General features: G+C 33.6%; 7 protein-coding genes, 1 long non-coding RNA gene and 1 pseudogene across 15 annotated transcripts in view; 4 read left to right on the top strand and 5 right to left on the bottom strand.

Annotated features, from left to right (window-relative positions):
• Positions 1-26901: 26901 nt before the first annotated feature.
• Positions 26902-38911, bottom strand: LOC136061243 (aminopeptidase M1-like; annotated as a pseudogene).
• Positions 38912-41041: 2130 nt separating this feature from the next.
• Positions 41042-50921, bottom strand: LOC111995622 (aminopeptidase M1). 2 transcript variants are annotated; one of them, XM_065781023.1, is made up of 19 exons: positions 50678-50921; positions 49596-49741; positions 48662-48764; positions 48329-48515; positions 48153-48246; positions 47827-47980; positions 47618-47722; positions 46202-46318; positions 46015-46128; positions 45042-45224; positions 44603-44885; positions 44385-44506; positions 44215-44306; positions 43007-43184; positions 42809-42923; positions 42658-42725; positions 42479-42553; positions 41720-41797; positions 41044-41540 (listed from the first exon to the last, which is right to left on the bottom strand). In XM_065781023.1, the coding sequence occupies exons 1-19, from the start codon at positions 50915-50917 to the stop codon at positions 41340-41342; spliced, it is 2655 nt and encodes an 884-aa protein (XP_065637095.1). In that variant the 5' UTR covers positions 50918-50921; the 3' UTR covers positions 41044-41339. The 2 variants fall into 2 exon arrangements, with proteins under 2 accessions (XP_065637096.1, XP_065637095.1); XM_065781024.1 differs by lacking the exon at positions 41720-41797 and having other exon boundaries at positions 41042-41540.
• A 13398-nt stretch (positions 50922-64319) lies between these two features.
• On the top strand, positions 64320-73008 carry LOC111995629 (uncharacterized). Its single transcript, XM_065781022.1, has 8 exons — positions 64320-64547; positions 64663-64730; positions 65895-65968; positions 66271-66368; positions 66588-66639; positions 68406-68498; positions 69002-69112; positions 72512-73008. Exons 2-8 carry the CDS (start codon positions 64673-64675, stop codon positions 72527-72529), a joined length of 504 nt encoding a protein of 167 aa, XP_065637094.1. The 5' UTR covers positions 64320-64547; positions 64663-64672; the 3' UTR covers positions 72530-73008.
• Positions 73009-74237: 1229 nt separating this feature from the next.
• Positions 74238-75188, top strand: LOC136070707 (F-box protein CPR1-like). Its single transcript, XM_065781009.1, has 2 exons — positions 74238-74420; positions 74532-75188. The coding sequence occupies exons 1-2, from the start codon at positions 74238-74240 to the stop codon at positions 75186-75188; spliced, it is 840 nt and encodes a 279-aa protein (XP_065637081.1).
• Positions 75189-75485: 297 nt separating this feature from the next.
• On the top strand, positions 75486-79449 carry LOC111995628 (uncharacterized). Its single transcript, XR_010631954.1, has 2 exons — positions 75486-75614; positions 79030-79449. It is a non-coding gene; the product is annotated as an uncharacterized LOC111995628 (long non-coding RNA).
• A 6244-nt stretch (positions 79450-85693) lies between these two features.
• Positions 85694-91254, top strand: LOC111995624 (UDP-URONIC ACID TRANSPORTER 1). Of its 2 annotated transcripts, none has more exons than XM_024027539.2 (5): positions 85694-86547; positions 87529-87632; positions 89617-89845; positions 90475-90638; positions 90920-91254. In XM_024027539.2, the coding sequence occupies exons 1-4, from the start codon at positions 86104-86106 to the stop codon at positions 90619-90621; spliced, it is 924 nt and encodes a 307-aa protein (XP_023883307.1). In that variant the 5' UTR covers positions 85694-86103; the 3' UTR covers positions 90622-90638; positions 90920-91254. The 2 variants fall into 2 exon arrangements, with proteins under 2 accessions (XP_023883307.1, XP_023883306.1); XM_024027538.2 differs by having other exon boundaries at positions 85695-86547; positions 90910-91254.
• Positions 91255-92420: 1166 nt separating this feature from the next.
• On the bottom strand, positions 92421-103706 carry LOC111995623 (calcium-transporting ATPase 4, plasma membrane-type). The gene is given in 10 exon segments (XM_024027533.2): positions 92421-92984; positions 93581-93879; positions 93999-94170; positions 95478-95636; positions 95727-95793; positions 95795-96142; positions 96144-97515; positions 97610-97664; positions 103251-103324; positions 103327-103706. Coding segments are annotated over 10 exon segments (2952 nt in total). The 5' UTR covers positions 103424-103706; the 3' UTR covers positions 92421-92675.
• A 22859-nt stretch (positions 103707-126565) lies between these two features.
• Positions 126566-127291, bottom strand: LOC136070706 (uncharacterized). Its single transcript, XM_065781008.1, has one exon. The coding sequence runs from the start codon at positions 127289-127291 to the stop codon at positions 126566-126568; it is 726 nt and encodes a 241-aa protein (XP_065637080.1).
• Positions 127292-132901: 5610 nt separating this feature from the next.
• LOC112025578 (calcium-transporting ATPase 4, plasma membrane-type) overlaps positions 132902-144179 on the bottom strand; it is a 14241-nt gene continuing 2963 nt past the window's right edge. Inside the window, exons 3-8 of one of the 6 annotated variants that reach the window (XM_065781018.1) lie at positions 143823-144179; positions 143567-143728; positions 141849-142020; positions 141471-141766; positions 139145-139488; positions 137981-138837 (exon numbers count right to left, since the gene is read on the bottom strand). The exon at positions 143823-144179 is cut by the window's right edge and continues 1580 nt beyond it. In XM_065781018.1, the coding sequence (XP_065637090.1) occupies positions 139237-139488; positions 141471-141766; positions 141849-142020; positions 143567-143728; positions 143823-144179 (1239 nt within the window). In that variant the 3' untranslated portion in view covers positions 137981-138837; positions 139145-139236. Of the gene's footprint in view, positions 133416-137980; positions 138838-139144; positions 139489-140140; positions 140389-141470; positions 141767-141848; positions 142021-142511; positions 142627-143566; positions 143729-143822 lie in introns of those variants that run through there. The other 5 variants (XM_024058245.2, XM_065781019.1, XM_024058248.2 and 2 more) reach the window with 5 other exon arrangements.

Below are 144179 nucleotides of genomic sequence, written 5' to 3'. Positions count from 1 at the left end.
TCATCCAAGTCTTTACTCTCCTCTATGGCTGTGACTTTTACTCTAAAACTTTCAGGCAAGGACCTTAAAATTTTTCTCACCACCTTGGTATCTTTAATCTTCTCACCAATATTGAGTTTAACAATGACAATTTCGTTGAGCTTTCCATAGAATGAATCAAATGATTCATCTTTACCCATCTTGAGCTCTTCAAATTTGGTGGTAAGCATTTGAAGCTTTGTGTCTTTCACCTTCTTAGTCCCCTCATAAGTTGTCTCCAAAATTTTCCAAGCTTCCTTGGCCACAGTCATGTGAGATATCCTGTGGAATTCATCAGGAGACATAGCACAGAAAATAGCATTTAAAGCTTTACTATTAGCATTGACTGCTGCAAGAGTTGCCTTATCCCAATTGGCCTTAGGAGCCTCTGGTTTAGTCCAACCTATCTCAACTGCATCCCAAACGGTATCTTCTATAGAGCATAAAAATGCTCTCATTCGGACTTTCCAAAAAGCGTAATTATTACCATCAAAAAATGGTGGAACAATGAGAGATTGAGACCTATCCATCTCAACAAGGGGTCAAGGATCACACTCAGGTATTAAAACCACAACAAGTGTACCCGCTCTGATACCAATTGAAAGTTCAAAATGGGTATGAAACATCCTTGAACGTTTGGACCCCCAAATTACAAAAATACCAATTCAAGCTTTATATCAAACAATTAATGTGCGGAATATGATAACAAGCTTATAACAGAATTGATAAAACAATCTAAGCCAAATATAAACACATCTACAGCAGTAAATATAAGGCAAAGATAAAGGAAAGAGAGATGCAAACACACGGACAATACACGATGTGTTATCGAAGAGGAAACCGAAGTCCTCGGCATAAAACCTCTCCGCCGCCCTCCAAGCGGTGATAAAATCCACTAAAGAATATAGTTGGGATATATGAACAGCAGAAGACCCTCCAAGCCTAATCTACCCAAGTACCTATGCCCTCCAAGCTTCTTGCTCCAACGAGGTTACGCCGAACCTATTTCTTCTTTAGCTACCCTGATTCTGCTACTTGACCATAGCATCAACCAATGTATATTGGTTCCTTCCCAAACTGCTTCCCTAAGCACCAAATGGACCTTCTCACGGACGTGGGTGTGGTGAGATAAGGGTTTGGTAAATAACCTCTCAAGGGTATGACAATGAAGAGGAAGAGAGTAGAAGAATGTGTAGAGTCTCTTTAGATGAAGATTGGGGATGAGGCAATCTTGTTTTTCTCTAGGGTTTTCTCTCACAAAATTCTCTCTGGAAGCTCTCTCAATATGATAGGTATAAGGGTGTATATATAGTAGGGTGAGAAGGGAATGCAAAACGTCAGTTTTTGCCAAACAGGGCAAGTTGGCAACTTGGTCTCGCGGCTTTTCCAAGTCGCGAGTTCAAGTCGTGACGTAACGGCCTGGCCAGCCTGGGACTTTTGTCCTGTAGCGTGACAACTGGCGCAACCCTTCAGCTTCCCAGTGTGCCTCTCACGTGCCAGCTTTTGGCGACTTGCCAGTCGTGATCCACCCGCGAGCCTTAGCCACGAACCTCTGTTTTTCTTACACACTCTTGAGTTTTTCTTCACATCTTCTCACACACTACCTTTACAATTTTCCCACCTTAATACAGGGTTACTAAGTGCTAAATTACAAGCAAATTGGTCACAGAATAAAGCCAATTAGATGGTTGATAAAATTCAACCTTACACTAAGCTACTATCCGTTTACTCTGTTTTTCAATTCTGCAGATTCCTAAGATACTCCTCCTCAAAGGAAACTACAGAATGGATATTAACCATTTCCATCTTACAAACCAGATTAGAGAATTGATTAAATCCTAATGCTTTAGTGAGCAAATTAGCAAGTTGACAATGTGTCCTTACATGAATTAACTTGATTACTTTTTCAAGCATCTTGTCCCTCACTACATGACAATCTATCTCAATGTGCTTGGTCCTCTCATGAAAAACTCGATTTGACCCAATATGAAGGGTAGCCTAACTGTCACAGAATAGTAAAGCTCCCTTTTTATGTTCAATCCCAATGTCTCTAAGGAAATACAATATCCAAACAATTTCACAAGTAGCTACAGCCATAGCTCTATATTCTGCTTCTACAGATGATCTAGACACTATACATTGCTTCTTTGACTTCCATGACACTAGAGAATCTCCAATGAACACACTAAAACCTATCACAGGCCTCCTTGTGTCAGGGCATGAAGCCCAATCTGAATCAGTAAAACCTTTGACATGAAGTTTTGATTTTGATGAAAACAATATCCCTTTCCCTAGTTCATTCTTCAAGTATTGCAAAACTCTATACATAGCATCTAGGTGAGACTTTCTTGGCTTGGCCATGTATTGACTTAACTTATGGACTGCATAGGTAATGTCTGGCTTGGTAATAGTCAAGTAAAGCAACCTTCCAATCATTCTTCTATACATTCCTAGATCCTTGAGTTCTTCACCCTCATACTTGCTTAGCTTGACATTTTTTTCCATTGGTGCCTTGGCTGGTTTGCATCCTAGGAATCCTACATCACTCAACACCTCAAGAGCATATTTTCTTTGACACAAGACAATTCCTTGATCTGATCTAGCAACCTCAAGTCTAAGGAAATACCTCAAATCCCCCAAATCTTTGAGTTTGAATTTTTGATTCAACAACACCTTAAACTCATCTACTTCTGCTTTATTGTTGCTAGCCAATAACACATCATCCACATAGACCAAAAGAATTAAGAAGGATTGACCTGTCTGCCTAGTGAAGAGAGAATAATCAGCTTTAGACTGCACAAAACCCAAATCTTGAACCAAGGTACTTAAGAACTTAGCAAACCATTGTCTTGAGGCTTGCTTGAGACCATAAAGTGACTTATTCAACTTACACACCTGCTCCCCCTGGCTATGAAACTCGGGTGGAAGAGCCATATAGATCTCTTCAAACAAATCCCCATGCAAGAACGCATTATTAACATCCAACTGTCCAAGATACCAGCCCTGAACTGCTGTCACAGCCAAAAGACACTTAACGGAGACCATTTTTGCAACTGGAGAGAAAGTCTCAGTGTAATCAATCCCCTCCTTCTGAGTGAAGCCTTTGGCAACCAGCCTAGTTTTGTATCTCTCAATTGACCCATCAAACTTGTACTTGACTTTATAGACCCATTTGCAGCCTATAGGCTTCTTGTTAGGAGGTAAGGAAGTTAAAGTCCAAGTGTGATTAGCCTTTAAAGCAGCTATTTCAGTAGCCATAGCTTCCTGTCACTTAGGATCAGAAACTGCCTCATAATAGTGGGAAGGTTCAACAATTGAATAAATAGAACAACAAAAGGTCCTAAAGGAAGGAGAAAGAGAAGCATAGGAAAGATGGGAGGTTAAGGGATGAGATGTACCTGAGTGGAGAACAGTAGCAGTGGGAGTGGAAGTAACCATGTTACAATGATAAGCTTAAAGATAAGAAGGCTTCTTATGAACTTTAGAAGACTTTTTTTAAAGGAATAGGATCAAGAAGAGGCTCAGGAAGTTCATTAGGAACATCATGCAGAAAATCATCATCAAGCTCATGATGCAATTGAAGAATAGTATCATCCATAGAAGAAGCAGATGGAGAAACCAAATGAGATGAAGGAGAAGAAAGGTTATCAAAAGGAAGAGGGGTAGTGCAAGGTAAAGGAATAGGTAGATCAGTATTGGAGGGTGAAGCAGTTGATTGGAAGGGAAAAACAGATTCATGAAAAACAACATCCCTACTAATGAAAACAATATGAGTGTGTAAATCAAAAACCTTATAACCCTTGACATTAAAAGGGTAGCCAATGAACACACATCTCCTAGATCGAGGGTCAAACTTGGACCTAGTATTGGCAATTGTGGAAGCAAAACACTCATACCCAAAAACCCTCATATGATCATAAGATGGGGTTTGATGAAAAAGAAGTTCAAAGGGAGTCTTATTGTTTAACAATGGAGAAGGAAGTCTGTTGATCAAGTATGCAGCAGTAAGCACACAATCACCCCAAAAAGAAATAGGCAAATTGGACTGAAACTGTAAAGCTCTAACAACTGAAAGAAGGTGTTGATGTTTTCTCTCCACAACAGAATTTTGTTGTGGAGTATAAACACAACTGTGTTGATGGACAATTCCATTCGAAGCAAAGAAATCTGGCATGTGAAATTCTAAAGCATTATCAATCCTTCTTTGTTTAATTTTGACATTGAATTGGGTAAGAACCATGGTATGGAAAGAAACAATACGAGTCCTCACATCAGATTTAGATTTCATTAAGTAAATCCAGGTAGCTCTAGTTGCATCATCAATAATAGTCAAGAAGTACTTGTAACCATCTAACGTAGGAGTGGAATATGGACCCCAAACATCCATATGCAACAAAACAAAAGCAAAAGTACGAAGATTGTTATTAAAAGGAAATGGCAAATGTTTTTGTTTAGCCAAAGGACATATGGTACAAGTGTTATTACAAGAATTTTTCAAAAAAGGAAAAAAATGAACTAAAGCTTGTAACCTAGAATCTGATGGATTTCCTAATCTGCTATGCCAAAAAGAAGAAAGTGTATTGGCTGAAGTTGCAGCTGAGAAAGAATTGGAGATTGTACTCAGATTATGACATGCCAGAAAGTCATCAAGAGAGCTTAAAGATTGAGTGCTACCAGATTGTAACAGATATAAACCTTCACTTGCTTGTCCCACTCCAATCGTTCTCCAACAGGTAAGGTCCTGAATAAAACAAAAGGAAGATAGAAAAACAAGACAGCAAGGGTGAGATTTTGTGATGGTGTGAACAGATAGAAGATTAAAAGTTAAGGAAGGCACACATAAAACATTATGAAGTTTTGCATTGAAGTTTTGCATCTTTGCAACCAGAGCAGTTGAATCAACCTTTACACTAGAGTGACTAGGAACTGATCTCTACATCTCTTCTTGAATCAACAAAGCATAAACTTTACTAACAGAGGGCAAAGGATCCATGAGCAAGACTTGAGACCTTACTTGTGAAAAAGAGTCATTTAAGCCCATTAAAAATTTCATCACTGACTCTCTAACTTGCAGATCACTAAGCCTCTTATTCACATTGTGCACACATTTTCCACATGTACATGAAGGAAATGGACTTAAACTTTGCAATTGGTCCCAAACCACTTTCAATTGAGTAAAGAAATTAGTTATGGGAACTTCACCTTGGTGTAAATCTGCAATTTCTTTCTGAAGATTGTAAATTCTTGGTCCATTACTCTGAGCAAATCGATTCTTCAAATCAGTCCAAATATCCAAAGCCGTGTCCTCATATATGATACTTGCTTGAAGTTTTGGTGACACTGAGTTGGTTAACCGAGTTCCAACCATGTTGTCACATCTAATCCAAGCTTGAACAGCTGAAGGAGTAGACACCATTGGAGATGATAAAGTGAGTGAACCATCAATAAATCCCAGTTTGGTCTTGGTGAGTAACGCTTTCCTCATAGCTCAAGCCCACGCTGAGTAGTTCTCTCCACCAATCAAAGGCCTCGACAAGAACTGTACTCAGGCTCTCTACATGATGCAAGATTAGGGGATCATCCATTGGTGAATCTTGTAAAGACAACGACGTAGCATTCTTTGATGCAGTAGCACCTTGAGTTGCAGCGGAAGCCATTGTTGTCAACAAAGAATTTTCTTAGAGAAAGAAAGTGATTTTCTCAGAGAAAATTGAGAGAAAGTAAAAGCCCTAAGAACCCTAGAATTTGAGAATTTGCTTTGATACCATACCAAAAGGAATTTGGGAAAATACTTCTCAATTATTATTAGAAGAATCAGCTATACAACTTATATACGAAACAAAGTAAAAAATCTATCTCTAACTAACTACACTTGACACGTGTGACTAGTAAAATAACCAAGCTTCTACGTGTAGTAACTAACTCATTAATAATTAAATCCAAAGCTACATGTAGTTTTAGTTCCTAAGCTACTAGTCGTTTACTCTGTTTTTCAATTTTGCAGATTCACTTGGTCTTGCTTCTGTCAAGGCATGATTCATTCATTGTTCCTCATGCTCTTCATCCTTCTTCTCATGCTCTTCATCCTTCTTCTCCATATTCTAATACATTCGCCATTCTCACATCTCTTTATACTCTCTCTCTCTTTTTATATTTTTCTATATATTCTAACAAACAATAAAGCAATGGATAATCAAGGGTTTGTTGTTGGCAAACTAGGCAAAATTTGTATCTTGATTTGTTATATGCCATATTATCAAAGAAAAGCTGTTACATCATACGTTAGTCTTTTCCATCACAAAAGGTGATATTGTTGCGTTAGAAAAATAAGTTGACTCATTCATTTTATATATATATATATATGTATGTATGTATGTATCTATATATATATATATATATCTATATCTATATATAGACACACACACAAAATTAGTGGTTTGACATATGGTTGATCTCATAATGCTGTGTTAAATAAACTTTTGAGATTTCACAATTCTTCACATCATTATTTTGTTAAAAGTATTTTTTTAATTGAATTTAAATTACATTCTATATTTTAATTCTCCATTGGTACATCATATTTTCTTTAGCTAGTAAAATATATACTGTTACATACAAAAAAAAATTATAATAAATGTCTAAATCTAAAATATATAGTTCCTTATGCAAACTTAATCATAATAAATATTTATGAATAACCACCATAATTAACATATTTCATATTTTAGAAAAAAAAAAAAAAAAAAGGAAAAAAACTAGTACTATATCTTATGTGTCTGAGTCTTTCTTCTGAAAACTTGAAACTCGACTCTCAGCTACAAGAACTTACATGAATTACTAACTAGTTAATATATATATATATATATACACACACATTAATTTGACATGAAATACGTTTGGGAGTGAAATTGAAATTTGTGGGATTCTCTAAATAAAGACAAAAATATAAAATCTAATCCTTTTTTAGAACAACATATATATATTCACTTTAATCTTACATACTACTTCCGTATATATGATGTGTATAATTAATCGATGATTTTTTTGTTTTTTTTGAGAAGAGTAATTAATCGAATTTAATATCGAAAGATTTTAGAATATGTCCAAAATATATAATAGTATTATAATATGTCTCCTCAAACTCAGGGCGATAGCACACTAGAGGTCAGTTTGAGTTCCAAAGTACAAATATCGTTTGGAGGATGAGGCTTCATAAATACATTAGCCGGCTCATTATTATAAAGACCAAGTGTTTCTTGCTGCAAGTGATAACACACAAAATGACATTCATTCTCGATATATACTCATGAAATATATAATTTATTGTTTAGCAAAAAAAATGAAATACATAATTTATTGTGAATAATTTGAAAGGGACTCAGGTTGTGATAATTGATATAAGATGTATTTATCTTTTAAAAAATTGTGATATTTATTATGTGTTTATAGTTATTGAATAAATAATTACATTTCTTATATTGCCAAGTCAAATTCGAAAAAATGCACACCCTCTTACAAAACAACAAAAGCAAAAACAAAAGCACCAGAAGCAATCCTCGGGGTAAAATTCATCTGACTTCCATGTATGAACAGAATACGGGGATAAATTTTTTGACAATTAACCTTTAAAATCTTATTATGACAATTACTAGTCGTTAATAATAGAAAATGTTTTCTTTGCCTCATTTTTATACGAAACACTCTCAATCAATCTGTGATGTGACTTGAAAAAAATTTAAGTTTGCTCAAGTGATATGCCTCTTCGCTTGAGCAAAACTGAATTTCGCTTAATTAAGTGAAGAGAGATGCTACGTCTACAACAATTTTACAACAAATCATAGGTGGTTAGTTGTTATTGGTTCAAATTTGAAACTAACACTGAGATTACTTTTTTGTCCTAACAATAATAACCAGTAACAACCTGCCACTTAGGATTTGTTGTAAAAATGTTGTAAACGTATCATTTTTCTTAAGTGAAATTCTCAAAACATTTCTTCTTTGATCCAAATTCTTTCTCTAGTTTTCCACTTCCAAAATAGGATATTCTCATATATCCTACTTTCCCGAATCAAACTAAAAACTTTTCCTCAAACTCCTTTCAATTTAGTTCGAAATTAAGTCATTGGCCCTCAATATTAAATCTATCACTTATTCATTTATACATTTGGTTTGGAATATCAAGAAACGGGTTAGGATCAACCTTCTTAACCATTGAATCATAAAGCATCTCAAAGATTTAATCATGGAATTTCTAATATATATTTTTTTTGTTGTAAAGAATTAAGTTCATTTTCATACGTATCGATAAATATAAGGCGAGAATACAATTTTAGTCCCTACATTTTGGGCTGATTCTCATTTTGGTCTAAATTTTGATTTTGCTACTATTCTAGTCTCTAAAAGCAAAAAATCAAATCTATTTTGGTTCCCGCCATTAACCCACTAACTTAAAAAAATTCATACGTGGTAGACGGAGTGCCTAGTTGACACATTAAATGTTGATGTGACTATTAAAATAATAATAATAAAAATTTATTTGTCATTTAAAATTGCCACGTTAGCATATAAATTATTTAAAAATTTTAATTTCAACTAGAAATAAAAATTTGATTTGAATTAAAATTAAAATTTCTCAATTCTCACATTTTCTCACATTTTATTTTTTCTAAACCAAACACAAAAATACAAAAGGTTTGGTTTTCTCTATCTCTACCTCATGATCTCACTCTCTCTAATTTTTCGATACTCACAAATTGGCAAGGCCTCTATGGTTAAGTGGAGAAAGTAGAGGAGGTGGAGGTGGTGGAGGTTATGATTAAAATTTTATTCACCGGTCGGAGAGTTTTTGTGGTGGTTTGTTGACTTCGTTATCTTTGTCTTTGTCGAGGAGGGAGTTTCTAAAGGGGTTCAGATCGATTGCAGCGGTATCTTCAAGTTTAGATTGGTTGAGCGTGTTGTCATGGTGGCAATTTGGTAACAATGGGAATAAGGATTCAGCCTAGATCGGTGGGTGTGCTGTGGAGGCCTTGATATTTGAGGTTTTGATCATGGAAGCCATGGGGTCTTGATGCAAAGAAACAATGAGCAAAATTTGGGTTTTTGTTTTTATTTTGTTTTTATTTTTATTTTTATCAATTTCAAACGCAGATCTACCTCTGGGGTTTGTTGAGGATTTGTGGTTTGTGGTTTGATAATTTTGGCTGGAATTTATGGTAGCATAGAGGTTGGGTTTTGTTGGTTTGATCGGTGATATGTTGTTTTGTTGTTTTCATTTCAATAGAAGGAAATGGCAAAACTTCATGTATTTGTGTGTGTGCATGTGTTTTTTTTTAGTGGGATGATATATATATATATATATATATATAAGTTCTCTTTTTTGTGTGTGGTATAATTTTATGTATTTGTGTGTGCGCACGCGCATGTGTGTGTGTTTGTTTGTTTGATTCATTTTTTTAATCTCTCTTGATAAGCTTGCGAAAATCAGTGGGCTGAAGATTCCCGGATCTTGATCTTGGAGAGAATCCTGTAAAACAAAATCAGATCAGAGGAGACCGGTGGGTGCCGGCCCTGGGTCCTCCGATGGCAAAGTTAATACTGTCACTCGTCGCCTAAAGAAAGTACAACTCAGAAAAATGTTTCTTCTTTTTTTTTTGTGTCAATTTTGGAATTTTGCAACTTCAATAGTTTAATTTTTATTGATTTTTATTCCTTTTTATCATCATTATTTAATGTTCTTGTGCATAAGCATGGGTTACATGCTAGTTTATATAATGCGTATGAACAAACCAAAAAAAAAAAGAAAACAGGAAAATTTTCAATTCAAACTTGTGCTTCATATGTGTCTGCTTGGTTTGGAAATTGTATATTTGGATCTATAATCGGTTGACTAATTTGAAAATATCTAAGAAACTTTCAACATTTTTGAATGTATCAGTTGACTAATTGTATATTTGAACACATCGGTTGACTAATTTGGAACTTGTGCTTGGTATGTATCTACTTGGTTTGGAATTTTTCAATTTTATGGAAAACAATTACCATGTTACACTTAGTTTAAATTATTATATAGGTTTGTTTCTATAAAATAAAAAAAAATATATATATATATATATTATTATTATTATTATATAGTTTTAGAGTTGAGTTTTTTTTTTCTTCCCAAATATATAAGTATAATACCTATATTATTGAAACTTGAATTTTAAAGTAATTTTTTGAATATTTATCATTTTTATTGCTCTTTTGGGGCTCATATCTATAATTTTTAAGTCTATTTTGTTTTTGTTTTTTTTAGTTTAAAAATAAAGATTTCGACTCAAATAGAATAAAATCTTATACTTTCAACTCAAAAATTAAAAAGAAAATAAAAATGAAACTATTAGCCAAAAATTAAAAATGCAATCTACAAAATGAATCAATTTAAGGCCTAATTAGTCCAAAATGGACAAAAGTAAACTGAAATAGACTGAAGTAGATTAAATGGATCAAATGGTACTGAAGTAAATCGCAGTGAACCAAAATAGATCAAAATAGACCAAAGTGGACCAAAATTGACCAAATTGAATGGAATAATATACGGATCGATGTGACATTTATTATTGCTATACTAATGTGACTCAAAATTAGAGTAATAACAATATATATTACACTTCAACTTTATATATATATATATATATGTGTGTGTGTGTGTGTATATATATTATTAAGAATGAAAAAAAGTACCTCCAATCCATCTTACCCCTAACTTGCGTCGCTCTTGCTTTGTACGCTTTTTTTTTTTTTTTTTTTTGGACGGGAAAAGGAAAATTCAGCCTAATCCAATCCTGCGCCTTGCCCCGTTTCCACCCCTTGCTAAGATTTTGTTCTACCATCGATTAAGGTTATCAACTTTGACTAAGTATAAATACAGGGATTAGACTTCCAAATCTAGTCTAATAGGTGAGAATAGATGCTACTAGACTATTTAAGATTAGGCAGGTGTATAATACACAATAAAAAGGGTGTGTATGATAATATACCCGTATACTTAAGTACATGTTTTATTTTATTCTTCAAGTTTGTTTTTATTATTTTTGCTTTTGGCATCCAATCGAGTTAAGAATTGCTAATATGGATTGTCATTATCGTGAATTATATATATATATATATATATATAGTGGATTGTCATTGAGTGAGTTTAAAATGGAAGGAATTTTTTATTCATGAAACAAATCAATGTGTACAGTGGATTTGAAGCAATTCAATCCACCTCGTGATTCAAATGGAATCCGACATTTTTAATGGATGTTGGATATAATTTTTCGCATTCTAGGTAATTTCGTTTAGTGGTTAGTGCTTTATCTCGTTGGTGCACCTTTCCCTAACATGTGCCTTAAAATTCAATGTGCCTTAGAATTCAATTCACTTCGTGACCAACATTTTATGAAAGCTTAACCACTAAAAATGATTAGTCTATGGTCATCTAAGAATAATTTTTTGTTGACAAAAGCCGAGCACAAATTAAAAGACTTAGGGTATGTTTAGAGTTTGGTTGGAGGTGAAATATAGAGGATGGAAAAAAAAAAATAAAATAAAGAGAAAAGTGATGAGAATATTTTTAGTGGACATTTTGAAAGAGGAGAAGAAATAATTTTATGGGGCCCAGATATTTTCTACCTGGGCCCAGCAAAACAAAATCAATCCAAATAGAAAATAAAATAGGGAAGAAAACTGAGAATAAACGGAAAATTACCATTTTGTCCTTACTTACCAACACCTACTTTGTATGCTTATTTTTTTCTCTCATCAGAACAGAATCTTCTTCTTCATTCATTCTTTGCCTGAGTTTTTTTCTTATTGCCTTTGCTTTTTACTTTTTATTTTTTATTTTTTATTTTTTGCCTTTCGTTCTCTGCCAGTTTCTTAATTGAAGATGTGTTTTGGTTTTATTATATTTGGTTGTGGTTCAATTTGAGCCAATCACTACTCCACTTTTTTAAAAATATTTTTTTTGTTGGGAAACGTCAGCCACTATTCTTATCTTCCATTTAATCTTCTTTGCAATGTATTTTACTCTTTGTCATCCAGTTTATTGACATTTTTTTACCATCATAAAGTGAAGTGTCCATACCAAATTTTTTTTTAATAAAAATAATATTTTATGTTTTGTTCTATTAGTTGGGATATAATTGTAAATCTATACAAACTTTATTTTTGATTTCCTCATTTTTCTTCTTAACAAAATAAATAAGTTTTCTATCTTTTCAGTTTTTTATTCTCTCAACCAAACACAAATTAGAAAAAAAAAAAAAAAATCCTAAATCTCTTCTATCTTCTCACTTTCTATCATTTCCCTATTTTCTATCATCTCATTTTTTCACCTCTCAAACCAAACGAATCCTTAGAGAGGTTCTGCTTTGAGAATTGATGCATTTTCAATTCAGTATATTTGGATGAGTTTATTTTGTTTATTAAATAATATTTTAAAAAGTTGTGCATTATGTTTTTAAGATTAAAAAAGAAAAGAAAAAAGATAATCAACAATCAAATCACCAATAAAGTTTGAGGGAATGACATAGAAAATTAAGAGAAAACTTTGTATATGGGACATTGTTACATCTGAACATAATTTTTCGATTGAGATGAACTAGGGGATAGGGCAAGCCAAAAGAATTAGAGGCGCAGCATACAAGAAATTTAATTGGTGAGTTTTTAATATCGTTTATTCACCTTGATTTTCTACTCGGATTCACATGGAACTGCTGCATTTTCTATAATTTTGCGGGAATCACATGAAGAATACGAGAAAGACTTTTTTCTTTTTCTTTTTTTATGGGATATATCTAAGCATAATTTTCAGTTGACGGGAGTCAAAAGATATATTTTTTATTTTATTTTATGAAAAAGAGTCAAAGTTTTGACTTAGAGGCGCTGCATACCTTTATTTTTTAGTTGGACATTTTTTATTTATACCTTTTTTTTTTCTTTTTTTTTTAAGGGACCTCGTATCAATTAGTGGAGGGTTGATTTTGTTAATTTATTTTTTTTGGGATCTATGCACAGAAAAAAAAAAAAAAAAAAAAAAGGGGTCTATGCCTAGGATTTGACACCAACTTTAAGAAAACTAATAGCTACTGAGAAAGTTATCAGTTACTCTGGAAGCAATACTCTCCTCCTACCCACCCTTCACATAAGAGGCCAAGAGGTCCAATAAATTTCCAAGCAACTACTAGGGGTGGTAAAATCTGACACGACCCGTGAACCTGATATGATTAACCCGTTTATAAACAGGTCATAGGTTGAGACTAAATGGGTTTGGGTCATATTCGGATTGACACGGCTAACCCGTTTAATAAATGGGTCGGGTTCATGTTCAGCATACGAACTCGCCTGACCCGTTTGACCCGTTTAGCTTATAAAATTATTAATTATTTTGATATTATTACTTAATTTATGGTTGTTTTAATATGTTTATTATTATATTTATAGTTGTAATTGTATTTTAATTTTATATACATGAGAATTGATAAAGATTATATTGGTTAAGTATGACTTATTAATTAAATAGATTATAAAACAGGTCATTTGTATTGACTTTTTACATAACTTGTTAATTAAACGAGTTAAACGTGTCGGGTTGGATTGACCTGTTTAATAAACAGGTCATGTTTAGGTTGAGGATTTTTGACAGGTTTTGTAAACAGGTTGGGTTCGGGTCAACCCATATATCCGAATACTCATGACTTGACATGACACGAACCTGACCCATAAACACGAATTGCCACCCCTAGCTACTACTACACTTTTAAGTTAGAAAAGAAACAAACCCAAAATTTAATAAAGAGAGTGTTTCAATTTTCCTTTTTAGTAAAGAGATTATGAATAATAAAGAAATTTTAAATTATATCAAGCATTTCTAACCATTTGTACAATTATGTGTACATTACTAATTAATTAGTAAAGTAACATGTGTTCAACGGTGATGCAATCATGAAATAATGCATCTAGTAGTAATATAACAATAAAGTAACATATACCCAGTGGTTAGCAACTTCAAAGAGTTGGCTAAGTAGTTCCTACGATATTATGATATTCAGAGCTAATTGTGTTTAGCAATCAAATCAATTTAAAAAAAAAAAGGTAATTGTGTTTAGCAAGAAATCAAATCAATTAAAAATTCAGAGGTACCGAGATAGTAATTTATTATTAATCAAACAATAAAATTAGTTTATATGGATGAGTTGAAGCTTGAAAACACAATGCAAGTGAAAATAGATAGAGACCCAGCGTATGCATGTTGTTCTCCTCAAAGTTTTTGGCAGTCTAGCTAGTTAAATTGCATCAGGTCCTTTATGTGAGAGGCCAACCACGGTCCATTTGATTTATTATTTTTATGTGAAAGGGTTATATACCGTATTTAATTGTCTCTCAAATGGTGGTTCGACTTTGTATATTATGCCTTTTAAACCGAGGGTGTTTATATATTTAGAGTCGCAACTTATTTTAAGTGATCATTTGCAAAGTAACTAAACCGTACAATAAAAAGAATTCCTTATGTTATTGATAAAAAAATGTAATTTATATCAATTTGAATATAATTAGAACATTATATAACCTTGGTCCTAGATAAAATTTACAAAATTACACGTCTTAAAGTCCTAATTATAGAAAGATGAAAATTAGGTTAGAAATGACTTAGTTTATGAACCATCAATCTAAGATCGAAGACTAAATTACAAGGTTTGAAAGTGTTAGGCACCTACCTTACTCAATGAGTCGGTTTCTAGATTGTGATAGCCACCATCATGTCATGTCATCCATTTATCCAACATGCAAATAAAAAACACAAAACAACATATCATTCACACACACACACAAAAGAAAAAAGAAAAAAAAGGAAGATGATCTAATTTTTAGGGTTTTTGCAAAAAAGAAGAAGAAGAAGAAGAAGAAGAAGAAGAAGCTTTTGAGTAAATGAATAGCATAGGATAACCTATGAGCAATCGAACTGAAAATAAAAGGTAAATCTAAGATACTTTGATCCTAAATCACCCTATATTACCATAGACAAACATGTTCTTGAACTAATTGGAATAATCAAACAAGATAAAAGAACAAGAAATACTAGAAACTTGCATAGATGAAGCTTTATGATCGGTTTGGTTTGGTTGATGATCCTAGTATGACGTCCAAAGAGTTTTGTGGTTCAATTAACATAAGAAGAAGAAGAAGAAGAAGAAGAAGAAGAAGCTTTTGAGTAAATGAATAGCATAGGATAACCTATGAGCAATCGAACTGAAAATAAAAGGTAAATCTAAGATACTTTGATCCTAAATCACCCTATATTACCATAGACAAACATGTTCTTGAACTAATTGGAATAATCAAACAAGATAAAAGAACAAGAAATACTAGAAACTTGCATAGATGAAGCTTTATGATCGGTTTGGTTTGGTTGATGATCCTAGTATGACGTCCAAAGAGTTTTGTGGTTCAATTAACACTTCTTGATGTTTTTAATGTAGATATAAAGATCCAATTCTCCCTCCCATTGTAACTCAAATTTATTCAAGAAAAAAAAAGTGCAAAATATCAAAATAATTAGAAATCAATAACTATCTCATAGTAAAATTTTTAAACTAAATTTATTTAATGAATTTAGGGATCAAATACTAAGTAACATCCAATTAACACAAAATTTGGTGTGGAGAAATGAAATTATGAAATCTTTTTATTGGACTTCCAAAATATAAATATTATTATTACAAAAAGTCATAGACTTGTGAGAAATCGCATAGAAGTACATGAGATCCGCAACTTGATCTTAAATCGAATTACATATACACAAGTACTTATTATTGCCAACAAAAAAAGAAAAAAAGTATTTATTGCCAGTTGCCACCAACAGTTCCCCTACAAACGCTATTATATATTAATGTCCTTCACCTTCACCATTGCCTGATGAACCTTCATGTTCGGAAGGACCGGAAAGTGAACGGCCCCTCATAGCTTTCATCTGGAAGATAGTTGCTCTCCAGCTACTGTTTTTCTCTGCAAAATAACAAGAAAGTGCATATATAACCTCTACGTATGTGTTAATAATTAAGGAGAAACACACATATAGAAAACGACTTACTGATTCCATCAACTACGGTTGCGGATGAGAGAAACAAAAACAGATGCAAGGATATTATGATAACCCTTATAATGGACGCCTTAACCATTTTGGAGTTAAGATATTAATTAAGAATTCCATCGATCCTATGTCTCTCTCTATATATATTATTATGTGTTCTAAGAAGGACGGCGCCGTAGTTTCCACGATTATTCCAATTAATTTTGTGGAAGAACTACGCGTTCAAATCAAATGAAGTTATCAATGATATTTTACCTGATTTATGAGACAAAAAATTTAAAAAGATTAAAAAAAGAAAGAATAAAAGTCAATACGAGCTTATAGAAGTTTTAGCACTTTCCTAACTTAAATAAGCTGCTTATGGTGGGTTTCAGTTAATTCAACTGGTAAAATCTTTGTCTATATCAAAAACCGATTAGTGTTTTGATCTTGTTGGGAAATATAGACCCTGGTTGATAGAATTAACAAGTTTTAAACCCAAGTTGTTAATTAGATTTATTATGAACAAACCTTGTTAAAACAAACAAACATCAATATCATGTCAATAATGAATGCAGTGGAAAAGTAAATAAGACAAGATATGATGACCCAGGAAAACCAATGAAACCAACCAGTTTCACAGTAAAAAACCTGGGGGGAAACCTTCCCGAAAAGCAATCCACTATAGTAAAGAGAAGTTTCAGATTTAGTACAAAACCTTTGTCCCTAGACTCTACAATTCCCGTAGATGAACTCATAGCAGAAACCCTCTACCGCTTCAGAACCTCTGAACTCTTTAATATATGAACGCCACCCTTTTTGTTGTTGCACAGATCCCAGTACGTGACTAACTCCTTTGCACGAATCCCAATACGTGACTCACTCACCAACTTAAGGAAGAAGAATGTTGGCTGTAAAGTTCTTCACTTCATCAACAATGAAGATCAAGAAGCACTTGGTTACAAAACCCTAAGGCGCAAAAACGCAGTAACTTCTTTTAGAGAGAATAAGGCATCTATCATCTTTTGCATATGTTCTCCTTGTATTCTCTCCTGTAACAGCCTTTAAAATAAGCCTTATATAAGTCTAGGGTTGTGAGAAAAGAAACCCTACTCAAATACATAAGCCTGGCCCAAAAATCAAAAAGCTGAAATTTTGATTTCCCGTAACCTTGATCGATCGAGAGTTGTCGAGAGTTGTCGAGGTTTAATGAATCTCAATAGATAACAGCTATCGAGGAGGTGTCGAGAAGGTGTCAAGGGGACAGAAACTTTCTCGATCGATCGACCAGCTATCGAGAAGCTATCGAGATTGCGATAAGAATCAGCTGAAGATCTCGACAGATAGCCAGGTGTCGAGGTAGCTATCGAGAGGTGTCGAGCTTTAAAAATTCTGTACTTCAACTTGCTTTCTCTTGGACAGACTTGATGACTTCAATACTTGAGCTTGAAACATTGTTTCTTGAAGTATTAAAAACACCTAGAACTACCCAATTACAAGCAGAGTGCGTTTTGTCAAAGGATTAGCCAATTTACATAACTAAGTGACATATGTTCTTAAACAAGTTAAAACATATATGTCCTAACAATCTCCCCCTTTGGCAATCCGTGACAAAACCACAACAAACAAATGAGCATATGAGAGAAGTCATAAATCACTCAACTAATGAAATAAGCAAAGGTCTAGTGTCAGCCTTTGATTTCATAAGGTAAATCCAAGTACATCTAGTGGCATCATCCACAATGGTAAGAAAGAATTTGAAACCATCATGAGTGAGTTTAGCAAATGGCCCCCAAACATCACAATGGATCAAATCAAAAGCATTGTTTGAAATATGATTGAGGGATGGAAATGGGAGTCTTTTCTGTTTGGCAATTGGACAAAGGACACAATTTTTATTGCTGTGGAAGTTTGTACATCAGGAATAGAATTCTGTAAAGCATGAAACTTGCTATCTGAGACATGTCTAATCTCATATGCCAAAGATAAGGCTTGGTAACACTAGGAATAGACATAGAATCAGATACAGAATGAACAAATGATTTAAACACAGAATCAAGAATTGAAACTTCTGAAATAGGTTTGCAAGATGATTCAGTGTGCAACAGATACAGATTGTCATGTAATTCACCCACTCCAATCGTTCTCCAATAGGTAAGGTCCTGTATGAAGCACAAATGTGATAGAAAAACAAGGCAACATGAAAGGGTTTTGGTTAATTTGCTGACAGAAATTAGATTGAAGTTGAAGGAAGGAACACAAAGTACATTTTCAAGTTTCAAAGTTGGAGTGACCTGAACTGTACCTATATGTGTAACAATAACTTTTCACCATTAGGTAATTGAACAAATGTGGAAATGGAACTAGTAATGTGTGTGAATAAGGATAGGGAATGAACTATGTGGTCTGTGGCTCCGGTATCAAGAATCCATATATCAGTACCATAGGCAGTTTTATTGACAGGATTAATGGCAAAAATTGAATGATGTAAATCTAAGGAAGCATAATCTGACCAAGGTTTATACACATTACCTGAAAGGACAGAATTTGCTGAGTGTAGTGCATCATTAGCAGCACCAGATGTGGAAGCATGATGGGAACTGAGCATTGAGATCAGTTGTTGACACTGCTCTGAAGTGAAGGGGAAAGAATTAACTTGATGAACACCAGAATTGCCAGGGTTGCCTTGATCATCTTCAGTCAAGACTTGATTGACCATAGGCATTCTACCTTTTTGTTTGTAACCTGGAGGAAAACCTACCAATCTGTAGCATTTTCCATGACATGACAAGCTTCCCACAATGACTACATACGGGCCTTCCTTTTACACTCACTCCTCTGGTATTCTTATTATTTCCTTAATTGAATCCTTGACTCTTAACTGCAAGAGCAGTTGATTCAACTGAAGGAACAATATTGAATCCTGAAAGTCTATGCCTTTCTTCTTGAATTACTAAAGAAAAGGCCTTATCAATGGAAGGACTAGGCTCCATCATTAGAATTTGTGTCCTGACCTGAGAATAGGAGTCATTCAAGCCGTTCAAGAATTGCATGAGAGAATCTTGATTCTGAGAGGTTGTGATTTTATCATTCACACCACAGGTGCATTTTCCACACGAGCAGCAAGGTGAAGGTCTGAAATTCAGTAATTGATCCCAGGCAGCTTGAAGATCAGTGAAGAAACCTGTTACTGTAGCAGCACCTTGCATCATGGTTGAAATTTGCTTCTGAAGCTGAGAGATCCTTGGTCCATTTGCCTGAGAAAATCTTTTCTTGAGAGTATTCCATACTTCAAACGCAGTATCTCTGTAAATCACACTAGCAGTGAGGTGAGGAGACACTGAATTCAAGATCCAAGAGGAGATCATTGAATTGCATTTTGACCACGCTTTCTTCTCCAGTGGTGTGACTGCCATTGAAGCATTGACAGAGCCATCGACAAAACCAAGCTTGCTTTTGGCATCCAAAGCCATTATCATTGCTCTGGACCACATCGGGTAGTTGTCTTCAGTTAATGGTTGAGTAACCAAAATCGCACCTGGTGTTTCACCATGATGCAAGAAAAATGGACTACGGGGATCTTCCATTGGAGTTAATTCTCGCTGAGAAGAGGAAGATGAACCACCATTTTCATTTTGATTATTCGACGCCATTGAAGGAGGCTCGAGCTCTGATACCATGTAACAAAATAAAAATGAAGAAGAAAATATCAACACAGAGAGAGGATTTGAGAGAAAGGATTATGGACTTTATTTCATTAACTGTGTTGTGATGAATCTGTACACAAATCAAGTATATATACATCTCTGTAACTAACCCCCAAAACAAGGATTAACTAACTAACTAACTGACCTAAACACTAGGAAATTAGTTATAGCACGTGTGGGAATCAGTTATACCACACGTGAGATACAATCAGTGTTAACTTAATATATCTAAGCTACATGCCGTTTAACAACTTAACTAAAACAACTGTTATGTCGTTTAACTCTTCTTCTCTTGCTTCTTTGTTTTCCTTCTTATCTTCTGGTCTTTTCTCTTTTCTTCTTAACTGTTTGATAAAGATTAAAAAAAAAAGAATAAAAGTCAATACGAGCTTATAGAAGTTTTAGCACTTTCCTAACTTAAATAAGCTACTTATAGTGGGTTTCAGTTAATTCAACTGGTAAAATCTTTGCCTACATCAAAAACCGATTGGTGTTTTGATCTGATGATAAATATTTATTATCAAGAACGGACGCCATAAGTTGAAACTCCCTAAAAAAAGTTATAAAGAGTACAAAAAATTCATGTAGTTAATAAAATTTAAAACCATAGGAAATTTTGTTCATAATCACATGAAAAATTAGAGTTTTCTTGCATCCAACACAAGCAGTTTTAATGACTTGGTAATTTTTTATTTACATATGTTATTTTTGAATTTTGACTGAGTGCAAATTTGGTCCAAATTTTCAATTTGAATAATTTATTCTTAGGATATTAAATTTGTAACAAATCAAATATTTTATTTTATTGATCCAATCTTGAATTAGGGTTTCAGTCACATGGTTTATTTAACTGCTTGCATGGTTTCAGTCACATCATGCATGAATAATTTTTAAATGACATTATTTTCATATGTGCCTCACATTAAATCTCTTGAACTCTAATTATTTTTTCTAATAAAAAATTCTTTGACCCATTATTAAAATTGGGTAAAAATACAAATTACACCCATTAAGTTATATCAATTGTTATTTTAGTCTTTTAAATTTTACTTTGGTCATCTTAGTCATGTAAGTTTACATTTACATTTGCAATCACCGTCCTTCCATCCAATTTGCTGTTAAATCACCTTTAAAAAAACGTTAGATTTTCCTCTATTCCTAAATTTTTATATTAAAAATTGTATTATTATTTTTTAAAATTTTTAAAAACAATAATTATTTTAATTCTAGAAATCCTCTCTTTTATCTTTCCATAGTCTCTCTCTCTCTGGAGTTGTAATTTTCCAAAAACAATTGCCCAAGAATATAGAATTGTAACTTTCCACACAAAATAAATAAATAAATAAATAAAAACCTTCCCCATTTTGCATCAGCAATTAATGTACTATTTGGCATTCACGTTCATGAATTTTTTTCCCCTTTTTTCTTGATTAATGTTAAGGTTTTTTTTTTTTTTTTTTTTTGGATTTAATTTCATGTCAAATTTGTTTGCAATTTAATTTAAATTCAAATGCATTGTAATTTTGTATTTATTTGTAATTGGGTAGAGGTTCAAGAGCTGAAAGTGGCGTTCTTGTGAAGACATTTTGGCTCTAGCAAAATTGGGATTTGGCTTACTTTTAGTACTTTTTTAATTGAACATATCCTTCTATTTTAAATATACAATAGCAAGTAGTAGTAGATTTTAATCTCCATATTTTATTTAATTAGTGAATAATATGAAAGTTTCTAATTAAAACAAAAAGATATTCCAATTAAAAAAGCACTGGAGGTAAGTCAAATCCGTGAAATTGGATCTCACTCTTCTGAGATAGGTGCGTGGCATCATTTTAAATTTCAGTAGAGACAAACTCGCGGGATTGTCGCAGAAGTCCTCGAGTGAAATGGATGTGCCTGAAAAAAATTGGTTACATTCCTCTCTGCTGTACCAGCTTATACCCATCCTATATGTTCATCATTTCCCATGATTTTCAATCCTCATTCTCATGTGAGTTGTAGAAACCTATCCATTTGAGAGAGCGAAACTTACCTATTCTCTCTACTCTTTCACTCTCACCATAGTCAAATCATTGAGAGGAGATTAATTCTATCAAAATTCTCGCTACCATTGAGTGTTGAGACACTACAAAAAAAAGCTACCTATAGCAATGTATTGTTTTAGTGGCATTCTCAAAAAATGCCACTATAAGTACCTATAGTGGCGTTTTCTAAAATTGCGAAAATACTATTTTCGTCCTTACATTTTCATCTCATTCCCACTTTGATCCCTACTTTTTATTTTTACTACTTTTAGTTCCCAAAATAAAAAACTATTCCATTTTGGTCCCTATCATCATCTCATTAATGGAAAATAGCCTACATGACAAACGGAATATACAGCTCAGCATTTTAAATATTAAAAAAAGTCACATCATTATTTTTCCTTTTCTTTAATTATTTTAAAATAAAATAACATTTTAGTTATCATTTAATTATTTAAATAATAATTGTTCTTCATGTTCTTCCCCCAAGAACATGGTTGCCTAGAAAATAAAAAAACCAAGATTTTGTTCTCTTTTCTTGCATTATCTTAGCATCCAAACAGGCAAAAACACATACAAAACCATGATCAAACTCAGATACTCTAACACAATCAATTAACAAAACCCAAAACACTTAATCAAAAAATAAAATAAAATAAAATAGAAAAACCCAAAACACGGTCAGATCAAAAACACAATACCAAAAATACCAAAACTCAAAGCCAATCCTCATCAATAAAATACACTAAAACACAATTATGAGTTGGTCAGATCAAACCACGGTGACCATTATTGGCATTAGGCTCCACTACCAATCTAGGTTTAGGGAGAGAGAGAGAAGATGAGATTTCAGTCAAGGTGGGTTTCGGCCATGGGTCTTCAACCATGAGGTTTCAACCATGGGTCTTCAGCCATGGATTTAGAGAAGATGAACACAAAATTTAAAACCCAGAAAATTTGAACCTTAGAGCCGAAACCCAGAATTAGAATTCATGCCAACATTCTTGACAAACCCATATAAAATTAATAAATTAAACATGAACACATTAAACATTTGAACAAGAACACAAACCTAAAAAATTTAAAACCTAAAAATTAAATTCAAACCCAAATTAGCCGAAACACAAAACTCAAAACCATATTTCAAACCCAGATTGGCTAAAACACAAAACTCAAAACCATATTTCAAACCCCACACCACTAATGCATCAAACACAAAAATCAAACCCACCCCCAAACACTAAATTCAACCCCAGATTTTCAACCCCTAAACACAAAAGTCAAAACCCAAATTTTCTTATTTTCTGAGAAACCAAACATAAACCTCAAATCCAAACCTTAAAACCAAAACCAAACCACCTACAACCTCAAATTCGAAACTATCAAACCCAAACGAAATTGACCTCAGACCTAACAATAAAACCACCTCCTCTCTTAGTCGCCGTTGCTTTCTTCTTGCTTGTGTTTGCTTGGGGTGTGGGTTTGAAAGGACAAGGTAGAGAAGGTGAATGACTTTCGGCCATGGCTGGGATCGGCTCAATAAGAGTGAGAGAGGAAAGAGGATGGTTGGGATTGGGCTATGTGAGAGAGGAAAAGAGAGATTGAGAGAGGATGGGATTGTGTGGGTTTAATGAAAAGGAGAGGATGGGACTGTGTGGGTTTTAATGAAAATGAGAGGATGAAAAGGAGACTGAAAAGGAAAATGTTATTCTTGTATTTAAATTTGTGTTGGTTTTTTTTTTTTTTTTTTTTTTTTTTGAGAAACATCTGGGTTGGTATTTTTGTTGTTCTTGTCCAAGATATACTTAGATCTCAATTCATGTGATTTTTGGTTTTTAATTTTAATTTTTAATTTAGTTAAAATTGATAAATTAGTTTATTAAATTTAGATGTTGATGTGGCATTTTTTAATGCCAAATAACATTTATTATTATTATTATTATTATTTTAATGGCCCCGTCAGCTTTTAATGTGCTAACAATGTACTCTGTTTGCCATGTAAGCTATTTTTCATTACTAAGATGATGGTTGGGACCAAAATGGAATGGTTTTTTATTTTTGGGACTAAAAGCGGTAAAAATAAAAAGTTGGGATCAAAGTGGAAATGGGGTAAAAATGTAGGGACGAAAATAGTATTTCCGCCTTCTAAAAACATTGCTATAAGCATATCTATAGCTGCATATAGGGGGCTCTATAGTGGCGTTTTAAAACACTGAGCTTATAGTAGCATTTCTAAGGGCCTGTAGTAGTGTTTTAAAAACATCACTATAGGTCCATTTAAAACCATGCTATAGCATTTTTTTTTTTTTTAATCAAGTCACGGTATAATAGTGATGTTCATAAATGCAACTATAGAAAATGCCAATATAGCCCAAAGGACCTGTAGTGGTGTTTTTAGGACCTATAGTGGCGTTTGACGAATGCTACTATAGGTCCAGTTTTTTGTAGTGAAAGTTAATTGGACCTCTAGGAATCATTAGAGCATATTTGTAATATTCGTCCAAGGTGACTTGGAATTGAAATTGGAGTTCAATTATGGATTTGACAACTAGATTAAAGAAAAGAATTGGCGAAGTCAGTTGCAAGCAGGAGTTTGGGGAACTTGAGTATGTAAAATATAGCACTAGGCTTGGAGGGTTTTGTATATATTTTGTATTGCAACTATTCGTTCTAGTGGATATCGTTTTGGCAGTGGTGCAGTGGAGAGGTATTTTCTACTCAGTTCTCAGGTTTTTCTCTTCGATAACACATCTAGTATTATTGTGTTGTTGACTCTCAAAAAAAAAAGGTATTATTGTGTTGTTTGTTTTATGTGAGCTACTCTATTAACAAGCTTTATATTCTTTTGATTTTAGTTTTGTTTTGTTGAGAGAGTACATGCTTTATATTCTTTAATGGTTTATCTATGCTAATTTAATGTACTCTTGAATTAGTTAATCACTTAAATTCGGTGTTAATTGTTAGTTTAGTTTAAATGTCATTAGTTTTACTTTTGAAATTTGGTGTCTAAATCATTAGAATAATTAAAACTTGGTAAAATTTCAGTTGAGAAAATCGAAAATTCTTTCCAAGAATGGAAAATTATTATGCCGGGCTGCTTCTTCTAACAGGGGTGGGCCCCTGTGTAGGACCCATGAGTAGGGCCCAAACCACTTGTGAGGGTGGGGAGGACTCCACCAGGTGGAAAGAAGGGCCCAAACCACTTGTGAGGGTGGGGAGGACTCCACTAAAAAAAAGTTGAGTGGAAACAAACTCACAAAAGTAGAGGTGTTTTGAATGAAAATTTTCCGTCGAAGTTGATGGTTGAATGCAACGATAGAAAATTGATACCACTGACATGAAGGGCTTGAGTGGGTTGGTTTGGATATGTACACCAACTAATAGACATGAAGGATCATCGTATGTGTGAGATGCAGTATTTTTGGTGTGGTCATCCATCACACGCCTACACAAAGTACCTATTGGAAAGTCAAGTGATTATTCTCATGAATACATAGATCGTTTTTTTACACTCATTTTTTTTTAAAATTTTATTTTATGTACTTCTCACAGTTTCAAAATCGTGTATTATAACTTTAGTACTATCAAGGAATTGTGAGCCCTCCATCTAATAGATGATCCTTTTTCTTAATACTAGCCTCTAGCCTCCTCACGCTCTCTCTCTCTTGCTCTCAAGAATAAAATGGCACCAAGAAGAAAAAAAAAAAAAGTAAATTATAGTAAACCTATTTGTGGTTAAACCTATTTTTACATTGCATATCTGTAGTTCAAAACTTAACACTTTTTCCCACCTGAGATTAACTCAGTTTGTTCTGTGTAACTCATTTAGGTTACAGAGAACAAACGGAGTTAATCTCAAGTGGACAAAAGTGTTAAGTTTTGAACCATGAGTAAACAAAATAAAAATTGGCTTGATTACACGTGGGTTCATTGTAATTTCTCAAAAAAATAAAAGCTGAAGCTTGCAATACAGTGGTAATTGAAGAAGATGATAACCATACATATAGTGTGCCAATTTTAAGGATGGTTTTTTCTCTGTCCTCATTTCTTAATTTTTGGAGAGTACATGAAAGTCGACATCAAAGAGTCCTATTTCAATTATGTACATACTGCATATACTGATGGATTCATTAAAATCTTATTGTTTATTTCAAGTGTTTGCCTGTTTTACTATACTATTGTTACATATCATGGTAGAGAGCTCGTCTAATGTAATTTCTCCCTCTGCATTCTGTTAGGACGTTCTGGTACGGGGCACACAATTACAACTGAAGTAGAAATGAGAAAATGAAAAATAATGAACGCCAAAATTTTACGTGGAAAACTCCCAAACAAATTAGGAGAAAAACCACGGGCAAATTGTAGAAGGATTTCACTATTGCAAAAGGATTACAACAATTTCTCTCTAAAAAAGGAGAGCACAAATGACAATACTCTCTCTTATAATAGGAGAAAATACACTCTCTCTAATAAAGGAAAAACAATATTTAGGAGAAACCTCACTTTTGTTCTCTCTAAAGTCTCTCTCTCTTTTTCACCCAAAATAGGATTTTACCTTCAAAAATTGGGATTGATCTTATGAAGACAAAAGACATGTATATATAGAGGAGAGAGGCGGTGCAAAATGGCGGTGAGGCAATGTGAATACAAGCTGTTTTTACAGCTTGATATAGTTGCCTTTACAGCTTGTTTTACAACACAAATTGTCCACCATCTTTGACTATTCAAAGACTTAATATAGAAGCAAAATTGCTTCTTATCTTTTTGGTCAACAAAAGTGGCTTTACCGCCACAATAGTAAGATAGAGTTCTGAATCAGCTTGCAAGTTGCCAAGTTGTAAAACATAACCATGCAAATGTCTAGCTTGAAAAAAGTAGTTTACCTCATTTCTCTGGTCGTGTTGGCCATGTTACATTCCTCATTTAATGCTGCTTCTCTTTTTGTGACTGAAGAGACAGAGGCAGATGCTCTTCTCAATTGGAAAGCCAGTCTTCAAAATGAAACCCAATCACACCTGACTTCGTGGACTCTACTTCACAATGCAACCAATTCTTCCAGCAATCAAAATACAAGCTCAATCCCATGCAGTTGGTCCGGCATTACATGCAACCAAGCAGGAAGTGTTATTTCATTAGACCTGACTAACTCAGGCTTGAAAGGTACGCTCCATGAATTTTCATTCCCGTCTCTCCCCAACCTTGCATATGTTGATCTCAGCATGAATGAACTCTTTGGTACAATTCCTATTGAAATTAGCGGCCTTTCCAAACTCATATATCTTGACCTGTCAACATAGAAGAAAAAATAAATGGAAGAATGAAATAAAAAAGAAGCTAATATTGCTCAAGTGTTTTTTTTTTTTTTGATATTTCGATGGCCACAACAATGGGGGAAGGGGATTTGAACCCTCAATCTCATCATATAGGAGAGCAAGCAATGCCACTAAGCTGTAAGGCTGTTGGCTTTGCTCAAAGTTTTTGAGTGCTCATTATTTGGGTTAGTGATGCACACTTGGTTCCCATTAGCATCTAAGGTCTGATATAACTCGTTGGTGGTATGCAACCATCAAGTCAAAGACCCCTTCCCCTACAACTTTTTCTGGCATCCTACTTGCTTCCTTAGATATTTATACATATTACGCAACTTCAGACATGATCTATATAAGGTTTATTCAATATAATTATTAGTACGTATGACAATCTTTATCTTGAGTAAGCATATATTGAATATCTCTAAATAAAAGAAATAATATGCATTTACTATTTGCCAGTCTCATTATGTATGAAATATCCACATCCTAAATCTAGAGGTAAAAATTTGTGTACTCTATCACTATAAGGCTCGAAAGAGGAATCACAACGATCCTTAAGTGACTTTTTCTTCTTCCTTAAAGCTCTCTTTTTACATTCTGAGACATTTAAACTTTATTTCCTAGATTTAATGAAAAAAATACCTATGTCTGCTATTTACTAGCTATTAGCATCTCTATTTAAGAAAGAAAAAGATTGACTAAATTCAGAAAATGTCATATATATGGGTGATTAATCACCTCTTAATATTATAATTATTCAGTATATAAAGAAATGATACTCTTATGCTCTAAATCTGTGGAAATGTGTTGTCATACATTCTAGTACCCTAATAGTTAACATCTTATAGGGTTTTTTCAAGCAAAATGAATATAATCAACTACAAAGATATCACTATATCAAAAAAACAGTAGACAAAACAACCCGAATGACTTATAAACAAGGACCACCATAGGAATTTGAATTATTTGTATATAGGACAACTTACATTGCTGAATGCGGGAAAAGGCTAATAAAAAATTTTTTAATGTCGACCGGTGACTCAGGGGCTGCATCAGCTGTAATTCTTTCAACTTTATAACTCATCTGTGAATAGAGGGACCAGAATTAGTACTAAGAGCACAACTGATATATAGTTAAGTCTTAAGCAAGAGTTGAACATTACTTTGATTAAATTAGACAGCACGGTATATTCAAGTTCCTCCTTATAAGCATTCAGCAAAGTAAAAAATGAATTGAAAGACTTCTGGCGAGCCATACAAAGGGCAAATGAATCATCCAAGATGCCTGTTAAACAAATGAGTTTGTGTTAAGTGCTCTTTTCAACCATCAACACATCCCATCATGAGATAAAAGCTGGTATGAGTAAAAATATCAAAACTACCAAATCTGTCTGTTGTAGATAAGTATTTGTTCTCTATTGCATTTTGGAGTCTAGCTTCAAGGTCCTCATCATATTCAACCCGATAGAAACCAGTCTGATCGACATTAAGTTTTACCCAAGCAGATGCTAAATTGCTTTTGTCACTCGTGAGCTCTTTCATATCAAGAGTTTCAGAATTTTTTTGCAGTAGAAAATTCTTGCGCACATCATATGAGCCACAGCATAATGTTATTGGAACAGTCCATTGGCCATCCCCATGGGTACCACTTGCCAAAAATCGTGACTGCCATTGTTACATTGATTTGTATGAACCCAGTTAGTCCTCAAAATATTTTTAAGTGAAACTCATTACAAAATAAAACAAATTGGGATGCATCAGGGTTAAGATATGTTATTTCCAGAAAAAAAAAAAAAAAAGGTGAAAGAGACCAGACACAAGAAACCTGATCAAACACCAATTTCTGATCTTTGACTTTGACAGAGAGGACTGGGTACCCCTTTTGCTTTGTCCATGAATTCATTAGCTTGTTCACAGGCTCACCGGATCCCTCCTCAAGTGCAGTCCAAAATCTTTTGTCTTCGCATTCAAGCAAGCAAAATTTTTACATATGAAGCAAGTGACCTCTGATTGCATACACAAATTAGAGGGGGAGGAGAAGAGGAGCAAAAAACAGTTACTTAAAACAAGGGGGAAAAGAATTTACAGATGCAAGAACTAAAATAATTAACTGCCATACAATGAGCAAGCTAATTGAGCTTCTTAATCCAAAGAAAGATTATAGCAAAATCTCATATATTGCAGAAGATGATCGGTTGACAAAGATGGACCTTAAAAGGACGAACCTGAATTGCATTCATTGGCCTGTTTGGATTAAGGGGGAAGGAGGGGGAGTAGAGTAGAGTTTGGGGGAAATTAGGCTAATTTCAACCAACTCTACTTTACTCCCCTCCCTTCCCCTCAATCCAAACAAACCAGTAATACATGGCAGCCAAGAAAGAATCTAGAAGATAATCAAGCTGAGGCTATGTCACCAGATATCAAGTAAATATGCTTTCTAATACCATTTCTTATCTAGATGAGAATCACCATTGTTTCTATATAAATATAGAAATGAGCACTTCTCAAAATATTAGTTACATAGTATTCAACACGTTAGTGGTTACTTCCTAACCTCTTTCATTCTATCCAACTATTTTTGAACAAAACCTCTCTAACCTCTTCCGAACTCGCAAGAAGAAAACTCCTGTTGCTCTATCTTTTCTAGGACTTACTTTATGAAGGGTTTCCATGACTTAAATCTCATGTGAATTTGGGAGTGGAGGGAAAAGAGTTTCTTCAATAATTAGAAATATTTTTACTTGGGACAAGAAATATATACCAGTATAGAATCTAACAACCAACCTGAAGCAATTAGCACCAAGATAGCTTTGCAGCATCCGGATAACAAATGCACCTTTTATGTAACTTATATAGTCAATTATTTCATCAATCTCACTAGCATGATTTATCTTCACCAAAAACAGTACGCTTAAATTGAGATATACTCAAAAAAGTAAAAATACTAATTCCTTAAAGCAATTATAGTACCTCAATGGGATGGGACTCTCTAAGCCCATCCATCTCAAGACCCTCTGTATATTCATCAAGAAACTGAGTCCACACTTTCCATTCTGGAACAAGCGATCAGCTGCTAAATAACTGATCGACCTGCACATATTGAAATAAACGATATATAATTTACAACACGCAGTGTAATAAGGAATAATATATTGACACGTGATCCATGCTGGCTGTGTGAAAAAAAAAAAAAAAAAAAAAAAAAAAAAAAAAAAACCCAAACCAAACCGAACCATTTACAAAGAGCTTGGGCTACGTTCCAAAAAAAAAAAAATTATGTAGTTTAATTTAATAAGGAAAAATATTTCTTCACACTAGCTCACATCTACTATTTCACACACATGTCTACAACTGATAGAAGAATGTCCACTTTTAAAAATGTCACCATTTTAACACACACACACACCAAAAAAAAAAAAAAAAAAAGATGTGAAATAGTGGATTAATAATGATAATGAAGTTAGGCTCAAGCCAACCTTTAGAGGCTTTATTGATAAACAAATCAAGTTAAAACATAGTATTAAGTAGTTAGTGGAACTTGAGGCTTGACTTTTATATATACTAGTCGTGCCCCCGCGCGCCGCGCATGATAATTTTTTTTAGGGTGATCTTTTTATTATTAATATTTGTCACTTTATTACGTCTCAAGTTGTGTTATATATGTATCACCAATATATAGTAGGATTCATGCTAACAGAAGCTTTTGCTCATGGAACTATATTTTTTTTATTAGAGATTACTCTTTGGAACAAAATGAGGATAACTTCTGGTAGAATTGAATTTCTTTTTTTTAAATATTAATTCTACCATATTCAGTTGACTAATTTATACATTATCAAGTCAATTGAACACATTTTGCATGTTACATATAGTTCCTTGTTTCCATAAGGGTAAGGACATTCACAATCCCAATGATCCACTCCAATATTTTTCCATGCTTGGGATTTTGGGATACGAAATGTTTTTGTTCCGAAAGTTGTATGTTGAAGGATTTGTCGATAGTTTTGGAGAATTTTTTTTTTCCATTTGGTTGATTTAGAATCGGAAAAAGTAGTTGTATTCCCTCGTCATTTGATTCACATAACAGTGCAATTGCTAGTCCATATTTTTCATTTTTGTCCCCTTCTATGTTGGCTTGAAGAAGGATTTATTTTCCCCTTGTAATTTGATCTTGTACAAAATATTTGTGATCATGTTGTATGCTCATTTTGTGATAGTGTAGTTGTATGATGTTTTTTAGTTTGTAATTTATAGTGTTGTATATGTTTTATGGATTAGTGATTGCTCTAGTTATTAGCAATAATTTTTCATTGTCAATTAAGTAAATAAAAGCTTTTCATATACCCTCCACTATAAAGCCCAAGCCTTATGGTATTTAATATATTTTTTCAATTATAGCTGATGTTTAATGTTCTCCTCAATAAAGTCCAAGCCAAATAGTATTTCACGCTACAATACCTGTTCAATTGCCACTTTTTTTAAGAAAATCAAAAGACAGTAATATTAAATTATTGTCTTTTATAATATCAAAAGTCTCTTATAATTAAATTATTAATAATATTGAAACAGCTGAAACAATCATCAATATCCAGTTCTTTGGCTCTTCCTCTCCTTATTTAACTGAATTACTTCTTCATACCTATTTAATTGCCACTTTCCTTAAAAAAAATCAAAAGATAGTATATCTGAACTATCAAAACTCCTATACTAATTAATTATTAATAATTTTGAAGTAGCTGAAAAGTTATTAATATCCACATCATTTATTTTACCTTCAAATAGTAAAAGGTGAAATGAAATGTTGGAAATTGGGATATTTAAATTGGGTAACTTTATTTTTTATGTAATTTATATTATTACCAGAGGAAATATCCTTGGTAGCTATGTTGTTTTTTTTTTTTTTTCTAATGCATTGTAATGTTTCATGAGAACACTTTACGTGGATTTTATTTATTTATTTGAATTTAAGTGCTTCCAACAATTGTGTAAATTTCAAGCAGTAATTCAAAAAATAATTGATGTTGTATATTCATGCTTTGATTGTGTAGTTCTATTATGGATTTGGGTTTTAACTTATAAGTTATTTAGGAACTCTATATATTCTACTTCCTTAGGTGATTAAAAACATATACTATTATCATAAATCTCTCTCTCTCTCTCTCTCTCTCTCTCTCTCTCTCTCTCTCTCTCTCTTAGAGAGAAAATATATATAATTTAATAGATTTGGAGGATTTAGTTGAATTTAAATGTTGAATAAAATGAGCCAAGATTATATTTTGATTGTTAAATAATGAAGTTTTTATTTCAACTTAAATGAGTAAATTTCATGGAATAGTAGAAGCTACAATTGTCGACTGGTCGATTCATTATTTTTCTATATTTTATAGTTTCTTGGAATAGTAGTAGCCACAATTGTTGACCGGTCGATTCATTATTTTTCTATATTTTATAGTTTCTTTTTATCAGTGCTAGTGTTTAATCGGATACCCTTGATTCATGTACCTCACGGGGTCAAAAATTTGGCTGCTTTATTTATTTTTTTGTTATTCTAATGATATTCAAAGTAGGTAAAAGTTAAGAATGTAGGTAGTATAACTTGTGTAAGTTTTGATTTTCGAAAAATATTTTATTATTAATGGATCAAAGACTTTTACTTGATTGTTTTGACACAATATGAATTCCTATATCTGAATTCGCATCATTCCTTCCAGTTATAATTGTTAAGTTTTAGTTGAAACATAAATGTTTTTCCAATAAGCTTTTCTATTTTCATTCATTAGGTTGAAATTTGCGTTCTTTGATAAAATATTGAATATAATTTAGCATATTCTTGTCAAAGTAGATGAAATATCATATGCTAATTGTATGGTCAGAAAAAATTGGCCTTTGCCCTTTTTTTAAAAAAAAATCCAGCATTTTGCTCTTTCCCAAACTAATTAGGAAAATGCACCTCTTTTGAAACTCGATTTTCTCAAATTAAGTTAAGCCCTATAGTGGCCTTTTTAAGAAGTCTATAGTGATGTTTTAAGGACCTATAGTGGCGTTTTGTAACTCGATCTCCATGAAGTTGAGTTATAGGTAAAAAAAGAAAGAAAAAAAATTGCATGTAACTTGACTTCATGGAAATTGAGTTACAAAACGTCACTATAGGCTCCTAAAACGCCACTATAAGGCTCCAGAATTTTTTATTTTTATTTTTTATAACTCGATTTTAAGATAATCGAGTTTCAAAAGAGGGGCATTTCCCTAATTAGTTTGGAAAATGAGGCAAAATGCTGGAATTTTTTTTTTGGAAGGGGCATTTGCCCATTTTCTCCTTGTATGGTCTTACAGTTGCACATTTGTTTGATAGTTCCCTTGGTGTTGTTTGAAGTAATTTTTCAGCTTCCTTATCAAACAAAATAAATACAGCACACAACTTATTATTATTATTATTAACGTTACTTCGAAGTCTTGTTATTTAAAAAACATAAAGTAGAAACAATAGCTTGTAAATAATAAACAAAAACAAAGGAACGCAAATCTACTTTCAACCATTACAAAATTAATATATAGAAATTAATAGAGAAACATTGTGCACAAGTTTAATGAAAATATCCTTATTTAATAATATTATAAATATGATACTTGGGGCAATATTTTTTGTTCTATTAAAATTCAGATGATTTTAAACTATGGTCTATAAAATATTTAGAAGTACAACCCAAAAATATGGGTATTACATTTGATAAATGATCACAACCCAAAAAAATAAAAGGAAAATTTTGATTACCTAAAATTCTAATTTTAAAATTTCTATTTGATTATTTGAATTAGATGTACCAAAGACCAAACATAGAAATTTTTAATTAGAGAGACAAATACTTTTTGAAAATAGAGTCACATCCATATTTTGGAAAAAGCATACAATCTAATGACCCAAAAATTATGTCCATCAATTGATGGTTTCAATCTTGCACAAAAGTATTATAAAGCTTGAGTTATGGTATTTGTCTATAAACAAAACATCAAACACGTGATGAGCAAATCACCATATGACCTTAATGTTTAAACTATAAAGATTGAAAATTCAAACGATAAATTAAGAAAGATTGAAAATTCAAACTATAAAGCGACTCTAACTTTTTGCATTAGACTTTATATTTGTTGGGCATTTGCATCTTCCCATAGCGTAGGGCCATTTCTTGGAGGCCTATAAAAAACACCCATATCAATATCACAATATGCATTACATGTCACTAAAACTATCAATGTTCATATGTAGAAAGTAGTGGGGAGATGAAAAGTTAAGGGAAAGAGAAAGTGTATATATTTAAAAAACGAGTAAATGTTAAAAAAATTATAAGAAATTTAAAAAGAAATAGGATAATGACATAGACGCTGATGTGGCTTAACAGGAGCTTAACAACAATAAATGCTACGCTTTAGCTTTTATATATAATATAGATATAGATATAGATGGTTTAAATGAACTTTCCTTAAGAAAGTTATAAACATGTTGATTCCAGCGCATGATAGGAGAAGGTTCAATAATTCCTCATTGGTTTTGGAATCCCACATTGGTTAGAAGAATAATAAGGAGGTGCACAAATTATATTAAAATATTTAGTCTCATATTGAAAAGAGAAGTAGTAAGGAGGAGTGTTGTGCCTTATAAAAGGAGTGGTAAAGTAGTTTTATTGTGTGTGAGAGTTAGAGCAAAGCTTTGTCTTGTAAGAGGGATAAAGACTAGCTTTGCCTAGTGAGTTAGTGTGAGGCACCTTTGGGTGTATTGGAATTTTGGGTTAGTTTATTGTTGAGAGTTTTTGTGATTGTAATTCCTATTATTAATAGTGAATTTTGTTGGGATTGCCCACAGAAGTAGGCTTGGAGTTAGCCTAATCATGTTAAATCTTGTGTATTACGGAGCTTGCTATTTTATTATTTTGCATGTATTTTCACAACAAAACGATGACATATAAATAGTCTAATCAATATATATATAAAAGCAGAGACCTCATGCGGGGAAGCATGAGGTTCTGCCATGTGGCGCCTTCTTTGATAGCCATTCAAAAAAAAAAAAAAAAATTGGTTCAAATTACACCTCATCTATTACTTATTGCTCCTCATCACTCCTCTCTCTCAAGTCTCAATTGACTAAAATAACTTTTAAACTTTCAAGTATACCATTAATTGTTTAATAAAGAAAGAAAAAAAAATACCACAAATTCAGCTCTTCTATGTCTAACCCTTCAATTGCCCGCCTCTTGCAATTATCTAAGTTATATAGCTCTTCTACATCTAACCATTCAGTTGCCCACCTTTTTCAATTATCTAAGTTATATATTAATTAGTACACTTCCTTCTAGCCATGAGTCTCCTTTTACAATCACTTCTCTTATTTTCTTTTAATGTTTCTTCTTTTTTTTTTTTCTTTTTTTTTTTTCTTTTTTCTAAAATCTTTAGCTACACGTTTTTTAGCAATCACACTTCCTTCTAGCCATGAGTCTCCTTTTACAATCACTTCTCTTCTTTTCTTTTAATGTTCCTCTTTTTTTTTCTTTTTTTTCTTTTTTCTAAAATCTTTAGCTACACATTTTTTAGCAATCACAGTTTTATAACTCAAATTCTTGATGTATTGTTGGACAGTTTGTGCTTGAAATGAGTAAATCCTATGGCAAAATTGCGGTTTTGCATTCTAGAATCTGTAAAGTTCAAACATGGTGAGTAAGGGTTTGAAATTTTATTCTTTTTCTCCTTTTGAAATTTTATTCTAGAAAAGTGATTGTGTTCTTGGCTAAGAGGAAACACAAATACTGTGCTTTAACTAATATAAACTAAATTAATTTTTGTTGTTGTTATCAATCTAATATTAGAGTTTGCAATAGAGGGTTGGGTTTTAATTGTGTTGTTATCAATTCAATATTAGAGTTTGCAATTTTGACAAGTTGGGTGTTTTGTTGGAATTATTATAGACAAATAAAAAGAAGTGGTTTATGAAATCCTATGACAAGGGCAATGGCAAGGAATCCAATCATATCCAATTGCTCTCTCTCCACACCTTTGCAAATACCACAAACATATCATCATAATTGGAATGTCCCTTTGAGGTCAATTTTATTTTTCCCGTTATTTTCTTTGGGATGTTATTTTTAATTTCAGTAATCAACTGGGTTTATTTTTATTTTTCGGGGACAATAATCATCATATGCAAAGGTTAAAATCTAGAACATCTTATCATAACTATTACTATACGTCCTTTTCTTACTTTCCAACTTCCATTCACGTAACTGAAACTATATGGGGCTGAATAATGACTATCCTTGATTAAAATCTCATTTCAACTATTGCTAGGCATTAGCCACCTATTGGTGCTACAGTGCTCAAAGGCCCTATAGGGAATTTTTGGTTTAACTATATATTATTGCTAGATATCAACACAACACAAATTTCATCTTTTGTGTGCATTTTAATTTAGTCTTCTTTCTCTTTTGAATTTAACTTGCTCTTTGTCAATGTTCATTCTTTGTTGTTAATTAATGATATGCTTTTGATTCCATAAAACATTTGGATATTAATGTTTTCATTCTTAATCAATTTTGAGTGTTATTTGGATGTAGTTAAGCATCAATGTAGTAGACCTCATGTTAGTTTATGCGTTTCTTAATGTACTTTGTGCAAGAAGGTGAATAAAAAGGTCTGAGTTTACATGTGCAGGAGATGAACTTTATGCAATCCTCTGTAGAAAGTGGACCATTCAGAAAATGACAAATAACACATTAAAGAATGTAAATTCGGTTCATATTTTCCAGCTATAAGAAACTGAGGAATTTCATATTTGAAAGCTTTAAAGGGCCAACCGAATATAAATGTTCTTGGAATTACTTTTTAATCATTGTTGTTTGTGACTTTCAAATGACTACATATTGCAAATTGTTATGTTGATATTAGTTTGGAATACTTACAAAAAATAACAAAGAATGTTGCCAAAGCTAAATTTCATAGATTTGGCACTAACTACACTCAATAGAATTTTTAATTTTAATATTGAACTTTAATAGGATTTGATTATGGTTAGGAACTAGGGTTTGGTTTGAATTTAGTTCTATTATTAAAACTTTGTAAATTAAACATGACTAACAATAATTGTATTAATGAACACAAGGAGTTAAAACATATTTTTTTTACAAAATATTTCAAAATGCACCGCGCATCGCGCGGGATATCGGCTAGTTCATAGCAAAAGCAAAACAATGTCATATAAATAGTCTAATTCATAGCAAAAAGTTATGTGTGAAGACAAGGTTGGTGAACTTTATTTTATAGGGCCATAAATGAAGAAAAGTAGTCTATCAAAGTAACTTGATTGATATCACTTAAAACATAAGTAAATATATGTGAGCAAGTATTTTAAAATATATAAACAGTTAACCATGACTTTATACAAGAAGGAAATAATCTTATCAAAGGATGTGTGAACAAGCTTTAGCTTAATGAACAAAATAAATGATACATGTATAAACCTGTTATCTAGCTTGGTGATAAATTTGAGCCTGGCTCATTTTCAAAACATAATTACATAAGCCAATCTTGAAATTTTAATAAACAGCTCAGTTTGGATCATGCATTTACAACCCAATGCAATAAATACCCATGTTGCGAACCCCTCATTCAGCCACAATTGAGTCCACCATTCCGTCATTACAAGATTGCCAAACCACTGATGTGCTAGTTCATGGGCTACAACAATCATAACCTGAGACAAATAATAATTAAACATTTTGTGCAGTGTTATTTAAACAATAGCTTCATACTATATTAGCCAAACAAAATTCTAACAAAAATAGCAACATGCATATTACCCTCTACTTATCAGCAGCTGTGGAATGCTGAACATCATAGAGCAAAGCTATTTCACAGTATGTAACCAGACCACAATTCTCCATGGATCCAAAAGCGAAATCAAGAATTGCAACCATATCCAAATTGGGAAGAGAGTAAGGCACTGCCAAGTATCTGCAGAAATTATCATGGTTAATTTGAATTTCAAATAATACAACATAAGAACAAAAATGTAACGACTTAAGGGATCACTAATAACCGTGATCCAATGTCCACTATTTAGCTAAAGACTTGTATGTTGTGTCTTGTGATCAGTAGTTTGGTGGCGATTCACAGTAAAACTTACTCTTTGTATAATTCAAGTGTCCTAACAGCAACATCCAATGTGAATTTCCCTTGATTTACTTTACCAACCTGACAGTATACTCGAACTTTAACTCCTGTAAAGTCATGTAAGATTACACTATCAAGAACAAGGATCATATTATACCACAAGAAACAGTGAACATAGTGTAATGTTTTACCATCAGATGTAAGATGTTCCACATAATCAAACAAACCAACAACAATAGCCACCAAATGTGCAAACATGATTGGTGATTCTTGATATGAAACTGTCTTCAAATCCTCATCCACTTTTCTTCAATAATTGGCACATTTGAAAGAGCTACTAGTTGTGATGGCACATCGATCCAATGTGATTTTGAACGTAGCCTGCAAAACTCAATGCCCAAAATGAAGGGCCAAATAAGCTTTTTTGCATTCACTTGAAATACAATCAAGAAAATCTACTCCCAAACCAAAAATAATTTAGTCACAAGATCTTAAATTGACTGCGAGAAAGAGAGATTGTGACACCTTGTGATGCGAACCTCAATCGACACGCTTTGAGACCCAACAAAAATATTGGAATACTTGCCCAAGAAAGCTAAAATTCATATTTTTGATAGAAACCCTGACCTAACGTTTATAATCAAAACGAGAACCAAAGGTATAAGTGTAGCACCTTGACCCAATAATTATAATTGAATCACGAACCAAAGGTATAAAGTTTGAACGCCACAAGAAAGATTCCCTGATAAGTTCACAGTTCTTGAAGAACCAAAAGAAGAGCAAAGCCTCACCTTTTCTAATTTTTATTCAATAATTATCTTATTACAATGAGTGCATGCTATTTATAAGGCATGACTGAAAATAGAAAAAATTGCTTCGTACCTGTAATCCAGATGACTTTTTCTAAACCAACAAGATGCATGCAAGGCTAATCTAGATCAGTTGTGATACACAAAACAAGAGAAAGAGAAGATCAACATACCTGTAATCAACGCCAACGGTGAGGATTCGACGGAAGCACCAGGGAGAGTGAGAGGATCAGGGAAAGTGTAAAGGGAGAGTGAGACTAACAGAGAGTGAGACGTTGAGGCAGAGTATAGGAAAGAGTGATGGCAGAGCGAGGGAGAGTATACAGGAGAGACTGAACAATTTCTAAGACGTTGGGGTTTGAAATGGTTAAGGAAAACAGGTTCAGAAAACTCGATTTACAAGTTACCGAGTTATGTTTGCATACACGACAATTTTTTTAATTGGAAAAAGCCACGTGTGTTCTGCCAGATGGTAGAAAGCTCATACCAAACTCGACTATATAAAGATCGAGTTTTTCAATAAATATCGACTTTACTATTGTCGAGTTACAAAACAGGGGCACTTTCCTAATTAGTTTGGGAAAAGGGGCAAACACCTGCTATTTTTGCCCAAAAAGGGCATTTGGCAATTTTGTCCAAAATATGCATATTACATAAATTGGGAGAATTTATATCACAATCAAAGATTATTGGCCATGAGAAGGAATTTTATGAGACGGTCTATGAGATATCTTTCTCACAATACGTGGGACTCATAAATGTTGTGAGAGTCTTATAAAATTGTCTCATAAAATAATTTTTCCTTAACCATGCATAATCATATTATTAGACTTTTTTGTAATATTGCAGTAAAATTGCAATCACTTTTATCAGTTCAAGCTAAAATATTTCATAAAACTCATATAAAATTTTCAATCACATTCAATTTTACAAAATGATCCAAACTTAGATTAAAATACCGACATAAACTAGATGCCAAATGTCACATATAATTAAGATGTGAGGGTATTTAATCCATAAGAATTGCCAATGTGCTACAACGGATTTTATGTTCTACCGTATCATTTTTTATTTTATTGAATGGATTTTAAAAAGCTGAAATACAAACAGAAAATATTTTTCACTTTATACCCTATATTTAAAGTTGTTAACAATTTGAACCCTTAACTTTTTTTAATAAGGATATAGGAATATACAAATAGTTGTAATCTCGAAACGGTATACTGGTATGAACCAGTACTAAAGTTATTTTGTTCCCCTAACCAAATCAAAATGGCATTTGGATCAAAATTGACTCCCTTGGTTTAGGGACATTTTGACGTGTGAGTTTTCTTTGGTTCTAAGGCAAAGAGTTTTAGCAAAGAGTTTTGGTTGAAGTTGTGGCCACCATTAACTTCTTAGGACTTTGAGATTACTACACTAAGGGAGAAGTTTAGGTCGAAAGACAATTTCCTTTATCTATGATAAAGTGTCATCCATATTGGGTATGGATATTGCAACCTTGTGGGGGTTTGTTATATATAGACAAAATAGGTTGCAATATATAAAAGGTTAAAAATTGAGATAAAACAGTTGAAGAGACAAATTAAGGGCTCGATACCTATCTCAATCAATCGAAACGCTATATTGATGAATCAAGCCAGCTTGATCTATGACTCAATTTCTGGATCAAAACCTGTGTAGGTTGATTTCTTGATCTTTCTATTTTATAATACCTGCCTTGATAGTAGGTTGATCGATCGAGTCATTAAGCTACTAGATGGATTGAAGTGTAAATTTCAATCAATTGAGGTTTGGGAATATAGTTTTGTGTGTGCACAAAATCTATCATATAACAGTTTTGAAGTGCTTTAAATGGCTAGTATGTATTGTGAACGTTAAAATCATTCAAAGTGTTTCTTTAAAGATGCCTTTTGAAGAGCTATAATCCCTTTAGCTATAAATATTGATTCATATTCATTTATGAACGCTAAAACCATCCAAAGTGTGTCTTCAAAGTGCATTTTGAAGGGCTATAACCCTCTTGGCTATAAATAGTGATCCACGTTCATTTACAAATACTTTTTAACAACCTCTATAGTCTATACGATTCTTGGTTTAGTTGTATCATAAGACAAATATGCAGTAGCCTTCTAGCATCTTTTTTGTGGGGGCCAAATATTGTCTAATGACGACAAAGTTTTGTGCCTCTAAGCATTTTGTTAACCAATCAATTTATTGTTTCTTCATAGTATTACACAATAAGTCTCTTCAATTCGCTCAATGGGCCAGGCAAGATGATTCTTTAATTCAATCCTAAAACTCCGAGCCCAATATGCATTGATGTGAACCCTTTCAATGCTCTGCTTCAAGGTTCTAGCAATCTTGGAGTTAGTACGGCTTGCAAAAAACTCCTGTATTTCTTCAGCCTTCTCAAACGAAGCAAACTAGGGGATAGATAGAACAGAACAAGAAAAAGAAAAAAAAAAGATAAGTAGTGACAAAAACTAACTAAATGCATTTGAATTTAAATTTTATTTATTTTTAATTGAGATACAAAGGACTATACTGATATGTGTGGAACTAACAAGTAACAACAAAAGAGAGGAGGAAGGGGGAGACAAACCGGTGAGACAATTGAATTGATGAAGTGAGTTATTAGATATCCGGAACCCCAGGTTTTTGAAATATGCTCCCAGTAATTCTTTATTTCAGTCACATTTAAAAGCAGAAAAAAATGCATTAAATAACAAAGAGGTATGCATCAATGATGAATGTATTTGTGATGAACACAAGAATAGAATAATAGGGGATCAGTGCCAAAGTAAATCAAAACTAGAAAAATAAGCTAGAAAAAGAATTGTTCATTCATGTTATGCATAAAGATTTCAGCAACATTAAGCTAAAAAAAGAATTGTTCTAAGTCTAGACTAGCATCATGTAATTTCTGAGCAAAATAAATTAAAACTGTACTTGTGTTAAAACTAGAAATTCTGATATAGATGTTTTATTAAATGTGAGAGATATTAAAAAATCTAAAGCTCCTACAAGCTATTTAGGCATAGGGATCTTTGAGGTTCAATTTCAGCTCTTCCAAGAACTTTGTCTTCCTTGGAGTTGGGAAAAGGTCTAAGGTCTAAGGTCTATCAAGTGCACCAAAATGCATGTTTTTTCTACATGAAAGAAGGCAAGTGCCCTGTACTCTGTACACGCTTAAATTCCTTTTTCTTCCTCAAATCCACATGCAAAATCTTAGACCAGTCTCTTAATTTTTTTAGGACAATTTTGATCAATGTAAAACATGGATATAGTGCATGCACATGAACGGTTGAAATTCTTCAATGCAATGTGATTTTTGCATTTTACGTTGCAACTGGGGTATTACCTTCAGCCATGACCAAGCTGTTTCCCTTCCTTCCCTACTAACAGCAAGTCCAAGAACAGCATCTTGGGTACGAACCTAGATTGAATGGGAAATAAAGCCAGCATCAGCATCCCAAGCTTCATCAGACCATTATATATCAACATGTATGAAAAAATCTTGACCTCCACAATTATATATACCTCAGAAGACAACAAAAAGTTGAGAGCTTCAAGAGTTATGTTGGGATCTGGAGAAGATGTTAATGAACCTACAAGCACAAAAAGAGACATGTCTCCAACATACTAGAGAGATCAAATTTTTTGCAAAACTTAAATAATGATGTGTTATTACTTAGAATGTGTGCTTTCTCCTGGCTCAAATTAGTCTCTCTGTACACTCTCAAAAGAGATTCATAACCAAATCTATTTGAGGTGCTGACTCTTCGCATTACAGCCACATATACTGCCTGCAACCAAAGCCCATTAGAAAAGTTGATAGGTACTGTGGATAGAGAAACACTACAGATTGACTGAAGCTCTTTTTACCAACCTTTCGTATGTTAGGGTGGAGGAGTGGTGTATTTCTGTCATCCAAGAATGCAAAAAAACGTCTACTTGCTTCTTTAAGTGTCAGATCATGTCCAAACATAGCAAGGGCAGTCAAAACCTCTCCTCTCAACATTGCATCTAGATGGCTCTCACCTGTCTTAGGCTCCCAACCAAGCTTCCTGCAAAGAAATTCAAACATTGAAGAAAAAATAAATGGAAGAATGAAATAAAAAAGAAGCTAATCTTGCTCACAAAGTGTTTTTTTGGTGTTTTTTTCTTTTATTATTTATTATTTTTTTGTATTTCAATAGCCACAATCCTCATATAGGAGAGCAAGCAATGCCAGTAAGCTATAAGGCTCTTCACTTTGCTCAAAGTTTTTGAGTGCTCATTAGTTGGGTTAGTGATATAATTCGTTGGTTTCCATTAGCATCTAAGGTCTGATATAACTCGTTGTTGGTCTACTGCCATCAAGTTGAAGACCTCTTCCCCAAAACTTTTTCTGACATCCTGCTCGCTTCCTTAGATATTTATACATATTACGCAAGATGTGATCTATAAGGTTTATTCAATATAATTATTAGTATGTATGACAATTTTTGTCTTGAGTAAGCATATATTGAATATCTCTAAATAAAGGAAATAAATACTATTTGCCAGTCACATTATGTATGAAATATCCACATCCTAGATCCTAAGGTAAGACTTTGTGTCTATCCACAACGATCCTTAAGTAACTTTTTCTTCTTCCTTAAAGCTCTCTTTTTACATTCTGAGACATTTAAACTTTATCTACAAGATTTACTGAAAAAATACCTATGTCTGCTATTTACTAGCTATTAGCAGCTCTATATAAGAAAGAAAAAGATTGACTAAATTCAGAAAATGTCATATACATGGGAGATTAATATGCTATAAACGATAATATATATATATATATATATTATTGATTGTAGCATATTAATCACCTCTTAATATTATAATTATTTAGTATATAAAGAAAAGATACTCTCATGCTATAAATCTGTGAAAATGTATAGTCATACATTCTAGGACCTTAATAGTTAACGTCTTTTAGGGTTTTCTCAGCCAAAATGAATATAACCAGCTTCAAAGATATCACTATATCAAAAAAAACAAAAGACAGAGCAACCCGAATGACTTAGACCACCATAGGAATTTCAATTATTTGTATATACGACAACTTACATTGCTGAATGCAGGAAAAGTTCAATAAAAAAACTGGCAACCGATGACCCAGGGGCTGCATCAGCTGTAATTCTATCAACTTTATAACTTATCTGTGAATAGAGGGACTAGAATTAGGACTAAGAGCACAACTGAAATATATTTTGTCCTAAGCAAGTGTTGAGCATTACTTTGATTAAATTAGACAGCACGGTATATTCAAGTTCCTGCTTATAAGCATTCAGCAACTGTAAAAATGAAGTGAAAGACTTCTGGCAAGCCATACAAAGGGCAAATGAATCATCCAGGATGCCTGTTAAACGAATGAGTTGTGTTAAGTGCTCTTTTCAACCATCAACACATATCATCATGAGATAAAAGCTGGTATGAGTAAAAATTTCAAAACTACCAGATCTGTCTGTTGCAGATAAGTATTTTTTCTTTATTGCATTTCGGAGTCTATCTTCAAGGTCCTCATCATATTCAACCCTATAGAAACCAGTCTGATCGACATTAAGTTTTACCCAAGCAGATGCTAAATTGCTTTCGTCACTTATGAGCTCTTTCATATCAAGAGTTTCAGAATTTGTTTGAAGTAGAAAATTCTTGCGCGCATCATATGAGCCGCAGCATAATGTTATTGGAACAATCCATTGCCCATCCCCATGGGAACCACTTGCCAAAAATTGTGACTGCCATTATTACATTGATTTGTATGAACCCAGTAAGTCCTCAAAATATTATTAAGTGAAACTCATAACAAAATAAAACAAATTGGTATGCATTAGGGTTAAGAAATATTATTTCCAAAAAAAAAAAAGGGGTGAAAGAGACCAGACACAAGAAACCTGCTCAAACACCAATTTCTGATCTTTCACTTTGACAGAGACGACTGGGTACCCCTTTTGCTTTGTCCATGAATTCATTAGCTTGTTCACAGGCTCACCGGATTCCTTCTCAAGTGCAGCCCATAAATCTTCTGTCTTCGCATCCGAGCAAGCAAACTTTTTTACATATGAAGCGAGTGACCTCTAATTGCATACACAAATTAGAGAGGGGGGAGGGGAAGAAGAGGAGCAAAAAACAATTACTTAAAACAAGGGGGGAAAAAGAATTTACAGATGCAAGAAAAAAGATAATTAACTGCAATACAATGAGCAAGCTTATTGAGCTTCTTAATCCAAAGAATAGATTTGAGCAATTATCTCATATATTGCAGAAGATATGATCGGTTGACAAAAATGGACCTTAAAAGGACAAACCTTAATTGCAATCATTGGTCTGTTCAGATTGAGGGGGGAGGGAGGGGGAGTAGAGTAGAGTTTGGCGGAAATTAGGCTAATTTTCGACCAACTCTACTCTACTCCTCCTCCCTTCCCCTCAATCCAAACGAACCAGTAATACATGGCAGCCAAGAAAGAATCTAGAAGATAATCAAGCTGAGGCTATGTCACCAGATATCAAGTAAATATGCTTTCTAATACCATTTCTTATCTAGATGAGTATCACCATTGTTTCTATATATAAATAGAAATGAGCACTTTTCAAAATATTAGTTACATAGTATTCATCACGTTAGTGGTTACTTCCTAAACCTCTTTCATTCTATCCAACTATTTTTTGAAAAAGACCTCTCTAACCTCTTCCGAACTCGCAAAAAGAAAACTCCTATTGCTCTATCTTTTTCTAGGACTTATGAAGGGTTTCCATGACTTAAATTTCATGTGAATTTGGGAGTGGAGGGAAAAGAGTTTCTCAATAATTAGAAATATTTTTACTTGGGACAAGAAATATACACCAGTATAGAATCTAACAACCAACCTGAAAGCAATCATCACCAAGATAGCTTTGCAGCATCCGGATAACAGATGCACCTTTTATGTAACTTATCGAGTCAATTATTTCATCAATCTCACTAGCATGATTTATCATCACCTGAAAAAGTACGCTTAAATTGAGATATACTCAAAAAAGTAATAATACTAATTCCTTAAAGCGATTATAGTACCTCAATGGGATGGGACTCTCTAAGCCCATCCATCCCAAGACCCTTTGTATAGTCATCAAGAAATTGAGTGCACACTTTCCATTCTGGGAACAAGAGATCAGCTGCTAAATAACTGACCTGCACATATTGAAATAAGCAACATATAATTTACAACACGCAGTGTAATAAGGAATAATATATAAACCCATGATCCATGCTGGCTGTGTGAGAAAAAAAAAAAACAATCCATTTTCGAAGAGCTTGGGCTATGTTCCAACAAAAAAAAATTATGTAGTTTAATTTAATAAGGAAAAATATTTTTTCACACTAGCTCAAATCTACTATTTCACACACATATCTACAACTGATGCAAGAATGTCCACTTTTAAAAATGTCAACATTTTAACACAAAAAAAAAAAAGGATGTGAAATAGTGGATTAATAATGATAATGAAGTTAGGCTCAAGCAAACCTTTTAAGGCTTGATTGATTAAAAAATCAAGTTAAAACATAGTATTAAGTAGTTAGTGGAACTTGAGGCTTGACTTTTATATATATAGTTTAAATGAACTTTCTTTAAGAAATTTATAAACATGTTGAGTCCAGCGCATGATAGGAGAAGGTTCAAGAATTCCTCATTGGTTTTGGAATCCCACATTGGTTAGAAGAATAATGAGGTGCACCAATTATATTAAAAGAGTTAGTCTCATATTGAAAAGAGAAGTAGTAAGGAGGAGTGTTGTCCCTTATAAAAGAAGTGATAAAGTAGGTATTGTGTGTGAGAGTTAGAGCAAAACTTTGTCTTGTAAGAAGGATGAAGACTAACTTTGCCTAGTGAGTTAGCGTGAGGCACCTTTGGGTGTATTGCGATTTTGGGTTAGTTTATTGTTGAGAGTTTTTGTGATTGTAATTCCTATTATTAATAGTGAATTTTGTTGGGATTGCCCGCGGAGGTAGGCTTGGAGTTAGCCTAACCATGTTAAGTCTTGTGTATTGCGGAGCTTGCGATTTTATTATTTTGCGTTTATTTACACAACAAAACAATGACATATAAATAGTCTAATTCATAGCAAAAAGTTATGTGTGAAGACAAGGTTAATGAACTTTATTTTATAGGGCCATAAATGAATAAAAGTAGTCTATCAAAGTAACTTGATCGATATCACCTAAAGCAGAAGTAAATATATGTAAGCATGTATTTTAAAATATATAAGCAGTTAACCAAGACTTTATATGAGAAGGAAATAATCTTATCAAATGATGTGTGAACAAACTTTAGCTTAATGAACAAAATAAATGATGCAAGGATGAACATGTTATCCAGCTTGGTGATAAAATTGAGCCTGGTTCATTTTCAAAACATAATTATAAAAGCCAATCTTGAAATTTTAATCAACAGCTCAGTTTGGATCATTTACAACCCAATGCAATAAATACCCATGTTGCAAACCCCTCATTCAGCCACAAATGAGTCCACCATTCCATCGTTACAAAATTGCCAAACCACTGATGTGCTAGTTCATGGGCTACAACAATCACAACCTGAGACAAATAACAATTAAACATTTTGTGCAGTGTTATTTAAACAATAGCTTCATACTATATTAGCTAAACAAAAATAGCAACATTCACAACATGCATATTACCCTCTGCTTATCATCAGCTGTGGAATGCCGAACATCATAGAGCAAATTTGTTTCACAGTATGTAACCAAACCATAATTCTCCATGGACCCAAAAGAAAAATCAGGAATTGCAACCATATCTAATTTGGGAAGTGAGTAAGGCACTGCAAAGTATCTGCAGAAATTATCATGGTTAATTGGAATTTCAAATAATACAACACAAGCACAAAAATGTAACGACTCAAGGGATCACCAATAACCATGATCCAGTGTCCACTATTTAGCTAAAGACTTCTATGTTGTGTCTTGTAATCAGTAGTTTGGTGGCGATTCACAATAAAACTTACTCATTGTATAATTCAAGTGTCCTAACAGCAACATCCAATGCGAATTTCCCTTGATTTACTTTACCAATCTGACAGTATACTCGAACTTTAACTCCTGTAAAGTCATGTAAGATTACACTATCAAGAACAAGGATCATAATACCACAGGAAACAGTGAATATAGTGTAATGTTTTACCATCAGATGTAAGATGTTCCACATAATCAAACAAACCAACAACAATTGCCACCAAATATGTAGACATGGTTGGTGATTCTTGATATGAAACTGTCTTCAAATCCCCAACCACTTTTTCTTCAATAATTGGCATGTTGGAAAGAGCTACTAGTTGTGATGGCACATCCAATGTGATTTTGAACGTAGCCTGCAAAACTCAATGCCCAAAAAGAAGGGCCAAATAAGCTTTTGTTTGCATTCATTTGAAACAGAATTAAGCAAATCTACTTCCAAACCAAAAATAATTTAGTCACAAGATCTTAAATTAACCACAAGAAAGAGAGATTGTGACACCTTGCAAGCAGGTTCATCCCAACAAGGAAAGCATCGCCTAGCATCATCTGGTTTAAACTGTGTAACTGCCATATTCTTCTTCTCACCATTGTGCTCATATGTACTGGAAAGCAAAATCATTTTTTAAATTATATACACATTACTAAGGCATTTATAATTATCTCCATTCATAAGAAAATCGTGAAGGGTGAAATCATAGGTTCAATCCCATTAAAGAGAGTATATACATTCACTTAAACCTTTAATTATTATGGTCAAAGGCCTGCCTGATAATCTGAAACAGAATTTGGAAATAAAAATTTAATCATTTTAAGTATATTTGAATTTGAAAGAACTTTTTTTTTTTTTTTTAACTGTTTTTATCAAATGGATTAATAAAAACTAAATTCAACACTTACCTAAATGGGAAAAAAATCACTTAAAAATTTAAGTAATTTACATCCTAGTTGGTCTTATACAAGTGGAATGCAAAACATACTTTTATAAAAATGATTCTCATTCCCAAGAACTGAACCCATTTTTGGTCATCACATACACATGCACATCTTCACCGCCACAAACACATTTTGACTGAACCCCACTGACAATTTGCTGAGATAACAAGTTGTGATTGGAATAACATGATTTTTGCATAGAAACATGTATACTAAGAAAATAAGTTGTAATTGAAGTAACATTACTTTTTGTATGGATCTAACACTTACATCACTTTTATTATTCACGAACCATATTAGATTAAAGTCAACAAAAGTGAAAAAAAAAAATTATTATGAAAAATTTTGTGTCTCTAAACTTTTTGCAATAAAAATATGCGACAATTGGTTCTGTAAATTTGACTGGCTAAAGGCGAGTCTAGGGTTTTTCTTTAAAAAAATTCCCTTGTTTTATCCAAAAAAAAAAAAAAAAAAACCCTTTTTTCAACAAAAATATGTACCTTATATAAAAGCCCTTCATTTTGTCGTTTAAAGATCCTTGAAAGTGGATGGTGAGAAGTCCGAGACCAATGGGAAGAGTGTCAACAAAGTTCAAAACCAAAATCTCGTCCTCTTCAACCACATAAACTTTTAAAGGCTTTAACACCTGCACAAATCCAAAGGAAAAAATGGCTATTAAGTCTTAATTTTTGAACTATGTAGCAAAACAACCCCTTTTTAAATTATGTAGCAAAATATCCTTATTTTGGAACTTGATATTGCTGATGTCGAGTTTTACCTAAAACTTGACATTACCAATCTTGAGTACTGTGCATAATCTTGAGTACTATGCATAATTTTAAGTGGAACTTCTACGCAAAATTTTCAAAAAAAATTTTAAGTGGCAAAATACGCATATAACTCGACATCAGCAATATCGAGTTCTAAAACAAGGGTATTTTGTTATATTGTTTGAAAAGTAGGTTGTTTGGCTACATAGTTCAAAAAATTAAGGCTAAATAGTTTTTTTTTCCCAAATCCAAAAACTTATTCATTCAACGTTTTATTTTTAAAAGACATGGCATTTGGTTTGTCATGATAAATGCAAATTCAGTCAATGAGTCTCACATTCAGATAATCACAAGGTTGACTATTTATTTGAATAAGCTAGAGCTCATACAACCGCAAAAACAACTAAATCAATCAAGCTAAAGTTTAACAATGTTACAAATATATTAGCCCAATATAATAGGCTTAAACCTAATCCTACTTTGTGAGTAAGTCTACTACTTATACTAGAAGTCTATTAACCATAGTTAATATATGGTTAGTCTCAAAGTTTAGCCTATTATATATACTCATGTTGAGTTCATTATAACAAAGGATGTGTACTACATTCTCATATGATAAAGATGTAACCCTTAAGCAAATTGAATTACATAATCCATGTATTCTTGTGTTCTCTATTTGCATCTATTCTAACATATTCAACAAACAAGGTATTTTAGGATGTTAAGTTAAAGCACTTACAACAAAACCTTTTACCATGAGTTTAAACTAACTTTAAAAGTAAAGTTAGGCTGATAGATAAGATAGGTATTACCTGCTGCTTAGAATTAGAAGAGTGTGCATCTGGGTGGGTGAAAGATACGGAGGTGGTATCAATGGAGAGTTCAGTGGCATTGAGGACGATGAAACTGGTATCTGCCACGATTTTGAGCTCAATAGCCACGGAGCCAGCGAACTTGCACGTGGTGAGGTTCAGTTTCAGCCTTATGTCGTAGCGTTTTGGGACAGCGAATTTTGGGAGCCGAGGTTGCCCTTTGAATTCCTCCATGGTCATATTCTTTCGCTTAAAAGAAAAAAAAAATTAGAGTAATTAAGAGTTGAAGTTGAAACAAGTGAAAGAGTAGACAGTGGGCTATTTAGAGTTGAGAATTTATATAGATTGACAAATGATAAACTATTTTTATTTATTTTTTCATGTGGAGAATTTAAAAACAGAGTTATTGTTTCTTCAATGATAAGAGTATATAACTATATATATAAATTTTCCCACGCATTGCTCGAGTTAGCAACTAGTTATATATTAAGTGCACATCTTTATCAACGCTATTGTCCTAGATGATCAAATGATGATGACAATGAATATAGAATGAGGAACTATGTCAAATGTTTCATTAATATGGTATTTTTTTGGATTGGTTACAAGATAATCTATGAACAATAAACTCATACATTAGAAACCTAAGTCTTAAAGAAGTTATGTGGTACGTAGTAGTAGGTTTGTTCATACTGCTGAATTGATAACAAGAAATACTAATTTCAAAATTACATACCGAATTGGGACGACGCCTACTTCTTATGTAAAAATAACTCGCTAGAGCGAGGAGCAATCCACAGCCGATGCCCTTAATGTACGACATATTTGGCAAATTTTAGAGAAACCCAGTTGGAGAAAAAAAATAAACTCAGATATTATTGTATCAATATCAATTTCAGAGTCAGAGATTTATCACTTTTTTTTTATAATGATTTTAAGGTTACCATTGTAAGGACTGTCCGGGCTTCTTAAATAGAAGAGCAGTTGAGTGAAAGAAGAGGAGATTCAAGCTTAAGCCTGATATGGAAAGAAGAAAGCAATCTATTCTTTTCTCTTCCTTTCCTCTCATTCTTATCCAATTTTCATCTTGAAGAATTTATTTTGTCTTTTGCTTCCTTTCTCTCCCTTTCCTTAAGATTTATACTTGTCTCTGTATCAATTTCTTCTCCTCCTCTGTTATCATTCTTACGCAATGTCATCTTGAAAAAGAAGATTGTGCAAGATATTATTTGTTTAACATTGCTAAATAGCTTGTTTTTGTATTTTACTTTTGGTCACTGCCTTTTAGTTTTGGTACTATGGTTGTACCATCACTAGGCAACGAAACTGGTTTGAAACATTTTGATTATCACTCCAGAACTATGACAAGCAGTAAAGGGGAAGATGCAAAGCCTCGTCCATGAATTCCAAAGAAAATCTCGTCCCTTATTGACTATTATTTATTTTTCATTTGCTCTAACATAGTAAATTATAGCATTTTGCCTACAAGTTTTGATTCTCTTAATGTACGAAAATTCCGAATTTGATTTTGGTTTAAATGGTTTTAATTCTCTCGCATCCATTTTTTAAAATATGCATTTTCTTGATTCACGTACATTTTCATGTTTAACATATTTTTAAAACGGGTTTGATTTATCTTTAGTATTTTTTTAATTGAAATCTCTTTTTGTTTTAATGAGAAAACTACCATATCACCCACTAACTAAATAAAATGTAGAGATTAAAGCCCACCACCACTTACTATTATGTATTTAAAATAAAAGGAGACCTCTAGTTAAAAAAATACTAGAGGTAAGCTAAACCTTTTTTTTTTTTTTTTTGAGAAAGAAGCTGATTTATTTTATTAACTTGAAACAATTACATCCAAATCTAAAATTAAAACAATATGCGATAGGACATTTTCCATCCATACTTGAAAATCTGGTATGCATAATGCATTTTTCGCCAGACTATGAGCAACCCTATTGCCGTTTCTCTTAACATGAGAATACAACAATTGATCAAAACTATTAGCAACCCTTTTCACATCGTCTACCAGCAGACCTGTTGGAGATAGGCTACACTCTGCTGACTTCAAAGCTTTCATAAGCCAAACCCTTTTTAAACATGAATTTTTTGCATTTCAAAATGTGTACATCAGTGTATTAATTGTGAATAGTAGATGAGAAGTACTTTTTTCCCTTTTTTGGATAAATCAAGACTCTGTTAACACGTACCCTTAGAATATTAGGACATTTGTTAATGAGAAATGCTAGTGTCGCAAAAAATCACAATTTTTACTACAACTCACCACGTGGCGAGTTATGAATGGTGGGAAAAAAAAAAGTGGGTCCATAGGGTTACACATTTCCACCACTCACAATTTATTACCACATGACGAGTTGTGGTAAAAGTTGTAATATTTTTTGTGGCATTACCATTTCTCTTTGTTAATGGATAATTTGAAGAAATATTTGATACTTTTTTCTTTTTTTATAAAAAAGTTTCTAAAAATATTTTTTAAATCAACGTCTTTTGGGCACCCATTAACTTTTCCCTTTTAATAATTAATAATTATACAACTGAAGAGGGAGGGAGAATTTGAATTATGGGAATACCATAAATAGATAGCCATTCGAGTAACAATTGCATGCAACAGTGGACAATATGTACGGCTCATTAATTGTTGCTATTGGTTCATGTTCTCTAAAATATACATTTTGAGTTTGATATCCAAAAATATTAGTGCTTTTAAAAAATTTAAATTAAAATTTGGGGAAAGAGATTTGAATCTCGGATGTATTCCTAAAAAAAATTAGAAGATATCAAGTATCAACCAATTGAATTATAAAGTTCTTGACAAATTAAATATTAAACAAGCATCAATGGTTTCATGTTTGTGAAAAAAAAAAAAAAAAAAAGAAGGAAGAATGGTACTACTTGAATCTGTGGGTTGTTACTCACATGTGATTGGTTGAAACCTGCCTTTTGGGCTTGTGATTGGTTTAAATACCAAATATTAAAAACCTCACATCACAAATCTACTTTAATTTTTTGTAAAGTCTTTTGCCCATGCAATCGATTAGAACATTCATTAAAAAGAAAATCTAGTAAATTCTGAGAAATAACTTGTGTCAATTTACTGTCATCTTACAAGGCAAATACAACAATTGTAATCCTTAGTTTATTTATTTATTTGAGAATCGATGGTAATCTTTATTATTATTATTATTATTATTATTATTATTATTATTATTTTAAATAGGAATTGTAATCCTTATTCCTTAGTTGATACTTGAAAGTATTGATAGTATTCATGGCATAACGAAAGAAAAATGATCTTTTAAAAAATTTTAAAAAAAAATGACTGAAATCTTTTATAAATCTGAAAGCACTGCAAGTGACCATTTTTGGTGTGTGTGATTTGATTAGCAGTTTATTTATTTTTGCAACATAAATATGTTTTTCCTAATTGGGCCACCCACAAGATCAGGAAAAAAAAAATGTGTGATTTGATTAGCAGCTTATTTATTTTTACAACAATTTTTTTTTTTCCTAATTGGGCCATCCACAAGATTGAAAATAAATAAATAAATAAATAAAATTTTCCTAATTGGGCCACCCACAAGATCAAAAAATAAATTAATAGAAAAATAGAAAATTTTCCGCAGCCCGGAGTTGAATCTGGATTCTTTAACCATAAGAATTGCCAATCTGCTACAGCGGATTTTATGTTCTATAGCGCATCGGTTTTCATTTTATCTAATGAATTCAAACAAGTTTAAATACAAAAAAATAAATTTCACTTTATACCTTATATATATATATATATTTTTTTTTTTGAGGAAGTTATACCTTATATTTTTAGTTGTTAACAAATTAAACACTTAACTTTTTTTAATAAGGATATATTTATAAAATAAATTGGTCCAAAATATGCATATTACATAACTTGGAAGAATTTATATCACAGTCAATAATCATTGGCCACAAGAAGGTATTTTATGAGATATCTCTCTCACAATATGTGGGACTCACAAATATTGTGTGAGATATGTCTTATAAAACTATCTTATAAAATAATTTTTTCCTTAACTATGCATAATCATATTATTAGACTTTTTGTAATATTGCAGTAAAATTGCAATCACTTTCATTAGTTCAAGCCAAAAAATTTTAAAAAACTCATATTGAGTTTTCAATCACATTCAAATTTACAAAATGATCTAAACTTAGATTAAAATTCCCACATAAACTAGATGCCAAATGTCACATATAATTAAGATGTGAGGGAATTTTTCAAATATGAATTCAAAAATCAAACTAATGAAATTTCCAAATCTGAACTTTACAACTAATTGATGAGTTGTACACATCATATTTAAAAATGTTAAAAATACATTTTTAGTCTCTAAACTTTACTTCATGAATTAGTTTAGTTTGTAACGAACTTAAAATGATATATATATATATATATATTTTTTTTTTTTTTTTTCAGTCTCCCAAAGCTTAAAATGATTATTTAATTTTTAACAAATTTAAAGTGGTTTATTTTAGTCAAATAGAATGATAATGTATCAGTTTTAGTTGACCTAAAATTTGTTCATGGGCTAAGCTCTAGCAACTAATAGCATATTAAAGCAAAAAAAAAAATAGAAAAATTGAAGAAAAAAAACCCAAAACTAAGATAAAAAAGAAAAAAGAAAAAAAGGATATACAAACATGCCCTTTATGTTTTTAATCTATTTAGTATTTACTATAATACCCTCGTTCCTGCCCACTTAAATTTTAAAGTACACATTTTCAAATATTAAAATAAAAAATAAAAAAATAAAAAATAAAAAATAAAAAGCACCAAGAAAGGCAGTCTTCTTCGTCTTCCTCTCCATTCCAATTCCAATTTCACAACCTAACAAAATCCCTAACCCTAGAAATCGAATCCTCTTATTAAAGTTATTATACCCCCAATTGCTAATTAGTTGTTGCTATTGGTTCATGATCTCTACAATATGCATTTTGAGTTTGATATCAGAAAATATTAGAGCTTTTAAAAAAAATTAAATTAAAATTTTGGGGGAAGAGATTTGAATCTTGGATGTATTCCTTAAATATAGAAGGTATCAAGTATCAACTAATTGAATTACAAAGTTCTTGACAAATTAAATATCAAACAAGCATCAATGATTTCATGTTTGTGAATAGAAAGATGAAGAGAGAAAAAAAAATGGAGAATGGTACTACTTGAATCTGTGGGTTGTTACTCACTTGTGATTGGTTGAAACTCTCCTTTTGGGCTTGTGATTGGTTTAAATACCAAAATATTAAAAACCTCACATCACAAATCTACTTAAATTTTTTGTAAAATCTTTTGCCCGATGCAATCAGAACATTCATTAAAATGAAAATTCAGTAAATTCTGAGAAATAATTTGTTTCAATTTACTTTCAACTTATAAGGCAAATACAACAATTTTAATCCTTAGTTTATTTATTTATTTGAGAATCGATTGTAATCCTTTTTTTTTTGGGTAGGAATTGTAATCCTTAGTTGATAATTGATAATATTGATAGAACTCAAGGCATAACGAAAGAAAAATGATCTTTTATAATTTTTTTTTACTAAAATCTTTTATAAATCTAAAAGCACTTAAAGTGACTATTTTCAGTGTGTGTGATTTGATTAGTAGTTTATTTATTTTCGCAACATAAATTTTTTTTCCTAATTGGGCCACCCACAAGATTGAAAAAATATAATAAAATGTGTGATTTGATTAGCAGTTTATTTATTTTTGCAACATAAATTTTTTTTCCTAATTGGGCCACCCACAAGATCGGGAAAAAAAAATTTGTGTGTGATTTAATTAGCAGTTTATTTATTTTTGCAACATAAATTGTTTTTCCTAATTGGCCCACACACAAGATCCAAAAAAAATAAATAAAAATAAAAATTTTCCTAATTGGGCCACCCACAAGATCGGAAAAAAAATATATATATAAAAAAAATCCTAATTGGGCCACCCACAAGATCGGGAAAAAATAAATATAAAAATATAAAAGGCTTCCGCTGCCAGGAGTTGAACCTGGATTCTTAAACCGTAAGAATTGCCAATGTGCTACAGCGGATTTGATATTGTATCCTGCCTCAGTTTTTAGTTTATCTAATGGATTGAAACAAGCTTAAATACAATAGATAAATTCCAGTTTATACCTTATATTTTAAGTTGTTAACAAATTAAACCCTTAACGTTTTTAAATAAGGATATATTTATAAAATAAATCTGTTCAAAATATGCATATTTATATCACAGTCAAGGATCATTGGCCACGAGAAGGTATTTTATGAGACGGTTTGTGAGATATCTCTCTCACAATATGTGAGACTTACAAATGTTGTGAGAGACATGTTTTATAAAACTGTCTCATAAAATAATTTTTCCTTAACATTGCATAATCATATTATTAGACTTTTTGTAATATTGCAGTAAAATTGCAATCACTTTCATTAGTTCAAGCGTAATAATTTCACAAAACTCATATAGAATTTTCAATCACATTCAAATTTACAAAATGATCCAAATTTAGATTGAAATTCTCACATAAACTAGATGCCAAATGTCACATATAATTAAGATGTTAGGGTGTTTTTCAAATATGAATTCAAAAATCAAACTAATGGAATTTCCAAATCTAAACAACTAATTGATGAGCTGTACATATCATATTTAAAAATGTTAAAAATACATTTTTAGTTTCTAAACTTCAGTTCATGAATTAGTTAAGTTCGTAACGAACTTAAAATGATTTTTTTTAATCTCTAAAAGCTTAAAATGATTATTTTAATTTTTAACAAATTTAAAGTGATTTATTTTAGGCAAATGGAATGATAATGTATCAGTTTTAGTTGACGTAAAATTTGTTCATGGACTAAGCTCTAGCAACTAATAGTATATTGAAGCAAAAAAATAAATAAATAAATAAATAATAATAATAATAATATAAATTGAAGACAAAAAAGCCCAAAACTAAGGGTATGTTTAGGATCCGCTTATTTTGCTGAAATTAAAAACTTTTTACTGAAAATACTGTAGATAAAGATAAAAATTAGCTGAATTAGTACAATAAGACCTATGAATAGTACCAAAAAGTGCAGTGGGATCCATAAATAGTAGCAAAAATAAGCTAAATAGTAAAATATGCTGATTTTTTAAGCTAGAGCCAAACGAACACTATGTGTGGATGAAATTTGCCAACTTATTTTATTATTTAACTTATTTTTATTACTCTATTAATGGTCCCATTGCACTTTTTGATACTATTAATGGGTCTCACTGTATTATTTCAGCTAACTTTTACCTTTTATCTACAGTACTTTCAGCAAAATGTTTTCAGTTTCAGAAAAATAAACAGATCCTAAATAGACCATATGAATAAAAATAAAATTGATGAAAATATTAATTGATGAATATCTTGAGGAATCACTATTGAGGAATCACTATTGATGTTCTCCTTCTCCATTATGAAGGGTGGGCACCGTTTTCTCTCTAGAGAAGAGGAAGTCGAACTCTCGCGTAGCAAAAAGAAGGTGAAGGATGTTCACCATGCTGAGTTTAACGACGAGTCTAGCGACGGTGGCCATTCACAGAGTCACCAGAATACATGGGGGCCAGCTGGAGCGTCCTTCAAGGATAAACTAGTGGGCGAAATTCCAGGTGCTTTTGCGGAGGCCTTTGATTTTACTGATCTGATGGATGCTGAGACAGAGTCCGACGACGAGGTTTCTGAGCTCCGGGAAGGACTAGCAGCTGTGAAGCTTTCTCGGGAAACCAAGAGGAGGATTAGAGGCCCTTGGGCTCAAACTTTGATAGTTAAGCTCTTTGGGAGATCGGTTGGCTTTAGCTTCCTCCAAAGTAAGCTTAATCTTTTATGGAAACCGACTGGGAGACTTGACTGCGTCGATCTGGGAGATGGTTTTTATTCGGTCCGCTTCGCCTTGAAAGAAGACATGAACTCAGTTCTGGAAAAAGGCCCGTGGTTCATTGGTGGACACTTTCTATCCATCAGACCATGGGAGCCTTTTTTCAAACCAGCCATGGCCAATGTCTCTTCCATTGCTGTTTAGGTTCGGCTCCATCAACTTCCTTTGGAACTCTATGAAACTGCGGTGCTGAAGCAGATTGGAGATGCTATTGGTAAAGTCCTTCGAATAGATGCTCACACAGCACTAGAGGCGAGAGGGAAGTACGCGAGGTTATGTATCCAAGTGGATATCAACAAGCCGCTCATCAATACTGTGCTTATTGGCAGATTTGAGCAACAGGTGTTTTATGAGGGTATTAATAAACTCTATTTCGCCTGTGGAAGGATCGGACATATGAAGGATGATTGCCCTCACATTATTCGGAAGCCGGTTTCGCCGATAAGGGAGGAAAACGGTGAGCCTGATGAGTCAGCAAGGTCACGCAAGGTGTATGATACGGATAGTACTACAGATGGATGTGGCACGTCAGGTGGTAGTGGAGTAGCTACGGATAGTACATCGTACGGGCCTTGGATGATTGTGACACATAAGAAGTCAAGACAACGAAGCCCAGTGAATGCTGCGACTAAGGAGGGACACATGGGTCTGGGGAAAGCAGGGACAAACCAAGGCTACGTTCAAGGCCCCTTTAGTAAGGCCAAGAAGATGGGCTGGGCCAAGGAACCCACGAATTTTAATGTTGCTGACGCTGAACCCAATAAGACATTCATGCAGGTTGGGCCGAACCTTGTGGGAATTTCACTAAGTAATTCTGTCCATTCATTTCAGACAAGCCCATCCGTGAGGGGCAAAAAAGGTATAGCACGGACTAGGGCTCCCAACTCCTTTATGAAGCCAGCTGCTGACCTCAGTAACAAATCTGCTACGAAAAAAAGTCAGACTTGGTCTTGGAGAAGTGTTGAAGGCAATAAGAGGAAATCGGACTTCCCCTTCCAATTCGCAGCTTCAGTGCACTCCATAAGTGGCGTTCAACTAGAGGGGCAGAGCAGTGGTGAGGCCGAAGTGAGTGGTTGTCAATTCCAGAGCAAAGCCGTCGAAACTGAGGAGGTGGTCCGTCAGGAAGCCGAGGAAGACAATTTGGTGATAGATGCCGGCGATACTCTTATGCAAGATGATTCTAAGGCTGTTGGATTCTGTAATGGGGACCTGTCTTGTATTCAAGCTTCCTCATGTGCTCAAGCCGTTTCTGGGCTTCAGCTTACGCTCAGTAGCAAGAGTGAGGATCATGTTGGCGAAGATGGGGTGGACCCTGAAGTTGGCGGAGGAGCTGATGCGCCTTACCAATAAGTTTCTTACCCTGAGTTATCTTTACACCATGAATATTATTTGTTTGGAATAGCAGGGGCGTTTTGAAGCCCAATTTTCAAAAACATGTTGGGGAGTTATCTCGGATTCATGATCCAGCTGTGTTTGTGGTGATGGAGACTCGTCTTGGTGGTGAGAGAGCAAAGGGAATCACTGACAGGCTTCCTTTTGATGGAGCTATTTGCACAGAGACTATTGGATATTCGGGTGGATTATGGGTTCTGTGGAATTCAGATAAGGTGGAAGTTACTCAAATGGCCAACACCGAGCAGGAAATTCACGTAACTATTAAGGTGCGTGGTTTTGACCTTTCTTGGATTTTGTCTGCTGTGTATGCTAGTCCTAGGCTTGAAGAAAGAACTATTTTATGGAATAATTTGGCTAATGTAGCCGAGGCTCATAATTTACCTTGGGTTATTGCTGGGGACTTTAATGAGCCCCTTAATTCTGATGATAAATTTGGTGGTAGAGAGATTAGTATTAATAGGTCTTTACTGTTCAAAGAATGCTTAGATAAGTGCAATATGATTGATCTTGGGTTTTCGGGGCCAAGGTACACGTGGACTAACCGTAGAGAAGTGAATGCTCTAATCCAAGAGAGAATTGATCGAGTCTTTGTTAATCCGGAATGGTTTAGCCTTTTTCCTAAAGCAAAAATCACTCATTTGACCCGTTGTCACTCTGACCATTGCCCTGTGCTGCTGGAAACTCAACCCAGGCCCTCCACTTTCCTTAAGAGGCCTTTCAAATTCCAAAGTTTCTGGGTGTCTGATCCATCCTTTCCCAATGTGGTAGCCAATGCTTGGAGAAATTCAACTGTGTTACAAATGGCCATTGAGAGTTTTGCTAAAGGGGCAACAACTTGGAATCGGTCTCATTTTGGAAATATTTTTGTGAAGAAGAAGAAGCTAATGTCAAGACTTAATGGTATTCAACAAGTGTTAGCTCTCAGGCCTTCGGCTTTCTTAGTTGAGTTAGAAAAGAAATTACTTCTCGACTTGGATCTTGCCCTTGCCCAGGAAGAGGAGCTTTGGGCCTTGAAATCAAGAGTTAATTGGATGGTTTTTGGGGATAGGAACACTTCCTTTTATCATCTTTCAGCCATAGTTAGAAGGAAAAGGAACCGTATCTCAGCCATAAAGAATAGTGTAGGGGATTGGTTTTTTGAAGAGGGTGCTATTATGGAGCATATTAATAAGAGTTTCATGGATCTCTACTCCACCTCCCAGGTTTGGTCTGATTGGCATTCTTCTCCCATTACCCCTTGGCAACTTTCTCTCACTGATAGCGACAGAGACAATCTTGATGCTGAAGTTTCAGATGAGGAGATCAAGGCAGCCCTGTGGTCTTTTAAAGCTTTTAAAGCCCCGGGGCCGGATGGGTTGCACGCGGGATTCTTTCAGCGATTTTGGCTGGTTGTTGGGGACTCGGTGAACGCTGAGGTTAAAAAGGTTTTTGTAGAAAAAAAGGTCCCAAGCTACTTAAACAAGACTCATATAGCACTCATTCCTAAAGTTCAAGGGCCTGAAACTATAGGGAACTATAGGCCTATTAGCTTGTGTAACACGGTCTATAAGATTATTACTAAGATTATTGTGGCTAGGTTAAGACCAATTTTGGGGGAGCTCATTTCTCCGTTTCAAACAGCCTTTGTGCCTAGAAGGAGGGGAACGGATAATGCCATCATTGTGCAAGAGTTGATCCACACGATTAGCAAAAAGAGCGGGAGAGTGGGTTACATGGCGATCAAAATTGACCTTAAGAAAGCTTATGACAAGCTTGAATGGAGTTTTATAAAGGATATTCTTGGGAAAGCAAATCTTCCGAAAAATTTGATCCAAGTTATTATGAGTTGTGTATCGTCAGTTTCTTCTTCGGTTCTCTTTAATGGGGGCTGTTTAGAAGAGTTTTTCCCTTCAAGGGGTATTAGACAAGGAGATCCTCTTTCCCCTTATCTTTTTATCCTCTGTATGGATTACTTAGGGCAGCTGATCCAAGAGAAGTGTGAGGAGAATATTTGGATTCCGATCAAAGTATCTAGAGGTGGACCGGCCTTTTCTCATCTTTTCTTTGCTGACGACCTTGTTTTGTTTGCTAGAGCGGACTCCACAAATTGCTTAGCCATTCGAGATGTTTTGGATGTGTTTTGTGCGATTTCTGGACAAACTATCAGTGAATCCAAGTCTAGAGTATATTTTTCTCCCAACATGGATCGTGATACAAAAGAATCCCTCGGTGATATCCTTGGGTTTCAGTCCACCTTAACAATTGGGAAATATCTTGGTATCCCCATTAAAGTGCCGGGCTCCTCAACTCGGGATTTCAATTTTATTGTGGATAGGATGAAGCAAAAGTTGGCGGGGTGGAAGGCTAGTTTGCTGTCTCAAGCAGGAAGGGCAGTGCTTGTTCAGTCATCTTTGTCAACAATTCCTAATTATGTGATGCAATGCACCCACTTACCAGCCAAGATTTTGGACAGTATAGACCGGGTGAACAGGAATTTCTTATGGGGGTCTACTGAATCTTCTAGGAAGATGCACTGGATAGGTTGGGAAAAGGTCACTAAGCCGAAGAAGGAAGGTGGTTTGGGTATTCAAACAGCTAAGGGTAGAAATACAAGTTTGCTTGCTAAGCTGAATTGGAGGTTTCAGACAGAGGGGGATTCCTTATGGGCCAAAGTAATTAAAAGCAAGTATTGTTCCCAGCAAAGACTGAGGTCAAGGAACAGTGATAAGCTTCCTTGCTCTCAAGTTTGGGCTGGAATGAGGAAGGCTAAAACTGTTTTTCAAAATGGAACAAGGTGGTTTCCTGGAAGGGAGAGCAATCTGAATTTTTGGTTTGATTCTTGGACAAGTCTAGGTCCACTAAGGCAGGTGGTTCAAGGGCCTTTGCCTTTGGATAGTGAGAAGTTGAAGATTAGAGATGTTGTTGATGATTCAGGGTGGAATTGGGATCTAATCCCTTTTGATCTCCCTTTGAATTACAAGAAAGAAATTCAAGCAATCCCATTCGCTCTAACTACTAGAAGTCAAGACAGATTGGTTTGGGTAGGGGCCAAACATGGAGATTTTGATCTTCACAGTGCTTACAGAATTGCAGAAAATTTGGGTGATGGTGAGCCTTTCCACGGGAAGTGGGTTTGGGATTTAAAAACCCTTCCTAGAATTCAGTTTTTTCTTTGGAAGTGCTGCCACAATAGTATCGGGGTTAGAGAGCGCTTAGTAGCAAGAGGTTTAGGCACTGATGCCACCTGCGCTCTATGTCAAACTGGTGTTGAAACAATCTCCCATGCTCTTCGAGATTGTCCCACTCTCAAGGATTTGTGGTTTCAGCTGGGTATTTCGGTTAGTAATGGGTCTTTCTTTGTGCAAAACTTCCATTCTTGGCTTTCATCTAACTGTGCGAATGACAGGACATATTTCTGCCCTCCTATTCCTTGGAAAATTGTGTTTCCTTTTGCTGTTTGGGGTATCTGGAGTCATAGAAATCAGGTCTTGTTCAACAATAAAACTCCCAATCCTTCTTTAGCTAAGGATATTGTTCAAAGAGTCACGGAGTTCTTTTACTGTGCATACTTCCCAAAATTAGCATCTCATCTTACAGCCAAACAGATTCGTTGGGAGAAACCTGGGCTTGGTTGGGTTAAGTTGAACACGGATGGGTCTTCCCTTGGAAATTCGGGGCTAGCAGGTGGTGGGGGCCTTATTCGCGACAAAGAAGGTGCCTGGGTTGCGGGTTTTGCAAGGAATATAGGAATTTCTTCTAGTTTCATTGCAGAACTATGGGCCTTAAGGGATGGGTTGCTGATCTGTGTTCATAGGAAGTTCAATGCTGTTGAAGTTGAAGTGGATGCTAGAGCTGTAATTGATGTTCTCTCGGCTTCAAAGTGCACTAATAGTCTAGTTGCTCCCTTGGTTGAGGACTGCAAGCATTTGGCTACTCAGATCCACCAAATCCGATTTAAGCACTGCTTTCGGGAAGCCAATCGAAGTGCAGACAAGCTGGCTAGGATGGGAGCTGTTCAGGATAGTCAGTTTAAGCTTTTCTTGTGTCCGCCTGTGGACTTAGTCTCTGTTTTCAATTCTGACTTGAATGGGTTGTTCTCAACCAGGATTTGTACTGATTCTGTCTTTGTTCCTTAGTCCTTAATGCAATCGTATTTTACCAAAAAAATAAAAATAAAAATAAAAAATAAAAAGTATACAAACATGCCCTTTATGTTTTTAATCTATTTTGTATTTACTATAATACCCTCATTCCCGCCCATTTAAATTTTAAAGTATACATTTCCAAATATTTAAAATAAATAAATAAATAAAACCGCCAAGAAAGACTGTCTTCTTCGTTTTCCCTTCCATTTCAATCCCAATTTCACAACCTAACAAAATCCCTAACCCTAGAAATCGAATCCTTTTATTAACATTATAATACCCCCAATTGCTAATTAATTTTTATTCAAAATCCCATTCCATATATCTCACCTGCAAATCCGACCTAAGCAAGCAGCATTCAAATCTCTATCCCCAAACCACATTTATCAAAATCTGAGGTACCTTTTTAACGCTTTTTTTTTTCTATTCAAGTTTTGGTTTTTACAGTGTTTTTTGGTTTCTTAGGGTTAGTAATGGGTTTTTTGTGATTTGGGTTTTTGTTGTCTGAGACAGTGGTGAAAAGATGAATGGAAAGAATAGTAATGAAATTGAAATTGGGAATTCAAAATGCCAAGAGAAAGGTAAACATTTTTCTTTTCTTTTATCTTCTGACTATTCTGAAAAGAAAAGCAGTTAGTATTTTGATGTAAGAAATCTAAAACAATGGAAGGACTTTTTCTAGTCTATGGCCTACACCTTAGTTTTGATGGACAACATAGACTTTTTTTTTTTTTTTTTTTTTGGGAAGGCTTGATTAGGAATCCATTAATTTTAACATTGGTTAATTATTTATACTCGTTCCATCAAGAAGTATCATTGACAGTTAATTGTCAAGTTACTGTTCACCAAAATACTGTCTATTGGCCAAATGATGTTTTAAGTGAATATACACAAATAGCCTCCTAATAGGACGAGTCTTTATTACATAATGGCAATCATCTTACATTTGTTTGATGCTTGGGGATTTTGTTATTTTTCATTTTTGGTTGTTTAAGTCAGTGGTAGAAGAGATGAATGGAAAGAATAGTATACTTATCAAAAAATGAATGGAAAGAATAGTAATGAAACTAGGAATTTAAAATGTCAAGAGAAAGGTAAATCTCTTTGTACTTTTTTGAAGAGAAAGGAAGTTAGAAATTCTTGCTTTTGGGGAAGAAGGCGGGGAGGGGTAACTCTAATATTGATAAATTGATCAAGATAAACTTTAAATACATATAAATTCTTAATTTTGTAATGTTAGAGTAAGTTATAACTATAAAATTAAAGATTAAGGAGAACTTATCATTGTTTGTTAATTAGTATGCAAAAGTTATCTAGCTTGCTTTAAACATATACAATAAAATTCAAGAAAGAAAATAATTTATGAATCTCTTTCTATGATAAATCAAAATATAATATGTGATTCTTGTGCACATAAAGAACACAAAAAAAATATGACAAAAGAAAAAAGTTAAATAAAAATGACATTGTTTTTGTTAAGAAACTTTCTTTTTCTTTGGCATTACCTAGCCAGTTGTTTTTTTAGGGACCACTGATTCAGTTGGCTATTTTTATTCCTGGAGTGTTACTGGATAAGCTCAATTTTTATCAAACATAAAAAAATTTGAAAAAAATCATTTGTACTAAACAAAATATCAAAATTTTGGTGCCTTTCCATTGCATAATGTGGCTCTAACACTATTAATATTTGATTGATGCTTGAGAATTTTGATGGGCATTAAATTAGTTTCTTTTTATTTATTTAGAGGAAGGGGAGAAAGTTTCTTTCGTGCTCCTTAATCCTAAGGATTCTGATAGCTGTACTAAATCTTATCTTCAGGTATGCCTTTCTCTGAGTAGGCACACATGTGCATATGGGAATATTATTAGATTATCCCAAAGTACTGCTGACAGGGTACTCTATACCAATAAATACAAACCATTTAATACAAAAATATAATATAAGCTTAAAAAAGCCATGTAAAAAGTTTAGTTTTAGGTGGCTTTCTTTTATTGATATGGAGTACCATGTGATATGCTTTGGGAGTACCTAGTAATTACTTTGCACGTACATATCCACTTGTGTTTGATATTATAATGTTTTAAGTAATAGTGTCTGCCTTTTATGGATCCATATTGCAGGAAGTACTCAACATGTACAGGAAGGAGCTTCCCACGATGAATTATGCTGCCAATACTGGAAAGCAATCCAAGTTCCTTGAAATATGTGTAACAAATGGGTATAAACTGCCCCCCATTGCTAGCTCTTATGGCGTGAACTATGACTATGCTCACTGAATGTCAATTAGGACATAATTATGTATTCTTTCTGCAATCTGTAACATGTAGGTGTAGCTGTATGGTTGATTAATATCTGCACAATGCTGATGGTGATATTAAGTTAAAAATTATTTGTAGGTTTTTAATCATCAATTTTTCTTCTTTTCTTTTCTCTGCAGGAAATATTGTACACTGCTTTTGAAATCCAACTCTTTGGGAGATTTCGGAGAGGTAGGCTTACTGAGTGGTTTTGTTATGAGATTGTATGTGTTTTTAGAGGTTAACTTCAAGGCATCTAATATAATATAATACGTAAAAGTGGGAGTTGAGAGGATGTTAAATCCAAAAACCATAAAGCGGCTCACTTGTGCCAAATGGCCTAGCTAAATTTACAGAATTTTTTGATGCATTTGGATAGCAGGATTTCAGCATGTGGATTTGGATTTAGGTGATTAAAATCCGAATACTTTGTTTGGATAGTTTAAAAAGGTGAAGGATTTGGATTTGGCCAAATTCATCTAGGATTTTAAACCTTGAAATCCTTGGATTTGAAAATTGAAATAACATCTAACCACATGGAATTTTAAATCAATTCTATAGATTTAAAATCCAAATCCAAATTTAAGTATCCAAACGCAACCTTTAAGTATTTCGATCCTAGAAAATATAAGTTCTCCAATGGAGTTGTCATATTTCTAAGCTGAATAATCTATATACTGAATAAAAAACTGTGCAAAATGAAAAAGGAAGAAATGCTCGTGTTGAATATGGCACACTGATTCAATCATTTAATTGTAAAGTGTTGGATATTTGATGTGGTTAGTATAATGGAGTTTCAAGTTTCTTTATGGATCACAAACTACCGTATACTTGAATGGATTTGACTGAATATGAACTAATCTTTTTTTATTGCAAACATTAGAATTGAATTTCATGCACTTAGCATATTTGATATTCTGTACTGATAATTTTGAACTGTACATGTTAGTTTGATATATATTCATTCTGTTTTAGCTTAAAAGAATTGGTTGAAAGGGATAAAATGAGTTTAGTGATTTAAATTTTGTTTTAAAAGACTTCAATAACATATATACGGATATTTAGTATTAAGCCATGAATATGTGCTTAGAGAACAGAGAACCTGAGTTATATGTTGTTGCATGTACTATTAGACATATATTATGTAGTAGGTGTTATTGGGCATTATAGTATTTTTATAAAGTATAATTAAGCATGATAAATATATCTGAGTGAAATAGAATAACAATGTCATGGAAAATAATGCGTAATGAGTGTTACAGAAGCATAGCAATCGAATTTCTTATTATGGTCTATCCTGTGATAGCACAAATTAACATTTCGTTTTTGATAGTGTCTAAGTAAAAGGGGTTTAATTTGAGCCTTGTGAATGGTTAAATTGGAGTAATATCACACTCATTAACTTCAACATGATATTGTATTACGCAGAGCTACATATATAGTTGTACCCCACTCCCTCCTCCCTCTCTCTTTTTACCATTTCAACCTTTAAATGTGACTGTCCGTGTGTTATTATTGAATGAGGAAATGCTTGCTATTGTTCCTAGTCAATCATTCCTTGATAATGTGTTCTATGGATGAGAATTAAATTAGTGCACAAAAAGAAGAACATAGCTTATTTGAAGCTACTAAGGGCACATTCATCTGAATTGGAGGGCTAGCCTCATGGTCCTTGTGTATTTTCCTATAAATATTTCTTTCCCAAGCAAGTATGACATTTGCGTTTTTAGTTAATAGTATAATGCATATCAGTTGAGATATGTAGCCAGTGCCCCCCCCCCCCCCCCCCCCCTCCCCCCCCCCCCCCACCTTTTTTTTTTCCCTTTTTGGGAGATAGGTAGATAGTGGGGGAGGGGGAGGTGGGGTTTGAATTACAAACATGGGGCACCACAAAAGATGCCATAATCGCTATTCTATATTCACTTGGTTTTTGATTCCCTTTTATTGTGATTATACAGGTTATAGCTGCAATTACTTATCAAATAGTCCCTGCTGATACTCAACATGCTGAGATCCCTCTTGCTGCTGTTAGTTCAATTTACCAACACAAGGTCCTTTTTTTCATTTGCTTTTCCCATTCCATGCAATTTTGTGGTCTGTCTTGGTTCAAGGTGTTGTTAGATGTAGGTTCCTGTCACTATAAGGAATGTACATGTATTTAAAAGAAATAATATCCAATTTCTGGTTTAAAGATTGAATTTCATACTTAGTTCGCTTCATATAATGGAGAAATTTGAGCAAATACCTTTATCAGGATTCAGAACTACTAAAGCAGACTAATTAGGTACATATTGCAGAAGAGAGATTTTGGAAGCTTTCAATACCAAAAGTTCATATTACATGATTATTATTGTTTTCAGGGTACCTTCAATTCAGAATGCCTTTTATTTTGGTAAAAAAAAAATCTTTGTAACAATGCTTACACTGCAAACAATTTGATGTTTTGCAAATCTTTTTTTAATCCCAATACTGCTATATGCATATATCCTTCCCTCCTTTTAATTATTTTCCCCTTAAATCTAATTGACATCAATGACATGTCAATAATTTTCAGGGTTTGGGTTGCTTATTGTACAAGGAATTGAGAAGGAGACTACACAATGTTGGTATTCGCACAATATTTTGTTGGGGAGACAAGGAATCTGAAGGATTTTGGTTTAAACAGGTAATTAGGGACAAACTTGGCAGGATATTGGAGCAATAAAATTCGTACACTCATAGGCACAGGTGCCTGTTGGTTTTATGATGATTATTATATATTTATTTTCTCAGCCTTTACACTACAAATATAGCCTTTTTCATGAAAATGGACACAGTTGTCTCTGCAAGAGTTTAAATTTCTCTCTTGTTCTTAGTTATGCTTCATTAAGAAGACAATTTGTTAAAATAAGTTGTATATGTGACTCTAGGTACTTTCGTAGAAATTTTTTTATATTCTCATGCTAAAAATTTTCTTCTTCATTTATAGAGCAACGTTAATTCAGAAAGCAGTTCACCAGCAAGCATTGCTTGCTTTTGGTGATTAAGAATTGAATTGACCTGTCTATACTCATCTTCTGAAATCTTTTTTTTTTTTTTTCTTTCCTTCCTGAGTATGATTTGCATTAATTTTCCCAATAAAGTAGTTATGCTTAGATGTATTTTTTTGTTGACTCCATTTCATTTCTTTTCCCTCTCTTAATCTCTTGTAAGTTGTGAATGAGTTGGTATTAGTTAGTATTTTCTACTTCACAATTGTATGAAGTAGAAGCAAAATACCAACATCAGTAGAAAAAATAAAGAGGAAGACTAGGCATATAGAAGACAGCAACTTATAACTACTATACTTGCGGGCAGCAATAGGCTGTAGGAATGGGAAGCATTTCCTTATAGACATTAGACATGCAAGGTAAAGGTGGAACTCAACCCGAAATCCTAAAACTAGTCCCAAAAAATAATGACCAAGAAACTAAGCTAACAACTCTTTCATTGATTTATAATGCTGAAAACTATTTCATCTTTTAAGGTGCTAATGTTTTTACTTTATTCTTTAGGTTAAAGGAATTTAAGAAAGAAGATATTGGGTTAAAGATTTAAGGATGGTTAAAGAGCATCTTTTTGAGAATGGTTAAAGATTTGCCTTAAGCAATTTAAGAAAGAAGATATTGGTGTTATGAATAAAAACAGTACATGAGTGATCAATTATTGTTGAGGAAGGGATAGTACCCTACAAATAAGTAACATTGAAAACTCAAGGATATATACTTTTTCTCAAATACCATTAACTAACAGCTAGGGATGTATTACTGTGAGCGTGTTGATGGATGATGCAAGCCTTAATTCATAATAGTTTTTTGTTGTTGTCTTTGGCTACACTTTCAAATGTTTTGTTTTGGTTGTAAAGAACAACTGAAGTCAGTTTCAAGTGTGACTCTTTGTGCACATTTGTTTGTGCTATCACTTCCAATCTTTTTTTTGATAAGTAAATAAGCTTCATTGATAGAAAAAGAGGACAGTACAAAACAAAAACCACAGCACATAGGACGTGTATTGAGGAAAATGAGAGAACAAATAGAAACTAAAAAGTACAAAAGCTACAACTATCAAGCAAATCAGTCAAGGAAGTTAAAAAGGAAACGCTGGATGCATTTGCCCACCCAAGAGAAGACTGTAAGGTCATCTTCAGCTCATGAATTGCTCTTTTGGTGCCTTCAAAAATCTGGGCATTCCTCTCCCTCCAAATGCCCCACATCAAACAGTGAGGAACCAAGTTCCAAATAATCCCATTTCTATGTTTTCTGAATTTTCCTGGCCAGCTAGCAGTAAGCTCCACAACATCCTTGGGCATAACCCAAGATACCCCAAAGAGTGTGAATACCATACTCCCCAACACTCTGGCTATCGGGGCAATGCAAGAGTAGATTATTAATAGTCTCCCCTGCACTTCCAATCTTCATCTTACAGCTTTTTATTAAATAGACTGCTTCAGGCAGGTAGATTAACTTTAATCAAAACTGTTTTTAGTTCATTGCCTGTTTACCCTTTTTCAAACTTTAAAGTGCATCATGCAATTTGTAAAGATATTGATAGAAGGATTTAGAATTTCTTTTCTGAAGTCATAATGAAGGGATCAGGAAAATTACTTATTAAACTGGAATTTTAGTTTTTCATCTAGGAAAGATTTTTTTTTTTGGGGGGGTGGTTTGGAGAGGGAATGGATCCTCTAAATAAGGCTTTGGTAGCAAACCAATTCTTGGGAGTTATTTCTATTTAAAATTGTTTGTTGTCTAAGGTATTGTCAAGGTTAAGTCTTCTAACTCTTAGGGTTGGAAAGGTATACTTTCTTGTAGGCTGAATCTAATGGCAAGATCGTGGGTTGCCAATGATCTCTAGCTCAACTGACACTTCCTTCCCTTAGAACTGTTAGATGGATTGGAGGGCGAGTTTATAGGTAAGACTCATCGGGTACCTGTGTAATTAACCAATAAAATAAATAAATAAATGGTGTATTGGGGATGGTACTTCATTTTGACTGAATCATCCTTGGTTTATGATGAAGGACAAGGTAGATTGTGAGATGAGAATTTCTGTGCAAACTGTTGCAGGTCTAATTGATCTTGACAGATTTTTTCTTAAGTACCCTCCCATTAGGAAACTTTTAAGTGCCACATTTTTCTGTGGAAAATAATTAATACTCCCTCCATCTCAGTTTGTTTGTCCTTTATTTCATTTTGGAATGTCCCAAAATATTGTCCTGTTTCTAAAACTAGAAGTCATTAATTAATTATTATACCCCTACTTTATTTTCAAAACTATTTGAAAAGAAAAATAACAAATATTTTTTTTTAAATTAATCTAATTGGGGTACCTTTTTAGTTTCCTCATTAAGAATAACTCTTTTAAAAAATGCTGATAAATTTACTTAAGGATAGTTTTGAAAAATTATACATTTTTATGAGACAAACAAGACAATAAATTATGTTTCCTTAAAAACTTTGACTTTTTAATTAGGACAAACAAATTGGGACGGAGGGAGTAATCTTTTCCTGTGAAGTCTGAACTAAGAAGAAAATTTGTATTTTCTGATTCACGTGTGATGTGTGATAAATATGAGGAAACTGTGGAACCTTTGTTTTTCTCTTGTCCAAATTTGTTTTGCTTCAATGTGTGATATTAGAATGGATTCTTAGCAAACCTAATCAGAGAGGTTGTGATTAGTATGATGATTGTATGTTCTCTCTGAAAATAAATATTATAATGCAACTATTGTGGCTGTGATAGTGGGTGTTTTATGGTTTATATATCGTTTTTAGGGGCAAAGATTTTTTTTTTTTTTTTTTTTTTTTTTAATTCTGGAAGGTTTAAGTTCAACCTAAATTTATGGTAGAGTTTAGCTGAAAGTGAATGCTTAACTGCATGGAAGTACTAGAATTTGATGATGAATTGCAAAGATCAATAAAAAGCAGTGATTAGTGAAAGGGATTTTTACAATTTTGGTCACTATGTAGGATGGCAAGTAGTTTTGTTTTCTGGCAAGTGTCTATTCTAATAGGAAAAAGTTCGGTGAATGTGCTTTTGAGTGCAGGGACAGATCAGGAAATAAGCGGATTATGGATTGCTACAGCAGAACTCTGTAATCTAAAAGTGAAGCAACTTTCATTTCACTTAGAGAACCAATGATGACAATCTAGAGAAAGGGACTTCATAGATGCAGAATAAAAACTTCTTGCAAAAGCTCCTTGAAGATAATTGCATAAACTGGAGATTGGAACCTGTTTTCAAAGTCATAAGGGTATTAAGGAGTGAGTTTGGTAATGTACTTAATTATGTAGATAGAGAATATTGGAATGGGTTGTTGAATTAGTTTAATGCTGTTTCAGATTATATTAACATAACCTGGGAGGGGCATAGTTTGCTGGTGATGTTTATGTTGTTCTTGGACATTGTATTTGTGCTTTACTTGTATCCAAAAATAAATAAGTTACTTTTTGAATGAACTTTATGCATAAAAATATTGTTGTTACCTTACTCTTCATTCTTCAATAATGCCAAGAGCCCAGGTGGTTTTCTGTTGATATTTAATCTTGTATTATATTCTTGATCCTAAAGGGGATTCAAGGGTAAAAGATTGTGTGTTTTTCATGAGCTACACAACAATCTCATTGGGCAATTCTGTGTTTTTAGGCCTACATGAGTAGGCCTTAGGGCCAATCTCCAAATCTCTAAAGGATTGGGATTGAAGCTCATTGCAATACAAAACGGGCTCGAAACCCAAAATCCATTACAGCACAAGGTAGGCATGAGGGCCCAAATTTCCTTACAACACAAAATGGACTTAATAGTCCAAAAATCTATTACTTCATGTATTGAGCCCAAGAGCCCACATTCTTTCATCTCATGGGTCGAGCTTGAAGCCCATGATGCTCTTCCTCAAAACCCAAGGCCCTAATCTACACTAAGCAAACCCTGGTAAGCAAAAATCTTACTTAAAAAAAAAAAAAATTAAATGGGCCATTTAGGCCTTTAGGGTTGAAAAGCCCTTCACTAATTTAAGAAGAGGCCCAAAGAGACCCAAGTCCGTTGAATAAGAAAGGAGAAAAGATAAAGTAGGAGGGGTAGGACCAGCAAGAAGTTAATTAGATAAAGTGATAAAATATTCCAAGAAAGAATAACAATTTCTAAGAACATTCCCATTAGCCTTTCTAAAGATGCTTTAAATTGATATGACATCAAATTCGAACAAAGTTTTTCTCTACCACGTTGCTCTCTTTGGGGACCGTGGTCCGTAGAACTGTGTTATCTTTCTCGGAATGATATTCTCTTTAGCAGTAGGGCTTTGTTGGGTTTTTCATTTTTGGGATCTAGGAAACACTTTTCTTCTCTCTCTTTCTCTTTTCTATACCCTAAAAACCGCATCCGACATGGAAAATATCCTTAGTGAATTGAAAAAGCTGTCCCTGATCGCTGGAGAAGGGACCAAGCTCAGCCTGACAAAATCAAGAAATCTGAAAAGTAAGAAGTATGTACTAGTAGCAAAGTTCCTGACAAGATGTGCCATTAACTTGGAAGTTATTGGACGAACCTTCAAACCACTTTGGAGAGCCCGCAACGAGTTAAAGATCAGGGAAGCAGGTGACCACGTACTGCTTTTTATATCTGAACTGGAGTCTGATGCAGAAAGAGTTTTAGCGCAAAAGCCATGGTCCTTTGACAGGCACTTAGTTTTATTCCAGCGCTACGACTACACTACTCCGGCCAAAAATTTACGCTTTACAAAGGTAAAATTTTGAGTGCAAATACATGGTTTACCGATGAGATTACTGGACCCAGAGACAGCAATAGAACTGGGTGAATCTCTTGGAGAAGTATCAGAGACGGAGAACCAAAAAGAGTTGGTAGGGAATGACTTTGTCCATGTGAAGGTGGAAGTGGATATCTCAAAGCCCCTATGCAAAGGCCGTAAAATTGATATAGAAGAAGACAATGAACGATGGGTGTCCTTCAAATATGAAAAACTCCCTAACTTCTGCTACTAGTGCGGTACGGTGTCCCATGATGAGAAAGAATGCGAAATCTGGCTCACAGGTAGAGGCTCTGGTTCTTAGGAAGTTCAGGGGTATGGTGCATGGCTCAGGGCAACACCGTACAATCCAGGAAAATCATCCTTTACGACTGGTCAGTGGAGAACGCTTAGGACTGATTTGGCTCCAATATGCGCTTTATATTGGACTGACCCACAGACATTTATCAATGGGGCTCTGCATTGGGTTGCATTTAGAGTTAGTGATAATAACCTTCATAATTTTGTTCTGGTTTTCGATTTGGGTGACGAGGTTTTCCATGAGATACTCCTGCCAGAATTTCCAGGTCATATGGGTCTGATGCCCGGTTCTGTTTCTGTATATAGGAATTCCATTGCCTTCTTTCAAATGGATAATGACTTTCTCCATATCTGGGTGATGAAAGAGTATGGTGTTGTGTCCTTGTGGACTAAAGTTTTTAGTTTACCTCTATTAGATCTAGATTTCTTTGGTGCAAGTGATAGCATGCAGAGGGCACTAGGTTTTCGAAGGAATGGTGAGGTTATATTAAAATTGGATGGAGGACGCCTCATTTCGCTGGATCTTGAGACTCGAGAGGATCCTGAGGCTCGAGAGATTAAGGATCTTAGGATTATGGGAGATAAGGAAACTATTGTTGATTATTATGTGGAGAGTCTAGCTTTGCTCGACAAAGCCGCCAGCAGTGAAGACACATACTGAGGAAATAGGTAAAATGCATTTCATGCTTCTTCTTTTTTCCTGGTTTTTACTTTTGTTATTTATATATACTTGGCATTGATAATATCATACATTAGATAACAATATATACTTTTCAATATGACACTTCTATTAATTCTTCTTATTGACGATTGATTACCTTAATTAAGTGGCTTTACATAAATAGCTTATAAAGGATAATTGAGTACATAGCATGTATTCTTAAAATTCATTGTCCACATTTCAAATTTTCTTTAAAATTAATCATTTATTACTTATATAAAATAAAATAAAAAAGTGGTTAGTGTTGGTTATCAACTTTGAGCAAGCTTGTTTATCAAGAGAATTTCATGTTTCCTGCCACTCTTGATTTACAATGTATACATAGAATTCCTCAAATTTTCTTTGCTGCCAATTTTATGGTGACAGGTGATCCCTTTTTACTTGATGTTTTCAAACTCATACTAAATGTTCTTGTTTATTATTCATCTAATAAGTTTCTTATTCAGTCTAGTTTGATCTGTTTATGCTAAAATTTTTCTTCTGCATTTATAGAGCAACGTTAATCGAGAAAGCAGTTCACCGGCAAGCATTGCTTGCTTTTGGTGATTAAGAATTGAATTAACCTGTTTATACTCCTCTTCTGAAATCTTTTTTATTTCCTTTCCTTCCTGAGCGTGATTTGCATTAATTTTCCCAATAAAGTAGTTATGCTTAGATGTATTTTTATGTTGACTCCATTTCATTTCTTTTCCCTCTCTTAATCTCTTGTATGTTGTGAATGAGTTAGTATTTTCTACTTCACAATTGTATGAAGTAAAAGCAAAATACCAACATCAGTAGAAAAAATAAAGAGGAAAACTAGGCATATAGAAGACAGCAATTTATAACTACGGGCAGCAATAGGCTGTAGGAATGGGAAGCATTTCCTTATAGACATTAGACATGCAAGTTAAGGGTGGAACTCAACCCGAAATCCTAAAACTAGTCCCAAAAAATAATGACCAAGAAACTAAGCTAACAACTCTTTCATTGATTTATAATGCTGAAAACTATTTCATCTTTTTAGGTGTTAATGTTTTTACTTTATTCTTTAGGTTAAAGGAATTTAAGAAAGAAGATATTGGTTTTAAAGATTTAAGGATGGTTAAAGAGCATCTTTTTTAGAATGGTTAAACATTTGCCTTAAGCAATTTATGAAAGAAGATATTGGTGTTATGAATAAAAACAGTACATGAGTGATCAATTATTGTTGAGGAAGGGATAGTACCCTACAAATAAGTAACATTGAACACTCAAGAATATATACTTTTTCTCAAATACCATTAACTAACAGCTAGGGATGTATTACTGTGAGCGTGTTGATGGATGATACAAGCCTTAACGCATAATAGTTTTTTTTTTTGTTGTCTTTGGCTACACTTTCAAATGTTTTGTTTTGGTTGTAAAGAACAACTAAAGTCAATTTCAAGTTTCACTCTTTGTGCACATTTGTTTGTGCTATCACTTCCAATCTTTATTTTTTGATATGTAAATAAGCTTCATTGATCGAAAAAGAGGACAGTACAAAACAAAAACCAAAGCATATAGGACGTGTATTGAGGAAAAGGAGAGAACAAATAGAAACTAGAAAGTACAAAAGCTACAACTATCAAGCAAATCAGTCAAGGAAGTAAAAAAGGAAACGCTGGATGCATTTGTCCACCCAAGAAAAGACTGTAAGAAGGTCATCTTCAGCTCGTGAATTGCTCTTTCGGTGCCTTCAAAAATCTGGGCATTGATCTCCCTCCAAATGCCCCACATCAAACAATGAGGAACCAAGTTCGAAATAATCCCATTTCTATGTTTTCTGAATTTTCCTGGCCAGCTAGCAGTAAGCTCCACAACATCCTTGGGCATAACCCAAGATACCCCAAAGAGTGTGAACACCATACTCCCCAACATTCTGGCTATCGGGCAATGCAAGAGTAGATTATTAATAGTCTCCCTTGCACTTCCAATCTTCATCTTACGGCTTTTTATTAAATAGACTGCTTGATTTTTTTTTTTTAAATTATATATATATATATATATATTTTAAATCACTCTCTCTGTGAAGGCCAAACTTTGCAGTGAGGAGTAAGACTTTCTGTTCACTATGTCATTGTTCTTACTCACACATGTTCTTTCAGTGATAGACTTAGCTGGGACCTCATTTTGGTTGTGCTGGAAAATTTTAATTTTAGTCCTCATTAGATCAATTTGATTAGCAGTGCATCTGTTCGGTTTCTTATCGGATTCTAATGAATGGTTACCCAGGTAAAATTCTTTTCCCTCAATGTGGCATAAGGTATCCACTTTCACCTTAATCCCTTGTCTCTGGCCTTAATGGAGGGACAATTTCAGGGTATTATTAAAGGAGTAAGGATTGCAACTCTAGTTCTCATCTCATGTTTGCAAATGATAGCATTATTTTTGTTCAAGGTACTAACGATATGCAAGATAGTGTTATTGTGACCTTTCTGGACAAATTGTAATTTTGACAAATCTGAGGTGTTTTTCAATCCTAACACTCCTGAACAGGATATAAACCCTGTTAGCTCTTCTTAAGGTAAAAAATGCTAATGGACCTAGTAAGTATTTGGGTATAACTTAGATATGAATCAGAAAAAGACAGAGCTTTTTAGAACTGTAGTTGAAAAGATATCTCAAAAACTTAACTTTGTGGTCTCAGGCAGGTAGATTAACTTTAATCAAAACTGTTTTGAGTTCATTGCCTGTTTACCCTTTTTCAAAATTTAAAGTGCATCAGGAAATTTATAAAGATATTGATAGAAGGATTTGGAATTTTTTTTCTGTGGTCATAATGAAGGGATCAGGAAAATTATTTATTAAACTGAAATTTTAGTTTTTCTATTTTAAATTGTTTGTTGTCTAAGGTGTTGTCAAGGTTTAGCCTTCAACTCTTAGGGTTGGAAAGGTATACTTTCTTGTTGGCTGAACCTAATGGCGAGATCATGGGTTGTCAGTGATCTCTAGCTCAACTGACACTTCCTCCCCTTAAAACTCTTAGATGGATTGGAGGGCGAGTTTATAGGTAAGACTCATTGGATACCTGTGTAATTAACCAATAAAATAAATAAATAAATAATTGGTGTATTGGGGATGGTACTTCATTTTGACTGAATCATCCTTGGTTATGATGAAGGACAAGGTAGATTGTGAGATGAGAGTTTCTGTGCAAACTGTTGCAGGTCTAATTGATTGTGACAAATTTTGTCTTAAGTATCCTCAAACTTTTAAGTGCTACATTTTTCTGTGGAAAATAATTAATAATCTTTTCCTGTGAAGTCTGAACTAAGTAGAAGAAACGTTGTATTTTCTAATGCATGTGATGTGTGGTAAATATGAGGAAACTGTGGAACCATTGTTTTTCTCTTGTCCAAATTTGGTTTGCTTCAGTGTGTGGTATTAGAGTGGATTCTTAGCAAACCCAACCAGAAAATTAGTATGATTGTTGTATGTTCTCTCTGAAAATAAATTTTATAGTGCAGCTATTGTGGCTGTGATAGTGGGTGTTTTATGGTTTATATACTGTTTTTAGGGGCAAGGTTTTTTTTTTTTTTGAATTCTGGATGGTTTAAGTTCAACCTAAAGTCATGGTAGAGTTTAGCTGAAAGTGAATGCTTAACTGCATGGAAGTACTAGAATTTTGATGATGAATTGCAGAGTTAAATCAAAAGTAGTGATTACTGAAAGAGATTTTTACAATTTTGGTCACTGTGTAGGATGGCAAGTAGTTTTGTTTTCTGGCAGGTGTCTATTCTAATAGGAAAAAGTTTGGTGAATGTGCTTTTGAGTCCAGGGACAGACCAGGGAATAAGCGGATTATGGATTGCTACAGCAGAACTTTGTCATCTAAAAGTGAAGCAACTTTCATTTCACTTAGAGAACCGATGATGACAATCTAGAGAAAGGGAATTCATAGTGCCATTGTGCTGATGCAAAATAAAAACTTCTTGCAAAAGCTCCTTGAAGATGATTGCATAAACTGGAGATTGGAACCTGTTTTCGAAGTTATTAGGATATTAAGGAGTGAGTTTGGTAATGTACTTAATTATGTAGATAGAGAATATTGGAATGGGTTGTTGAATTAGTTTAGTGTTGTTTAGATTATATTAATATAGCCTGGGAGGGGCATAGTTTGCTGGTGATGTTTATGTTGTTCTCAAACTTTGTATTTGTGCTTTACTTCCAAAAATAAATAAAGTACTTTTCGAATGAACTTTATGCATAAAAATATTATTGTTACCTTACTCTTCATTCTTCAATAATGCCAAGAGCCCAAGTGGTTTTCTGTTGATATTTATTTTTGTATTATATTCTTGATCCTAAAGGAGATTCAAGGGTAAAAGATTGTGTGTTTTTCTTGTGCTACACAACAGTCTCATTGGGCAATTCTATGTTTTTAGGACTACTTGAGTTAGCCTTTTGCCTAATCTCCAAATCTCTAAAGGATTGGGCCTGAAGCTCACTGCAATTCAAAACAGGCTCGAAACCCAAAATCCATTACAACACAAGGTAGGCATAAGAGCCCAAATTTCCTTACCACACAGAATGGAATTAACAGTCCAAAAATCTATTACTTCACGTTTTGAGCCCAGGAGCCCACATTGTTTTATCTCATGGGTTGGGCTTGAAGCCCATGATGCTCTTCCACAAAACCCAAGGCCCTAACCTACTCTAAGCAAACCCTGGTAGGCAAAAATCTTCCCAAAAAAAAAAAAAAACAAATGGGCCATTTAGGCCTTTAGGGTTGAAAAGCCCTTCACTGATTTAAGAAGAGGCCCAAAGAGACCCAAGTCTGTTGAATAAAAAAGGAGAAAGGATAAAGTAGAAAGGGTGGGGCCAGCTAGAAGCTAATGAGATAAACTGATAAACCATTATATGAAAGTGATGTAGGACAAAATATTCTAATTAATTTCTGTAATCTTTTATATTTGGTATTTTTATGTAATTTTCGTTATTTTAGGTTTAGGGCATTTATTTCCTTATTTTTAGGTGCATTTAATGCTTTTTAGGTCAAATTTGGTTCCTGTTATGGTTAGGTATCAATTAGGAGTTATTTTAGATTATATTTTACTGTCAGTCAAGTTTTAAGGAGCCCTTAAATAGGCCCTTAAGTCTGTAAACGTTTTTCATAGTTTATTATCAATAAAAATTCAGACTTGTGTCTTTTGTGTTCTCTGGTGGATTCCAGACCTATCACCTTGTGGATTCAAGGAACCCCTCGTGGATTCGAGGTTTACTACCCAGGAACTAACAGTTTAGTTTCTGTTTCATCAAGAGAGCATCGTGTGTGTTTCTCTTCAGGCTTCCGCGACATCAGTTGGTATCAGAGCCTTGACTTACCCTGGTCTGATTGCTAACCGGCGAGACGGTAACCACCACCACAACAACGACGAATAACTTAGCGAGTATTACGTGACGTACAACAAGCACTCACAAATATCTATGCTAGGATGGCGCCGTTGAAGAATGGAAACAATAGGGATAACTGCAGCGGAGACATAACTCACGGGCAACCTATTGGTAAGCAAATTTCATATAGACCTTATAAGAGAATTGCAAGTTTTAATGGTTATTTTTTAAAAGAAGATTTTCTTGATTGGTTACTTGATCTAGAGGATTTATTTGACTATGAGAATATTTGTTATGAGAGAAAAGTTGGACTTGCTTTGTATAAACTTAGTAAGTATGCCTTATGTTGGTGGGAACGAGTACAATCTGATAGAATTCGACAAGGTAAAGACAAAATTCGATCATGGCCAAGGATGAAAAAGATGCTTGCTATCAAATTTTATCCTTTGGATTGTGAAGAAATCTTGTCGTATACAATACAAGATTATTATTGGCCAAGAAGTTCATACTTGAATTATTTTGAAGAGCCAAATATTCCACCGTTAAAGGAAGAATTACATGTTCAAGAAAATATCGTTCTTGAAGAATATGGAGAAGTCAAAGAAGAAAATATAGAGATTTCTGAGGAAATTAATGAAGGCCTTGTTATAGAAGAAGAACCTAAAATCAAGATTGTGGAGGAGATTAATGAGGACCCCATTATAGAGAAAGATCTTGAGGTTGAGATAGTAGAGACCATTAAAGAAGAAATTATAGAGGAAGTTGTCAACGATCTCGATGAAATCAAGTTAGATGATTGCAACATTCAAACTCCTATTATTTTATTGGAAGACACCGAAACAAAGTTTATTGATTTTATTGGGGTGGAAAGATTTGATTTGATCATTGACTCTTATTTGGTGAATATTGTCAATTACATGAAGATCAAGGGAGAAGAAGTTCAAGTTGTGCAATTAATGACTTTCAAGTTTGGCAAGAAGACAAAGAAGATGAAGTATTCAACATATTTGTTCTCTTGGCATGGGAAATTCCAGATTTCAAAGATGAACTCGAGGACGAGTTTGTTTCAAGTGGAGGGGTCTGATGTAGGACACAATTTACTATTTAATTATTGTAATTTATTATTTTTGGTATTTTTATGTAAAAAAACGTTATTTTAGGTTTAGATGATTTATTTCCTTGTTTTTAGGTGCATTTAATGCTTTTTAGGTCAAATTTGGTTCCTGTTATGGTTAGGTATCAATTAGGAGTTATTTTAGATTATATTTTACTGTCAGTCAAGTTTTAAGGAGCCCTTAAATAGGCCCTTAAGTCTGTAAACGTTTTTCATAGTTTATTATCAATAAAAATTCAGACTTGTGTCTTTTGTGTTCTCTGGTGGATTCCAGACCTATCACCTTGTGGATTCAAGGAACCCCTCGTGGATTCGAGGTTTACTACCCAGGAACTAACAGTTTAGTTTCTGTTTCATCAAGAGAGCATCGTGTGTGTTTCTCTTCAGGCTTCCGCGACATCAGAAAGAATAACCATTTGTGAGAACATTCACATTAGCCTCTCTAAAAAAAGGTTAAGAGATAGAATTTAGGAAATGAACTCCAAAAGAAGTAATGAATCTTCATAATAACTTCCTTACTCATTCCCTAAAATAATTTACACATTCCTAAAATAACCATTTGTTATAGCATTTTTATATATTGAAGGAAGTATTGTTGATTTTCCAAACATTTATTTTATTCCTTTTTCTGTGTTTTAAAAAGTGGGAGAAATAAGAAAAAGTAATTTAAAAAATCTAATATTTTAATAGAAAAAGGAGATGTGAGTGTTTTAAAAAATAGTTAGCTAACATAGAAAAAGTCAACTCTTGTCCTAAAATAGGAAAAAATTTTAAGAACGCCAACGTATAAATGCTCTGACAGAATCAAGATTCCACTTTTCCAACTAAAAATCTTACCACTAGCTCATGGTAAAAGATGACAACCCCTATCTTCCATTTAGCACATTGGGAAAGTAAAAGAAGCTCTCCTTACTAATTTTAGCCATAGTTTAAAAATAATGAGAAACTATTGCCTAAACTCTAGGAAAATCTAAAGATTCACATTTCTTCTCATTTGAATAAGACTTCGGTACAAAATCAATGATTCATAATCATAACTATGTGAATCTTAAAAAGGGGAAACATGAGAATTCATGGTTTGAATGGCCAAAAAGTATGTTCAATGGAGTTCGTACATTTCAAAATTAATTGATCACATGAACATGGCACATCTTCTCCAACCTTATGGACCTTTGACAAGCTAATGTGTAACAAGTTACATTTGGTCAGCATCCCAATACTTGATAGGACTTAAGATGATGAGACTCCTTTTTATCTTTGCATAAAACTTAATCAAACATTAAATCCACTCAAGATGACTAAACATTCATGCACTAGCTATCTAGATCACTCGCCCCATTTAGGAAATGAGATCAAAAGGCTTAAGGAATACCATCTTACTATTCTTAGTAAAGAACTAATAAAGTAGTCAAAACCCCTTATCTACAAATGATTCTCATTGATTATCAAAAAAAAAAAAAGGATTCTCATTCACTCTACTTCACTCCTCATCTTTTATAAAGTACATCAACCTCAATTTTTCTCATAACACTCCAAAAATATTCAATACTCCTTCCAAAAAAAACCACACCACACCAATAACACCATATGAACCAAACATAAAGTCATATACCATACCAATATCACCAACTATCAAAATGCCAAAGGTATATAAACAACTCCACCTTCGAAAACCTCAAACATTCACCCATAGCTTTCACCTAACCCAGACTACCCAAAAGCCTCTTCACACACGTACACAACTCCTAACTGTTGCTATTAAACCCAATCACTGACTCCCAAAATCATGCAAATCCCTATCATCAATGTTCACAAAATGGCAATTGGAGTACCAAAAGCAGTAATAGGATCTACGTATTGATGTTTGCAGATGTTGATATTGCCTCATCTAACCTTAACTATTACCAATGATTGTAGGACCTTATAGTTGAGGGAACCAACTTAAAACAAGTTATTCATATTCCTAGATGTCTAGCAAATCAAAGTGGGCTTTTTAAGGAGTTTCCTTGAATTAAATGGACCAAGTGCTACACTCAAAATTGCTCATATGCAAGTAAACCTAAGCACCATCACCGACCAAAGCCCATGCCCATGCTTGTCGTTGTTTAACTATTTTTTTTTCTTTTTTTTTTTCTTTTTGGTAAATGATGTTGTTTAACTATCACAGCAAGCAATCATGATGTCTCCCTAGACCCCACAAATTCAGAGAGTAAACAGCTTGTTGCAAGTTGAAACCCCAATCACTGTTTTTTTTTTTTTTTTTAATAATTCAAAAATTATCATTTATAAAAAAATGTCATATTAATGAGTGTCCTTATTGTTAATAAATTATAATAGAAAAATTTTGACACTATTTTTATAAGAAATATAAAAAGTTGTCAACAATATTTATTATTTTAATATTTCCCTTATAAAAATGGGACAAAAAGGATTTGAATTATGGTTTTCCTTTCCCAAAAAAATAGTGAAAGAAAAGAGAAGGAAGAAGAATAAAAATTAAAAAAAAAAAAAAAAGTAGTGATTATTACCCATTGTGTGTACTACACGCGCAACATGAATTATCTAATATATATTTGTATACACGGTTTTGAACTTTCTTGTCATTTTACAATATCAGTCACAAAAAAATAATAATAATAAAAAGACAACAATGAAGATGATGTCAAATGTTAACCGCCATAAAAGTTACTACCCTAAAGAGACTTGAGAGAGAGAAAAAGAAGAAGAGATTAAAAAAAAAAAAAAAAAGACATGAGATTAGTATAAAATTATGGAGATAAAAATACACAAAACTAACAAAATAATAATTTCAACAATATTAAAAGAAACCAACCTTTCTAAAATTAGAGGTATTGATAAAGTAAATGAAAAGTTGAGGCAATCCAAAAGCAAAGAAATTGAAAAGGAGACGAGTGAGATATATCTATATAGAGATGGTGTGTACTAATTTTTAAGAAAAAAAAAAAAAGATATTTGTGTGAGATTTTGTGTATGAAAATGTTATGAACGTGGCACTTCTCTCTCTCTCTCTCTCTCTCTCTCTCTCTCTCTCTCTCTCTCTCTCTCTCTCTCTCTCTCTCTCTCTCTCTCTCTCTCTCTCTCTCTCATATATATATATATATATAGAGAATCGCACTTCTATATATTTAAATAGAAATATTGCGTACTAATTTTTAGGAAAAAACATGTTAAACGTAGTTATTAGTAGTTTAAAAAAATTTCTAACCGTTTATAAAATTAAAAAATAAAACATTTTTAAAGTAGTTAACCAAAATTATTGGAGCTAAAAATATTCAAGTAGAGAAAAAAAAATTCCATAAATTTTAATGTTAAAAAGGGGAGAAACTCCTCTAAAAAATGAGAAATTATTTAAGTCCACCGAAGGGAAAGACTACTGAAGTGGTCCTCCAACCAATAAAATGTTATTACTTATGCAAAGTGACATCACCTGGTATTTTTTATTTTATTTTTTTCTTATACTAATTAGGAAATTAACTCATAAATTTACATATGTGGTATCGTTTCATTGATTAGGAGAACCATTTTCAATCTGTCTGGTTGTTGAATTTAATAATTTCTCCTAAAAATGGGAGGAAATAAAAGAGGCTAAAATTTAGAATTTTGAAAATGAGTTGTTTTATAACTTGAGAAAAAGAGACTAGAAAAAAATTATTTGAAACTATCTAAAGAAAAATTTTATTTTTAAATTTGAATTTAAAAAACGTAGTATTTTTGAAATTTATCTAAACTTAATGTATTTTAAAATTAATAATTTTACATATCTAACCTTGAAGTATAAATCAAAAGAGGTAAAGCTTTTTAAATAGTTATAGATATAAGATATGGATATAAATATAGAAGATATATAGAAGTATAGATACATAGATATATATAGAAAACATAAAAGAAAATTTTATATACACCTAATATATTATGGTTCATCAGTTCATCTCAAGTAGGAATAGATCCCATTTGTGATAACCACAAGATCCCATTTGTGACAACCAATTCACACGCGAAATCTACGTTTATTATGTTGAAGGGCATCGTACCTGGAGTTTTGTACTTTGTGAATTTGAGAATTTCACCACTGGCTCTAAATTTTTTTAATTTATCTTTACTAGGTACTAGGAGAAAAAGCACGGTTCTAAATGGAACTACCTGCGGAAAATCGGAGACATTGCCACGGTTTCCTCAACCTCCTCACCTCCCAACAATAATTCTTTTAACATTTGCCTACACACTCTCGCACCCAAAAACACCCCATCAAAATCGATCACATTCAAAAAAAAAAACATTTAAATAAAAAAACAAAAACAAACAAAAATACCCATTTTCCGTTTGTAGCTCAAATGCAAAGCTTCTCATCAAATCCAGACACCCTTTGAGCCAAAACCTCGTAAAATGTCTTCCAAAAAGCAAGTTATTCTCGTATGTTCCCTCATCGTCCTATGGTACTCATCCAACATTGGTGTCCTTCTCCTCAACAAGTTCTTGCTCTCCACCTATGGCTTCAGGTTCCCAATCTTCCTCACAATGTGTCACATGTCAGCCTGTGCTATCCTCAGCTACATCTCCATTGTGTTCTTCAAGTTTGTCCCACTCCAGACCCTCAAATCTCGTAACCAGTTCCTAAAGATTGCAACTTTAAGCCTTGTCTTTTGTGGGTCGGTTGTTGGTGGCAATATCTCTCTTAGGTACCTTGCTGTGTCGTTTAACCAGGCTGTCGGTGCAACCACGCCATTTTTCACAGCAGTTTTTGCCTACATTATGACCCTTAAGAGAGAATCTTGGGTTACCTATGCTGCTCTCGTGCCTGTTGTTGCAGGTGTTGTGATTGCCAGTGGGGTATGTTTCTTTTTTTGGTTAATTGGATCCAAAAAAAAAAAAATTTAATGAGAATTTATGACATTGATTTAATCTGCATGTTTTTTATTGGTTCTATGTTTAATGTTGCTAATTTAATATTTTATTTTTTTTGGAGGTAAGACATTATATACCCATTTGGGTTTTTCTGTTAATTTAATCTGACAGTTAAGGTTTTGTTTTTGCCTTAAATGTGAATCCAGATCTGGTAATTCTGTTACATATGTTAATAATTGATTGTTATGCACTTTCCATGATCTATAATTAGTTCAAATTATAAGTAGTTTTTTTTTTAATGCAATTGGTGAAGATCTCACAAGTTCTAAGGGATAATTAAATATTTAAAATTCTGGATCAAAAGCAGAAAATGGATAACTGAGTAGAGTAACTGATTTTGGATTGTGTGCAAGTCTGCAAGAACATTGTCATGGGTTGCATGGTATGAGGTGAGTAATAATGTAATAGATCTAGCTAAAAATAAAAATAAAAAACTCATGGTAATGTGTTGGTGCCAAAGCTAGTGTTTGATGAATGTATTGGCTGGCACGCCTGAGATAACCAAAAAAGTGTTAGGTTTCAGTAAAATAGCACAACATTTATCAGGGTAATGTTAAGTTATTTAGTGTTAAAGTTGAAATAACATTCCTTTACATGAGATTTATCATTTATTATAATAAAATTTTACTACATTATATATATATATATATATTTAAAAGTTAAAGTAGAAAGATCTTTTGATGTCATACTTGGTGTATAAGTAGTTGCTGGATCATTTTTACGTAACTTTTAGCAATCATATGAAAAATGTTACTTGATTAAAATTCAAGAATGGACACGTCTGCTTCTCTGTGTCTGCTAGAATGTTTATTATCTCTTTCACCTTTTCCAACCATTTCCTTTTCCTTCTTCTTATGTACTTTAATATTGTTTTAGTGAAGTTATAAGATTCTTTGTTTGTGGCAGGGGGAGCCAGGTTTCCATTTGTTTGGATTCATTGTGTGCATAAGTGCAACAGCTGCAAGGGCCTTTAAGTCTGTTCTTCAGGGTATCCTACTTTCATCTGATGGGTAAATGCTTCATATCATCTTATCATTTATTTCTTTTTCATCTTTCAGTTTAGATTCATATCTAAAAGTTATTTGGTAACTATTATCTACCATTTCAGATCACTGAGGATAGAATATTTTTTCCCTCTTCTTATCTTTATTCAACTCAGTTGAATCAGAATCATTGATTCCCTCTGTTGTCCCTTTCTTATTCATTCTTTACTTTTTAATGCATGCCTTGTGATTTCTCTCTTTGGATATCATGCACTACTATGGAAGAACACACATTTGTAGTTGTTTTAAATGGAAGGATTAGAGAAATCCACATAAGACAAAGCAGTTTTGCTGTCACAGCTAATTACTTCTATGACTTTAATTTCCCTTTCTAGCTAATTAGAATCTCCATCACCATCCAAGGCATCATGCAATGCACCACAAATAATAATAGTGCCAGACCACAACTCCTCCAATATGACATATCCTTGGCGTTTAAGTGATAAGTTTTCATATTTTCTTTCTGCTAGTCTTTACAAATTGCAAATCTCCTGGTATTCAAGTATAACAAATATTTCATTGAAAGAGCCATATTCATTACCATACTTGAGAGTAATACCATGTACTTCTCTATGACGTTAATTGTGTCCAAAGTTGAATATAAAATTTTGGCTAAAGTACATGTTTGGTCCCTTAAAAATTACCCAAATTTCAGTTTGTCTTTAAAACCTATTTCATGTCAAGTCAGATCATATGTTTTTCAAATGAGTTAATTAAGTCTCATGGGACTACAGCATTGCATTATGTGATGAAAAGATTTAACATGTACAGCATACATATAGTCAGCCTTTCTTGAAAATATGAGGGAATTAATGTTACGTGTGAGGTGCACGGACAAAATGGGAGGGAAAATTAGGGGAGAAGCTAAAGCCTTTTTTTATCACAAAATAAGGTGAATAAATTGACACAAAACATTTTTGAGTAACCAAACTGCATAAGTTTTCATGGAACAAATAATACATTAGCCTAAAATTTTCATTCTGGATGTAAATGATACTTCTTTGATACTCTAAAAGGTCCTGTACACATATCTGCCATGAGGATGCAATGAAATTTAGTTAATTGAATAGACTACTTCACTCATATTGAGGCAGCTTGGAATAAGTTAATCAAGGTTGATGTGGGCTGGTTGGAGATTATGAAGGCTTGTGGTTTAGGTTTTGGAATTTTATAGAAGCTCTTCCTACAATAACTAAGTAATCTGCTCTGTGTGAAGGAGCAAAATACATTTAATATTATATTTCTTTATTCTTCTTCTGCTCTTTTGTTAGAATATACTTATTTCCTCTTGAATGGTGTCTCTAAACTCTAAGCCCATTGTAAATTTGGGATAGTTCTGGTTTTACAAATCCTTACTCTCCCTGGTCCATTCCTATTCACAATTTACAATATAGGCTGTTCATTGGAAATAAGGAAGAAGAATGGCAAATCCCTGGAGGTTTTCACTTCTTTAGGCTAAGAAAAATAGTTTCTTTCCTCTGCAATATACATTTATTCTCTTTAAGACCAAGGTGTTTGTCATTTCTTTTATCCACTGCCTAATTTGATTGACAAGAAGAAATACTGCTCAGAATAGTGGGAAAGAATCCCCTCCTATTCACTCCTCTAATTTCCTCCTATTTTAATCCAGATGTACAACATGTAGCATTTAAAATCCAGTGTTCTTTAAAAACCCACGTAAACCACACAAAAACAAATAAATGTCACGTGTCTCACATCTAGCCAAAGATTGGAGGATATTGGAGGATTTAAATGGGAGGTGATCTTATCCCCAGAATAGTGAAATCTTTAAATCACTTAAGGTTGTACTGGTTGTACCAATCTTTTTCTCAACCCCAAAAGAGCATTTTTCCTTGTTTAATGTCCATTAAATCCATGACATGTTTTGATCTTGCAGGGAAAAGTTGAACTCAATGAATTTGCTACTCAATGACATGTTTTGATCTTACAGGGAAAAGTTGAACTCAATGAATTTGCTACTATACATGTCACCAATTGCAGTTCTAGTTTTATTGCCTGCAACGCTTGTAATGGAGCCCAATGTCATAGAAGTTACCATATCACTTGGAAAAGAACATAAATACATGTGGCTGCTGCTTGCTCTTAATTCAACAATGGCCTATGCAGCTAACTTGTCAAACTTCTTGGTGACAAAACATACAAGTGCATTAACACTTCAGGTTTGACTTACTTACTTTTTCCTTTTCTTTTCTTCCTGGTTCTTTTCAAAGATACCCGCCAGATTTCTTTTTTTGCAGCAAATCAATATTATAATTTATCTTTGGGCTTTCTCATCATAAATCTAATTAAATTCATACATGAATGATTTGCTTCAATTTACTGGCAGTACACTACCGTCTTGTTTGTGTCAACCATGTGGAGTAGAAGTAATTATATGAATATATATATATATATATATATGGTATACCAAACCAGTATATTATAATAAACCATGTTAGTAATGTAAAGTGCTCCTAAAACGTGTGTTTTTTTTTTGGCTCCACTCCAAGTTGTGGCTACAATAGCCTGATGGTATTTATTACTGCTCTTAAAAGTTAAATCATACTTTCATCTGCTTGTTCTTCACTTGTTTGATAAGAGGCTTTCAACCTTGGGCATCTGCAAAACCCTGTATTTGATTGAGGATTTCAAAGAAAACCAGACTTCGGAGAAGCAATTCAACCTGAATATTTAAATCCAAATATCTTTTTATCAAATAAAATCTAATCATGCTAACATGTGTTGGTGTTTTCCACTGCTCTTGAATTCTCAACCTTTTCTCTGCTCCTCCCTTGGTTATGTTCTGCAGGTATTAGGAAATGCAAAAGGCGCTGTTGCTGTTGTAATCTCAATACTCTTGTTCAGAAATCCTGTTACAGTTATGGGCATTGGTGGGTACTCAATAACCGTTTGTGGAGTGATCGCTTATGGAGAAGCCAAGAGGAGGTTTAAATGAATGATCCTCTACATTTGGTAATTTTCCCTTTCTATGACCTGTTCTTTGAAGAGTCTAGTGAAATCATGTGGGCGTAGAGAGAGAGAGAGAGAGAGAGTGATTTTGTGTCTTGTAGTATTAATCTATTATTTTTTGAAGCAGTATTAATCCATTTTTATGTACACAAACATACGTTCTTTGGTATTATATTTTAGGTGTTCCTTTAGTTTGATTTATTCAGAAATGACAAGTCATTGTTGCCTTCGCCATTTTTATCTCTTCTCTCCAAATTCTGATGAATTTTTGCAGGTGGCTGCAGTGGTAGGTTCATCTAATCTGGAAGAAATACTGAACAAAGTGATATCAACATCCAGATGAACTAACTTCGATTCCTTTAATGTTATTTCTAGTTAACTTTTTAATGCCTTAAGTTATCACCAAGGCCTGTCTGCCGTTTGAGATTTTTTTTTTTTTTTTTTTTTTTTTTTTTTTTTTTTTTTTTTTTTCGGTTTGGGATGAAGAGTACATTCAAAAAAAAAAAAGTACAAAAATTTTGGGACACAAATAAAGTTTACAGCAATGTACTCAACTGCCTTTAGAAACAAGTACACAGTTTGAGAATTTTATCAAGTCCAAAAATTTATGATTTTTTAATTTCAGTTAGATTAATAAATTTTTTTACCTGTTTAAATTTTACGTAGTTTTTATATTGGAGTTTGTGGTCAAGCGAATGTTTTCTACTTAAATCTTCACAAAATGGATTGTAAGCTACTAAGCTGCCAGACTCCGGGTGTGGACATCAGAGCACCCCTTGGCTTTACGGGAAATGAAAAACAATAGCATCAAGCTCTGTTGGTCTCCACAGTGAGAAATCAGTTTCTGAAGGTCAAATGAAATAGAAATGCTTCGCTGCAAAACATTCATATGCTTCTATCAGAAAATGGACAAACAATCCAATTGAAAATGTAAGCAATAAGCATAGTCATATTGAAAGTGTCAAATAATGCTCATTCCCCAACATCAGGATTCAGAAGGGATGAGGGTAAAGCTTATGTAGGAAGAAGAGGTGATTGATGAAGTTTTGAGAGTGAAACTAGTCCCAAGAGATTCATTCAACTAACGATTTAATGCAATTTTTTCTCTGAATAAATGCTCATGCATTCGAGTGGATTCGAATCCATATCCTCACCCGCCACCCTATATCAATGAAAGGTGGAAGCACCATTTGACCTCAAGGCCATTGGTAATGGTTGCAAACTTTTAGTATAAAGTTAATGATGTAGGTAAAAAAATTTAGAATGAGAAAATGTTAAAACTACTACTAGTTTACAACAAGAAGTTTTACAAATTAACATGATAATAAATATGATTGGTGTCCAGCAAAACATAATAAACAGAAATTTAGTTGCTTTTTTGTTTTGTGTTTTAAAACATTAACAAATCTGTTTGTAAAAGCTAGAAATAAAATTTATAAAAGCTATAGTATCTTTCAAAAACAACATGCAATGTCACCTCATATAATCAGTCCTTCCTCTCAATGAAAAGAGGGTCAATATAGAAGCTAAAAGGTACTTTATAGTAATAAAAGTTTTTGTTTATCAAAAAAGAAAAGGCACTTTATAGTAACTTAAAGTATAGTTTCACCCTTTTTTAACAACTTTTCTCTGCATGAGAAGAAAAAATTCATGATTTTGGTTTTAATTAACTCGACTGGTAAAGTCTTGTCATCAAATAAGAGATCTGGAGTTCACTCTCCATTTACGCTAAAACCAATTGGTGTCTTAGCTTGATAATAAAAAGCAGTTATCATAGAGTAGACATCATAAATTTGAAATACTATCATTTCTATTAAAAAATATTCATGACCTACAGAAAAACAGGTCACCAAACATCTTTCTAACCCTCTTCTTTCTTTATTTTTTTTGTTGGGGAGAGGGGGGGTTAACTCAGTGCAGCCGCTACAAAAGCAAATTCATGGCCTATACAAAGTCATTCTACAAGCACAACATCAAGTTAGTCTACCTCTGTGGAGTAGCTTCAGAAAAAGGAAAAAAATAAATGCCTCCTTCCCCATCTCAAGCCAGGTTATCACCAGAGGGGAGCGCATCATAACCATCATGGTGATTAGTTGTACTTGTGGTTTTCTCAACTGGGATGCATTTTAGGATAACAGCAACCAGCAAGCTAACTGATCCAAGTAATACGCTGAGTAACCATAGTTGCCAGCTCAGTGGCACAGTGCTTGCAAAATCACCCAGAAACTCGACTATGATTACTTGGAAAACCACTGTGCCAACCATGACTCCTAGGAATATCCTGCTGTTAAGCATGCCACGGAATACATTTATCTTCTCTATGTCCCGGCTGTTTATCTCATTAAACACCTGAAGAAAGGCAAACCCAAAGGAGAAACAATGCTCATTAACACAACAATCGTATGTTTGGTTACTTTTCCATAGTAGTACCAAGGATAAATACATTGGACACCTATTTCACTAGAAACTATTAGAAACTTTTTTTTTAACAGAATCATTACAAGCAATTTAGGAGCAGAGACAATATCCAAATCAGAAATACACTAATATGTTTAAGATTCACTTTTTATAAAATAAATAAGGAAATCAGGAAAAATTATACTAGAAGCTTTGCCTTTGGGTAATTCCATTTCATAAGATGATAGCAATGGTATATAAGTCAATGACTAGAGCACGAGTATCCAAATATTTCTATCACAATATTAATGAACAATGTTAGGCACATTTGAAAAGGCTAACTGTGTTATAAAGTTGTAGGTCTAAGATCATCAGTTCATCATTTTAACTAGTTGGAATACAATAGAAGACACAGAAATCTGTGCATTCGTACATACATCCCAACCAGTAAAAAAGAATTAACTCAAAAATAATAGAGATAGTTAATAATGACATGATGAAATCAGAACATTATTCAAGAACAGTACGCCCTGACTGGTACCACATACCTGACAAAACACAAACGAGTTGAATATCAAAGTGTTGAGAACATCAGTTGCATCTGAGCCACTAAGGTTTAGTAGCCGCTTTCCATCAAAATAGAGAACTGCAAGGACAGCTAGTTGATATATACTATGACCAATAATATTCTTCCACATAGCCTTCGTGATGAAGTTCACACCCCTACCAACTGGGGGCCTTTTCATTAGCCCCTCATTTGGAGGTTCTGTAGCCAGTGCCAATGCACCAAGAGTGTCCATAATCATGTTGACCCAAAGCAACTGCACGGCCGTTAAGGGAGCAGATCCTGAAAGTGATTTGGAAAATTCTCTTAATTCTGTTGCTGCCTAAAATAAATATAACAGTATCTCATGGGGGGGAAAGACAAAAAATAAAATAAAGCACAAACTTCATAATTCAGTATACCAGAGATGCATGCAGTAGCAAAATTGAGCGCCAGAGCAACAACATTGACTGTTAGCTGGAATTGCACAAATTTTTGAATGTTTATATATACTGCACGTCCCCATTTGGCCACATTTACAATAGTCGTAAAGTTGTCATCCAATATAATGACATCAGCATTTTCTTTTGCAACCTGAAGAAAATATCCATGAAAAAGGAAAATTAAGTTTTATTTTTTAAAAAAAGAATAAAATCAAACTACAGTATGAAGTAGCACAACAAATGGCACTGCTGATACAAGTCCAGAAGTATATAAGCCCATGCAAGATCAAATTGATACTGAATGACAGATTATGTGATGTATTGAGAAAAAAGAAAAAGAAAAGTCAAGATGATAATATTTTGAGATGAAGGAGAGCTATTTTTATGGATTTTCAGGCGAGCTATCTCAGTTTGGGTATGGGAAGACAAGGGCAGGGCTATCTTAGTCAAAGTGTGAAATCGGTAAGGTTATTTTAGTTATTTAGTAACTAAAGGGGAAATCTGTCTTTTTGCCTTCTGAGGGTAACATGCAAGTCACATGACCGTTAACTTTAACCTTTATTTGGATGGTAGGGTGCATATTGTCAAATTTGCTATAACTGAGGTATTGATTGCAAGTTTTCAAAGTTTGGGGTGCAATGTGTAGATACCCACATAATGGCGGGTGCTTTTCAGCAATTAACCCTAAATACAACTCCATACCCCAACAAGATTGAACCCATTACTTAACCTTTGACCTGTAGTTAGAGAGAAAGAGAGCCGCAGGAAAGAGGAGGAGGGGGGGGGGGGGGGGGGATCGTATTTGATCCAAGAATAAGGACTGTATATCCGTTTCTATTTTTCTACAAAATAGATACTGGTTGGTTTCTTAACAGCTGCAACATAAAAGGCAAATGTGAAAAATAAAGCAGAACATTATAAAGGTATAAAGGTGCAAGCTATTCCAAAGAAGAAGCTTGAGATTTTCCCATCCCGAAGAGGTTTCGTATGGGTAAATTTTTTAGAACAGGATACTTGGTCAAAAATGTGATGCTGGTTAATAAGATGGCTGATCAAGATTCTCACTCATAGAGACTGTTGAGAAAAATGATTTTTAAGCATAGTTATTAAAAATGTGGCTTGCAGTATGATTAGTAAGACCAAAAGCAGTAAAAAATTGAAAATAAAATTTTGAAACTCATACATGAAAATCCAAATAGGATCAAACCCTGCTAACTACAAAACCAGTTCATATTTTCTTCTATCAACTGGTGAAGAAAATAATCCATGAATGACAACGTGGAACACACACACATGCTTTATGTTTCTTTGTTTCATATGTGAAAGCATGATAGGGGAAGACAAAACTGAGACAAGAAGCCTACCTGGCTAAGCCAGTCCAAATCATCAATATCACACATGGGAAGGAAAAAGAAATTTAGGGAAAAAAAAGGAGGAGAAGAAAGAAGAGTCACAAACCTCTGTTCCTGCTATGCCCATAGCAAGTCCAATGTCCGCTTCATGCAAAGCAGGAGCATCATTGGTCCCATCGCCAGTAACTGCAACAACCTCATCAAACATCTTCCTCAAATGGGTCACCAAAGTATGCTTGTCCAACGGTGAAGATCGAGCCATTACCTGTATCCATTATAAGCAATTAAAATATGCAAGCATCTTCCAACTCGGATAGTTGAAGTTCAAAACTTTCCAAAGCAAAAATTTAAGAACCTGAATTTTTGGTATAATGTCCCTCATCTGCTCTGGGGACATACTACGAAATTCTGATCCTTCTNTCAACACGAACTTAGCTTATCAATGTATAGCCACTATCAGGGATGCTGTTCTCAATGGAAGTGTCATCAACATCTTTTAAAGCCAAGCAAAGAGTTCTCAGGGCTCCAGATGCAAAGCCATTTATAACATCTGCAATGTCCTTTTCCTGTTCTTCAGAAAGATTAACAGACTCTCCATTATAATCAACAACTTTGTCGCACATTCTTAATATAATTTCAGATGCACCTTTGCAAAATGCACGTACCCCTCCCTTGGGAAGAGCTACAAGCACAGACATCTTCTTCCTAACTGAATTAAAAGGCTCAACCTTAAGAATCTTGAATTCTCTACGCTGAGCATCAAAATCACCACAAAAGCAAGCCAAATTCTAACAATGCAGATTCTGTTGGCGTTCCCAAAATGGTATTCTTTCCATTATCATCCTTAACCACTTCAGACCCAGTATTTTGAAATATAGCCTGCAATAGGATTCCTAAAACTCTTCCAGATATTTCTGATTTCAACAAATCACTTGCATTACCTTTTATATCTATAGATTTTTCAGATATCCATACTTTGACCACTGCCATATGGTTAGTGGTCAATGTCCCTGTCTTATCTGTGCATATGCAACCAGCAGAACCCATTGTCTCACATGCAGAGAGATGCCTCACAAGCGCCCTTTCTTCCATTAATTTCTTCATAGCAAAAGCAAGGCTCAAAGTCACTGCTAATGGTAATCCTTCCGGGACAGCAACGACAATAATGGTTACTGCAGTAGCAAAGTAGTTCAGAATTGTCAGTGCATCACTTGATGACCAATCTGAGAACTCATTGTTAAGAGCTTTTTCCACCAGGTATCTCCCTATCAATATCAAAAATGTCAGCACAGCAAAAGTCAAGCCAATTTTACCAATGATTGTAGCCACACCATTTAGCTTTACCTGCAGTGGGGTCTCATCGTCTCCTCCCTCATTCAGAGTTTCCATCAACTTTCCCCATTCAGTTCTCATACCAACTGTTGTCACCAACATCTTTCCTGAACCATCTTGCACTTTAGTTCCTGAAAGAAGAAAAGGTTTTTCCTCATATACATTCACTGGCTCGCTCTCACCTGACAAGCTCGATTCATCAATCAACAAACTGTATCCTGATATATAAATCCCATCTGCTGGAACTTGATTACCAATAGACAAGTGGACAATATCTCCTACAACCAAATCATATATAGAAACTTTTTGTCTCTTCCCATCTCTAGTTACCTGAATAAAAATCTTTTTCTTCTCGCTGTCTAAATCCTTGAACTCTAAGGACTGCTTGTAGTCACTGATAGCTGTAACCATGACCACCAGGACTATACTAAGAATGATACCCAAACCATCATATAAGCCTTTAGGCCACCCTTCGGTGGGAATTCCTACACCTATAGAAACAACGGCACAGACCATAAGGATGATTAGTGTTAAGTCATGTAATGATTCCCACACGAACATCAAAAAAGTTCTGGAAGGTTTCTCTGTAAAACTGTTGAATCCATAAATCTTTTGCCTAGTAGGTAAGTCCTTTGTGCTAACACCTTCGTTCAGTGAGACACAGATTTTCCTTGCAATCCCCTCAACTCCACCATGGATTTTCAAGCCCTTAATATCATGGCCACGAACAATTGATGCAAGCTCATCTGGGTGAATACTAAAACCTGCTGCTCTATCCTCATCCGGTAACTTGTATTCAGGTCGACCACCAGCTGCAGAACATAAAATGATAATACAAAGCGTGAATGAAAGAGATCTAACATTGAAAAAGAGGTTTTTGTTAAAGTAGATACTAGAATTTCATACCCTCAATGAACTGCAATGCTGCTTTTTGAACGTAAATAGCAACTCGTATCTGTTCCTGGGGAAAACAAAAAATGGGGATAATAGAGTTAAATAAGTCATGACAGAAAGAATCACCTAGTCTTAGCCTCTTAGGGAACTTCACAACCAAATGTCATCAGCAACGTTCAATGTGATTTTTTTTTATAGGAAAAAGAAAGGGGTGGGAGGTCACCGTTCATAGTGATATTTCATGCAATTCAAGTTACATAGTCATTATACATCCAAGGTATCATAAATCCTTATACATTTGTATGCTCATCATATTTTGAGAAGAGATCAAAGGCCATGAATTAATCTTCAGAACATTAAGATGAGCTCTTTTGTGGGAAACAGCATCTCTTTGCCTATTAAAATCAACCAGCAAGAAAGCATTTGTCAATTCTTGTCGAGTAGGAATTCTCTATGCTCTTCCCCAAATTTCCATCTAGTAAAAAATTAGCTCAAGACTATATTATATATAATCCAAATGGTCTAGGAGACTCAAATTAATTCTCCATAACCTCACCAGCAGAATAACACGTGAGATGATCCACATGAATTCTGAGAAATGCTTCAGCGTCAGACCATGCAGAATACCTAAACTGCATTAATATTAACTAGAAGGTATTTTTTTCACTTTTTTTTTTGTTTATAGTTTGTCAATAAAAGGAATTGGAGTAACACTGACAGGATTGCTAATTCAGATAAAAGAATTGGGGGAAAACAATAATTTTCTCAATTCTCTGGTGCTTCTATTTGTTGCAGATGGTGGGGGAAAAACAATGGAATTAAAAATTGAAAGGCTTAGAGGATTGAATTGACTCAAAGAGTTTGCTAATGGGTTGCAAGCAAATCTGTCTCCAAGATACAACCAAGCCAAAATTCTTCAAGTAGAAAACTTATAGAATTCTGTGAATTTCTCTCTAATGGTGTAAAATCTGTATTTTTTTTTTTTTTTTTTTTAAACCTGAATATGGAAGTCATATCAATGAATAATCACTTTGGTTGATACAAGTCCTTAAAAACATGTCTAGGCTGTAAGCCAGTAAATCTGTAATTAGCCAGTGGAGACTGAAAAAGTCTCATTTCCCTTGCTTTTCTGCAGAAACAACACATTCTGTAACTATCTTGCTGGAGCAAGACTGACCTTGCTCAAGTGAGCACTCATCTGAGCTCGCTTGTACCACACATTCCCGCCTATCCTCGCTAAAGTGAGCTCATTGAAGTGCCAATACACACAATGTATCTATTGATTTGATCCATTTGGTCTCATTGAAGTGCCAAATTGCCAATACACTGTATTTTTCAATTTGTCCATTTGATTTCCTGATCACATTCAGGTTGCACTGCAGGCTTGCTCGAGCAATCCACCAAAATCTTGTTTTTCAATTTTGTTTTCCTCGTCATTCTTTTACTTTCAAACAAAGATCACTCATATATATTACAATCTAAACTTCTTCCTTTTCTTTTTTTTTGTAAACCTACACTTCTTTATACTTATATACACAATAAAATTTGTTCAAAACATTAGGTCCAATGATACTTGTTTACTAGACAGAAAGGCAAAACTGATGCAGTTAAGAACATGAATGAGTTTCTATAAAGTTGCCTAGTATACATCTGAATACTTCAAAAAATAGCACCAATGGCTTTTACTTTGATTTCTTTTTTCAATTCCTATTAATAATATCATATTCAAATCTTAAAGAGAAAATCATAGAACTTGATTTCCTACATGTGGTCCTACATGTCCCTGAGTTCTCTGTCAGCTGGCCTGAAGCCACAATTCAATCGATGAGTAGCAACCACATTTAAAAAATTTGAAAAGTCTTCCATAATTGGTGGTATATATAATTATAAACTTGACACTTCATCATGGATGCAATTAACAGTAGCATTGGAATAATAAAGTTAAGCTGTATTATGTGAAAAGAAACCTTAAGCTGAATTTTTATTTTTTTGATTTTGTAAATTACTTCAAGACACAAGTTAAAGTGTATTTAATATTATAAAAAAATAATTCTTTTACCTTTTAGAAAAATAATAACTAATACGGACAAAAAGAAGTGAAACAAACCAACATTCAGGTGCGGATTAAATTTTTGAAATTTTAGAAGATAAAATCAAAATTATCCTAAATTTTAAGTATAATTTGCAATTTAATCAAAAATTTATAATATTTTTCACAACTAATAAGATTATATGTTATATAGTTGGTGTATGATAAACGATAACCTTTATGAAAGTGATGCAACGGTGACAACTAATTCCCTTAACATGTTAGTTTAAAAGAAAGAAATAAAGAATTTTATTTTTATTTTTTATTCTATTTTGAAAACATATCAATTTTTTTATCTTATAAAAGAAAGCAACAGGGACAGGGGAACAAAATTCAATATCACGCGTTGTCATGACGAAGTATTATTAAAGACAAGCCGTGTACGAACCGCGTTCAAGTCCATATCGTATTATCACTATTCATAAGAATAATTAGTGGTTATTGGGTTACCACTCGATATGGTAACTTCAGAAAACCACAACTACTACAGCACTACTCAATGCTAATTAAAATTATAGACAGACTTAACAAGCGAAAAGGGCAGAATTTTAGAAAACAAATTACTCAAAAAAACAAAGAGCGCAGCATCAGATACAGTGTGCCACGTTGCCAACTTGCCAAAGTGACACATACTGTGAATAAAAAAGTGTGAGTGTAGCAAACACTTCGTGAGGATGAGGGCCTGCGATGCTTTTAAAGAGCAAATGGGATTTGGGAAATATATAAAAAGACGCACTCTATGACTTTTTTTTTTCTTTTTAATATAAACTATAGTCCCATTTTAGCATTATTCTCTAGTCCACATACCACAATGTCTACATTGATAATTATTTATAAAAACGAAACTTCAAGGAAGTTCTCTCTTTCGCTATCATTGAAAGATGTGGTCAAAAAGTCGTTTTAATTTGTCCTACCGTAGAATCCAGAGCCTATGGCCTAGAGTGGCTTCTTTTTTTTTTTTTTTTTTTTTTTTTTTTTTGATAGGTTACGGCCTATCAAGGATTTTTTTTTTTTTTTTTCCAGAAAGGAAACCCTACTAACACTGCTCAACGAGTACACAAAAATTTTCACAGATCTCTCTCTTTTTTGGTTGAGATACCATATGGTAAAGATCATTATCAAACCTTTTTACATCTAACAGTCGTGAAGATTTTGGTACAACTAACATTACTCATTTCAAAAACTGGGTTTTGGGTTTGGGTTTTGGATTGGAGCGTGAGGCACATTTTGTTTTTTTTCAAAATGTGCCTCACACACACACACACACACACACACACGTGTGTGTGTGTGTGTGCGAGGCACATTTCGTTTTGCACATGAATCGTTGGTCTATTTCATTATCACTTTATCAACAACGGGTCTTGCCACGCCATCATTGTGCATTTGGGCCTATCAAAATGGGTTCAATCATATGTGGTGACCCTTTTTTTCAAATGTAAAAACACTTCAGCAAAGAGAAATTATTCTTCTTATCCCCCCACAAAGCGTGTGTGCCCTATCATGAATTCCAAACGGGTTCCACACCCTCTGTGAAAGAAGCGTAAAGAGTGAATAAATTCTCATTTACAGAAACAGTATATGGAATATCAAACTAACAAGTAGGGCTTTTGGTAATCCAAATCCCAATATTATAAATTTAAAATAAGAGTAAGATGCATGGTTTTAAAAACTGAATTAGACCCGGAACTAGACCCTAATTTAGTCCAATAAAATTGAAAATTGGACCGTTGTCCGCCTTTTTTGACTGGTCCGATTTTTAAAACCAATATAAGTGAATTGGTAGTAGTTTTATATAGCTACACATAATCACAATTGCAGAGAGAACTGGTTCAAAGTTCAAACCCACACCCCAAAAGAATGTGAGAACTGGTCCCATGTGCAATACGGTAACGGATGAGATATCGGAAAGCGTAATCTCAGCTGCAAATGCAGGAAAATTTTTAGGTAGTTTCGGCGGAGTATAATGAAATGGTGTGAAAAGAGAAACACCATTCTCCGTACTCTGGATCCTAAAGAATTACTCGCAAATACGACCATTTCTATACTTGCGTTTGTCCACTTGCCTATGCCTTCTTTCCCAGCTTTTTCAATTCATAATATAAAGCTTTTTTTTTTGTTTAATTTATTTTTTCAAGCTGAACAAATCAATAAAAATGAATTCTCACAAACCAATTAGAGAAAGAGAATAAATAAATAGATTTATAGAATACTATTTTTGGAAAAAATTTGATTGAGAATTAAAAAAGTTTTGACAGCTTTTACAATTCTCAATAAAAAAATTTTCAAAAACGGATTTGTTTTTAATTCAAAACAGAAAATTTATTTTAAAAAATCATTTAGTATATTGTTGATACCGAAATGGTCAATTTGTAAATCAGTACCCAATTTGGTTGCGCTACGGGTTTCACTTTCTTAAGCAACAAAGGGGGGGTTTGGATTCCGCGTTTGCGTTTCAGCAAACGCGTTTTCCTCCCTTTTTTTTTTTTTTTTTTTTTTTTTTGCCGCATTTTTTTACTTTTGGGAGACAAAAAAGCTGTGCATGAACGGTGCTGCACTGTTTACGCACTGTTCATAACTGTTCATGTAATAAAAAATATTAAAAATGATCCACGGTACTATTTCACATTTAAAAATTATTTTGCTACAGTGTTTTCAGTTTTCAGTTTTCAGTTTCAGCAACAATAAATTCAATCCAAACACACCCAAAATTAGATATTACCGAAATTCCAAATTTTGATTCTGTTTCTTTTTCTTTTTTTCTTATCTAATTTTCGTAGCAAATCTATTTGTTTACCTAGAAAATAGAGGAAAATAAAGGACGTCAAATTCTAGGCCACACAGTAGAGTAGCGTTAGAGTAGAGTACTCTACAACAATCTACGTTCATTTATTACCTTCCGTTTCGTCATCTCCTTATCTTTTCTCAGCGGTCAAACAAGTCATTAAATGAAAACCAAACCAAATAATCCCTAGCTCTAGCCTCACAAAACAATCCCCCATTTTCAAATTTGAATCTAAAAAAAACAAGCACAGTGAATCAAATCTTTCAGGAAACAACACAGTTTTGAGAGTAATTTTTTGCATTTTGTTTTTAGAAACAACAAATAGAGCCTAAACGCTCATAGCAAGTCTGAATGCCTCACGAGAAAATCGAGGAAAATAAAGGAAACCAAATTCTAGAACAGACAGACACAGTAGCGTTAGAGAACAGAGTACATCAGGTCACATTCATTCATTTTAGCATCCCATCCGTTACCGTAGACGTCCATTTCCCAACCTTTTCTCAGGGCCAAACAAAAGTCACAGAAAAAAACAAAAATGAAATTCCTAGCCTCGCATTAACAAATTAAAACCTAACAGAATAAGCACAGTGAATCAAATCTCGTAATCTATCAGGGAAAAAAAAAAAAAAAGATTCCGAGTAAAATTTAAGTGTGATTTAGAGTTAGCTAGAGTTGGTTGAGACGTAGAAATCAGTTTTTTTTTTTTTTTTTGCATTTTGTACTAAACTAAAATCAAAGCGATGATTGAGAAGAAGAAGAAGAAGGAGGAATAGAAAGAAGACCTGGATTTTGCGACGTTTTATCACGGCCGCAGAGCGTTTAGCTAAATCGGCGACGTGGCGGAACCGGCGGCGGGGTTTTTGACGATGGACACGGCGGATCTCCACCGTTGCAAAGCCTCTTCCGAGCGGTTCTTGGGGTCGAGTTCGAAGTCCTTGAGTAGTTTTCGCTCCATTTTTGTGCAGAAGAATGTTCGGCGACTTTCTCTAGAGAAAGAAGGAAGTTTCTACTGAATTTTGACACAGTGAAAAGGACTGAAGATAGTGACAAGAAGCGGGTTGAGTGGGGTGAGAGACTGAGAGAGTTGATGGTATTGGGCTATTAGGGAGAATTTTCTGAAATACAGAGCATTCTGTAGTGGCGGAATGTTGTGGAAACCAGCCCCCATACACAGAGAGAGAGAAAGAGAGAGAGAGAGAGCAGGAGAGAATAAGAAATGAACCAAAAATACAATTACATATGCTGATATGCTTCTATTAACTATATATAAAAGGAATTCAAAAAAATAAAAAAAATAAAAACTATATATAAAAGAGGCCATGCTTCTCTTTCCTTCTTTCTTATTTTTCCATGTTTTAAACAGTAATTACCAAGTGACACTGTAGATACAGTAAATACATTTATTTTCGTCTTCCGTTTGCACTTTTTTTTAAATATATTGTTATATAGACACAATATTTTTATAATTATTAAAATGTCAATTTTTTATAAGTCAAAATAAAATAATAAAATATAAAATTATGACCAACTACAATTTAAAATAAATATTTTGTGAAAATATTATGACATTTGTTAGTCAAATATATAAAACTACAATACTTTTAGTTTGTTCATTGCTTACTTTTTTTTTTTTTAGTCATCATTTGTGCTCATTTTCCCACTTGTCTACTTAACTATATAAAAAGAGGCAATGCCTCTACTCCTTTTGGTATTGTAAGCCATTTTTTTCCCCCTTAAGTTTTGAACAGTTGCTATTGTGTCACTTTGGTTTGTTCAAGTGGAACTGAAGCTATAGTAGTTACAGCATTTTTTTTTTTAGTCTTCTGTTTGTACTTTTTTCTTTTAAATATTTATAAGAACCCGTATATATATTGTTATACTGACATAACAAATTTTACAATATTTTATTAATTATTGAGATGTTAATTTCTTATAAGTCAAAATAAAATAATAAAATATGAAATCGTGACCAACCACAACTGAAAATAAATGTTTTGTGAAAATATTGTGACACTTGTTAGGTGAATATGTAAAAACTACAATACTTTTGGTTTGTTCAATATGTACTTTTCATCGTTTTTTTTTTTTTAATCATCGATTTGTGCTCTTTTTTTCTATATATAAAAAGAGCGAATAGGCTAATGAATAGTGTTATAATCAGTATTTTTGGTTTAGTAACTTGCCATTTTCCCATTTTTTTTCCCTTCAAGTTCACCAACTTAGTTTGAGATTTTTTTCTTTTCTTTTAAAGAATCTTTATATATTTACTTTCTACTTGTAATGTAAGCTTACATTGTATACACACACAAAATAGGAAATATTATATACATTTGCAAAAAAAAAAAAAATTATACAAATTTTGCAAATGTATACAACATTTACCAATTTTTATGTGTTTACAATATAAATTTACATTGTAAGTGCAATATATATTTCTATATATATATATATATATATTATATAAAAAGAGTGAATGAGAAAAGTTACAGTAATTTTGCTACAATAGTTTTGGTTTGTTTAACTTTCATTGTTTTGCTAGCCTTTCTTTTTTCTTTTCTTTTTTGTGAATGCATAAATTTGCAGTATATTTACTATATTATTTTTGGTTTGTCAATAATAATTTTCACAACACTTTTATAACAAATCAAATATGGTAAATTGTTATTAGTTCTAATTTAAACTTACCAATAAAACTACTTTTTTGCCCACCGATAACAACTTGTAGTAATCTACTACTTATAATTTGTTGTGAAAATGTCATGGACATAACATTTTTTTGTGTGAAAAATGTTAAGAGCTTGTTTGGATGGGATGAGTTTTGAGTGATATCACTCAATTTTCTGTTTTCATCATCCAAAACGTGTGGGTCCCACGAATGAGCATTTTTTGGATGAGTTTTGGATCATTGTTTCCATCACTCAATTCTCTGATTTTTGAGTGATGAGTTATGAAAACTAAAAACACATTTTAAGTATTTTCAGTTTTCAAAACTCTGTTTTCAATGGCATTTTTGTAATTAAACCCACATATCCAGCCACAATGTTTGACAAATGGATTTTTTTTTTTTTTTTTTGTGAAACCCAGTTGCAACTTTTGAAGTTGAAAACTGGGTTTGAGTTAAGATGCCAAATAGGGGGTTTGGGAAACTGGGTTTGAGTTAAGGTTTACCCACTATTTTAAGTAAAAACACATAGTTTTGCACACAAAAACAAAAACAAAAACTTAGGAAAAAAACATTTTTCATCCTTTATGTTTGGGGTAGTTTACAAATCTTCCTTAAATTTTAAAATCAAGCAATTTTTCCCTTAATATTTTGGAAAAGAGCAAATATGTCATATTACTTTCTTAAAAACCATGATTTTTTTTTCTTAAACTTTTTGAATTTTTATTTATTTTGGTTGAGAAGAAAGCTTTTGAACCTGTGTGTGAATATAAAAATATATGTTTCAATTATGTTTCCATACATAATATATGTCCCAAACAAAATTTCATGGTTTTCACAGCAAATAAATTTATACTATTTGTTACACTTTTTTCCTACTTACTGAAAATTAACTATATGAAAAAAAAAAAAAAAAAAAAACTATACTTAAAATAAGTAGCATTTTGGGTTGATGATTCCTATTAAATATCAAATTATGTATTCAATTATGCGTAGCAAAGGATATATATTTTTAAGAAATAACAAATATCCAATTATAGATTCAGTGTATACCTATAAAAAAAATGCATTATTAATAATTTATTAGTTTGTGAGTTTCACGCATAAATTAATTGTGATTATTTATGTTTTATATATTTGTCCAATTCAATTTATTTATTTATTTTATAAAGATATATATATGTAGTTTAATTTTTGTCCTTAAGGCACTCTATAATAAAACTATACCTAAAATTTGTAGGCATAAGGTCGTAAACTAGTTGAGTTTAGCTAATTTTTAAAAGCTCAATTTTATTTATTTTATCCTTTTACAAATTTATAAATGCTCACTGCGAATAGATTGATTATATTATAATTAAACTACAATAATAATTTGATATCATATAATTTATTTACAAACTTATATAATCCAATTTGAAGTCTATGTAAGTATATTTTTACAATAAAATTATAATGTTATATGTTATATATAGTTAAATCTAGTCTCATATTTATGAGCTTATACATAAATATTTCTTAAACAAAATGTTTTTAAGTATAAGAAGGGAGTATGCAATCCATATTTCTTTAAAACTTAAAATTAATTAAGGAAAATGTTAACCTTAGACATTAGTTTAAGAGTTATTTTAAAAATATTTTATTAAAAGAATGATAAAATAAAAAATATTATCAATAATTTTTTATATTTTTTATAAAAGTTATATCAAAACTTTTTAATTATAACTTATTAATAACTGTCATAAACACATTTGTTTACATGACAATTAGTAATCGATAATTAGATTAGATTTAATATTCACCTGGACGAGGGGTAGACTGAGCCCGTACAACCGTACAACACAAAAGTACGGTGCCATTTTGGTGCATGTGCAACGTAAAAAGTTGGTGTTCTAGTTACCAATTGCTGTGTAACACGTTCAGGAGATAATGGTGATCATTAACAATTACAGTGATTCGAGTAAGGTCTAATCAATTGAAAACACCCTTAAAGTTGCAGATTGAGATTATCTTTAAAAGATTCTCTCTTTTTTGAGGGGAAAATACGTATTTGAAAAAGAATAAAAAATTAAAAGAGAGTACGGAGAGATTGATCAGATCAATTGCGTTGGGCTGCAATACCTATGCCTTTACACCATGTGCAATTGCTTTAAGAATAAGAATTTAAAAAAAAAAATTTAATTCCAACCATTGAAAAAAATATAATTTTAGAAAAGAAAAAAAAAAATATGTGAACTGTTTATGGGCATATAATATGTATTACGTTTGCTTCTCCATACATTGAGGGCGTTTGGACTCAGTTGAAAGCTGAGTCCACGTTTTGTGTTTTGTATTTTTCTTTTTTTTTTTTTCGGAAAGTGAACAGTAAAATCACATGATTTTACTGTACAGAGACAAAAAATACGTTCATGCACTGTTTGGCACTGTTCACGCACTAAAAAATATTAAAAATGGGTCCCACGGTACTATTTACACATTTAAAAATTATTTTGCTACAGTATTTTCAGTTTTCAGTTTCAGCAACAATAAGTTCAATCCAAACAGACCCATTATCAAATATCAATGGAGCAATGTGTATTTAACCGTCCATTTGGTGGCTGAAGCATGTGGTGGTAGGGCATGTGGTGGTGGGTAATCTGAGAAAGAGATGCCGAAAGGGGCTTTGAGAGAGCGAGAGAGATTTTTGTTTTGAAAATTGAAATATCGTGAAAGGGAGTGAGGGATTTTGCTGTGGCTTTATTAATTATTTGGTTTACCGCCTGTGATTGAGAAAGGGCGTGAAAAAAGAGAGAGACGTTAGGGTTAAGTGAGTTAACGGAAGTTTCATTTAAAATATGTCTAGATAGGTGTCAATAGGGGTGTGCAAAAAACCGATGAACCAAAAAAACCGGCCGAAACCGACCAAACCGAGTTCAATTTTTCGATTCAGTTTTGGTTTGGTTTAGTTTCGGTTTGAATTTTAGAAAACCGAAATATTTCGGTTCAGTTTCGGTGCTGGATTTTTTCACTCGAAACCGACCAAACCGAACCAATTTATATATATGTATATATTTATGTAACTTTAAGAAGTAAATGATCAGTAGCTTAGTGGTATGTTTCTTGCGTTTTGGCTAATTGATCTCCAGTTCGAGCCTTCGTGTGTGGGTTTTTGCTATGTAATGTTTTAAAACCTTAATAGTAGCATGATATAAATACCCTCCTATTCTTTTCTTTTCTTTTCTTCAGCCGTCCCCTTCCCCAAATTTCTGTGTATCTCTACCCTTCATGCTTCAGCGCCTTCTCATTCTTTTTTTTCTTTTTTTCTTTTTTCTTTCTCTGAGTCCCATGGTCCTTTCTTCAGCCGCCCCCTTCCCCAATTTTATGTGTCTCTCTCTACCGTTCTCGCTTCAGCGCCTCCTCTTTCTTTTTTTTCTTTTTTTTCTTTTTTCTTTCTCTAAGCCCATGGACCATGGCCATGCCTCTCTCTTTTCTTTGAGTCACATATCTCTGTTCTTTATTGAAAAATCACTACAGAGACATGGTGGTAGGCTCAAGCATGGTGTTAGGCTCCTGCTATGGTGCAGCAATGGTAAAGTTTTGTCTAGACCCTTTTGCTAATTCAAAATATTTTCAATTTTATGTTGGAATCTATGTGTAAATTGTTGAACAAATATTGTTGGAAGTTTTTCTTTCTCTATCGTTTTGATTTGTTCAACAACTCTCTTTCTGTTGCTCTATTGCTTTGTTTTTTATATGTGATTAAAGTTAGGGACTTAGGGTTTTGAAAATCTCAATAACCCTCTCTTTGGAAAACCGAAAATCGACCGAAACTGAAATACACCGAAACCGATTGGTTTCTAGCCATTTCAGTCGATTTCAGTTGAGAATTTCACAAACCGAAATATTCGGTTTCGGTTGGCCATACTCATGAAAACCAACCCGAACCGAACCGAGCACACCCCTAGGTGTCAATATCTTAGATAAGTTTGCAACAAATCCTTACCAATAATTAAGATTGAAAGTAAAAAAAAAAAAAAAAAACTTTTTTGAGTTTAGAAAATGACACTCCACCTTAAACTTAAAAGGAGAATACACTTTACCCTTTTGACATTCGTTTGACCAAACTTTATAAATTAATATTAAAAATATTGTGTAACTAATCTATCCTTTGCTTAAGAGTAAGTTTCCAAAATTATCCTCCATTTCAAAATTAAAATTTTAATTAAAGTGTATTTTTATATATTAAGTATAGCTTTTGCTTTCCCACCCCCCCCCCTCCTTTAATGGGTAATGGAGTGATTTGTCATTACAAGTTTGGTACTTGATAAATTTTTATTTTTTATTCTAAATTTATCAATAATATTTTTATTAACCATAGCTAAACTTTTGTAAAACAACTCTTAAAGAAATTTAGAATATTTTGTTATTAATATTGTGGGGACAATTTTTGCTTCAAGGCCAAGGGCTAGACCATGTTGTAATCTAGGCAATTTTGTTGTCCCACATGGGAAAGAAATGCTTCCTCTTCACACCTTAACCAAGCTAGTGGTACTCTTCATCCACTTGCTCATCCCTTATAAGGTGTGAAGAGGAAGCATTTCTTTCCCATGTGGGACAACAAAATTGCCTAGGTTACAACATGGTCTAGCTCTTGGCCTTGATGCAAAAATTGTCCCCACAAATATAAACTAGCTGATATCTCGCGCGATGCGCAGTGCATTTTGATAAATTTTGTAATAAATTATTTATAACCCATTGTTTCATGAATACTATTATTGTTAGTCACACTTAATCTATGAAGTTTTCTACTAAAACTAAATTCTAACTAAATACATTGGGGGGGAAATTCCTCTAATTTATGCAACCAAGAAATGTCACCAGATCATAGTGAAATTGTCGCCTACAAACCTATTGGTTCCAAGGTGTCTTTCTTGTATTATTTATGTTTTATATATCAATTAGCTATAAAAACTTCTAGAATTTCATGATACAATAACAGAAAAAATAATGCCATAGTGATGCAATAATATCACAATTTAACCTCCAAATTTTAATTGAACTAAAAGTAGCTAAAAATAGATCCTTACCAAGTATACGCATTAAAAAGAAAATCAAAAATATAAATTGGCACATAATATGAAAAAATAAGCCTAAATAAATTACAATGCTACATAAGTAAAACCGTATACATAAAATCTAAACAAAATATTTAATACGAACGTAATATTTTGAAAATTAACATCCCTCTCAAAAGGAAAAACAAAAATATTGTGAGAAAATTATGAAAGTTTAATTTTTAAGTCCAATGGAAATGGGGATTTATATTGGACAAATGTAGAGACAAATAATATTTGCCAAATTCATTGAATTCAACTCTTACAATTCTGCATTGAAGTTAGTCTTATGCAGAAAATTGAATAGTTTTTTTGATTTCTACATTTCCTATGACTTATCAATTCAAAGCATGTAAAGTTATAAATGTATACAAATTTTTTAACTTTTATTCCTACATTTCTCATGACTTTTTAAATCCATCCGTATCAATTCAAAGTATGTAAAGTTATAAATGTAGAAGCCTAAATGAGAAGAATGTCATACAATGTGCCACTTGGCAGAATCTCATTCTTCCCACATGAGGTCTTTGCTTTTATATATATATTGAATGAATGAATATTGAATTGAGTTGATGTGGAGACAAATAATATTTGCCAAATTCATTGAATTTGACTATTGCAATTCTGCATTGAAGTTAGTCTTATGTAGAAAATTGAAAAGTTTTTTTGATTCCTATCTTTCTCATGACTTTTTACATCCATCCGTATCAATTCAAAGCGTGTAAAGTTATAAATGTATACAAATTCTTTGAATTTTATTCCTACATTTCCCATGACTTTTTAAATCCATCCATATCAATTCAAAGTATGTAAAGTTATAAATGTAGAAGCCTAAATGAGAAGAATGTCATACAATGTGCCATTTGGCAGAACCTCATTCTTCCCACATGAGGTCTTTGCTTTTATATATATATATTGAATGGATGAATATTGAGTTGAGTTGATGTGGAGACAAATAATATTTGCCAAATTCATTGAATTTGACTATTGCAATTCTGCATTGAAGTTAGTCTTATGCAGAAAATTGAAAAGTTTTTTTGATTCCTACCTTTCTCATGACTTTTTAGATCCATCCGTATCAATTTAAAACATGTAAAGTTATAAATGTATACAAATTTTTTGAATTTTATTAATACATTGAAATAAATGCATTTGCCATTACTTAATAGTTTGACATAAATGCTAAATTTAGATGAGGTGGAATCCTAGATGAGAATGATGTCATACAATATGCCACTTGGCAGAACCTCATACTTTCTCACATGAGGTCTCTGCTTTTAATAATAATAATAATAATAATATTGATAGGAGGGGGGATGTTAATTTATTTAAACCTTAAGGGAGGAAAGTATTTTTTTTTTTTTTCTTTTCAGATTTGGGGTAGAGTGTCATTCCTGCAAATTTCAAGAGAGGGGAGTGTTATTACCCAAAAAGAGAAATACATACATACATACATATATATATATATATATATATATGCACGCGCGCGCGCACACACACACACACATGTGTGTGTGTGTGTAGACTTGAGATTGATTTATGAAAGTTAGTAAATAAGTTCATAAGATATCAAATTATTATTTGAAAGTTATTAATAATATTATAATATTCCGTTATGTTATAAAAAAAANTTTTTTTTTTTTTTCGGAAAGTGAACAGTAAAATCACATGATTTTACTGTACAGAGACAAAAAATACGTTCATGCACTGTTTGGCACTGTTCACGCACTAAAAAATATTAAAAATGGGTCCCACGGTACTATTTACACATTTAAAAATTATTTTGCTACAGTATTTTCAGTTTTCAGTTTCAGCAACAATAAGTTCAATCCAAACAGACCCATTATCAAATATCAATGGAGCAATGTGTATTTAACCGTCCATTTGGTGGCTGAAGCATGTGGTGGTAGGGCATGTGGTGGTGGGTAATCTGAGAAAGAGATGCCGAAAGGGGCTTTGAGAGAGCGAGAGAGATTTTTGTTTTGAAAATTGAAATATCGTGAAAGGGAGTGAGGGATTTTGCTGTGGCTTTATTAATTATTTGGTTTACCGCCTGTGATTGAGAAAGGGCGTGAAAAAAGAGAGAGACGTTAGGGTTAAGTGAGTTAACGGAAGTTTCATTTAAAATATGTCTAGATAGGTGTCAATAGGGGTGTGCAAAAAACCGATGAACCAAAAAAACCGGCCGAAACCGACCAAACCGAGTTCAATTTTTCGATTCAGTTTTGGTTTGGTTTAGTTTCGGTTTGAATTTTAGAAAACCGAAATATTTCGGTTCAGTTTCGGTGCTGGATTTTTTCACTCGAAACCGACCAAACCGAACCAATTTATATATATGTATATATTTATGTAACTTTAAGAAGTAAATGATCAGTAGCTTAGTGGTATGTTTCTTGCGTTTTGGCTAATTGATCTCCAGTTCGAGCCTTCGTGTGTGGGTTTTTGCTATGTAATGTTTTAAAACCTTAATAGTAGCATGATATAAATACCCTCCTATTCTTTTCTTTTCTTTTCTTCAGCCGTCCCCTTCCCCAAATTTCTGTGTATCTCTACCCTTCATGCTTCAGCGCCTTCTCATTCTTTTTTTTCTTTTTTTCTTTTTTCTTTCTCTGAGTCCCATGGTCCTTTCTTCAGCCGCCCCCTTCCCCAATTTTATGTGTCTCTCTCTACCGTTCTCGCTTCAGCGCCTCCTCTTTCTTTTTTTTCTTTTTTTTCTTTTTTCTTTCTCTAAGCCCATGGACCATGGCCATGCCTCTCTCTTTTCTTTGAGTCACATATCTCTGTTCTTTATTGAAAAATCACTACAGAGACATGGTGGTAGGCTCAAGCATGGTGTTAGGCTCCTGCTATGGTGCAGCAATGGTAAAGTTTTGTCTAGACCCTTTTGCTAATTCAAAATATTTTCAATTTTATGTTGGAATCTATGTGTAAATTGTTGAACAAATATTGTTGGAAGTTTTTCTTTCTCTATCGTTTTGATTTGTTCAACAACTCTCTTTCTGTTGCTCTATTGCTTTGTTTTTTATATGTGATTAAAGTTAGGGACTTAGGGTTTTGAAAATCTCAATAACCCTCTCTTTGGAAAACCGAAAATCGACCGAAACTGAAATACACCGAAACCGATTGGTTTCTAGCCATTTCAGTCGATTTCAGTTGAGAATTTCACAAACCGAAATATTCGGTTTCGGTTGGCCATACTCATGAAAACCAACCCGAACCGAACCGAGCACACCCCTAGGTGTCAATATCTTAGATAAGTTTGCAACAAATCCTTACCAATAATTAAGATTGAAAGTAAAAAAAAAAAAAAAAACTTTTCCTTTCAACCATTAAATTTAAAAAAAAAAAAAAAAAAGGGTTAAAAAGTGAAGTGGTAAAAAAATTTGTGAGAGGGAAGGGGTTAGCTGCACCCAATGGGATCTTGATCCTTTTAAGACTACAACTTTCTTTGCCACAACTTTATTTGTTTATCACTTTCATATAGACTCACAATTTTTTCTCCACCACTCACAATCTGCTATATTAGAATTGTGACAAAATTTTAAGAAACAAATGTTATGGCCTTAGACTTTCAGCCATAAAATTGTGAAAATAGGTGTAATATTGAAACACAATGATCAATTTTCACATCTAAGTAGACGTTTCACGTTACTTTTCGTATCAAGTTAAGATGCTAAATTGTGATTGAGACATAAAGTTGTACAATAAAACTATTTTGTGATGATTGCTTAGGAATTTTTATTTTATTTTTATGTTCAGTTATTTAGCAAATGAACCAATCTTAAGCTTATATTTGGGGTCAATTACAAAATAAGTCTTATTCAAACATATTAATGTATTTGTAAATAAACTCGTAAGTATTAGACTAGATTTAAATATAAATATAAATATAAATATATAGGGGTTGTGGGGCCTATGAGCCTACAGCCTCGGCCCGCCACGAAACAGGCCCAAGTCCAGGCCGAGGAGCATAGGCCATTTTTTGTTGGTGTTGTTAGGCTAAATTGGGGGAAGCCTCTTTTCCCAATCCACACCGAGGACCACCTCATCCTCGGCCTGACGAGGGGGATTTTAGGGAGACTAACCCCAAAGTAAGCTGTCATTCTCACATTTAATGCATTCAACTAACCTCCCCTGGCCGCATTAATGGGGAGGTAACCCCTTGGCAGGATAACGTTGATCAGAGTGAACCACTTGAGTACCGATAAGGCCTCTGATGGGACGGATGGCCAGATAAGAAGGCAAATAGATGATCAACAGATGGAAAGAGGGATAGGGAGATGAAAACTATAAAAGAAAAGTTAGTAAGGTGAGGGAAGGAGGGGGAGAACGATAAGGCCTCCTCGGCCTGCATCTCCCTCCTTGAAAGAGAAACTCTTAGCACTTTTCTTAGTTGCAAGAAAATTCATGCTTGGTGATCGACGGTCAGCACCTAAACCTTTCGCCCCACTCTCTATAAATTTATTGTTTGGGCTTATTGGGCTGAAAACCCGTCACTCAGGGTCAATCCAATTTGAGTCCTTACAATTAGCGCCGTCTGTGGGAGGATTAGGGTGCTGGCCGGCGCACCAGATAAGTGTTCTAAGTTCTAAGTGTTCGTTTTACGGCAGGTTGAAAAAGATAAGTGTTCTAAGTATTCGTTTTAGAGTAGATAACAAAAAAAAAAAAAAAAAAAAAAAAAAAAAAAAAGGAGAAGAGCGAAAGATCTCGATATTATTATTTCATGAAAAGAAAGGTTACAGATTACAATCAAAGGCTCAGGTAGGCCTGTTTTACAAGTAAATTTACAAGCTAATAGCCACCTGCTATTCCTACAATCAGAGGCCCAGGTGGAGCCGCCCTAGGGAGAGGCTAGCCGGAGGGAAGTGTCAACTCGTGCTTTTATTTGGCACCAAGAGAACGGGAGAGCTTGACACGCGGTGGAGGAGGTGAAGGACAATCATGCCCTCAGGCCCCCAACCACTCCCTCCTCGGCTGGGCAGAGCCCCCCCCCCTCCTTTAATGGGTAATGGAGTGATTTGTCATTACAAGTTTGGTACTTGATAAATTTTTATTTTTTATTCTAAATTTATCAATAATATTTTTATTAACCATAGCTAAACTTTTGTAAAACAACTCTTAAAGAAATTTAGAATATTTTGTTATTAATATTGTGGGGACAATTTTTGCTTCAAGGCCAAGGGCTAGACCATGTTGTAATCTAGGCAATTTTGTTGTCCCACATGGGAAAGAAATGCTTCCTCTTCACACCTTAACCAAGCTAGTGGTACTCTTCATCCACTTGCTCATCCCTTATAAGGTGTGAAGAGGAAGCATTTCTTTCCCATGTGGGACAACAAAATTGCCTAGGTTACAACATGGTCTAGCTCTTGGCCTTGATGCAAAAATTGTCCCCACAAATATAAACTAGCTGATATCTCGCGCGATGCGCAGTGCATTTTGATAAATTTTGTAATAAATTATTTATAACCCATTGTTTCATGAATACTATTATTGTTAGTCACACTTAATCTATGAAGTTTTCTACTAAAACTAAATTCTAACTAAATACATTGGGGGGGAAATTCCTCTAATTTATGCAACCAAGAAATGTCACCAGATCATAGTGAAATTGTCGCCTACAAACCTATTGGTTCCAAGGTGTCTTTCTTGTATTATTTATGTTTTATATATCAATTAGCTATAAAAACTTCTAGAATTTCATGATACAATAACAGAAAAAATAATGCCATAGTGATGCAATAATATCACAATTTAACCTCCAAATTTTAATTGAACTAAAAGTAGCTAAAAATAGATCCTTACCAAGTATACGCATTAAAAAGAAAATCAAAAATATAAATTGGCACATAATATGAAAAAATAAGCCTAAATAAATTACAATGCTACATAAGTAAAACCGTATACATAAAATCTAAACAAAATATTTAATACGAACGTAATATTTTGAAAATTAACATCCCTCTCAAAAGGAAAAACAAAAATATTGTGAGAAAATTATGAAAGTTTAATTTTTAAGTCCAATGGAAATGGGGATTTATATTGGACAAATGTAGAGACAAATAATATTTGCCAAATTCATTGAATTCAACTCTTACAATTCTGCATTGAAGTTAGTCTTATGCAGAAAATTGAATAGTTTTTTTGATTTCTACATTTCCTATGACTTATCAATTCAAAGCATGTAAAGTTATAAATGTATACAAATTTTTTAACTTTTATTCCTACATTTCTCATGACTTTTTAAATCCATCCGTATCAATTCAAAGTATGTAAAGTTATAAATGTAGAAGCCTAAATGAGAAGAATGTCATACAATGTGCCACTTGGCAGAATCTCATTCTTCCCACATGAGGTCTTTGCTTTTATATATATATTGAATGAATGAATATTGAATTGAGTTGATGTGGAGACAAATAATATTTGCCAAATTCATTGAATTTGACTATTGCAATTCTGCATTGAAGTTAGTCTTATGTAGAAAATTGAAAAGTTTTTTTGATTCCTATCTTTCTCATGACTTTTTACATCCATCCGTATCAATTCAAAGCGTGTAAAGTTATAAATGTATACAAATTCTTTGAATTTTATTCCTACATTTCCCATGACTTTTTAAATCCATCCATATCAATTCAAAGTATGTAAAGTTATAAATGTAGAAGCCTAAATGAGAAGAATGTCATACAATGTGCCATTTGGCAGAACCTCATTCTTCCCACATGAGGTCTTTGCTTTTATATATATATATTGAATGGATGAATATTGAGTTGAGTTGATGTGGAGACAAATAATATTTGCCAAATTCATTGAATTTGACTATTGCAATTCTGCATTGAAGTTAGTCTTATGCAGAAAATTGAAAAGTTTTTTTGATTCCTACCTTTCTCATGACTTTTTAGATCCATCCGTATCAATTTAAAACATGTAAAGTTATAAATGTATACAAATTTTTTGAATTTTATTAATACATTGAAATAAATGCATTTGCCATTACTTAATAGTTTGACATAAATGCTAAATTTAGATGAGGTGGAATCCTAGATGAGAATGATGTCATACAATATGCCACTTGGCAGAACCTCATACTTTCTCACATGAGGTCTCTGCTTTTAATAATAATAATAATAATAATATTGATAGGAGGGGGGATGTTAATTTATTTAAACCTTAAGGGAGGAAAGTATTTTTTTTTTTTCTTTTCAGATTTGGGGTAGAGTGTCATTCCTGCAAATTTCAAGAGAGGGGAGTGTTATTACCCAAAAGAGAAATACATACATACATACATATATATATATATATATATATGCACGCGCGCGCGCACACACACACACACATGTGTGTGTGTGTGTAGACTTGAGATTGATTTATGAAAGTTAGTAAATAAGTTCATAAGATATCAAATTATTATTTGAAAGTTATTAATAATATTATAATATTCCGTTATGTTATAAAAAAAATTAACAATACAAGGTTGCTGAACTTATCTTGTATAAATTCATAAATGAAAATTATTTTATCTAATTAAATCAAGTAACTTGTGAATGAAGAATTTTAATAAAACAAAGACAATTTTGTACTATTAAAAAAACCGATTGGTGTCTTGATTTGATAATAAAGAGTAAAAAATAGAAAAATGGACGCCATAAGTTGAAAATATATTTTAAAAAAAAATCATATTGTTCAGCAAAAAAAAAAAAAAAAAAGTGAACTCCTAAATGATTTCCTCCAACACTGAAATATCTGATTCCTAATAAAACACTGGCCATAATAATTCTACATACTTTCTTAGATATGGGATATTCAAAGAAAAAATGCATCCTGTTTTCAATTCTCTTTCTGCATATTGCACAATTAGCATAAAAAATTACCCCTCATTTCAAAGGTATTTCCTTCGTCAACAAACTGTTCTGAATGGCTAGCTAACCAATAAAAGCATGTTAAGGAATTGCACCATGGAACCAATCGATCAGTTGTCACCATATGATCTTAGATTTCCATTCTAAAATATGGTTTAGCTTCTTTTTTTTTTTTTTTTTTTTTTTTTTTTTTATATATATATATATATATAAACATTTATGTGGATTCCAAAAATATGAAAATAGCGTATTAAAATTTAAAAACAAGCTTTGTATTTTACAATATTTGCTAACTTAAAAAAAATTTAAAACTTATTTTGTGGCTTGTCAAACGCCTCATTTGTTTATTCTTTGTTTTCAGATAATAAAAATTATTGAAAAAACTCACAGATAATAATACTTACTCTAAGATTTATTCTAAGTTTCTAACATTCATTGCCTTCTAATGGGTAATTTTTTTTTTAGAATACTAAGTATTTTAACACACACAGAGGCAATTATGATTGTCTTGTAATGAGTATGTAATTGACATATACTCGCTATGCACTGCTTAAAAAAAAGAAAAGCGCATACCTTTTTTCTTTCTTTTACTAAAGTTTGATAGAAAAAAATAGTAACTTATGAATCACTTTTTAAATTTTACAAAATACTTTACACCGAACAAATAACCTATTATACTATTTGTTTTTGGCATAATATTATGATAATATTATTTATCAAACACTTCTTTTGATGAATTCTAGTTAGTTCAATAGGTAAATTATATATTAAAAAAAATGTTTTTTTTTTTGGTTATACTTTATTAACCTATCTATTCTATGATATAATTGTGGAACAAAGAGCGCAAATTTGAGATATGGGACATAAGAAGTGCTTGGATGGAAAGAAGATGCAAAAACAAATGAGATTTTAAGGGTATTTGAGAGGAGATAGAGAATAAATTAATTAAGTATTATAAGAGGATTAACATCAGCCTCATTAGTTTTTTAAGCTATTTTGACACCAAAAACTCAACTTTTATTACTTTTGTAGGGTCAAGATTTGTAGCCCAAGCCCAAAAGATATGAAATATGAGCCCAACAAGCCTAATACAATGAATTTGTAGAGAGTGGGTGAAAGAGTTAGACTAATTGTGAACTAAACAACATTTAATAAAGGTTTTTCAAGATGAATAAGTATAAAAAGACAAACTTGAAACTTGAATAAATTGATGTCCGAGGAGATGAACTTTTGTTTTAATAGCTAATACAATTCTTAAAGTTACAGTAAATATTCTTTCCTTCTTCCTTTTTCTTTTTCCCGATCCCTTTCTTATGAGAGGTCCTTTACATTTATATAACTTTCTTTTAGTCCATCTTGATCGTACACCTGTTCTTCATCTAAGCATTCACTTGAGTATATGCCCCATCAGGTATCTTCTTTGGTTCTCCATGAGTGGTGATAGCTGAGACTGTACTGTTCAGGGGTTTTCTCCACATAAATGCGGCCATAAAAGTTGCTGCAATGCATTTAATGCGGTGGTAACAACTTTTTCCTTAGATATTTCACTATCCTTATCATCTTTATACGTATATGAAGTTCAACCTTATTGTTGGAACTTCCTGGAAGATTGCCCAAACCGCCCAAGTATTTGCTTGACCAGTATTCCTCATATTTGAGAATGATGAGCTCCTCAAACTATATTTCTTTATCATTTCCTTACGTAATTTCCTCTCCGGGGTTTTTCCCAATTATTTACTCATTCTCGGACGTACTCACATCCTCATTTAAGGCCCAAGGCCCAATATATGAACTTGGGCTTTTATCCCCACAACTTTAGTTAATGTATTATTTATAGATAACATCTGCCTCGATATTCTATCACTACTCTATTTAAATATTAGTTTTCTCTCTCCTATAATATATATATATATATATATTTATGTGTATATCTATATTTATGTGTATATAATTATATATATATATATATATCTCAATCATGCTTCTCCATGTCAACATTTTCTCATATCACAACACAATAATCAAACCCAAATTACAAGTTCACAACATCACTAACCAAACCAAACACATAAAACACAAAGCACCTAACTACAAATCAAAAATAGACCCAATTCAAAAAAACAACTCAAACCCAAATGTGACCCAACTAGATCACAACTCAAATACATATCAATCCAATGATGAAGATGACAGAAACCCACCATGAAATCACCCAACCACCAACAAATCGGTGTCGCACAACCACTACCAAATCAACCCACACCCCATCCATCGTCAAATCGACCAACCCAGCCAAATCAATTAACCGAATTTTGCTGGCAATTGAGTATTAGAGAGAAAGAGAGAATATATATAAAAATAAAAAAGAAAAAAAGGTTTAACTAGCTACCGTAGCCTCACTCGAAGTATCTACCGACAGTTCAAAAACTAGTTTGGCTTTGTGTTTAGGGACAATCGGTAAAGTTTGTATTAGTAGACTTTGTTGAGCCTGCTGCAAGTGCTTCAAATACTAAATTAGAGTTTTTAAGTTATTAAATTTTGATAAAACAATGATATGGTTAAAGTTTTTGTTTTTAAACTACCGCACACCTTTGGTGCAGTAGTTATTCCACAAGTATAAGTGCTTATAGGGTGTGGGGGCAAGGGCCGGGTTTCAAGTTTTCAAGAGTGAGCTTCGGGTTCAAGTTTTCAAGAGTGAGCTTCACACACATATACACTTAGATTAGGTTAGAGTAGAAATATTATCTTGTATCCAAAAAAAGTTTTTGTTTTTAAGAATGAAAATTCAAATTACTCCAAAAAAAAAAAAAAAAAAAAAGAACGAAAATTCAACATTAAAAAATGATGATGAAAAAATAAGGATGTATATTAAGAATTTCAACGAAAAGTTTACAAAAATAGGCTATATATGTTAAATGGTTTTTGAATAGTCTGATTGTGTTAGAATCACGTTACTTCTTCCTTGTGTGTTTGTGTTTGCTTCTATATATATATATATATATATACACACACACACAAGTTGAAGAGCATGGTTTTGTTATAGAATGAACATTATGTTGTTAACCAACAACAGCTAAATGAATAAAAAACGTTATAGTTAGAGGGTGTAATTGTTTATTTAGCCTAAATCTTTGTATGTCTTTAGCATTATAGAGCATAATTTATAATATCACATGGCATAGTTGAATATTCTACCCAAAAAAAAAAAAAAGACGAAAGAAAAAGCAGAACAGGAAGAGGAAGAATGGATTACTCACATTATTATAGCCTTTTTTTTTTTTTTTTGATGAGACATTATTATAGCCATTAATAGAGTAGGATCTGGAATTAAGGGATGATTTCTTTAATTTTTGTAAGCAATTGCACCCAGAAGCCCTTGAAATATTCACTATGGAGATTGGAGAACATATCGAAACCCTTAAAAATATAAAAGATAATTAGTAGAAATAAAGAGAGGAATATAATGGAAAATTGAAGGGTAAATCATAGCAATTTACCAAGAATTATTGAATAGTGAATACTGTCCATTCAGATGATAACTATTCATAATCATATGCAACTGAATGAATTTTAAACTCTATGGGATTTGATAAATTATTGGAGGAAAAATCGTCAAACTGCTGTTACCGAAAATCATCTCACCCCACTGCTAGAGCTCCTTCCTCTCCCGTCGTTATTTTCAAGAGTTTCTTTTTTTTTTTTTCACTAGAGAAATAGAGTTTCAAGTTAAAAATGTTTTTTTTTTTTTTTTTGAAGAGAGAAACATCCTCATATTTCATTAAATAGAAATTGAGTCCAAGTACACAGCCTCCACAACTGGGGGAGGTGAATCTTCTATCCATACAACATCCTCTATGAGATCTTTAGCATATCTACCTAGAGCGTGGGCAGCAGTATTAGCACTCCTTTTAGCAAAAAGAACTTGCGACCATCTGAGGCTATTGAGCATGCAAATAACGTCCTGGATAATATGGCCCAGCCGAGACACCAAACCTCTCCTCGAGCTCAAGGCTGTCATGATAGCTTGATTATCTCCTTCAAGAACCAGCTCTAAAAACCCACACTCCATTGCAAAGTCCACTGCACGGCGACAAGCTAAAATCTCTGCATCCTCACTACACGTCATTGGGGGTCCCTTTGCTGATAACGACGCCATGACTTCTCCTCTATCGTTGCGGATAATGGCTCCAATACCAGACGTACCATCTTCCTGGAAGATCGAAGCATCAAAGTTGAGTTTAAACCGAGCTAAAGGAGGTGGTGTCCATCTCATCGGAGCTGGTATTGTGATTGGTACTGAAAACTGAGAGTTAGCTCGCCGAAACTCCGTCGTAAAGTCTTGTGCACGTTTGAATAATACCTCAGGTGCTTGTAGTTGCTTCCCATGAATCAGGCCATTTCGTTGGTTCCAAATAATCCATGACTGAACTAAAAATTGCTCCAGTTCCTCAATGGATAGACGGTTAATCATCTCCTCCATAAGCTGAAGCATATCAGCTTGGTCTCCACTGCATTTCTGTACTCTTGCCGAGTAACCTGCCCATACATCACGAGCTACTCCACAGTTCCACAAAGCGTGGATTCCCGTTTTAGCTTCAATCTTGCACGCCTCACACCTGTTATCTTGGATTACTCTCCTTTGAACCAGGTTCACTCGAGTAGGCAGAATGTTGTGACAAGCCCGCCAACCAAACACTTTGATTTTGTTGGGAACTTTCAGTTTCCATAGAGTTCTCCAGACCAAACCTCCTACAACTCCATTAGAGCTTTCCGTCCAGTACGCCTCTTTTTGCAATTTTCGAGCCACCTGATATCCAGACCTTACTGTATATTCCCCTGATTTGTTGAGTGTCCAAAACAGAGAATCTGATATATATCTTCTGCTTAGAGGCACACGAAGTACAGCTTCTGCATCCTCATGATTAAAATTCTGCATGATAAAATCTCTGTTCCACCACCTTGTAACCGGGTCTATGAGCTCCTCAATTGTCAGATCATCGTCCACACTTTGTTTTGGATGTAATACTTTTTTGGTGGGATGATTAGGAAGCCACTTATCACCTAGCACTCGGATTGAAGCTCCATTACCTACCCTCCAACAAGACCCCTGCTGAATTATTGGCTTGGCTGCCAAAATACTCTTCCATGTGAAGGAGCTAGTGGGAGAATCTGTGGCTTCCAAAAAATTGCATCTAGGAAAATACCGTGCTTTGAGGCACCGAAACAGCAATGACTCTTGGTCTTGCATCAATCTCCATCCTTGTTTGGCTAACATTGCCAAGTTGAATTGTCGCAAGTCCGTAAATCCCATTCCACCTTCCAATTTCGGTCTAGATAATTTTTCCCAACTCAGCCAATGGATCTTTCTCTCGTTTCCAATTTGGTCCCACCAAAACCGAGCACACATAGCTTGGAGTTCTTCACATAACTTAATCGGCAATTGAAAAACACTCATAGTATAGGTTGGAATAGATTGAGCCACTGATTTGATTAATATTTCCTTACCTGCTCTCGAAAGAGTTCTCCCTTTCCACCCTTGGAGCTTTTTTCACACTCTATCTTTAATAAAAGAGAAAGTATGATATTTTTTCCTCCCCACCAGAGTCGGTAGCCCCAAGTAAGATTCAAATCTATCCACTTCACTTACTCCCAATAAAGCCTTGATCAATTCTCGATGCTGAGGAGCAGTATTATTACTGAAGTAGACTGAGGACTTATCCATGTTTATACATTGGCCAGAGGCCTCTGCATACAGTTGCAAAATCTCCATCACTACCTTTGTCTCCTTTTCTATGGCTTGGCAAAATAAAAGGGAATCGTCTGCAAATAACAGATGTGAAATACGGGGAGCTCGCCTGCATATAGAAACACCATGTAATTTGCTTTCTAATTCTGCTTTCTGTAAGAGAGATGTAAATCCTTCTGCACATAACAGAAAAAGATAGGGTGATAGAGGGTCTCCTTGCCGGATTCCTCTAGTGGGATGAATCATACCATATGGCTTTCCATTAATTAAGACAGAAAAGGAAGGTGATATGACACAACTCATAACCCTATCCACCCAAACACCAGGAAAACCTAGCTTCAGCATGATCCTTTTTAAAAAATCCCATTCTACCCTGTCATAGGCTTTACTAATATTCAGTTTCATAGCAAGTGTCCCAGTTTTTCCTTTTCTCCTTCCATGCATCGTGTGGAGAGCTTCATAGGCAACCAATACATTATCTGTAATTAATCTTCCTGGTACAAAAGCGCTCTGAGTTGGAGAAATAATTTGAGGCAGAATTTGCTTCAACCTATTGGCTAGCACCTTTGCAATAATTTTGTAAATTACATTACAAAGGCTTATAGGCCTATAATCAGAGACCTTAACAGGATTTTTGATTTTTGGAATGAGAACAATATAAGTATGATTAAGAGTAGGTAACATATAACCAGTATTAAGGAATTCAAGAACAGCAGACACAACATTATCACCAACAATATGCCAGAACTTTTGATAAAAGAGGGCATTCATACCATTTGGTCCAGGAGCCTTTGTAGGTCCCATTTGGAACAAAGCTGCTTTAATCTCATCTACACTAAATTCACTGGACAGTGTTTGTTGCATTTCACTGGTCACCTTTGGTTGTACTGCATCCAAGCACTCCTCAATCTGATTGCATGAACCTGTGGAAAACATATTATTAAAATAATCCACAGTTACTCCTGCCACTTCTTCTATTTCCTCACACCATTTACCCTGTGGGTCCAAGATTCCTTTAATAAAATTCCTCTGCCTTCTTTGAGATGCCTTTGAGTGAAAGAAGCTTGTGTTTTTATCCCCATGTTTGAGCCAATTCACCCGAGACCTTTGAGCCCAATAAACTTCCTGCTTTCTCAACCATTCATCCAATTCCTTGCTTGCTTGAAGAAACTCACTATGGTGCTGTATAGTAGGTGGGCCACAAGTCAACCATTCAATCCGCTTTTGTAAAGCTTTTATCTCTTCCGTTCCAGGATGAGTTTTAGAAGCCCCCCAGGCCCTCAAATCCGAGCTACATCCATTTATCTTCAACCTTACCATTTCCAAGGCTGTTTCACCACACTCACTATTTTCCCATGCATCTTGGACCACCTTAGTGCAATCATCCCACAACAACCACGCCTCTTCAAACTTGAAACCACGTTTCCCTCTTTCACTCCGTTTTGGAGATACATGATTCTGGAGGATCAAAGGAAGATGGTCCGACGCATGCGAAATAATATGCGTGACAGTAGTTTCAGAAAATTTCAACTTCCATTCTTCATTAGCCACAGCCCTGTCCAAGCGTTCCCTAGTATTGGCTGCCCTGGGTCTCCTATTATTCCAAGTGTAAGGGTAGCCAATGAACCCCAGATCAACAAGATTACATAGTTCCGGAGCTTCTCGGAATGCGTCGATTTGGCGAGGTGGAGTTGGTCTACAACTAAGCTTTTCCGTTGAACTCAACATCTCATTAAAATCCCCAATACACATCCAAGCACCATTAACGTATGAATGGATATGGAATAGCTGAGTCCAAGACTTGAAGCGATCTTTTGTCTCTGGCTAGCCGTAGAAACCGGTAAGTAACCATCGAAATCCATCACTCTCGGTCACCCATGCAGAAATTTGGTTTTCCGAAAATTTAAAGACTTCCAACCTTATATCTTCCTTCCATAACATAGCAAGTCCGCCCCCTGTGCCCGGTCTTTTGACAACAAATCGATTCTTATAAGGCAGCTCACTACACCATTGTTTAATACCTTCAATATCCAGCCAAGTTTCCATGAGGAAACAAATTTCAGGAGCTTGGTCTTTCACAATTTTGTGAAGACTACGAACTGTCCAAGGGTTCCCAAGCCCTTGGCAGTTCCAACCCCTTGGCAGTTCCAACTTAAAAGTTTCATTGCTCCCAGCAAGGGTGGTCCACCACCCTCGCCGATATGGATTCTGCGTTACCATCTTCCCCATCTACCTTGGAACGTTTGAGAGACGTGTATTCAGTTTCTCTATTGTAGTCTTCGTCCAAAGTATCTCCCATATTACGTTTACCCAAAGTGGGCTTAATAACACTACTAGCTGAAGTAGGTGGCCTAACTTCCATTCTGTTTAATCTAGTCCACGTAGCTTTTGGCTTATTGGGCTTTGACTCCAAATGGCCCAAGACCGAATTGGTTGTGTTTACAACAGTTGACTCATTATTCAAATTTGGTTCAGAATCTCCACCTTGTGTAAAACTCGGCATAAGTTTCTCCACGTTTGAATATGGGGTTGCATTATCCTCCGAGATTTTCTCCTGAACTTCAGTAACGTTCCCCCCACACCCGTGCCTTCCATTTTGGGCTCTCTGACTGTTACTGGAGTCTTTTACCCTAGCCACCGCCGCCGCCGTTTCTTGTACCTCATTGCTCTCAGTTGCACGGACATCAGTTCTACCCATTGATTCAACCCCCCTTGTACTGTCCTTACCCCGTCGTGGTGGAGATCAGCTCCATCCATTATCAGCTTTCAACCAATCCCCGTATTGGTACTCAACTGGCGTAGTCTTCTTTGATGCAGCAAAATGCTCCTGGCAGTGGCGGAGATTATGACCAAGGACCCCGCAGTAATGACAAAACAAAGGCAGCCTCTCATACTTATATGTAACCCAGTGACGTGAGCCATCCGATCCCATTAGAAAACCACCTCTCCGAATCGGTTTGGCAATGGGAAGGGCTACCTTAACTCTCAGGAAGAAATTTTGATCATCTGTACGTTGTCTGCGATCCACATCCTCGACCACCCCCATCTTATTCCCCACCTCTGTCGCCATGGTTGGGGACATCATATCGAAGGGCACTCCCCAGATTTGGACCCACAGCGAAGCGTGCTCCAAAACCACATTTCTTGCACTCATGCCCATCCTCCACCGAGTAAGCATCAATAGTTGATTGTCGAATGACCACGGGCCTCCTTGTAAGATCCGTTCAAGTTCATACTCTGACTGTAACTTGAATTGGAATATATTAATGCCCACCTCACAAATCTGCAATTCCTTGTCGAGACCCCACGCACGCCGCAGCGTGTTTTTTGCTGCCTTTCTATTGAAAGGTTTGCACGTTAAAAACTTCCCTATCAAACTCAGTGCACAGCCCTCAATCTCATCCATCCTTCCCTCATCAGATACCTGTATATCTTCTTCCTCTTCTGACGTTAACTTTAGACTGACCATACTTTCAATCAGTTTCCCCTTCAAGTACTTAAGACCACAGCAATATGTAAAGATTGTAGAAGTGGTGTAGAGAAAGCCAAGAGGTTAAAGAAAATTGAGTAGGAAGAGGCCCTTGGGGTCACCAAGGGAGGCAAGGCTCGTTTTCACGAGAGAGAGCGAGTTTCAAGTTAAAAATGTTAAACTCTATTATAAAATAGAATTAAATTCTATAAAGATGTGGAATTTTTACACATTCCAATCTCAACATGTCATATCATCATATCACACATTAAAGAATTGACACAATCATACCAAATCAATTTTAATACCCATCAGAAAATCCAACTCAACTGGAAATTTATTAAGATGTTAATGTTATATTATTATTAGGTTAGGTAACTTATTAATTAGATGGTATAAAACATGGGATTTACACCCTATTCTTACCAAATTTATACTCGTTATAAAATCCCATCAAACTATACCTCTTTTTATCTAATTAACGTTGTATCTTTTTTTTTCTTTTTTTCTTTTTTGTTGAGAAACATGTAAAGTTGTATCTTCCTAATTCTTATCTAATCTAAACCGATTGTTATATAGTAGATAAATATGGACTCTTTTTTTCTTATTTCATTGTCACACACATAATTTTATACAAATGCAAATAATAAAAAAAAGTTGAACGTTGTTTGGAGAACATTTTACATTTTCTTTTTAAAAAAAAGTTGATAAATTTTTTTTAAAAATAAGTAAAAAAGAAGTTGATAAGAAAAAATAAGTTGATAGATAAGAACACAAAGGCACACCACAACTCCACGTAAAAGCTATAGTAACTTTTAAGGGAGGGTGGGATAAGTTATATTACACACAACACACTCTCTTAAGCAATGTGGGACAATTACCTTCTTCTTTTTTTAGAAACAAACATACACACACACAGGGAAGAGGGAAAGAGGTTCTAACACAAAGACACACCACAACTCCATGCAAAAACCATAATAACTTTTAAGGGAGGGTGGAGCAAGTTATATTACACACAACACACTCTCTTAAGCAATGTGAGACAATTACATTTTTTTTTTTTAGAAACAAACATACACACACAAGAGAGAGAGAAATGGGTTCTAACATAAAGACACACCACAACTCCATTCAAAAGTTATGGTAACTTTTAAGAAAGGGTGGGACAAGTTATACTACACACAACACACTCTCTTAAGCAATGTGGGACAATTACCTTCTTCTTTTTTTAGAAACAAACATACACACACAGGGAAGAGGGAAAGAGGTTCTAACACAAAGGCACACCACAACTCCACACAAAAGCCATAATAACTTTTAAGGGAGGGTGGAGCAAATTATATTACACACAACACACTCTTTAAGCAATGTGAGACAATTACATTTTTTTTTTAATTTTTAGAAACAAACATACACACACACAAGAGAGAGAGAAATGGGTTCTAACACAAAGGCACACTACAACTCCACTCAAAAGTTATGATAACTTTTAAGGGAGAGTGGAACAAGTTATACTACACACATTGGTCACTGCAATTTGGTGCAACGATTTAGCGCAACTACAACTTATAAGTCCAATTTTTATTATATAGTATAGTATTTGATGATATCACTTTTATTATGTATCAATTATAATAAAAAAAATGTCAACAAATAAAAAAAGAAGAAGAAGAAGAAGAAGAAGAAGCAATTATGGAAAATTTTATGTTATTATATTTATTGAAAATACATCTCACTACAAATTATAAAATTTGATAAACTTTATTCTCAATTTCTATTAAATTAAATATCAATTGAATTTTGAACAAGTTTTAATTTATTTGTCTTTTCTAAAATCTAAACAACATAGCTATCACCCAATGGTGTGATTTAATGTTAAGAAGTCCTTATGACTCATTATATTTATTAGTTCAGGAGTTATGAATTTGAGTAGTGGCAAACTCCATTATTGCCCTACCCAAACAGTCCCAATGTTAGTTATGGATTTGAGTAACGACAAGCTCCATTATTGCTCAGGCGATTCCACGCCATGCAAAAGAAAGTTTAAGCAGGCAAAGACAATGGCCACACATGTGAGTTTCCATTTTTAGTTACAAAAAAAAAAAAAAAAAAAAAAAAAAAAAAAAAAAAAAAAAAAAAAAAAAAAAAAAAAAAAAAAAAAAAAAAAAAAAAAAAAAAAAAAACAAAAACAAAAACAAAAACAAAAACAAAAACAAAAACAACATAACTATGCTTTAGCTTTTTATGAAAACATGTATATCATTTCCATATAGTGTGAAAATAGCACCAACAATAACAACCTGTCACATAAGATTTATTGTAAAATATTATAAAAATATTGTGGACATATAATTTCTCAATTTATATAGTACTTCTTCAGTTCTACCGAAGCTTTACTTGGTCCAAATGAGACAATAACACACTTATAAAATTTTTATTTAAAAAAAAAAAAGGCAAAAGATAAAACAGTAAATCCCACTAAACACTTATGAATAGACACCACTTTAGTAATTGGGTATTAACCAACTGTTAACCTTTTTCTAAGGTGACATTTTTTATGAAAATGGTTATTTGTCCCTAATTTATAAATTATGCAACAAAATACTTATGTTTTGAAATAATTTAATAAAATGTCTTTGTTTTTGAAACTTGATTTTAACAAAATCGAGATAAAGGTAGAACTCGACATTAGCAATGTCAAGTGCTATGCATATTTTGCTACTTAATTTTTTTTTGAATATTTAAGTGGAACTCGACATTACTAATGTCAAATTCCACTTAAAAATATACATAGAAATCAATTTTGAGAATATCAAGTTTTACACATAATTTTGTTAAAATAGAGTTACAAAAACGTGGACGTTTTGCTAAATAATTTGGAACAAATACCCATTTTCCCTTGAACAAATTGTTTTCCCACTCAAAATTTCACATTAATTTGGATTTACGCATATTTTTAAGAGTGATTATTAGGTATTTTTAGGGTAGAATCACATGATACTCGCAAACCATCTAATAAAAAATTTAACATTTTCCGACTCATTAAAAAAATTCCACCTTGACTGACTCTGTGAAGAAAATCTGGATCATTTGCTCTGAAAAGTTTATTAAGGCAATCAATAAGACCATGTTCAAAAGCTAGATTTGTGAATACCGATTAAATTTATATATTTGTTCTTGGTTTTTGTTTTTTCATTTTTTCCCCCTACAAGCATATGTAAATAAACAATGAACTCGAGGTGACTTTTTTGGGTAAAACAACTAAACAAACCACGAGATCTTAGAAACTAAAAAAAAAATAAGGACCTCAACAAACACCTAAATGGTCCTCTCTGGAAATTTTTGTCTGATTATCATTAATTTTATATACTTGCCAGAATCTCAAGGAAGCATTATAAGTAATTATTCCTATATCACACTTATTCCATGATGTCTTTCATTTGCCTTTTCAAAGAAGCAGGACAACACATTGTGGTCCTGGATTAAAGAAGTTAAAATGTGTAACGTGAAACGCTCCCCAAACCATCCCAATTTTATGCATGATTCATGAACCTTTCTTTTTTTGGATTTGATAATGTCATTGAAGAAAGGAAAGAAGAGGGGGTCATGTGCCTGAAGCTGTTACAGGAGAGAGAGAGAGAGAGAGAGAGAGAGAGAAGAAGATTGGAGATGGGATGGATCCCACAAAATTATGATGAAGCCCATGCAGCATTGTTATGGGCAACCGAATTAGAGACCTAACACTTGAGCTACTGACATCGAAAGACTAAGAGGGCGTTTGGATAGAGGTGTTTTGAGTTATATAACTCAAAACCCAAAATCTGTGGGATCCACTGAGTAAAATTGTTTTGGCTTTGTTTTCATTCTTTGTTTCCAAAACTTGTTTCTCAAAATTTTGAGATATGGGAATAAAAATTGAGAACCGATGAAATGATGTTTTCAATTTTTAAAAATTGAGTTTGATAGCATTTTCATTATTAAGTTCAATCGTGTGGGGCTCAACGTAGTGAGTATTCACATCATCCTATAACATCATCCCCATTTACTCTAATAGTTTGGTGGTTGTCCCAACAAACAAACTAGATTAATGCTAGAGACACTATATATATTATAATTGTTGATATGGCAAAGTCGTGATAAAATATCAGTTCTCATGACAGTGTATCATTAAAATCACTTTTATTAGCACCTTGCATGACAACTTATATAATGCTTAAGCAAAAGATCAGGAGAAATTTGGTGTTTTTAGACTTATTGGACAAAATTTCCCTCTTGGGGATGAGAAGGTATCTAATGCATTTTTCCTTTCACAATATATTGATTCTACACAGCAATAAAGTTCACACACTATAAATGAATGCATACGTTCAAAAAATAAGATAATTATTGTGTACGACAGAGTCTCAAAAGTGTAAGTTGCTTTGATGGAAAACTCTCCACATTTGTTAGGGGTCCACATATTAGCACTTAATAACATGCTAATTTATCATAAGAAAAAGATTGTGAAATATTTTGTGTTTTTACACTTATTAGACAAAACTATCCTCTTGACGACGAGAATGTATCTAATGCATCTTTCCATTTACATTGTATTGATTCTACACAATAATAAAAGTTCACACGCTATAAAAAAGAATGCATACATTCGATGCATAAGCTAATTATTGGTATATGACAAAGCCTCAAAAGTGTAAGTTGCTTAATTTGATGGAAAACTCTACACATTGGTTAGGGGCCCACATTTAGTACCTAACATGCTAACTTATCATAAGAAAAAAGATTATGAAATATTTTGTGTTTTTACACTTATTGGACACCTTTAACAATGTATTGAATCTACACGGCAGTAAAATTACTAGCTATAAAACAGAATGCATACATTCAATATAAATATGCAACAGAGGATCAAAGGTGAAAGTTGAGTTGATGGAAAACTCCCCACATTTGTTAGGGCTCCACATACAAATATAATGTTGTGGTGTGACTGGAATCGAAATATGTGAACACTTTTGCCTAATGGCTCTTATACCATTGTCTAGTGACCCTTCCACTAAAAGGTCTGAATTATGAAACCTAAGAAACATTTGGGGGAAAGTTTCCACTTGGGATTGGTTTAAAACTACGGATATCTGGGATCCAAGGATCTTCCACACGTTTGTCGAAATATGAATGATGGTTAGCCATATGTATGGTGCCCACTAACAATAATGTTGGGTACTTTCACAATCCTTCTTTTTTACTTTCTAAACGTTATAGTCACCTGTTTGTATTGCGGCTACTAATAATTAATACTTTACATCTTCATATGTCTAAGAAATGAAAGAAGTGAAAGCAAACTGCTCATAGAGTTTATCAAAAAAAAAAAATATGCACCATCCTCTTACTAAAAAGAGGATCACTACATTGAGTCTGAAAGGTACTTCGTAATAATTATAGTTTCACCCCCTCATCTTTTGTAAGAACTTTTCTCTTAAACAATATAAAAAAATACGGAAAATTATTGAATATTCAGGAAGTATCATAAATGCCTACTCTACCCCCCTCTACATGAATTGTGAATCACGCTATAAATTTAATTAGTAAGACCTGCTATTATACGAGATGAGAGAATATGTATTAATGGTACTCTAAGAGTATTTTATAATTACTCAAAAAATACATAACCTACAGAAAAACAGATCACCAAACTTCTTTCTAATTCTACCCCTGTTCTTTTCTTTTCTACCACGACGAGCCATTCTATAAGTTAGCACCAAAATTATTTACGAAAGTCAGTTTACCTCTAGAGTTGCTTCAGAAAAAGGGAAAAAAAAATTAAAAGCCTTTTCTTTCCCCTTCTCAAGCCAGGTTATCACCATAAACATCACGATGTTTAGCTGCATCTCTCAACTGGGATGCATTTTAGGATGACAGCAACTAGCAAGCTAACTGATCCAAGTAACACGCTAAGTAACCATAATTGCCAGCTCAGTGGCACTGTGCTTGCAAAATCGCCCAGAAACTCGACCATGATTACTTGGAAAGCCACTGTGCCAACCATGACACCTAGGAATATCCAGCTATCAAACATGCCACGGAATATGTTTATCTTCTCTATTTCCCGGCTGTTTATATTATTAAACACCTGAAAGAAAAAAAAAATCCATACTAGTGGGTAAGGAAGACAATATTGAACATAATGGCCTAGGAGTTTTTGCCGAGAATGAATTTGTCCTCGGCTAGCCAAGGTCGAGGTCCATAAAGGATGCTTGCCATCTAGAGGTGCGATCCATGAAGTTTTGGAAATATGTATAAGCATTGCAGGAACAAAAGACAGAAGAATCCCAAAATATCTTGGGAAAAATTGCTGTCACCGCCTTGAATGCACCCCAGCAAACTCCCTGGCCGCATTAATGAGGAAGTGACCTCTACACAGTATTATTGCAGCCTTACAACTACCCCAAAAGACTTCTAGAGAGGGCTGATGGGACAAGTATCAGTATAAACCATCAACTGTCCACGTGTTGGGTAAAGGTGAAGGAATAGATGTAGTATAAATAAGGGGAGAGACGTAGAGAAAGAGGGGGCTGGCAATTGAGAGAGAAAGCACTGTAGCAATCTCAAGAACTCTTGTAACCATTCTCATCTAATATTTACTAGAACAAAACCCTTCTGATTGTGTCGAGGACAAACTTTCTTTGATATACTCAGTTCATCTATGATTGTCATGAACACCATATTAACTGTTATCCATGCAATTAAACCTAACTTTTTGACCTACTCTCTACAAATTCATTATATTGAGCTCACTAGGTCAAGATCTCATACATTTTGGAGCCTGGTCTGAAAATCGTGTCCCTACATAAATATAATACCTATATTTTATTATGGACGATACAATTGATTTAATAATTCTTGGGGATTATCAACTCAGTCATCTTCTACCTATCACGTTTCCATCAAAACTCATAGACATTTCCTGCAGTAAAAGTTAAAAGTGTTAAACACGTTATGCAAGAAAAAAAAAGGGCAAAAATACACTTTCACTCAATTTTTTATTTTTTCCCTGTAAAACATCTAAAAATCATTTTCGACATATTTCAATTTCACTAAAGTCTTTTTGGCGTAGCCTTTAAACGCACAAAAGTCTTGTCTTCTTTATCCAATCGAAAAGAAAAGGTGAGAGAATAGACATGGGAAAAAATGGGTTTCATTGGTAAAAAAATTATTTCATTCATTTTAAAAAAAAAAATTTAAGATCTCACGTGTAAACCTTACATTCCATTTGTTTTGATATAAAAATATTATTTGGAAATTATAACTTTTTCACTATATGTTTGGTTGCGATCCCAATGAGTCTGAAAATATTTATTTTTTTAACTTGCTCATAGGAAAATCATTAATCTTTATTGTAATTTAGAATAATTATATAAACAAAAGGTACATTCATAAAAACAGACCCCAAATAATAAATTTTTTTTTTTAAGGATCATTTAGAGCATAAAATCACTAAATGAAAAATTATTAGATATACATGAAATACGTATAATATGGTATTACACACTAATAAAAATAAATAATTTAATATTAACATATGACATAAGCTTATAAAAGTAAATAAAAATGTTAAATTTTGTATTAGATGGTTTGCGAGTATCATGTGATTCTACCCTAAGAATACCTAATAATCACTCTTAAAAATATGCGCAAATCCAAATTAATGTAAAATTTTGAGTGGGAAAATGATTTGTTCAAGTAAAAATGTCAGGGGAAAATGGATATTTGTTCCTAATTTATAAACTATATAGCAAAATACTTATGTTTTGAAATTATTTAGCAAAATTTCCTTGTTTTTGTAACTCGATTTTAATAAAATTGAGTTATGTGTAAAACTTAATATTCTAAAAATCAAGTTCTATGTATATTTTTAAGTGGAATTTGACATTAGCAATGTCGAATTCCACTTAAATTTTCAAAAAAAAATTAAGTAGCAAAATATGTATAAAATTCGACATTACTAATGTCAAGTTCTACCTTTAATTCGATTTTGTTAAAAACGAGTTTTAAAAACAATGATATTTTGCTAAAATTATTTCAAAACAGATTGCCACATATTTGTAAATTATGGGTAAATGATCAGGTCAAAAATGTCACCTAAGAAAAAAGTTAACAGTTGGTTAATACCCAATTGTACTGACAACGTTTGAGTTAGTGGGAAGTGTTTTGTCTTTTGTTTTGTTACATATATTTGTAACATATTTATATGAGAAGTGCTATGTTCACAATATTTTTATAATATTTTCACAATAAATCATAGGTAGTTAGTTGTTATTGGTTCAAATTTGAACCTAATACCAAGATTACTTTTTGGCCCTAACAATAACAACCAATAACAACCTGCCACTTAAGATTTGTTGTAAAAATATTATGGATATATAATTTCTCAATTTATACAGTACTCCTTCAGTTCTACCGAAGCTTTACTTGGTCCAAATGAGACAATAACACATTTATAAAATTTTTATTAAAAAAAAAAAAAAAAAAACCAAAACAAAACAAAAGACAAAACACTAAATCCCACTAAACACTTATGATTAGACACCACTTTAGTAATTGGGTATTAACCAACTGTTAACTTTTTTCTAAGGTGACATTTTCTTTTTAAATGGTTATTTGTTCCTAATTTATAAATTATGCAGCAAAATACTTATGTTTTGAAGTAATTTAATAAAATGTATTTGTTTTTAAAACTTGATTTTAACAAAATCGAGTTAAAGGTAGAACTCGACATTAGCAATGTTAAGTGCTATGCATATTTTGCTACTTAATTTTTTTTGAAAATTTAAGTGAAACTCGACATTGCTAATGTCAAATTCCACTTAAAAATATACATAGAACTTGATTTTGAGAATATCAAGTTTTACACATAACTTGATTTTGTTAAAATCGAGTTACAAAAACGTGGACCTTTTGCTAAATAATTTTAAAATAAGGGCATTTTGCTACATAGTTTGTAAATTAGGAACAAATACCCATTTTCTCTTGAACAAATCGTTTTCCCACTCAAAATTTCATAATTTGGATTTGCACATTTTTAAGAGTGATTATTAGGTATTTTTAGGGTAGAATCACATGATACTTGCAAACCATCTAATACAAAATTTAACATTTTCCGGCTCATTAAAAAAATTCCACCTTGACTGACTCTGTGAAGAAAATCTGGATCATTTGCTCTAAAAAGTTTATTAAGGCAACCAATAAGACCATGTTCAAAAGCTAGATTTGTGAATACCGATTAAATTTATATATTTGTTCTTGGTTTTTTTTTTTTTTTTTTTTTTTTTTTCATTTTTCTCCCTACAAGCATATGTAAATAAACAATGAACTCGAGGTGACTTTTTTGGGTAAAACAACTAAACAAACCACGAGATCTTATAAACTAAAAAAAAAAAAAGGACCTCAACAAACACCTAAATGGTCCTCTCTGGAAATTTTGTCTGATTATCATTAATATTATATACTTGCCAGAATCTCAATGAAGCATTATAAGTGATTATTCCTATATCACACTTATTCCATGATGTCTCTGCATTTGCCTATTCAAAGAAGCAGGACAACACATTGTGGTCCTGCATTAAAGAAGTTAAAATGTGTAACGTGAAACGCTCCCCAAACCATCCCAATTTTATGCATGATTCATGAACCTTTCTTTTTTTGGATTTGATAATGTAATTGAAGAAAGGAAAGAAGAGGGGGTCATGTGCCTGAAGCTGTTACAGGAGAGAGAGAGAGAGAGAGAGAGAGAGAGAGAAGAAGATTGGAGATGGGATGGATCCCACAAAATTATGATGAAGCCCAAGCAGCATTGTTATAGGCAACCGAATTAGAGACCTAACACTTGAGCTACTGACATTGAAAGACTAAGTGGGTGTTTGGATTGAAGTGTTTTGAGTTATATAACTCAAAATCCAAAATCTGTGGGATCCCCAAGTGAAAACTGTTTGGGCTTTGTTTCATTCTTTGTTTCCAAAACTCATTTCTCAAAATTTTGAGATATGGGAATAAAAAATGAGAATCGATAAAATGGTCTTTTTAGTTTTTAAAAATTGAGTTTGATGGCATTTTCATTATTAAGTTCAATCGTGTGGGGCTCAGCGTAGTGAGTAGTCACATCATCCTATAACATCATCCCCATTTACTCCAATAGTTTGGTGGTTGTCCCAACAAACAAACTAGATTAATGCTAGAGACACTATATATATATATATATAAATGTTGATATGGCAAAGTCGTGATAAAATATCAGTTCTCATGACAGCGTATGGTGTTTTTAGACTTATTGGACAAAATTTCCCTCTTGGGGATGAGAAGGTATCTAATGCATTTTTCCTTTCACAATATATTGATTCTACACAACATTAAAGTTCACGCACTATAAATGAATGCATACATTCAAAAAAATAAGATAATTATTGTGTACGATAGAGTCTCAAAAGTGTAAGTTGCTTTGATGGAAAACTCTCCACATTTGTTAGAGGTCCGTATATTAGCACTTAACATGCTAATTTATCATAAGAAAAAGATTGGGAAATATTTTGTGTTTTTCACTTATTAGACAAAATTATCCTCTTGACGATGAGAATGTATCTAATGCATCTTTCCTTTTACAGTGTATTGATTCTAAACAATAGTAAAAGTTTACACACTATAAAAGAAAATGCATATATATGATGCATAAGATAATTATTGGTGTATAACAAAGCCTCAAAAGTGTAAGTTGCTTAATTTGATGGAAAACTCTACACATTTGTATTGGGCCCAAATTTTAGTACCCAACATGCTAACTTATCATAAGAAAAGAGATTATGAAATATTTTGTGTTTTAACACTTGGACACCTTTCACAATGTATTGAATCTTACACAGCAGTAAAATTCACTAACCATAAAACAGAAAGCATACATTCAAGACAAATATGCAACAGAGTATCAAAAGTGAAAGTTGAGTTGATGGAAAACTCCCCACATTTGTTAGGGCTCCACATACACATATCATGAGCCACTTTTCGTTGTTGTGGTGTGACTGGAATCGAAATATGAGAATACTTTTGCCTAATGGCCCTTATACCATTGTCTAGTGACCCTTCCACTAAAAGTACTGAATTATGAAACCTAAGAAACATTTGGGGAAAGTTTCCACTTGGGATTGGTTTAAAACTACGGATATCTGGGATCCAAGGATCTTCCACACGTTTGTCGAAATATGAATGATGGTTAGCCATATGTATGGTGCCCACTAACAATAATGTTGGGTACTTTCACAGTCCTTCTTTTTTACTTTCTAAACGTTATAGTCACCTGTTTGTATTGCGGCTACTAATAATTAATACTTTACATCTTCATATGTCTAAGAAATGAAAGAAGTGAAAGCAAACTGCTCATAGAGTTTATAAAAAAAAAAAATTATATGCACCATCCTCTTACTAAAAAGAGGATCACTACATTGCGTCTGAAAGGTACTTCGTAATAATTATAGTTTCACCCCCTCATCTTTTGTAAGAACCTTTTTCTGAAACAATAAAAAAAATACGGAAAATTATTGAATATTCAGTAGTATCATAAATGCCTACTCTACCCCCCTCCACATGAATTGTGAATCACACTATAAATTTAATTAATAGACTTGCTATTATACGAGATGAGAGAATATGTATTTATGGTACTCTAAGAGTATTTTATAATTACTCAAAAATACATAACCTACAGAAAAACAGATCACCAAACTTCTTTCTAATTCTACCCCTGTTCTTTTCTTTTCTACCACGACGAGCCATTCTATAAGTTAGCACCAAAATTATTTACGAAAGTCAATTTACCTCTAGAGTTGCTTCAGAAAAAGGGAAAAAAAAATTAAAAGCCTTTTCTTTCCCCTTCTCAAGCCAGGTTATCACCATAAACATCACGATGTTTAGCTGCATCTCTCAACTGCGATGCATTTTAGGATGACAGCAACCAGCAAGCTAACTGATCCAAGTAACACGCTAAGTAACCATAATTGCCAGCTCAGTGGCACTGTGCTTGCAAAATCGCCCAGAAACTCGACCATGATTACTTGGAAAGCCACTGTGCCAACCATGACACCTAGGAATATCCAGCTATCAAACATGCCACGGAATATGTTTATCTTCTCTATTTCCCGGCTGTTTATATTATTAAACACCTGAAAAAAAAAAATTCCCGAAGGAGAAACAATGCTCATTACGATTTTCCAAAGTCTTTAACCATGCCTTCTATTATAATTTTTAATCCCCCAAAAAATAAATTGCATTTTGGTTACTTTTCCATAGTTGTACTAGTGATTAATACATATTGGACATTTTAGTTCACTACAAGCAGTTAAGGAGCACAGACAGTATCGAAATCAGAGTTACACTAACATATTGCACTAAGATTCACTAATATCGAAATCAGAGTTTCATTTTATTTCACTTTTTTTTAATAATTAGTCCCCCCCCCCCCCCAAAAAAAAAAAAAAGAGATTCACTTTTTATAAACAATAAAAATAAAAGTAAATCAGGGAAAAAATTATATTAGAAGCTTTGGGTAATAATACCATTTCACAAGATGATAAAAATCAACGAGTATAGTTACCAATACCATATGTTATTAGCTTATCAGTCCAGTCACATATAGGAACTTCAGCAAGAAAGCTTCCATTAATGGTTTTGCAGGCTAGTTTGACCTCCAGTTTGGTTCGGTTTTGATAACCGTATATTTTCAACTCAAGTTGATAAAATCTTAATCCCAATTAATTGGTTCAGCTAAACTTGAACCTGAAATATGAGTAAGTTAATAGGTTCTTTGTAGTCAGATTCAATCCATAATCCACGTCAAGTTTGGTTGCATATGGATAGTTATCCCACATATTACTAGTTTGAAAATTTCACAAACAGCTCTAAGATCTAACAGAAGAGACAATCACACTACACAATGTTTGACACATTTGAAAATGCAAACTGTGTTATAAAGATACAGGCCTAAGATCTTCGATTCATCATTTTAATTGGTTGGAATACAACAGAAGACACTGAAATCTGTATGTTTATACATACATCCCAACCTGTAAAATAAGAAAAAATTTAATTACCATTTTGGTCCCTCACATTTATCTTATGTGTCAAAATGGCTCATAATGTTTCAAATATGTTAATTTAGTCCCTAAGCTTTTGGTATTGTGTCAAAATAGTCTCTCTATCATTAAGGAGTATAGAAAAAACTGACGTGACTAATGGTGCATAGAAATGTTATTTTTATCCTCTGCCTGATACACAGCATCTTGAAGCTTGTCAAGCCATGCACCCAGAAATAAAAATTAATCACAATTCTTATTAGGCAAAAAGCAAAAAGAATTGAGCTTGCTCCGACTCTGAGTCTATCCATTCTCAGAACTGGCACCACCAATGTTATAGGTTGATTCACTCAAAACTTGCTGTTTTTTTTCTCTGCTCCAGATCCTTAGTTGCATACTAAGATAGTTAATCAGATATATTATTATTTGAGTTATTCTTTTCTCTTTTCTCCTAATAGGAAATGTCAATAGTTTTTTTTTTATTTGGTGGCTCAACGAGATTCAAGATTCTGTGTATCATGCAGAGGATCTCATGGATGAGATTTGCACTAAAGCTCTGCCACGAGACTTTAGGGATTTCAATCCCAATGGTATTGGGTTGTTATTTTAGTTTTTTTTTTTTTTAATAATTTAATTATTAAGGCCATGTAAAAACCTAGTTTTACTTTTTAATTTATTTTTGCTATTATTTATGGGCCTCATTATACTTTTTGGTACTATTCATGGGCCTCACTATACTATTTCAGCTAACTTTTACCTTTTATCTTACAGTATTTTCAATAATAAGTTTTTAATTTCAGCAAAATAAACGGTATCCAAACAGACCCCAAATAACTGTTAATCTTGTCAGTTTTTTTCATCTACCATATATTTGATTTTGATATACTATATTGACACAATACCATAAGATTAGGGACTAATATGACACGTTTGAAACGGAAAGTAGAGTAAATGTTAGACACCAAAATGATAATTAAACACAAAAAAGGAATTAACTCAACATTAATAAAGAAGGTCAATAATGACAGTAAGAAATCAGAACATTCTTCAAGAACGGGACTGGTACCACATACCTGGCAAAATACAAACGAGTTGAATATCAGTGTGTTGAGAACATCACTTGCATCTGAACCACTAAGGTTTAGCAGCCGCTTCCCATCAGCATTGAGAATTGCAAGGACAGCAAGTTGATATACACTATGACCAATAATATTCCTCCACATGGCCTTCGTGATGAAGCTCACACCCCTACGAACTGGGGGCCTTTTCATAAGCTCATCATTTGGAAGTTCTGTAGCCAGTGCAAGAGCACCAACAGCGTCCATAAAGTTGACCCAAAGCAACTGCACACCCGTTAGAGGGGTAGATCCTGAAAGTTAGGTGGAAAACTCTCATTATTCTGTTGTTGCCCAAAATAAAATATTAAACCATAACTTCGTAATCCAGCATACCAGAGATGCATGCAGAAGCAAAATGGAGCACCAAAGCAACAACAATGACAGTTAGCTGGAATTGCAAAATTTTTTGATTGTTTATATATACTGCACGTCCCCATCTGACCACATTCACAATAGTCATAAAGTTTTCATCCAATAAAATGACATCAGCACTATCTTTTGCAACCTGAACAAAATATCCATGAAAAGGGATCATTAAAGAATAAATTGACCCCAAAAAAATAAAAATGAAACCGAAGTAGGTAGCACAACAAAAGGCAATGATACAAGTCCAAAAGTATATAAGCCCATGCAAAATCAAAATGATACTGAATGACAAAGATTATGTGATGTATTGGGGAAAAAGAAAAACAAGTCAAGATGATAAAAACTTTACTATGACAGAATAGAGATTTGATATTATCTTGTATCTAAAAGATAACACAGACACAGACTATTGATATCAATTATGTGGAGCCAGATCTACTATGTTTCTTATGCCAGGAATTTGAGGTATTTCTGGTATTTGCCTAAGCATAGGCTACTATAGTAATGTCACACATGTACGTAGCTCTAGTTATAGTGGAATACAATGCTATATTGCTATATATACCTATGACTACTGTAACTTCTTCTGTAGTCCTTATGTAAAAAATGTAGCAACCCTATGAATGTAACCTTATTTTCGGCAAACCGTATAAATCTGGAATTCTTGTGTGTGCGCCTTGAACTCTTCTTCTGTTTCTATCTTTGTTGTTCGCATCTTACAGATTTGGCTTGGTCTTCATGTGTCCTAACATGAGTGAGGATTAGAGAATAAAAACACTATATGATTCCAAGCTTGTGAAACCCAATAGAAAAAAGAATGAAGGGAAGGGGAACTATGGATGTGTGTCTTAAAATTGGGGTTTTGATTGCAAGTTTTAAAATTTGAGATGCAATGTGCAAATACCCTGTACTTTAGGGTAGTTTTCGGCAATTAACCCTAAATACAACACAATATCCCAACAGGATTGAATCCGTGGCTTAACCTTTTGATGCTAACTAGAACGGGGGGGGAGGGGGTGGACTGCATTTGATCCAAGAACCATTAGCCTATATATCTATTTCTAATTTGTCCAACATAGATAATAAGTTGATTTCTCAAAAGCTGCAACATAAAAGGTGAATGTGAAACATAAAGCAAAACATAATAAAGGTGAGCTAACCCAAGGAAGAGGTTTCATACTGGAGCAACATACAGATAATTCTTGTTGAATTGGATATTCGGTCAGAAATTAGATGCTGGTTAATAATTTGCCTGATCAAGATTCTCACTCATAGGGACTGTTGAGTGAAATGATTTTAAGCGTGTTTATTAAAGAGTATATTGCAGTGAGATAAGTAAGACAGTAAGCAATAAACATTTGAGACCACATAGTTGAAAAGAAAATTTAGAAACCTATACATAAAATTCCAAATAGGATCAAACACTGATTACCACAAAACTAGTTCATATTTTCTTCTATCAAATGGTAGAAGAAAATAATCCATGAATGACAATGTGGAATAGACACACACACACACATGCTTCATGTTGCTTCATTTCATATGAGAAAGTGTGATAGGGGAACAAAAAACTGACACAAGAAGCCTACCTGGCTAAGCCAGTCCAAATCATCAATATCACACAACGGAAGGAAAAAAGAAATATAAGTACATAAAATTGAAACTTTGAAAGCAGAGTCACAAACCTGTGTTCCTGCTATGTCCATAGCAAGTCCAATATCTGACTCATGAAAAGCAGGAGCATCATTGGTCCCATCACCAGTAACTACTGCAACAACCTCACCAAACGTCTTCCTCAAATGGGTCACCAAGGTATGCTTGTCTGACGGCAAAGACCAAGCCATTACCTGAATCCATTATACACAATTACAAAAATGAATGCAGCATCTTCCAACATAGATAGTTGAAGGTCAAAACATTCCAAAGCAAAAATTTAAGAACCTGAATTCTTGGGATGATGTCCTTCATCTGCTCTGGGGACATGCTACGGAATTCTGGTCCTTCTATGGCCACTTCATCCTCTGTGAGGATACCACATTCTCTAGCAATGGCCTCAGCAGTATATTTATTGTCCCCAGTGACCATACAAACAGTTATTCCAGCAGCTAAACAAGTTAAAACTGCATCCTTGACACCAGGGCGCACAGGATCCTTGATTCCAACAACTGCTATCAATGTATAGCCACTATCGGGGATGCTGTTCTCGATGGAAGTGTCAGCAACATCTTTAAAAGCCAAGCAAAGAGTTCTCAGAGCTCCAGATGCAAAGCCATTTATAACACCTGTGATCTTCTTTAC

This window comes from Quercus suber, unplaced genomic scaffold, assembly GCF_002906115.3.
Source record: "Quercus suber isolate HL8 unplaced genomic scaffold, Cork oak 2.0 scaffold_254, whole genome shotgun sequence".
NCBI classification, from domain to species: domain Eukaryota; kingdom Viridiplantae; phylum Streptophyta; class Magnoliopsida; order Fagales; family Fagaceae; genus Quercus; species Quercus suber.
Note: the sequence above shows the minus strand (reverse complement) of the source record. Positions and strands in the feature narration are given on the sequence as shown.

Bases quoted from the DNA above. Each gene is read 5' to 3' on its own strand.
- LOC111995622 (XM_065781023.1), bottom strand. From the start codon at position 50,917: ATGACCATGGAGGAATTCAAAGGGCAACCTCGGCTCCCAAAATTCGCT. The intron at 48,765-49,595 runs GTACATATTTTT...TTTGCTTTCCAG, and splicing joins ATGAAGGGCTTTTATATAAG to TACATATGAGCACAATGGTG. The intron at 46,319-47,617 runs GTATTTATTGCA...CAATATGTGCAG, and splicing joins ATGAGGGGTTTGCAACATGG to GTCAGTTATTTAGCAGCTGA.
- LOC111995629 (XM_065781022.1), top strand. From the start codon at position 64,673: ATGAATGGAAAGAATAGTAATGAAATTGAAATTGGGAATTCAAAATGC. The intron at 64,731-65,894 runs GTAAACATTTTT...TTATTTATTTAG, and splicing joins TTCAAAATGCCAAGAGAAAG to AGGAAGGGGAGAAAGTTTCT. The intron at 65,969-66,270 runs GTATGCCTTTCT...TCCATATTGCAG, and splicing joins GTACTAAATCTTATCTTCAG to GAAGTACTCAACATGTACAG.
- LOC136070707 (XM_065781009.1), top strand. From the start codon at position 74,238: ATGAGATTACTGGACCCAGAGACAGCAATAGAACTGGGTGAATCTCTT. The intron at 74,421-74,531 runs GTGTCCTTCAAA...TCTGGTTCTTAG, and splicing joins AAGAAGACAATGAACGATGG to GAAGTTCAGGGGTATGGTGC.
- LOC111995624 (XM_024027539.2), top strand. From the start codon at position 86,104: ATGTCTTCCAAAAAGCAAGTTATTCTCGTATGTTCCCTCATCGTCCTA. The intron at 86,548-87,528 runs GTATGTTTCTTT...TGTTTGTGGCAG, and splicing joins GTGTTGTGATTGCCAGTGGG to GGGGAGCCAGGTTTCCATTT. The intron at 87,633-89,616 runs GTAAATGCTTCA...TTGATCTTACAG, and splicing joins ATCCTACTTTCATCTGATGG to GGAAAAGTTGAACTCAATGA.
- LOC136070706 (XM_065781008.1), bottom strand. From the start codon at position 127,291: ATGGTCAGTCTAAAGTTAACGTCAGAAGAGGAAGAAGATATACAGGTA.